Source organism: Callithrix jacchus, chromosome 7 (genome assembly GCF_049354715.1).
Source record: "Callithrix jacchus isolate 240 chromosome 7, calJac240_pri, whole genome shotgun sequence".
NCBI lineage: Eukaryota > Metazoa > Chordata > Mammalia > Primates > Cebidae > Callithrix > Callithrix jacchus.
The window spans coordinates 23,544,602-23,677,500 of record NC_133508.1 but is presented as its reverse complement, the minus strand read 5'-3'; the positions used below and the strand labels follow the sequence as shown (position 1 = coordinate 23,677,500).

General features: G+C 43.1%; 2 protein-coding genes, 1 long non-coding RNA gene and 1 pseudogene across 7 annotated transcripts; 1 reads left to right on the top strand and 3 right to left on the bottom strand.

Annotated features, from left to right (window-relative positions):
• Nucleotides 1–1,196: 1,196 nt before the first annotated feature.
• PTF1A (pancreas associated transcription factor 1a) lies at nt 1,197–3,078 on the bottom strand. Its single transcript, XM_002806946.7, has 2 exons — nt 2,054–3,078; nt 1,197–1,735 (listed from the first exon to the last, which is right to left on the bottom strand). The coding sequence occupies exons 1-2, from the start codon at nt 2,847–2,849 to the stop codon at nt 1,533–1,535; spliced, it is 999 nt and encodes a 332-aa protein (XP_002806992.2). The 5' UTR covers nt 2,850–3,078; the 3' UTR covers nt 1,197–1,532.
• Nucleotides 3,079–12,771: 9,693 nt separating this feature from the next.
• Nucleotides 12,772–93,371, bottom strand: MSRB2 (methionine sulfoxide reductase B2). Of its 4 annotated transcripts, none has more exons than XM_078332928.1 (5): nt 93,224–93,371; nt 84,400–84,488; nt 81,493–81,569; nt 48,641–48,764; nt 12,772–13,168 (listed from the first exon to the last, which is right to left on the bottom strand). In XM_078332928.1, exons 1-5 carry the CDS (start codon nt 93,339–93,341, stop codon nt 12,953–12,955), a joined length of 624 nt encoding a protein of 207 aa, XP_078189054.1. In that variant the 5' UTR covers nt 93,342–93,371; the 3' UTR covers nt 12,772–12,952. The 4 variants fall into 4 exon arrangements, with proteins under 4 accessions (XP_078189054.1, XP_078189056.1, XP_078189055.1 ...); XM_078332930.1 differs by lacking the exon at nt 12,772–13,168 and adding an exon at nt 39,196–42,966; XM_078332929.1 differs by lacking the exon at nt 12,772–13,168 and adding an exon at nt 39,196–41,672.
• On the top strand, nt 20,213–132,330 carry LOC103794127 (uncharacterized). 2 transcript variants are annotated; one of them, XR_013520423.1, is made up of 7 exons: nt 20,213–20,285; nt 78,005–78,372; nt 84,842–94,109; nt 120,823–120,999; nt 122,239–122,353; nt 124,466–124,621; nt 131,247–132,330. It is a non-coding gene; the product is annotated as an uncharacterized LOC103794127 (long non-coding RNA). The 2 variants fall into 2 exon arrangements; XR_621392.5 differs by having other exon boundaries at nt 78,005–94,109.
• On the bottom strand, nt 27,470–27,564 carry LOC118143494 (small nucleolar RNA SNORA40; annotated as a pseudogene).
• Nucleotides 132,331–132,899: the final 569 nt, after the last annotated feature.

The following is a 132,899-nucleotide window of genomic DNA, read 5'->3' as shown; positions in this document are numbered from 1 at the left end:
AGCTCCATGGCACCCGCGGCGCGCGGGGAACCCCTCGGTGGGTCTGAAACTAGGTTAAAGCAATTAGCATGCTGCCAACACATTGTCCTGCTGCAGGACCGTGGATCTTAGGGGCTATCCGCAAGTGCACCTTCGCCGACCAGGCCGCTGCGGACCGCGGAGCCGCAGCCCGCCTGGGCCCGGCCTGCGCCGTGCGGCGCTGCTGTGCGACGCGAAGGAGCGCGTTTCCAGTAGGCGCTCCGCCAGCGCCATCTGCGCGCGCGCCGGGCCTCGCCGTCCACTGCCGCGCGTCCCCGCTCCGGTGGGCAGGGGAGGACGCCTCGAGAGCCCGGGAGGAGCTCGTCGCCACAGAGGAGACAAACCCAAGCCTGGACTCCCCGGCTTTCTGGCTAAGCGACCTTGGCCGCGCCCTCGCTCTTCTCCCCTTCGCTAGGGGGCGACCCTGCGTCCCCCGCCCCAGGCTCGCCTTCTCCCCAGGTGTCTGGCCGAGGAGGACCAAGTTCTGTTGAAGGCTAAACGAACTCAGTTTTGGAAGTAAGCTTTTGCAAAGGTGGCAGGGGTAGCGAGCGGCTTCTTCCTACCTTACCTAAAAGACCCTGGATTTTGTTGAGTGGCCTCCGAGCGGTCTTCAGGCTTTGGCACCGTAGCCTGTCCCATCTCCTTTGAAAGGAGTACTCCTGAGTTCCAGGTACTTGATGCTGTTGCTGCTGAAGAGGTTGGTCACAGGGCAGCTGAAGAGCAGCCCCTTTCCCAGCCGGTGGAAGCAGAAAGGCCCATTCCCTTAACCAGCCCACTAGTCCCCTGCTCCCACCGTACACCATGCGCTCACTTTTATACACCAGGAATAGGCACGGTGGGGGTGACCTTGAGTAAATCAAATGTCATCTCTGAGCCTTACCTCTCCCATCTGCAAAATGGGAACAATAAATACTCCAAGATATATTTGCCCCATAGGGTGTTTGGAAGGTGGGCTAAAAATACAGACAAAAGCTGCTATGTAGGGCAGGCGACCTAGATGAAGTTCTGTCATAGAACAAAGAACGTTGAGGTCTAATCCTTTAACCCACCCACCTTTAGGCTAAATCTGAAATGTAGGTTCTTACTAGAGAGCTACACTTTGAGTCTCTGGTTCGGTTAATTTTTGACTAAGTTAATTCTTGCTAACAATTGTCTATCAAATCATGTACTCAAAAACCTTCAGGAAAAGGCGTAAATAGCATTTATTGACAACGCTTAGAGATAAACCATATCTGGCAATAAATAAGCATGACGTTTTCTGGCCAGAGTTCTCCCAGCAACACAGAGTTCAGGAAAATCATAGGCTATTGCATATTTTTAGAAAATCAGGATAAATTATATAAATTATATATTTAAAAAGAAATTGATTTCATCAACTCAACAGAATAAATAGATAAATAACAGTTGATTGCCATTAGAAAAATTTGATTCTTAAATTACATTTACATGATAGATATTTACATGTACAATATGCACAGAGACATAATCAGATCCTCAGCCGAGTCTGGGACTTCTCAGGACACAAACTCAAATGGTGGTTCGTTTTCTATGTTGTTGAAGGAAGATTTGCTGTTGAGTTTTCTGGGGTCCTCTGGGGTCCAGACTTTGGCTGTTCGGATAATATTTTGTTCCTTGAGTTGTTTTTCATCAGTCCAAGAGAGAGAGTGTCCTGCTAGCGGAGGGAGGCCATAATCCGGGTCACTGGGGGAGGGGGACCCTGGAGAGGTAAGGAGAGAAAACAGACTGTGAATCTCCAACCACATTCCCAGTGATCCCATCAAGTCCTTTAGGACCCTTTCCTGGGCACCTCAACTGAGCAGGTGTCCTCCGGTTATACTAGAACCACTCTCTTCCTCCATACTTCAAGCCCCCACCATCACCTCCCAGGAATCCCAGGAGCTCGAGTTCAAGGTTGCCCATGCCCACTGACAGTCCGTCGGTCCGTCTATCTGCTTGGCAGTCAGCTCCTCCAGCCCCTCCGGAGCCTTCGAGTGCCCGTCCCCGTCTCCCTGACCTGGGAAGCAGACGCACTTACGGGTGCCCCTATGGCAAATGATGACCTTCGGGGCCTGGCTGCCCGGGCTGTCCCCGCCCAGGCGCCCGCTGCCACCCGGGCCCCCGCAGCCGCCCGCGCCACCGCCGCGCAAGGGCAGGTCGGCCTGCACGAGTTCGCTGAGGAAGTTGATGTAGCCGATGGCCAGGCGCAGCGTGTCCACCTTGGAGAGGCGTTTCTCATAGGGCAGCGTGGGGATGTGCGAGCGCAGCCCCTCGAAGGCGTCGTTGATAGACTGCATACGCCGCCGCTCGCGCACGTTGGCCGCCTGGCGCAGCTGCTGCAGCTCCGCTTCGGAGCGCACCCGCCGCCGCCGCCGCGCCGCCGCGGCCGCGGCCGCTCCGCTCAGGCCGCGCAGCCGCGCCCCGGGGGACGTAAAGACGGCCGCCCCAGCGCATGAGTGTGCCAGGCACGAGGGCGGCGAGCCGGGCGAGTAGGGGAAGCCGCCGGGGGGCGCCCCCGCCTCGCAGCAGTAGCCGCCGCCGCCTCCGCAGCCATCCTCTGGCTCACCGGGGCCCCCCGAGGGCTGCGGGGCGAGCGCGAGCGGGGCGGCCGGGGGCGCGGGCTGCAGCAGCAGGCACGCCCCGTCGCGGTAGCAGTACTCGTGCAGCTGGTGGCTAAGGAACTCCACCTCGGCCTGCTCATCAGCCAGCAGCTCATCGCCGTCCTCCAGAGGGTCCCGGGAAGACTGGTCGGTGAAGAAGTCATCCTCGTCGAAGTAGGGAGACGGGAAGGCGTCCAGGCCCCCGGGGAAGTGCTCCAGCAGCACCGCGTCCATGCTCGCCGCAGCAGTGGGCAGCTGGACTGCCGGGCTGCGCTCGGTACTTCTTGGTAAGTTTCGGTGGCCCGCGTCGCCCGTCCGAGACCCGCCCTCCCGGGGCCCTCGCTGGGGGCAGCGAGGCGGCCGCCGGGCTGCCCGCCCCGGGGCCTCCCTGGAGTGCCCGCGGCCGCTGCGCTCTGACCGGCGCCCGCGCTGCGCTGGGGAGGGCTGTGGAGGACTTGCTGGAGCTGAGGGCCGGCACGCGAGGATTCTTATAACAACATCCACAGGCGCGTGCCAGGGACTCGCCGCGCCAGCCAATCAGAGCGCGAGGTGCCGGCGGTGAGGGGGCCCGGAGGAGCGGCAGTGGGAGGGGGCGGGGGGGGCGCTTTGCTCCCTTTGGGAGCTCCTGGGGCGAGGAAAAGGCGGGGCTTTGCGATCCCAGCTTCTCGCACAGCTCTTCTCTGGCTCCGCTGCCTCTGTGTACTGGCTTCCTTACCTGCCTCGCGAGCGGCTCCAGGGGCACCTGCGTCCCGTGGTACCCGCCGCCTACCCCCGCGCGCTGTGCAGCGCCCGGCCCTTCCGCCCTAAGGCTGGGGCAGGTGCGCGCTGCATCTACAGGCTGCCAGAGAAGCTCCTAGGGGTGCGCGCCGGTGGCCCAGATGGCGAGAACGGGGGTCGCGCGGCGATCATCCTCCTCCACTGCAGCCTGAGCAATCCGAGGGTGCTGCCCTCAGGGGATGGGTGGGTGGATTCCGCCACCCACTTATCAGAGGCGAGCGCAGGCTTTGGCCTAGGTTCGGTTGGGGGCTTCTATCCCATCTCTGGACTTTTCAAGGGCTTCTGCACAGTTTGCAGTGTATATGCGGGTGGCATTGGAAGATGAGCTGGGCCCACTCCCAAGGCGTTCCGGGCGCAGCACAAGGGATGAGAGCGCACCTATGGACGCCGCCCTGGAGCCTGGCTCTGGTGCCTGGTGCCGGTCCCCAGCGACGTCGGCTCGGCGACAGCCTCCCCTGCCCTTCCCCGCCCGGAGAAAGGAATGGAGAGACGGGAGGGGCTGCCTCCAAGAGCAGCTCAGCAGGGCGCGTTTCTTCTGAGAGCAGATCGAGACCCTAGGGATTCTGAGCAATAAACTGGATACAAAAGGAGTCAATTGAATCGTCTGCTCCGGCAGAGTCCGGAGGCAGGGCATTGAAGTTAAAGGGCAGAGTGTGAATCGTTTTCAAAGCCTGAGTCTCTCACCTTTCTGAGTGGCCACCGGGACCATCCCTGAATGATTTGTTTTTTTCTTTCTCGACCTTTCTTTTCTGGAAAAAAAAAAAAAAAAATACAAAACCTACGAAACTCTGCCCCAAGATAGACTTTATCACAGACTGCGATGCAACGTGAAGTCCTCCTTTCGAGAGCAACAAAGAAACACTTTCAAGGTCTGGGCGATTCCGATTAAAAGCCAAGCTGCAGCTTCCACCCTGGGAGAGTTCAGAAGCCCAACTATCCAGCGAATTCTCTCAACCGAGGAGTGAAAGAGTCGTCCTCCTGGGCCGCTTCCTTTTGCAGGCACTTGGCTCACCAGAGACTTGTGTTGGGTATTCAGATGCCTCTCAAATTCCAAGTCATGCCTCTTAATATCGTGATTTAAATACGCTTCTTGGTTTTAGAAATTGCACTGTAATTAACTGAATTGAGACCAAAGAGTTAGACCAAAGGATATATAAGGTTAGAAGGCCAGAGATTGCCTTACCTTGAACTGCCAGCAACCTCAGACAATTTTAACCCAAAGATTGACTGGTTTTCAGCAGGTTCTTTCCTGTGTTAGCTTCTCAGCCTTCTCAGTGAAGGAGTCGTTCACTATTTGCATATCCTTAAAGCCAAATATGGCCAGGCTCCCGGTGATAGAGCCTGAGCTGTGATTTTCCGAATTTAGATGTCTCTTTCTAACCCCAAAGGGAGGTGTGTGTGTGTGTGTGTGTGTGTGTGTCAGGGCCAGGGATCTAGCCAGCTATCGGTGTGCACCCTCCTCTTCCTCACTTAGACTGGAACTAAATGGAAGCATGCCTAGGGGTCAGTGTGAGAACATGCAAAAGTAACAAATTACCCAGCTTCAAAGCGTTATCGGAAATATTGATAACCATCCACTGAAGAGAAGACTAGAATTGAGCCTACAAAGTCTCTTTTCAAGAGGCTGAAAGGCTTTCTGGTGGCTCTCTAGGCTGGTGGTTCTTGAGAAACTATTTGTCATATACATGTGGGTAGGTCGAGGGCTGGGAGACAGGAGAGTGAGTGTGAATATATGGGTGTCTTTTTTTTTTTTTTTTTTTTTTTTTGAGACATAGTCCTGCTCTGTCACCCAGGCTGTACTGCAGTGGCACAATCTTGTTTCACTGCAACCTCTGCCTGCCAGGTTCAAGCAATTCTCCTGCCTCAGCCTCCCAAGTAGCTAGGATTACAGGTGCCCACCACCACTCCTGGCTAATTTTTGTATTTTTAGTAGAAATGGGGTTTCACCATGTTGGCCAGGCTGGTCTCAAATTCCTGACCTTAAGTGATCCACTCACCTTGACCTCCCAAAGTGTTGGGATTACAGGCATGAGCCACTGTGCCCTGCTAGATATGGGTATCTTTTTATTCGATGTGATTTTAGCAATCAACTTCCACAGAATATCATCTTACATATTTTTGATGAGTTTGCGGAAGAGTTACAGAAATTCACCTTGGGTATCCAGTAAGCTCATGGGAAATTCACTGCGCGTAGGAAACTTATTTTCTTTATGAAGGGGAGTATAACTAGCATGCAGGTTCTGGGTGGCTCCTGCATAAATGAGCCTGGGGTAGGAGGAAGAGATAAAGTACTCACTTGTTGAGATAAAGTACTCACTTGTTTCAGATATAGCTCTTCCTACCCTTCTTCCTCCTCGTCCTTTCTCCACCACTCTGGAAGTTTTTAGAGAATTGCTGGTTGTGTGTAGACTGGCCTTGTTGAGAATCTAGGACAAGGCCTACAGTGACACTGTGTCACACACACACACACACACACACACACACACACACATGCATGCTTTAAATAAGACATGATCATTCTTTTCTCTTATAAGAAGAAGAAAGACTTCTCCCCAATAAAGGGAATTTTCTCTGGGTCACTGGAGGTCACGACTATGTGGACGGCTGCCCTCTGCCACTGGACACAACAGGTTGGATGAGAAGACTGAAACTGAGTCTTCCCTTGCCAGGCTAGAGGCCCCCACTCTCTGTCCCGCCCTCCATCCTCCTGGATCCTCTGGGTAGTAGGGGAGCCTGGAGAGAGACTTGGTCACAAGGCTCCAGGAGTCTCAGAGAGAAAGAGAGAAGAGGGGGTGGGGAAGAGAAGGCTGCTGCCAAAGCCGCAAGCTGCTCCCTTCTCTGCCAGGCTCAGGCTTCTTCTTGCCATGCTTTGTCGCCATGAGAGATGTTCCCTAACCTTGTAAAGAGCTCTGCCTCATTATAGAATGGCATCTCACCCCCACGGTGGACAGCAGAAGGAGCACTGGGTTTTTTCTAGTGCCAATCCCTGGTGAGACCTCAAGAGTTTTCCTTTTTCTTTCTTTTCTTCTTTCTTTCTCTCTTTCTTTCTTTTTTTCTTTTCTCTTTCTTCTTTCGTCTCACTCTGTTGCCCAGGCTGCAGTTCAATGGCTCAATCTCAGCTCACTGCAATCTCTGCCTTGCAAGTTCAAGGGATTCCCCTGCCTCAGCCTCCTGAGTAGCTGGGATTACAGGCACTGCCCCCATCATGCCAACTAAGATTTGTAGAAATGGGGTTTCACCATGTTGACCAGGCTGGTCTTGAATTCCTGACCTCAGGTGATCTGCCTGCCTCAGCCTCCCAAAGTGCTGGGATTACAGGCTTGAGCCACTGCGCCTGGCCAACTTTTCAAGTCTTTCAACAGGGCACAGTGCCACCCTGTTGCCCTGGGCCTGGCAGCTTTCCAGGCTTCCTCCAGGCTTCTTGTAGGTCTGGTCCCATCTCCTAGTTTTCAGTTGCAGGAGAGCTCCTGGCCAAAGCCATTGATGTTAAGCCTTGGTCTCATCTCTTCTCTCTCTGTCTCTCTCTCATTATTGTTTTAGAGACAGGGTGTTGTTCTGTAACCCCGGCGGGAGTGCAGTAGTTCGATCACAGCTCACTGCAGCCCTGAACTCCTGGGCCTATGGGATCCTCCTGCAACTGAAAGGCCTCTGAGGCCCAGAGGGGTTCAGAGGCTTTCCTAAGGTCACATAGCAAGTTCATGTCAGTCTTTTTTTAAATATAGATTTAAATAAAATAGAGAAAAGGTCTCCCAGGCTGGTCTCCAACTCCTGACCTCAAGTTATCCTCCCACCTTGGCCTTCCAAAGCACTAGAAATACAGGTGTGAGTCACCACAACCAGCCAAGTTAATGCCAGCCTCATTCATCTCGGCCCAGACGGGATCCACCAGCTGCTTAGAACAGATTCCTGCCCTGTTTCCCTCACACTTCAAAGGCATATTTGTACTTATGTGCAGTGTTGTCTAGGCTGGTCTTGATATCCTGGCTTCAAGATATCCTCCCACCTCGGCCTCCCAAAGTGCAGGAATTACAGATGTGAGCCACTGTGCCCAGCCCCTTTTTTCTGAAGAAGTTGCTGAATGCAGTTGCTAGAATATGATTTTCACATGCATTAGCTCATTAGCTCTAAAAACAGAACTGTGAGATGAACTGGGCAGGCTTTTTAAAAATTTTTATTTTTATTTCTTTTTTTGATGTCAGGTCTCAGTGTGTCACCCAGGCTGGAGGGCAGTGGTGTGATCATAACCCACTGTGTCCTCTAACTCCTGGGCTCTAGGGATCCTCCCTAATCAGTCTCCCCAGTAGCTAGGACTACAGGTGCACACAACCATGCCCAGCTTGGGCAGATTGCTTTTTATCATTCACAAGTAGAAACAGATTCAGAAGGGCTAACTGGCTTGGAGTGACATGCTGGCACCCTTGAGCCACAAGTGGAAATAAGTGGCTTTAGCACAAGGGAGAGAGGATTTCAGCATGGTGAGGAAGGGCTTCTCATGAGACCTTCTCCACTCTGTGGCTGCTCAGCCTAAAATAATACATAAACAAAGCTGGGCCATCTCCCACTGAAAATGAGGGCAGGAGGCACCTATCTCTGGTAAAATACAGAGAAGACCCACAGGCTGAATGCCCAGCCCCAGTCTTTCTTGCCTTTGCATTTCTCCTTGTTAAACATTAACCTTTAAAGTGAGAAACACCTAAATGCTGATATAATTATCCAAATAAGCATTTTCTGTCATGCCAGGGTTTATTTGATGAACAGCAAAGCTTCTGAGCTTTGTCCTTCGGTCTTGTTATTTGGCAAGGTGTTTGAACTTTAGTAATGTAAACACTGCAAGTCATTACCGGATGTCTGTGTCTTGGCCTCCAAAGTGAGCAGTGGAAAGAACAACAATGAATTTAATAGAAACAAGAAATTTTTTCCCTATGTTTTTCCTCAAAGCTATATGTGTTTTCTGTCCTCATGTCCATTGGTAGGACCTTAAATGATCTATGGTGCATCTATATAATGGAATATCCAGTAGCCATGAAAAGAAGGAGAATTATTTTTAATTTGGTGATGTGAAATGATCTCCAGGATGTACTGTTACATGTAAGAAGCAAGAGTGACTAGCATATTCCTTTTTGCATTTCACAAAGAAGACAGGGAATATATGTAACGTGTTTGTGTAGGCATCAAATATCTCTAGATGGGCTGGGCACAGTGGCTCACACCTGTAATCCCAGTGCTTTGGGAGGCCGAGGTGGGTGGATCACCTGAGGTCAGGAGTTTGAGACCAGCCTTGCCAACATGGTGAAACTCCATCTCTACTAAAAATACAAAAACTAGCCAGGTATGGTGGTATATGCCTGTAGTCCCAGCTACTGAGGAAGCTGAGGCATGAGACTTGCTTGAACCAGGGAGGTGGAGGTTGCAGTGAGCTGAGATCGCACCCTGCACTCCAGCCTGGGCAACAGAGAGACTGAGTGAGACTCTGTCTCAAAAACAGAAAACGAAGCAAAACAAAAAAACAAAAAGCAACAAGAAAAACTGTGGATGGATAAACAAGAAACTGATGCATTTATTACATTAAGAAAGGAACTGAATGGCTAGTGAATAGAATCATCATATACTCCTTTGTGTCTTTTGATTTTTAAAATATGTGAACATATATGTAGGATTTAAAAATTTTTTAAATATTTTTAATTTTTATGAATACATAGTAATTGTACACATTTATGGAGCACATGTGATATTTTGATGCCAGCACATAAAGTGCAATGATCAAATCGAGATAATTGGGGGTATTCATCAGCTCAGACAATTATCACTTCTTCATATCGGGAACATTCCAGTTTTTCTCATCCAGCTATTTTGAAGTATACAACATGCTTGTTTGAACTTGGCTTTTATATTTATTGGGTTCTCGGCGAGGCCTCAATAATAGAGACGAATTCACTAACTGAGTGGATAACGTAGGCTTCACCACAGCAGCTTTTAAAAAGTAGCGACTTTGTGGGGGAGTAAGTTCTCTTTTCAAAATATTTTTTCTTTGTGTGTTATCTTATTTTGAACATTCTTTTTTGAAAAAAAATTATTTCAGTAGCATTTTAGGTGTAAATTGTTTTTGGTTATATGGATGAACTGTTTAGTGGTAAATTCTGAGATTTTAGTGTACCCATCACCCAAGTAGTGTACACTGTACCTAATATGTAGTTAGTTAGTTAGTTAGTTAGTTAGTTACTTAGTTAGTTAGTTACTTAGTTTGTTTGAGACAGAGTCTCACTCTGTCACCCAGGCTGGATGGAGTGCAGTGGTATGATCTCGGCTCACTTCAACCTCTGCCTCCCAGGTTCCAGTGATTCTCCTGCCTCAGCCTCCTGAGTAGCTGGGATTACAGGGATCCACCACCATGCCCAGCTAACATTTTTTGTATGTTTAGTAGAGACGGGGTTTCACTGTGTTAGCCAGGATGGTCTTGATCTCCTGACCTCCTCATGATCCACCTGCCTCGGCCTCCCAAAGTGCTGGGATTACAGGTGTGAGCCACCATGTCCAGCCAATATGTAGTTTTTTTTATCCTTAGTGAGATCACACACACACACACACACACACACACACACACACACACACACACACACAGTATGCCTTTATGCAGGACATTTTTTAAAACTTAATGAACTTATATACTTTTAAGAAAAATTTTGGCATTTACAATCTTTTTATATAAGCCCTGGAGGAGCCCTCCAGAGACCTGGATCTTAGCTTGTGCCAGTTTATAATGTCAGCAAGGGCTCCATTGTGGGTGGGACCAACATGGGCTGACAGGGGCAGCCAAGTACCCTTGGTGACTCCCTTCCACAATAATTTTAAAAGGATGGCATTGGATGAAATGCTATTTCCTGTATGAAGTCAATATTGAACAATGTTTAGAGAGATTCAACAATGTAAAACACATTTAAAATCTCAAAATACTCTGGAAGACCACCACATTTTCTACATTGTCTGAAATTTCGCAACCTACAGGTGACTACTAACGTTTTGGTCTATTTTCTTCCATTTTTAGTTCTATTTCTTACCGTTTTCACTGGACAGCATCTCATAATTTCTCCATCGCTTTACTGGCAGGCTTTAATGCTCCATGATTGTTCATCACATGGCTTTACTGTTGGGCAATTTCCTGTTCACTGAGCACCACGCACTCCATCTGGGAACTCACAGTTCAATTCGTGCTTTCTGCATCTCTTCGACTGCCTTTGTATTCTATTTGTGGTCTGACTTTATTCTCTGCTTGGTAGGCCATTATTTTGATTCCCTTCAAATTTTTCTACCTCTTATCAGTAACACTTTTCACTCATATCAGGGGTTCTGAATACATTAGGGTGGTGCCGTAGCATTATTTATCTTGTTCCCTTAAAATCCTGTCTAGAACAAAAACTCTCATCTGCTGGATTAATCTGTGCTTGAAGAAACATATGCCAGAGCACACCTGGTTCAAGCACAGAAGTTCCCAGTATGACTCAAGAAACCTTAGGTTTTTGGGAAAGCTTCCTAAAAACTCAAGCGTACAGTTTTTCTGCTTATGCTTTCCAAGTAATAGGCAGCTACATGGCCCTAGCTGTGCCTCTGCTTCTGCATATGTAAAAGGAAATTATCCTAATATTACCTCATTGGGTTATTGTGAGGATTAAGTGAATTAACAGATATAAAGCACATCAACAGTGCCAGGCACATAGTAGTAATTGCTCAGTAAGTTTTTTAGTACTAGGTGCTCGGTACATGATGAGAATGGATGTACGTGTGTCGTCGTGAACCTGCTTAATCACTCAGGAGTCGTTCTTGGTGTTGGCCACCCCATCCCACCTCCTGTATTCATAGTGGACAGTAGCCACAACTCTATCAACAAATACTGAGTCTAATTCACTGTCCACACTGGAAGATGCAGTACACCTCTATTTAGCTATTCTCACAACTTTTGGAGCAGTCAGGATTAGGTCTAGTTACAGCTTTTTGCTAATGCTCCTGGCTTTAAAGTGGGAACTGGAAAAGTAGTTCATTGGCCAGGCATGGTGGGTCATGCCTGTAATCCCATCACTTTGGGAGGCTGAAGTAGGAGGATCACTTGAGCCCAGCAGTCTGAGACAAGACTGGGCAATGTAGTGAGACCCCATCTCTACAAAAATTTAAAAAGTTATCATAGCTGTGGTCCCAGCTACTCAGGAGGCTAAAGTGGGAGGATGGCTTGAGCCCAGGAGGTTAAGGCTACAGTGAGCCATGAATGCACCACTGCACTCCAGCATGGGTGACAAAGCAAGACACTGTCTCTAAAAAACATGAAGGAAAGAAAAAAGTAGTTTGCTTACACAGTATAGTCCTCTAAGAGAATCATTTGTGTAGAGGCAGAGCAAGGTGCTCAGGGTGGTGGGGTGGGGAGAGGTGTTCCGCAGGCCAACTCTTCTCATCTCTCCTCTGCAGTGTCTTTCTCCAAGTCACCAGTTTGACTGACTCCAAGGCTCTGAGTGCAGGAGTCCAGGAGGAGCTGGCTTTCCCACTCTAACTCCCTCATTGTCCCCAGCCCTGCAGAGAAGCCAAGGGTGTTTATTTCACTTCTTATCTGAAGGATGAGCCTGGCTTGTTATAGGACACAGTTGCTTCACAATCTGCTCATTCGTCTGTAATCAGTGAACCATATTGATAGCCATTTCTCTCCTCATAACAAGGGGACTCTTTCCATTACTGGGATTGAGTTTCCTGGTGGGACCTATCACTGGACCTCTCATTCCCATGGGCCTCTGATTTTTCTGGATCCATATTTCTTTAATGAAATCTTCACAACTTTATTAAAATTTTTTAATTTTGTGACATTATTTAGAGGATAATCTTTTAAAAACAATGACAATGAAGTATGGGTGACTGCTGGGACATCTAGATGAGCACCTTACACTTGGTCCTACCATGGGACATGGACCTAAATCTGGACTTCCATTCATGTTTAATTAAGGGGTGCAACTTTAAATACTGCAGGCTAAAGAAAACACACAGAGATTGTGCTTGTGCCTAGAAAAGATGCAATAGACACACAGCAAGCAAGACAGATAAAGCCATCATAGTGGTTTAATTAAACTGGGGTAGAACTATCCCATGGCACACAGTGGACTGAAGAGAGGAACTGATGCCCTGTCAGCTTTGTAGGTGGCATATGTCACTATGACAGAGTCATATTATCTATCATATTAAATGCAGGTTAATTTGAATTTTACTGATTTAGATAACTCTTTCATTTTAAATTTTGTTTGGCTTTGTAGTTATCCAAGAGCAGCACATAGAAAGAGTCTATTCTAATATTCTAAGTGTTTGTAAATACTTAAGTAATTTCATATTAATAACAATTGAATGTGCCATTGAGAGCCCATTAGTGTTTTTATTGGTTCCTGTTTTGTTTTCTATGAAAAAAGTAGAGATTTTATACACAAGTACATATATGTGTGTATGTGTACAAAAATATACACACATGAATGTATATGCAAATTAAAGTCATTTGGAAAATACTGTTTCAGATGATTACCAAATACCGATGTTTGGCTTCAGGAGGTAGAGAGCAGAGAGGAAAGAGGACAGGGAAGGAAAGTAAAAAGGAAGTGAAGTAAAATAAGAGGGAGAAGATGAAGAGGAAGAGCTGGAAAAGTAAGAAACACATATGAAAGGGCAGAGAACGGAAACCATGGACACTTGACTCGCCGAATCTGTGGTCGTTTGTTCTTGGATCGGCTACTTAATCTTGCATAGATTTGTTTCACTGGCTAGAGAAAGGGAAAGAAACAACAATGTCTGCCTTAAGGACTGTTGTGGAAAGTAAAGTAAACTATTTATGTTAATTATCTGATACATAGCAGGCATTCAATGAATGTCAGTTCCCATATTGCTTCCCCTACACTCAGTGGCTAATCAGTAAGTTTTAAGTCAAATTACTATAAAGTACAGAATAAAAAAAGAAAAGAAAAAAGCATGCATGAGAAGCGATATTACAGGAATTCAAAGAAGAACTGGAGGGATCTCCTACGCTGGTATCTTTCACTTGAGCCTTGATTATCTGTATCAACTTAAAAGTTCTTTTTTTGACTATACACCTTGCATTGTTTCGGATAAGAGTTCTGCCTTCTGTAACAGGTATCTAAAGATAAGAGTGATTAAAAATAACATTTATGTCTCTCTCATGTAATAGGCTGCACAAAGGCAATCCAAAGTTTATATAATGACTACATGGGTTGGAAGTCCAGCTTCCTGGCAGCTTGTTGCTCTGAAACATGCTCCTGAAACATGGCTTCCATCCCTGAGTTTAAGATGGCTGCTCCTGCTTCTACCATTGTGTCTGCATCCCAGCCAGCCAGATAAAGGAAAGGACACTCTTTCCTTCATTTTAAGAACATGATCTACAAGCGGTCGAGACCATCCTGGCCAACATAGTGAAACCCTGTCTCTACTAAATACAAAAAAAAATTAGCTGGACATGGTGGCATATGCCTGTAATCCCAGCCATTTGGAAGGCTGAGACAGGAGAATCATTTGAACCCAGGAGGCAGAGGTTGCAGTGAGCCAAGAATGCGCCATTGCACTCCAGCCTGGGTAACAAGAGCAAAACTCCGTCTCAAAAAAAAAGAACATGACCTGAAGGTTGCTTACATCAAGGCTGGTCACAGTCAATTAGCCTGAGCCATCACATGGCCACAGCTACTGCAAGGGATGCATACAGACAGTCTTGAGGTTGGTAGGCATGTTTCTAGTTAAAACTTGGAATATTATCAAAGAAAGAGAGAAAAGTACTGTGTGTTGTGGAGATGGAGATTAGCTGTGCCCAACACCCCTTATCATTATCCATTTTTGAGTATGACCTCTTGAGAATATTTGTATATTTATATATTTTAAATTGCACATAAACAAGACTAGTAATACATTTGGTACTTTTTTCAACATGCAGAAAAGGAAATTTTAAGAAGGTGAATAAAGATATAAGTTCTAAAATTCTTCCTGCACCTCAGTAGATGATCTTATTTGCTTTGGAAAGTGCTATCCTATATAATGCTGAAGAATCACTTCAGTTTGTTTTCTTTTTGTTTTGTTTGGAGACAGGATCTCACTCTGTCGCCCAAGCTGGAGTTGCAGTGGCATGATTATGACTCACTGCATCCTCCGCCTCCTGGGCCCAAGCCATCCTCCCAACTCAGCCTCCCAAGTAGCTGAGACTACAGGCACATGTCACCACATAGAGCTACTTTTTGTAGAGATGGGGTTTTACCATGTTGTCCAGGCTGGTCTCGAACTCCTGGGCTCAAGTGATTCACCCACCTTGACCTCCCAAATTGCTAGGATTATAGGCATGAACCACCACACCTGGACACTTAAGTATTTTTTTTAGCAGAATAATCTTGTTGCTTTTCATCATTATATATGAAGCTATAAACACAGACATACTGAGAAAATGTCAAATCACCCTGTTTTGATTTATTTATTGCTTTAAGGAACGTGTTGTGAGCATCAGCTATGTTCGGGTCACTGTGTTACATATGTGGAAATATGGAGATGAGTATGTGCAATGAGTATGAGCCCATACCAGTTGTGGAATACCTATCCAGCTTTGCTTGCGTAAAGAGAGGATTAATTAGATCCAGTTCAGTGAGGGCCATATTGAGGTATAAGTTTGTATAAGAATGAGGGGACAGGAAGAGCTTCATAAAAGGAGCAATGTTGGCCGGGCACAGTGGCTTACGCCTGTAATCCCAACACTTTGGGAGGCTGAGGCAGGTAGATCACGAGGTCAGGAGTTCGAGATCAGCCTGGCCAACATGGTGAAACGTCATCTCTACTAAAAATACAAAAATTAGCCAGGCATGGTGGTACACATCTGTAATTCCAGCTACTCAGGAGGCTGAGGTAGGAGAATTGCTTAAACCCAGGAGGCAGAGGTTGTAGTGAGCTGAGATTGTGCTACTGCACTTGAGCCTGGGCAACAGAGCAAGACTCCATCTTGGGGGAAAAGAAAAAGGAACAGTGTTGAGCTGAGTCCTGAAGGAGCATGACCACAAGAGAAGGGGCAGAAATGTGCTTCTGGGGGGCTGAAGGTATTTACAAAAGCCCAGGGCTGTGAATAGCCCATGGATTTCCCCAGCAAACCCATGGGCTCTTAGGGACTCAACAGCAAGCACAGCCCAGGTTCTGCACCTTCCAGTGGGCCTTTTTGCATCTCCTTTCTTAGCCCTGCCTCCACACCCCAGCCCCATCCCAGACATGGAGTGGCCTCATGGTGAACACATGGATGCCCCACCAAGACCTGTGTCTTCAAAGAATGCCCAGTGCTCCAAATTATCCTTTTGCCCTCTTTAGAAGCCAATTACTTCAGGGCCATTGGTCTCAGCTAGAGGCCATAAAGGAAAACATCTGCTCCCCTAAGGTATGAGCAGCACAGAGCAACCACGTCATTCCCTCCCCAGCATTTGATTAATATTCTTGAAAGGTAATGGTGTAAATCATGGGAAGGAATTTTTTTAATCTGGCATTTGGGCCTTAGTGCAGTCATTTGAAGAAATTTTGGGGGTAGACGGAGATTTCCTCGTGTCTATTGAATCTCACTTTTATTTAGCCTTTGCCAGCCCTAGAAACGGATTTCCCTGGCTGCGCCTCATGGTAGAATGTCTTTCTGTATCCTTACACACTCCTGACCCTGGCCTTTTTTTTTCCATTTCAGAAGCTTGTTATCTACTACACCTGAGTAAAAAACCCATTGTAACAATCCAAGATGGTGCTAGAAATATATGCAGAGACTCCTAAAAGTGTTAAGGGATGTCCCAGATGGAAGCAAAACTGACAATCTGTTATATAATATTTCCATGCCCAGATTTAAAAAGATGTGAGGGATCTATGTTGTCATTGGCCTTAGAGGTCCCCAGGACTCAGAGAGTACATGTCTTCTTCAGCTGAATACGTTTGAACAGAGAAGAAAGAAAGGTACAGATAGATCATTTTATACTTTCCAGATGCTTTACACACACACACACACAAAATTAACTGGAAAAGCTTCCACCATACCTCGGTTGTGGGAGCCAGTAGAGCAAGCCATAGATACTCTAGTTCTTCCAGGCAGATGATGGCTTACGCTTCTCTACCCTCTACAAGGTGAAATGTGGCTCTATGACATGCTTAGCGAATGAAAGATGTATGAAAATTACATGGTACCTCTGGGAGGAAGCTTTAAGAGCCAGTACACAGTTATCTCTTTTGCCACCATATTCTGTAATGATTGCGGACATAAGTCTTGGGTCAGAACATCTGTCAGCTGGGGACCTGGAGTGACTCTGACAAACAAGGTTCCCCTGCAAACCTCCATAGAATGGGTAACCTGGACCAGAAATAAACTTGTGTTGTGTGAAGCTGCTGACATTTGGGGGTTGCTACTGCAGCAAAACCTAGCCCATCTGACATGCACAGGTTGGTACATGTAGTATTCTGCACCTAGTGTCATTGCACAGAGACTCAGTACCTTTGTGTATTAGTTTACAATCTCTTGGTTTTAAGTAGTGGAAGCCAATTTGAACTAGTAAGGAAAGAGGCTTTGTCATGGGATACAGAGCATCTCCTAGAATCTGACAGCAGGAATGTCGTGAGGCCTTAGGAGGCAGCAGTGCCAAATGTTGTAGAAATGGAAGATTCTCCTCTGATACCTATTTTCTCCTTCCTTTAGTAATGGATCCCAGATTTTTAGCTGGGCACAAAACTACCCAGAATAAAAACCACATTTCCTGCTCACCATGTCAACTCTGTGTGGCTATAAAACTAATTTCTAATTAATGGATTGTGACCAGAAATGAGGTCAAACTTTGGGACTCAATCTTTGAAGGGGAAATACATGTCCTCTGTTGCCACCCTCTTCCCACTGGTTAGAATGCTGAGGCAATAGGAGGAGTTGGAGCAGCCACTTTGAGCCATGAGTTGAAAGCTACATGTTGAGGATAGATGAGCAAATATATAAAAGAAACTGAAATCCCCCACATCATTTAGAGCCCATACCAGTTGTGGAATACCTATCCAGCTTTGTTTTGTCTTTGTGAGAGGTAATAAACTTGCTCCTCATATTTTTAACCTTTTTAAAATAGAGCAGCTAAACTTGTATTCTAGTCAACACACCTTGATCTAGAAAGATGGCTGGACATTGTCTCCATCTTTCTGTGCTTTCTCTTTCCTTCTGCACACCTTCATCCTTTTTTTCTGTGGTCCGCTTTCTCTGATTTCCAGTTACTCCATAGAAAACATGGCTGCCTCAAAGAAGCACTATGTTCATGTATGTAACAGATTTATTAAGCACCCATTCTGTGCTGGGAAGTGTGCTTGGAACATCTCTTCTGTGTTCTGTTCTGTCTGTTGCTAGCATTAAGCACTAGCAACAGAACAGCACATAGAACAGATTCTTTTTTCCATGGAGCATACAGAGAAGTGATGAGGAGGAGAGGTAGGCAGTAACATGAAACAGAAAGATCATCATGAAATTTGAATAAATAAAAAACATTATTTAAAAAAGGATTTTTATTAAGGATGAAGTAAAGAGGGCTGTTGAGGATGGAAATGTAGATGTGATCTACAGAAAGAACACCTTGTAAACTATGTTATGGAGATTGGCGTCATATAGATAGTCATGTCCAGACTGGATAAAGCTTATAGGGGTACAGGAAGAAACGGTCAGAACTATCATCTATATTTCTGTCTTTTTTAAGAAAAATTGTGTCTTTTGCATTCTTTATAGTACATATAACTGACTTGTACAGTAGCACATGTTAATAACTTACGTGTAATTAATATGGGAATAGAGAGCTGGCAAATGGTTTTACCCAGGGGGATAGAATGGTGCAGTTTACCAATTAGAAAGGGCACTTGGAGCTACGGTGTGGAGAATAGGTGGAAGCAAGTCAAGATTACAGGCAGGGAGACCAAGAAGAAGGCCATGGCGGCAGAACAGCTGGGAGGTTATGAAGGCCTGAACTTGGTGGGGACTGGACAGACTGGAGAGATACAAGACTCACTAGGACTTCTGAACTGAGGGAATGTGGGACTTGGAAAAAGAGAGAAGAAAATATGATACTAAGGATTCCACTTTTGCCATCAGGATGAGTGGGGTGGGCCTGTTACTGCAATTTTAGGTAAGCCAAGGTTTGTAAATTGGCCCTAAATTGGGGGACATGGAAATTGCTGGTGAAAATGATTAAAAACAGTTTCAGCATGAGAGTGGGGTGCAGAGTGATGAAGTCTGAATAAAGGCCGTGAACTTAACTGAGACACCTATCTGGGGGAACTGATGTAAGAAGCAGGGTTGTGAATATGGTAAAAGAAAGAGTAGGGGTGATTTTTCATTATTTTTGAAGATGGGAAAGACTTTCACCCTGTGAGGCATCTATTCTCTCCTCTTTATTCTCCTCCCAAACAATGCTTTTCAGACACACACCCATCTTCCTCATCCTTGTCCAACTTCCTTATTCCTGGACCAACTTCTCTGTTACTGTAAGAAAATCGTTTTCTTTTATTTAGTCAAAAACAAATTCTGATAATTGAAGACACATATAAAAGTAATGACGGTGGTTGACTTGCATTAAGGAAAGGAAGTTTTCAGCTAATATTAGACAAGACAGACAAGCCCTAAAATCTTTTGAAGTTCCCTTTAGACACACCCAATATTTCTGTCTCCTTCATCTTTTCTTCAAGTTGGCGCTACTATTAAACAGTATTTTTTGTGCTTTTTCTTTTTTTGTATTTGGGCCATGTGAAGACTTTTCCGGGCTTACCTACGGAGTAAACTCCATTCACAATTTCCTCCCTAAGGAAAAAACGCATTTCAAGGTTTTACTTTAGAAGCTAGCTTGAGGGGGAGGGGGTGGGAGTGGGTTGGGGGCTTAAGTTCTTGGTTTGCCAGGCCTTTGTGGGTACAGGATGGTACAGGAGTGACCCACTAAAGGCATAGCTGTTGGTGCAGCCCAAAGAAGCTAAATGTACCTTTCAAGGTTTCTTCGGCGCCGGGAGTGACTGTGCCATTGGAGAGGTCAGTGAGGAGAAGGCCACACTGCTGTTTAACCAGGAACAGCCTGGGCTCAGGCCCTTCTTTGCACAGGAAGATAAACAAGGAGAGGGCAGGCCTACTTGGGAAGTTCAAGTTAAATCCTGGCAGGCCTCTGGTTGCCCAAGCAGCCCAACATATGGGCAAAATGCTTCTTTCCCCGGCACAGCGCTCGCCTCCCCGGAGAGGTTCGAGCATCCTGTGACCTCCTTCTGCCCTTAGTCTTGAAACTGAACGGGTTTGGGCAGCCAGGCAGGCCTCTGCAGCTTTCTCTGCCCCAGCCCCTAGGACCTCTGTCTGCATCCCTGGCTTGCTGCTATGGCTGCAGAGGAGGAAGAGTGAAACCGCGCCAGTGGCTGGCGCAGGCCAGGCCGAGGCCCCTCCTCGGCCCCCTCTCGGGCGGCCCTCCCTCCCCCTCCCGGGGCGTTTGTATTGCAGACACCTGCAGCACGGGCGGCCGCCGCGATTCCTGACACAAGGCGCTGGTACCTGAGCCCTTGACTGGTAATGCACCATAAACGGCTCCTTTCAGGCCCTTTCAGAGCGGGAGCGCGGAGGTCACCGTGTCTACAAACCCCTCTGTGTCTGCCACGTCTCCTGGGCCCTGGGCGCCCGGGCCTCCAGCCGCAGAGCACGCCTGCCCGTGGGAATCCCAACACTTGTGCTCCGCGAGGCCGGCTGGGCGGGGGCGGGGGAATGGGACCACCCGGCCCTCCCCCAGCCTGGCCTCCCCCGCCCTCCCCGCCGCTGGTTCACAGAGCTCAGCGAGTGGAACGAATTTGGTGCGCAGTCCTCAGACGCTCGCGGAAATCAAATGATAAGGCGAGGTGAGACACCCGCTCTCTACCCCGCGGCCGACGCCCACCCCGCGACAAAGGTATCAAGCGGTGTCCTGCCCCGCGGCGCCACAAGGGGCGGGTTGACTCTGCCTGAGCACCCTTGGGCAGCCAAACGCTCGGCTTGCTGGGCGGCGATCCCCGCTTGGCGCGCACAGCCCTCCAAGGCCGGGTGGGGTTGGGTGCAGTTGTGCCTGTGGCGCAGGTGCCTCAGTGGCTCAGACCCCGGCCAGTGCTGTCGGTAGTTGTGCACGTCTTGGGCAGGCGCTGGCGCCTGGCTGGCTAGTCGGTTCTTCCCAAGCTTGGCGGTAGACGTAGGGTTTGGAACACCCGGTGCTGAGACGCGAATGCGCATAAAGAGAAAAGTGTTTCCAGTGTTTCCCCAAAATGGGGAAGAGGGGAGGACAGGTATGCAAGACCGCCAGGGCCACTAGTCTTTGTGCCAGCCTCACTGCCTTCTTTCCCTCTGGCCTGGCTCTGGACACCGAAAGGCGGAAAGAGGGGCCGCGCCGTAGAGCCAGCCGCACTTGGGGACAGCAGGCGGCGCTGGCCCAGGCCACCCAAGTCCAGCAGATGAGCCCTCGGCCTGCGGGGGACCCGGCCGGAGGCCAGGGAGGCGGCGGTATCGCCGGAGGGAGCGCGCGCCCCCTCCTGGGTCCGCAGGGAACCCAGGTTACCTGGGGAGCCGGGCTTTGTCGGCCATGCTGGCTCTCCTGGGGCCCAGAACTAATTAAACGCCTCTTTTGGCCAAGGGAAGCCTCACGCCGAACGGGGGTGGGGGCTTGTGGGGGCGGCATGTGGGCACGGGAATAATCAACTCCATTCTTGCGCTTCTACAAAACCCGCGGCGCAGCTAGAAGTGAACAGCGGCCGCCTGAATGGCGGTTTCAAAAGGCGACACCTGCAAGCGCTGCCGGTTGTGAATTGAATGGAGTCAAATGCGGCGCCCGCTCCTACCTGAGCCGCGAGCTATTAGTGTCAGGCGCGCCCGGTTGTCCGGGCAGGGAAGCGCGCTGCCGGGCGGCCAGCGCTGAATGCAGCAAGCTGCGGCGGGGCCGCTCCATGGGAATGTCGCCACTTGTGCTGCTCGCGGTCGGGAGGGGGTGCGCTGCCCTTTCACAGACAAACACAATTAGGCAAAATGCTCAATGAACATTATAAATGACGTGCGATCGCTCTGCAGATTGCCTGGCAAATCAAATTATATGGTCGCTCGCGGGCGATTTCCATGTGCTTTTAAAACTTAAACAGGTATTCGCACATTTAAAAAAAAAAAAAATAGGGGGGTGGTGACTCAGGGATTCCGGGGGAAAAAAGTGAAAGAGTCGGTGTTGAATATTCACACATCCTCTTTGTTGGCAACTGACTTCACAATGGGCTTGGAGAGGGGGTGCGTTTGGACGAGACACATTTTTTACTGCCTTCCAGGCTGCAGAGGAAGGCACCAGAAGTTTGCATTTGTTACAACTCACAATTACAGTGGAACTCTTTTTTTTTAAGACTAAAATTCTTATCATAATAAATGACTTGAAAGCTACTGTCATTGTAATAAGATTGAAGAAACATTCTAATCAGATGAAGTGCGCCCGGGTGCACTTGGAGGGGAGGCAGAAAGAGCCCTGCGCTTCTCGCTAGCACAGAGCATTAATCCAAGAGGGAGCTGGGGAAGAGAGGGCTCCGCGCTCTGCACAGCCCAGACTCTGGGCCTCAAACACAGCCCCAAGGCTCCCTGGTTATCTTTTGGCCTCCCAGTGGTCCCCCAAGCTCCGGGAGGAGGAGGGGCACGGAACCAGAGAGAGAAGATTGAGATGGGTGCCGTGCGCCCAGGGCAACTCTGGTAGAAACGCTGGGAAGGGCACAAGCACCCCTGCCACCCTTGGTCCTCCCCAGCTTGGCCCTGCGCTCTGCGACTGGCGAGCCTCGGAGGAGGAGGGCAGCTGGAGGCGCCGGGATTGCTCGGACCCCCGCAGAGGCTAGGGGCCGTGCCTCAGGCGAGGGGCTGTCATCCAGCAAGAGCAGAGCTGATTCTGGCTTCAAAAAAAAGGAAGCAAGGAAGCAACAGCCATCCGTGGCCTCACACCCCTGCAGACCTCCATCTCATTTTTGATTTTCTACTATTTTTGTTTTCAGATAATTGGGACGGAGGGAGGGGCGAATAATTGCGGATCATGGTGACAGTTGGTAAATATATGCATCTTGGTGAGGAAAGACAAGCAGAAAAAAAGACTGGAAATCCAGCTTTGGGGTTTGTCTTTGTCGGTGACTCACTGTTATCTTGGGCAAGTAGCTTAACCTCTCGGGCTCAGTTTTCTCATCCATGAAATAGGAACCAATGTCTGATGTGTCTTCCTTGAGGGATTTTCATTAGGACTTTCATTGGGAATGGCAATCTTTTGGGTAGATTGTTTTTGTTTACCTTAAGGTCAAAAACTATACATAAACCTCAAGGATAAAAAGCTCCTTGGGAGGATAAACCTCAGAAACTCAGAGACCTGAGCCCTGGCATTCCTCCACTCCCAAACCTTGCAAAGGAATCGCTCCTTGTTGGACTGGAGGAAAGGAATGCTCTTCCTAAATGCCTCCTTGTGCAAAGAGGGACTGGGTCCCTGAGGAGGGTGGAGAGCAGAACTCAGCCAACATGTGGACTATCTGGTAGTGTGTGTGCACGCTTGTGGGTGCAGATGTGTAAGGGGGCAGGTCTCCAATATGTTGGACATTTTCGTTTCTCCTTGTCTCACACTTGTCCTGCTGGTACCAATGACCACTTCGTGCAAAGCAATGAATGAAGTTCAATTCATGAGTTAGGAAGGTGCATTTCATTGAGAAATAACATTTTTTATTGCAGTTCTGGGCATGAGAGTCCCGGAATGGCGAAGGTTCTGGGAGTACCGTGGAGCCAGGTGCGCTGGCCTTGGTGCTGAAGGTAAAGGCCGAGCCTACGGAGGCAACCGCCTCAACCCATGAGCCATCTCAAAGATAAAAGCAAGGGGATCACACCTTTTTAACACGTCCCGTCCAGAGTGTGTGTTTGTTTCCGTGTTGTGTGTGTGTGTGTGTGCACCCGCGTGTGTATGTACACACCCGTGTGTGTGTAATGAAAATAACATGTGAAAGCACCGTTTCTAATAAATTTTAGTTAATTGAATGGACATTTAGATACCTTTCTCTCAATACGCTCCATGGCTTACTTATTCAATTCCATGTGGGAAAATTTTTACTAAACGATAGTCATACAATGTCTTAAGGATACCTGTTTCTCACTTTCTTTCACCACCTGATCGAAACATGGTGGAGAAGTTTCAGTCAAGAGAAAAATGTATCAAAGACAAGAGTGGTCCATTCAACACTTCTCTCTGATTATATTTAAGTTCTTCACTGCCTCTGCGCCCAAAATGGGGTGATTCCATCTCAGGAAAGAAGTGATTGGAACAGAACCATCTTGAAAAGGCACATGTGGTTTTAATTAATGAATCTATTCTGAGACCTCTAAGGAAGCTCACTTAGTACCGGGTTAAACCCAGTGATTAAGGCTTCATGTGTGCCATTTAGGGAAAAATTTTCCTTGGGCTAAAATATGGACAAAAGACGATGGACCTGTTCTGTTCATTTTTCTGTCACGATATATTTTTTGAGACAGGGTATCAATCACTCAGATTAGAGTGCAGTGGCATAATCACAGCTCACTACAGGCTGGAATTCCCAGGCTCCAGCAATCCTACCATCTCAGCCTCCTGTGTAGCTGGGACCACAGGCACTAGCCACCAAGCCCGACTAATTTTTGAGAGACAGAATTTCACCATGTTGCTCAGGCTGGTTTTGAATGTCTAAGCTCAGACAATCCACCTGCCACAGGCTCCCAAAGTGCTGGGATTACAGGCATGAGCCACCATTCCTGTAATATCATATTTAATAGTTAAATATATATTTCTACCCTACTCATTCAAAATAAATATTAAGTAGCATGTGCAAATATGTGTGCTTTGACAAGATAAGAAAATAAGTAAATGAGAATATTTGGGGTGAAAAAATAAGATGTAACTGGAATTAAATTCTGTACACTTGCTAGAGATGCTCTAAAGTTTTGGCTCCAAACCTCCTCATTGTTGCAAAAAAAATAACAAAACAAAACAAAACAATAAAACAATAAATGTCATGATTCATGTTATCTAAGATAAAAACAAACTGGTTTCTCACAGAAGAACAACTATTTGCAATACTGACATCAGAGAGAAACCTCTTCTATGTGTCCCCATAAAATGATGTACCCATAAAATGAAAAGTGACCTCAACCGTGTTCCTGAAGCAAATAGACATGAGTTGTGTGAGCTAGCTTCGATTTGTGTCATTCAGTGAAGCCCTACAATATCGCTTCTAGTTGAATAACAATAAAACTGGTGAGAAAAACACCTGGCAAGCACCATCTTCACTCATACCCTTACTGGGATGCTGGAATCTTAGTGTTGGGGGCAAACTATCCTGAGAGTCCTTATGCTACAGATGTTGCAACTTCTGAAATATTTGCAAAAAATACTCTGGGGACCTAGCCTGGTATTTTAGGTAAGACCAATGACAGTGACAGACTTTGGAAAAGAGGAGGTGTTACTGTTAGTGCTGGAACCATCAAAGCCATCTTTGGGCCAGTGCTCCAACTTCAGTACCTATAAAGCTTTAACTCCACATTTTTAGGCCTTAGAGATTATGATTTGGTGGGTCTAGTAGCATCAGGGAAAAAATGGTGTGTGTGTGTGTGTGTGTGTGTGCGTGTGCATGCACGCGCATGCATATATATGTATATATGTGTGTGTGTATCATTTTGGAAAAAGCATAATTTTTATAAGCACCCTAGATATGCAGTGAGACCACTAAATTGTTTCCTTCTTCCCTGTATAGTGCTAAACTACAGTTTCTGGCCTCTCCCACAGCGGTGTTGGACTGTGTAATTGAGTCCTGGTTAGTGGAATATAGGTAAAAGTGATGTATATCACTTCTAGCATTAGTCCCTAACACCACTCTTGAAATCCTCTAAGTTGGCTTTTTCTCCTCTTGTTGTCTGCCACCTTGGTACAGAGGAACCCAGAGAGGACTCTGAATGCCCTTAGTGATGGCAGAGACATTAGATGGAAGGAAAACTGTGCCCCAGAATGAGTGTGTCGGGAAGATCACCCTTTACAATCTGCAGCAGTCACTGAGCTATGTAATGAGCAATAACTACACCTTCACACTGTCAGCTACTGAAATTTGAGGACTGTTTGTTACAGCCTCTAGCTCTTCTTAACTTAATATATGAGGTGATTCTAACATAGTCCAATAACCATTTTTGGAGAAACACTACCCCAAACAAAACTGTGGAAAAGCAAATGATTCTGCCTCCTGGTGACAATTCCTTAGCTTCTAAGAACTCAAATGGTAACAATTTCAGGAGTGGCAGCAATCCAAGTGAATGCAAGATTTGGGATCAGTGCCTCTCTAATTACAATCCATAAATGTTGTCTCCTCATAAGTTATACCCAGAAGTCACAATTTCTATGGCATTATTTTATTTCCTGAATATTGTCTTCCTTTTTTACTCTCTGCCTTGATCCTGTCACCATTGGGAAGGGTAGATGAGCTTTAAGAGAAAAGGAAGGAAGAGCCTCAAGTCTGTAGAGCCTTTGTCATGTGGTAGACATTATACTGAACTCTTTTCATGTATGATCTCCCATTTCATAATGAAGACTCTAAAACCTTGGAATTGCTGTGCTGGCTTTAGGGACTTACTGATGACCTTAAAACGCTGCCCCTTTAAGGAGTTTGACTGGATGACAAACTTAGGTAAGTACACCTAAGCTATGCATCTCAGTGGGAAGACAGACAAAGGGGCACGAACTCAATCTGAATGGTATCACTGGGCTGGAAAGCAGTTAGGGAAGGGCTGTGCTCAATGCTGTAGACCAATTGGCTCAGTTCTGCAGGGGGCTATTCTAAATGGACGCACAGTAAGCCTGTTCAAACTCATTAAGCTCCTGGAACTCTGACCTGAGAAAAAGGATGTGCTTTTTATTAAGAACCTTATAAAGGTAGTATTTTTAGCAGCAGAAACTCCATTTCTAGGGATCAGTTCTAAGGAAATAATTTGAAATATGGAAAACATTGTACACAAAAAGCTCTATGACACTATTTATAAACAAAACAGAGGATACAACCTGAATGCAGTTTAAGTGGGTAAGTCATTTAATGATGCATTATTAAATGACACACATGGTCATGAAAATGATCATGCAGAGGGCTGGCACTCACTTTGAAAATGCAGAAAAGATAAATTTAAATGAAAACTATTAAAATGTAGATTTGAATTAAAATGACCATCTAAAATGAAAATGAAAAATAAAACATCAAAAACGAGCGATAGAATAAACATGGAAAGAAATATACCAAGGTGTTCATACCATTTTGTCTTTGGGAAAAATAATTAGGGGTAATTTTCTCCCCAACTTTTCTAATTTTTTTCAAATGTTCTCTTATGCTCATGCTTATATTTTACAATGGAAAAACAAAAAATAAAAATTTTAAATACAAGGAATTTGCTTTTAGAGAAATTGTTTAGAAAACAATTTTAAGCTGTAAAAAAATGTGAAATACAACAGACAGACAGAAAAATGTATGAAATACACAACTCAAGGATTTATCACAAGACAAGCACCACCAAGTTCAAGAGCTAATACTGCCAGTGCCCAGAAACCCCTCTTATATTCTCCTCAATCACCATTGCCTTTGTCGTCTTCAAGAGTCATAACTGTCAAGCGTCCATGGTCTCCATTTCCTTCCTTTTCTTCAGAATGTTGCCTCCTAAGTCTGAGTCCTTAAACTTGAGGATTTATCTACCTTTTGAACTTTATGGAAATGGAATCATAGAACGTTTCTTTGTATCTGCTTTACTTTTTTAACACTATAATGTGAGGTGCCTTTGTGTTGTTGCATGTGGCAAAATTCTTTAATTGCTGTATAGTGTTGCATTGTATGAATGCAAAATTATGTATCCAGCATTGTCCGATAGATGTTTGCAGTTTGGACCAGCTGCCGTGAGCATTCTTGTCCACGTTTCTTAGTGCATGTGTGCAGTCGTTTCTTTGAGGCTAAACTTAGGAGTTGAAGTTCTGGGTCATAGGACATGCATATCTTTTTCTTTTTCTTTTTATAGTATTCCTTCTTATATGTATCAAAGCTCATACCACACAATGAGCTCTGGGTTGCAAAAGATAATTTATTTTTTGCATCTGCCTAAGAATATGCATATTTTTAGCTTCAGTAGATTTAATGCTGAACTGTTCCCCACAGTGGTTCTAAGAGTTTACACTCCCATTAGCAAGAAGCATGTGTGTTAACCCTTTAGAGAGTGGAAACATATGGCCCATAAAAGGAGACTTCAGGGGATTTGTTTTTAGCCTTTTTCTTCTCAGGGACAGACTGGAGAAAACCTCTTTATCAGATTAGGGATTCCCAAGGCTCACAGTAGATATTGACATTGCGATATACTCGCCAGTTCTGAATCTAAGCTGACCTTGAAGTGAATCTCCCAATCAATTAAAAAAAACCCCACCCCACCAGCCACAGAGCTGAAGTGCACTTAGAAGTAACATTTGGGTGAAGAGTTAGGTACTAAGGAGTAAAGTTCTGGATGTGAATGGATCACACAAATAAAATATCTTTCAATAATTCTGAGTCTGGGAGCCTCAGGAAGCCACAGATGTGGTAATGGGGCTAAACCAAGAATTTTCAATGTTAAACACTTAGAGAAATCAAATATTTACTACAGATAGGACTGGTGGGATGTCTAAAGCTTCCTGGCTTTGTTTTGACCTGGAATTCTGTAAACTGGTTGTGATAGCTCGGCTACATCATGCTAATCACAAGCTTTGGTTGGAAGTCATATGTATGTCTGCTTAACAGAGTTAGGAAAATTAGCTTTAAATGGACATGTGCATAATCTCTTAAGCCTTGGAGCTCATGGGGCTTGTGGAGTTGAAGAGACTGGGGGGCACTGAAGGTTTATCATGAGGAACGTGGGTGTGCTTGGCAACCCAGAATCGTACTCACACCTGTCTGTCCAATCTCTCCTTCCTGGCCATTCTTCATTTTTAAACATTTTTAATTTTTAATTTACTTTTAGAGATGGAGTCTTGCTATGTTGCTTAGGTTGCTCTCACTTTTGGCTTCAAGTGACCCTCCCACCTCAGCCTCCCGAGTAGCTGGGATTCCAGGTTCCACATGACTGGCCCTCTTTGGCCATTCCCTACTCTCTAGCACAGACTCTCAGCGATGGGCCCCATGGAGGATGACAAATTTTACCCCTGTTCACAGGCATAGGGGCTTAGCCGCATCTGACCAGCCTGTTATGCCAAGGCAAAAGAAAAATCAAGGGGATGGCATATGCCACCTCTGTCAAATCCATCTTGGGGGGCAAAATGGATGTCACCATATGATGAAAAGAAAAATCTAGATTAGTTTTCTGCAGCTTCTGTAGCAAATTACCACAAATAAAACAGCACGAATGTATTATGTAGCAGGTTTTTTTCTTTGTTGTTTTGAGACGGTCTTACTCTGTCACTCAGGCTGGAGTGCAGTGGTGCAATCTCAGCTCACTGCAACTTCCGCTTTCTGTGTTCAAGTAATTCTCATGCCTCAGCCTCTAGAGCAGCTGGGACTACAGGCATGCACTGCCACACCTGCCTAATTTTTATATTTGGTGGAGATAGGGTTTTGCTGTATTGGTCTCAAACTCCTGAACTTAAGTGATCCGCCAGCCTCAGCCTCACAAAATGCTGGGATTACAGGCATAAGCCTTGCACCCAAGCCTTACATTACAGTTTTATAGGTTAAAAGTCTGACATGAAGGCTGGGAGGCAGTGGCTCTGGCCTGTAATTGCAACACTTTGGGAGGTCACAGCAGAAGGATCGCTTAAAGCCACGAGTTTGAGACTAGCTTGGGCAACAAAGTGAGACTCTGTCTCTACAAAAATAAATAAATAAATAAAGGAAAATATAAAATTATTCACCTTTAAAGTCTGACTTGGCTCTCAATGGACTATAGTTGAGTGTCATCAGGGATGCCTTTCTGTCTGGAGACTCTGGGGGAGACCCAGGGAGATCTATTTCTTTGTCTTTCAGTTTCTGGAGGCCGCTCATGTTCCTTGGCTTGTGGCTTCTTCCTCTGTCTTCAAAGCCCAGTAACACTGCATCCCATGGACTATCTTTCACCTACTCATATCTCCATTTTCCTCCCTTTTCCTCTTTTAGAAACAGCATGATTTCTTAGTGCTGCCAGGATCAGCCAGCATAATCTGTTTTAAAGGCAGCTGATTAGTGACCTGAATTCCATCTGCACTCTGTGCCGTGTCACTACCATAGTCACATATTCCAGAGATTTGGGTGTGGCCATATTTGGAGGCCGTCATTCTCCCTGGCACAGACTCTTGGTAACAGGGTGGTTAATTGATGAGCTGTGGGCTGCAAAAGAAAGAGAAGGCCAGGGGTGGAAGTGGGGGAGGACAGGTTGAGCCTCCAGGTATAAAAACAGCTTCCCCCACAACCCACTTCTTCCTGGTGAGGCACAGAACAAAGGAGGGTGAGCATGCCCTGTAATGATGCCGCTGCACATTGCAGTCCTGGAAGCCACATCCTTGGGTTTCGTGAAAAAGCTCCATCAATTTCCAGACATTTTCAGGCAACAGCTTGACTGGTTTCTGGACGCTGATGTGCAGAGCGCTTCTTCGTGGTGGTGTATTGAACCTTCTCCCCTTGTCCCTCAGGAGAGACCTAGTCTGACTGTGGTCTCCAGGAGTGGAGGTCCTAGAAATGCCAGAAGGAAGAAAAAAAATGCTAGAAATCGGCCGGGTCCTAGCAGCTAAACTTGGGCCGTCTCTATGTAGGTATCAGGCCTGAGCACATTACATGCATTGCCTTAATCTTTGCAAATGTAATCACTGTCTATTATTATGCCAATTTAGAGGTGAGGAAAAGAGAGACACCCTTGACCATCACAATCCTGCAGTCATGGTCAAACACGGAGGGCCAGAAAGGAGAGCTGGGCACCTCTGGGTGCTTTGTCAGCCAATGCTTGTCTTTCTGAAAGAGGTTTGCTTTTCTCTCTCTCCTCTCTTCTTAGACAGAGTCTCACTCTGTCACCCAGGCTGGAGTGCAGGGGTGTGATCTTGGCTCACTGCAATCTCCACCTCCCAGGTTCAAGCGATTCTTCTGCCTCAGCCTCCCAAGTAGCTATTACAGGCACCTGCCTCTATGCCTTGCTAATTTTTTGTATTTTTAGTAGAGGCTGGGTTTCGCCATGTTGGCCAGGCTGATCTTGAACTCCTTACCTCAAGTGATCTGCCCGCCCCAGCCTCACAGAGTGCTGGGATTACAGGCATGAGCCACCACACCTGGTCAGAGGTTGCTTTTCTGTTGCATTTCCTCCACTTTTGCTCAGCAACTCTAAGTGCATTTGGCTGTCTGTTCGCCCTCCCTGCCATCCTGGCAAATGGAAGTGAGACATCATTACATTCCTAATTGAGTAGATTAAAAATGCCATTTCCCAGGGGCTGATGGCAGAATTGCCCCCAATGCCACCTGGCCCCTTTGAGGCCCCAGTGGTGCTGAAATGGGGCTAGGGGATCAGAGATGGCCAGGGGATTTAGCTGTCCTTTGTCCCCAAACTCTTGTTTGGGTGGGGCTGCATCTGTCGTGGGGGACGGCTGTCCTGTAATGAGGCCTGTGGCTTGGCTGTTTCTGCTCTCTGGCCTTCTTGGCATGGAACCAGCCCTTTTTGGATGGGTGGGAGCCCCATGCCCTCTTTATGAAGGAGACTGGTCCACATTCTTGAGATGGGCTCTCCAGACCTTCCTTCTGAGTCTTTATTTACAACTGTGGTTCTCACTGATCTCTCCTTCACAACTAAGGTAAGGAGCCTAACTCCTACCCCCAGCACTAATTTAGTTTCTACCATTTCCTGTTTCAAATGATTTCATGTGTGTTGCCTCCCAACTTTCTTTCCCTTTCCTTCCCTCTCTCCCTCCCCTTCCCCTCCCTCCCCCCCACCCTTTCTTCTTTCCTCCCTCCCTCCCTCCCTCCCCTCCCTCCTCTTCTCTTCTCTTCTCTTCTCTTCTCTTCTCTTCTCTTCTCTTCTCTCTCTCTTTTCTTTTCTTCTCTTTTCTTCAGATAAGGTCTCCCTCTGTCACCCAGGCTGGAATGCAGTGGTGTGATCATAATTCACTGTAATCTCAAACTCCTGGACTCACATGGTCCTCCTGCTTCAGCCTCCCAAGTAGCTGGGACCACAGGTGTGTGTGGCACCATGCCCTGCTATTTTTTTTAATTTATTTTTTTGTAGAACAGTGCTCCCCTGTGTTGCCCAGGCTAGTCTCAAACTCTTGTCAACTAAGTTTCTTGAAGGCAAATACCAGTCTCATTCTCTGGAATCTCTTCCTTCAGTGACCTCAGTGCTGCACCCTACCAGGGACATAAATACTTACTGGAAGAAGGGGGTGGGATTGGCTGAATTATAGCAAAATTAAATTGTTTACATTGATTTCCAATGTAAACAGACCAATGTAAGCAGACCTTTGGTAGAAATAATCAAAGCACCAGAAACTTCCAAGCAATACATATGAATCATAAACATGCTTTATCAAAAATGCTTTTCCATTCTAGATTTTATCCTTTAAAGCAAAAATTCGTGTCAGAATTATTTTTGTCTGCTGTATGAGCACATCTTTTGTATCTTGAGAATTTGGTGTGTTTTCTAAAATGAGAACTATTTAAGTAATCCCATCGTCTTTCTGCCAAGGAGCTCAAAGATAAAATCTAAACATAGTCAGAGCAATAGTTATAAGTCACATTTTCCATTCTGTCCTCCTCAAATTATTTTTGGTGAGGGATGGAGCGCAAATGATGAAAAGTGAAGCTGATGTTTTAGGTGTTGAAAGCCAGAGATAAAGAAGCATGACTGGGAGGTATTGGAGACACTGAATCTGCCCCAATCTCGATTTTCTTCTCTTGAGGCTCATTGGATTCCCGGCTCCCCCGCCCCAGCCTCAGTTTCTTTTTTGTTGGTGTGTCCTCAGGAACCCTGGCCATTTGGCACCACCCCACGCCTCTACCCCCAAAAGCCCCAAGTCAAAGAAAGTTCTCACTGTGATCTCTGCTGTCCCTGATGGGCACACACCAGGGACTGAAGTCACAGCCAGGAAGCAGGACACGGTGGCTCACAGCATTTCAGGAGGCTGAGGCAGGAGTTAGAGGTCAGGAGTTTGAGACCAGCCTGGCCAGCACGGTGAAACCCCATTTCTACTAAAAATATGAAAATTAGCTGGGCATGGTGGCACACACCTGTAATCCCAGCTACTTGGGAATCTGAGGCACAAGAATCACTTGAATCTGGGAGGTGAGGTTGCAGTGAGCCGAGATTGTGCCATTGCACTCTAGCCTAGATGACACAGTGAGACTCTGTCTCAAAAAAAAAAAAAAAAAGTCACAGACAGGCCTGACAGCAAAAGCCCTGAGTCAGACAACATGAGGCCAGCTAGCCTCTTATGACACCAAACCTTTGGCAGTCACTGTGTTAAGATGTCTATTTTTCATGTTCATTTTTCCTAATAGTGAGTTTGGAGCTCTGTTGACTCTGCAAAGCTCCTAACAGCCACTGGAAGTTAAACTGAGAGAGAACAATCTTCAGTTTGGTGACTTTGACTCTATAGTGGCTCCCCCTGAGCTTATGACAAGCTGAAATCATTCTGCAGTTCTCTGGGGTGTGCTCACCCTTGTCTCTCCCATCCTGCTCTTGTGAAATGGAGTTTCACTGACACTACTGGCTCTTTCCTGGAGCTGTGGTACATTTCATTGGGTTGGTTTGAGTCTATTGTTCTAGCTGATGATGACTTTTTACCAGCTATATTGAGATGTAATTAACACATCATACATTCACCTAGCTGAAGTGTACAATTCAACGACTTTGTATATTTAGTAGATTCACTATATACTATATCCATCACAGCAATCAAGTTTAGAACATTTTTATTATCCTCAAAAGAAACCCCATATCCTTGGCTGTCACCCCCAATCTCCTCACCCCCTCCCCAGCTCCTGACAATCACTAATCTACTTTCTATCTTTGTAGATTTGCCTTCTCTGAATATTTCATATAATGGGAATCATGCAGTGTGTGGTCCTGGGTGACTGGCTTCTTTCACTTAGCTTCATGTTTTCTAGGCTAATCCACATTGTAGATGTATCTACCAAATAATATCCCAGTCAGCAAGACCTCCTTTCCCAGCAGTTAGATGTGGCTACGTGACTAAGTTCTCCCCAAACATGAGGCGTTAAGACAATAGGTATGCCTTCCCCGTGTTTCTTCCACCTTCCTGCTGGGTGCAACCTGGACACAGAGGATTAAGACAGAATTCTTTCCTCAAGGAGCTGACAGTTTAATAGAAAAGTCAGATTAAAAATAATGATGGAATGGAACTGGAGCTATAATATGTTACCAAGTGCATGCCACATGAGATGCAGGATGCTCTAGCCCCACAGGTTGTGGGTAGAAAGGTGAGGGTATCAAGAAAATGATGATTTTTTTTCTTTTTCTTTTTTTTTTTTTGAGACAGTATCTCACTCTATCACCCAGGCTGCAATGCAGTGGCACAATCTTGGCTCACTGCAACCTCTGCCTCCCAGGTTCAAGCAATTCTTCCACCTCAGCCTCCCAAGTAACTGGGATTACCGGCATGTGCTACCATGCCCGGCTAATTTTTATATTTTTAGTAGAAATAGGGTTTCACCATGTTGGTCAGGCTGGTCTCGAACTCCTGGCCTCAAGTGATCTACCTGCCTTGGCCTCCCAAACTGTTGGGATTACGGCGTGAGACACCGTGCCCAGCCAAGGACAGATATTTTAAGAACTTGGCTGAAATTCAGATACACCATTTCCCCAGCAGATCCTGGCATTCAGAATGCCAGTCATGGCAAATGCCAGTGGGCAAATGCTGTTGATCTGAACAGATGGTCTCATAGGCCTGAAGCAGCACAGAACCAGGGAAGATGTGTTCATCTAGACACTTCCTAGCAGAGCTAACCCCGATTACAACATAAGAAGAAACACTCACTGTCAAGCCTCCTTTGAAAGCAGATGCTTAAACTGTTCGTTGAAAATATGAGAAAAGGGATCAGCTCAGTTGGGTAAGTTGTTTAGAATCTTCATTGGTTCTCAAATCCTCTGTCATCCCCTGGCAATACTTGACCGGATTTTTTTTTCTCACTGTGTGTCTGCCATTTCACTTTTTTCCCTAAGGCAAGATCTCTTTAATTATTCTATCTTCTATTAAGTGGGCAATTCTCACACTGTTAAAATACCTCCCCACAGCAGTATTATTTGTTTGTTCCTAGTCTGTGGACTAAGAAAATACAGAATGTGCATTTCTACTACTAGGATACTTCTAATTTTTTAAGTCTCTTGAGTGGTGGGAAGGGAGGGAGCGGGGTGTTCAATAGGTTTGATTAAGCAGCTTCCCTAAGAGGAAAAGCAAATTAACAGTGAGTGGTTCTAAAGCAGTCATTTGGCTCCCTCTGGTGGGCTCTTGCAGAATTACTCATCCCCCCCCCCCCCGCCCGCCGCCCCATACAATCCTGTCTCACTCACATCGACTCACTTAGAAAATAAGTGAGAAAAATGCAACGAAACAATCTGTTAACCCAAATCCTTGGCTAAATTCCAAGGATAGAGGAATTGACCGAGGATTTTAGGTCCAGTTAGGCAGAGCAAAATTCAAGAGATTAGATTCCGTTCTACTCTATGCAAAGTGATAGGGCATTTTAGCAATACTTGAATATTAATTTTGGTAGCTACCATTTTTCCTCCATATTGCCTTAGTCTACAACATAAAGTCCACTTAATATAAGTCAGGTCTTGCCCTTCGCCTATCACGCCCCCCACCTTCCCCGCAAGTGCTCAAGAGACTTGTAAAGGGTGAAGGTCGCCCTCTAATGGTTTGGAAGAGTCCCACATGTGAAATTCTTTTTCTTCATTTGAACACTTCAAACAGAACCGTTTAGAGTTCGAGAATCCGTCTCCCACCACTCATGTTAGTTGCACATTTCTAAGTGGCTTATAAAGGATATTTAACAATTTTAAAACCATATGAAGTTAATGCAAAATGTGTGTGTGTGTGTGTGTGTGTGTGTGTGTGTGTGTGTGTGTGGTTTCTAAACTACGGCTGCTCAGTGGGCTATGGATCACTGAGGTTTACCTGCCCTTGCTGTGGGAGGCAACAGACAGGGGCTTTGCAGCTCAGACCTGCCCTGACACAAGGATGCTGTGGCTCTCAGGTGTCTAAAGAGCCAGCCCCCTGGACAACAGAAGCAAGAGTAGCAAGGTTCCCCGAATCTCCTGGGGTGCTTGTTTCCACCTGCAGGACCCTTTTCAGCCCCTGGGACTCTGCTTGCCCCAGTTGACCAGAGGACGTTTCCTGTCTGCCTTTTCACGACTCTGCGTAATGAGTTACACAGGACAATGCCATGCCTGGAGCTCACCGCTCATTGTGATGACAGAGTCATGTGCCATCCAGACAGGGCATTTGTTTTTGGATGCACTTGGTGCCCATAGTCCTTGGCTTTAGTGTGCTTAGTGCGGCCGTGCAGTGAGGGTGCTCAGCGGCTGAGTGCTGCTGACTGCAGCAAGGTGCTTAGTGCGGCCGTGCAGTGAGGGTGCTCAGCGGCTGAGTGCTACTGACTGCAGCAAGGTGGTTAGTGCGGCCGTGCAGTGAGGGTGCTCAGCGGCTGAGTGCTGCTGACTGCAGCAAGGTGCTTAGTGCGGCCGTGCAGTGAGGGTGCTCAGCGGCTGAGTGCTGCTGACTGCAGCAAGGTGCTTAGTGCGGCCGTGCAGTGAGGGTGTTCAGCGGCTGTGCTGCTGACTGCAGCAAGGTGGTTAGTGCGGCCGTGCAGTGAGGGTGCTCAGCGGCTGAGTGCTACTGACTGCAGCAAGGTGGTTAGTGCGGCCGTGCAGTGAGGGTGCTCAGCGGCTGAGTGCTGCTGACTGCAGCAAGGTGCTTAGTGCGGCCGTGCAGTGAGGGTGCTCAGCGGCTGAGTGCTGCTGACTGCAGCAAGGTGCTTAGTGCGGCCGTGCAGTGAGGGTGCTCAGCGGCTGAGTGCTGCTGACTGCAGCAAGGTGGTTAGTGCGGCCGTGCAGTGAGGGTGCTCAGCGGCTGAGTGCTGCTGACTGCAGCAAGGTGCTTAGTGCGACCGTGCAGTGAGGGTGCTCAGCGGCTGAGTGCTGCTGACTGCAGCAAGGTGCTTAGTGCGGCCGTGCAGTGAGGGTGCTCAGCGGCTGAGTGCTGCTGACTGCAGCAAGGTGGGCCATTCACACCAGCTCGAGGTCATCTCCTGGGTGACCTCACAAACCCACCTGCCTGAGAGTTGATCACTCAGGTTTAATGCAGTTCTTTTATTTCCAAAAATGTTTTAAAAGTACCTGTCATGCACAAGGCATTGTGCTGAACACTGAGGGAAGTTAAAATCAGTAAAAGTCCCTACCAGTAAGGAGCGTCCTTTCTAGTCTGGCAGAGAACACAGGCTGTGCCTTAAAAGCAAACTTCTTTGATCCACACAAGTGCGCAGACCTGCACAACCCTGCTGTCTCGTTGTGCTGTGACTGTTCACTGGCCTGTGATTCCTTAATGGAAGAGATTTGAATGGCTGGTTGGTGTCTTTCCCTTTCTCTCTTTCTCTCCCTTCATCCCTCCCTGCTTCGTTTCCGTTTTACTTCCTCCCTCCTTTCCTCTTTCTCCCTTTTCCCTTCCTTCCTTCCTCCTTCCCTTTCTCTCTTGCTTCCTCTCTTCTTTCTTTCCTTCCTTCCTGCCTCCTGCTTCCTCTACCTTTCTTTCCTTCTCCTTTCCTTCTTCCCTCCCTTTCCTCCTGTCCTTCCCTCCATCCTCTCTCTTTCTTTCTTTTCAATACACACAGTGCCTCACATGTTGTAAGCCTGTAATGATCAGAGCAAATTCACAGGGGGAAAGTGGGGTTGGCTCTGGAGAAGGCCCGTCTCACACGCGCAGGTGTGGGTGGAGAACGTGGTGACGGTGGGTGTCATCCTCAGCACTGCACAGCCATGTGATTGGGAATGCTCCTAATTAGGTCACAAACGCCCCTCCACATTTCTCTCCCTCCCTCCCTCTGTGACTTTCCTGTTCCATGCAATCCAGACCTGCAGACGGATCATTCTCATCTTGCTTTTTTGTGTGTGTTGGTTCCAGTTTGGTAACATTGAGTATGATGCTGCTGTGACCTTTCTTGCTGTGTCTCGGTGCACATAGTGACAAATGTTTGTGAGATGTTTATCCAGAAGTGTGATGGGTAAGTCCTAGGATCTGGGTATGCTCAGCTTCGGTGGATGGTACTTGTTCCGGTGGTCTATTGCGACCTAACAGATCACCCCAACATTTAGTGGTTGAAAACAACCACCATTTTATTACGTCTATTCTGTGGGCTGCAAACTCAGGCAGGCTCAGTCAGGCAGTTCTTCTCTCCATTTAGCTCAGATTAAGATCATTCAAGTATTTGGCTACCATGTGATCCGGAGGGTCCCAGATGCCTTTACTCACATATCTGGTGCCTCAGCAGGGACAGCTGCGAGGCTGGGCTCAGCTGGGACCACCAAGCTCGTCCTCCATGAGGCCTCGCCAGTGTGGCCATCTCAGGGTGGCAGAGCATCTTATAACATAGCTGGCTTCCCCCGGAGCAAGTGTTCAAGAAGACAGGGGTGGAAGCCACAAGGCTGATGGTGGCTGAGCCTCAGAAGGCATGTAGCATTGCCCCCGCCAATTCTGCTGGTCACACAAGTCGCTTAGGCCAGCTCAGATTCAAAGGAAGGAGAATTAGACTTGGCCTAATTCCAAACAGGAGAAGAAACAGCAGAGGATTTGTGGCAATTCTAATACTTCCCCAAAGTGGTCATGCCAATTTCTACACACACCTGTAATTTATGAGGCTGCCAGGGTGAGATTTTTTTTTTTTTTTTTTTTTTTGAGACAGGGTCCCTGTCACCCAGGCTGGAGTGCAGTGGTGTGATTATAGCTCATTGCAGCCTCAACATCCTGACCTCAAGCAGCCCTCTCACCTTTCTGCCTCCCAAGTAGCTAAGACTATAGTGCACGCCACCACACCCAGCTAATTTTGTGTATTTTTTTTTTTGTAGAGTTGAGGTTTCAACATGTTACCCAGGCTGGTCTCCAATTCAGAGGATCAGGCAATCCACCCACCTTGGCCTCCAGGCATTTGTCACCGTGCCTGGCTAGGGTGAGATTTGTAATAGGAACTTTGTTGTAAGGAACAAAGCCGTTTGCACACCCGTGGAAGGCCCATCCTCTTTCCTTCCATCAGCTACAGAATGGACTTGCTTTCAATGCTTCTCAAGAATCCACCTCAACCTCCACAGGGTGAAACTTGAGGCAGTTGACTCACTTGGCTCAATCTCCTACCTCCTTGCCAACACACTCATCAGGAGTTCCACATCCTCACCTCGCTGCTTCCCTCCCCTCTCAGGAGAGTAAGCCTCTGCTCCTCTCTAAGGCCAGTCGCTGCCCCCCACTTCAGCCTCCCCAAGCCCAACTCTGCCCCACACACCCCCATTTCCCCTCAAGCTCAGTCCTCCCCACTCTACTGCCTCTTTTCTCTCCAATGCAACCTTTAATGGGACTGTTTTCTCAAAAATTTAGGCACATTCTGCTGTTTGCCCTTTTAATGTATTTTTAGCGATCAACTCTGAACTGTGAAGTTGATGTCAAATCCAACAGAGAGGGAGGGGCCCTAAAAGGAAGGAAGGGGGAGAGGGAGATATTTTAAGTAAAATGTTTTATATATATACTATATATATATATATATATATATATATATATACACACACACATACACACACACACATACTATAAATATATACCAGTATATATATAGTACATATATATATAGGGAATGTTCCTAATTAGGTCACAAAAGCCTAATTAGTATATTAGTATATTATGTAGCATATATATATATATAGAATGAGTCCTAGCTATTATTATGTACCAGGTGCTGTGCAAAAGTCATTCATTGTATTCTAGACTCTTTCCCATAACTCTTTGGGGTAGGTTTGAGTTGCTACTGTCATCCCTGATTTTACACACAGGGAAACTGAGCCACAGAGAAGTTAAAGCCCTTTCCCACGTTCACACAGCCTGTAAGTAGCAGAACCAGGGTTCAGAAAGCAGCTGCCTGCAGAGGCTTAACTTTCAACCCCCCTGCTATATACCATGAGACCCAGGAGGGCCGATGTCAGTCTTGTTTATCCCCTGAGGGACCTGACAAGGGCTGCACAACTGACAAGTGGTTTGGCCCTGACTGAAAGCCAGTTTTTGTCTGAATGTAAAGTCAGTCCTCGTCACCATTTTAATATCACCTATGTCAAACTCATGGAGGCATAAATGGAAACATTCAATGGCAGGGCATTTGTTAAACAGCAGCATAGCCATACAAAAGAATATGCCTTAAGATTATAGGGACAGGCAGGCATGCTCACGCCTGTAATACCAGCACTTTGAGAAGCCAAGGCAGGTGGATCACCTGAGGTCAGGAGTTTGAGACCAGCCTGGTCTCTATTAAAAATATAAAAATTAGCCAGACGTGGTGGTGGGCATCTATAATCCCAGCTACTCAAGAGACTGAAGCAGAAGAATCACTTGAACCTGGGAGGTAGAGGTTGCAGTGAGCTAAGATCATGCCACTGTACTCAAGCCTGGGTGACAGTGAGACTCTGTCTCAAAAAAAAAAAAAAAACACAGATTATAGGAAAGAATATAAGAAGGAGACTGGAAAGTCAGAGAGAGGAACCAAGGAGATGCCAGCTTTCCCTGCAACTTTCCCTGCAGCATTTCATTTCATACACACACAGATAAACACATACACACCCACGCATTATTACAGATGCCCACATTGATTCCTTCTGCTGGTGAATAGCACAGATGTGTTTGTTAGATTACTCTGTACTAATTTTTTTCAACTCCTCTAAGTATTTCATTTTTATATAATAAAAGTGTATTTACTTGGGGGGAGATTATCTCCAAAGGCTCGCGGTGGCCATTTTTAGAGGCTGGAATTACAGTGATGTAGATTTCCTTCTATTTGAATGTCGGTATTTTCTACATTTTTCAAGTTGGACATTTATTACTTTTGTAATAAGACAAAGAGTGAGTTATATGCAAATTTTTGTTGAATCTAGGAGCAAAGTGAGAAAGGAACTTAGACCCCTGAGTGACATATTTTCATCACTGCCCTCTGTGGTGGTGACTGTTTTCACCCATGACTTAGGGTTAAGACCTTGGGAAGAAAATGGACTTAGGATGAGCGCTCTTCCTCTTCTGCAAAAAGAAGAGTTGAGTGAGTACTGACCTTTATAAAATACATGGGGCAATGGCAGGCTGGTGACAACTTTCTGCAGACAAGAGAAAAAAAAAAAACTCCTATTTTTGTTTCTAGCTCAGAGCACAAGTCCAAAACACCTGCTGGCTGGACAGTATAAAAATTGGTTCAAAAATATGGACACCTTGAAATAGTTTTAATTTCTTCATTATGGAAATTAAATTAAGATGTTTTCATTGAATAGGAAGAGGAATTTGAATTGGCAGATGCTTCTAGTGCATCCAAATCACTTGTCATCTAAACTAGGACATTCTTGAGAGAGAGAGGACGCTGACATGGATCAGGACTTTTCCAGGCATAGGACATAAGGTCATCCTAACTATGACTGTCAGAAGTATTTTGTGCCCCAAGGCTGCCATGCATCCAACATGCATTGAGTCATCCAGTGAGCATTTAGTGAGTGTCTACCGTGAACCTGGCACTATGCATGTCCTGGGAGAGTAGCAGTGACTAAGACAGACTTGGGTGGCCTCCACTGAGCTCATCACCTCCACGGAGAGGACCAGCCCTGCTTTCAGAGACTCCAGAGACCAATCGCTCTGAGGCAGAGCCAGGTCAGACCCGGGCTGTTAAAGTCACACCTGAGACATGCTATTCAAACCTGCATTGATTCCAGCACAGGTGGTGGCAGGAGCCGGGGGAATAGGGGTGAGCATCTCTGAGGAGAAGCTGGGAAACCATGTCCGGATACTTGCAGCCCTTCATCTAGTGGGGAAGAATGTTGTTAAGCAACTAACTCCTACATTCATGACTTGCAAGTGTACTGCATGATTTGAGAGCCCAGGTTGTATAACAGGAAGATCTGACCTGGTTAGGAGTTCGTGGGTTTTTCCCAAGGAAGTGGCATCAAGGCGAGGCCTGAAGAATGATAGGATTTAGCCGGAAAGAGGGAAAGGACTTCGTGCAGGGCCCCTGCATGTTGAAAAGCAAGAAGGAACAAAATGCATTTATGGATCTAAAAGAGGCCAATGTGGCTAGAGAGCAAAGAAGAGAAATTCACATGCTTGGCTTATTTCTCTAGTTTCATATGTATGTGTGTATGTGTATGTATGTATGTGTGTATTTATACATTTAAAATCATATCCTGTTCTTAAAAACCACGCTTCTCTCTGAGCAATGAGAGGCTCTCTGAGGCTTCGAGTGAAGCTATGTACAGACACACTTTATTTCCTGGGAAGTGTGCAGGCGATGGCTTGGCTGATGGAATGGGAGTACAGAGCCCTTCCCAGTTGCTGCCGTCAGAGGTGAGAACCCATTTCTGCTGCAGCCAGGTAAGACCTGGCACCCCTGTAAATCAGGTCGCTCCAGGTCCACAGTAGCCGGGGCGGAGCAGCTGTGTGTGGTCTCCTATGAGCTTGCTGGTTTTAATGTCCCAAACTCCCTCTTTCTGCTTCCTGGGTGAGGGTTTTATCTTTCAGGTGACCTAGAAATCCTGTGTCCCTGGGCCAGCACAGCGATAGCATGAAGCTCAGGAGAAAAACAGCTGATCACAGCAACACAGGCAAATCTGGCACTGAAAAAGGCAGGCTTCTTGCTTCGGCATGGCTGGCTCTGTCTTTATTTTCTGGGGCAGCAGTTTTACTGCATTGAGTATGTATGGCTGGAACTGAAGCTGTACTGATCTGGGATGTTTGATCCATGACACATAACTGGATGGGGGCCATCAGAACGATGAGCGGAGCTCTGGGAGCTGGGACCAGCATCCTGCGGTTAATACAAGGACTGACACCACGCTCCTGCAGAGTGCGGTGACACCAGGCTCTATCAGCAGCTGCTCCCCACCCAGGCGCCCCACAAAAGGACTGGTTACAGGATGGGCATGGCTGCCAACTTCCGGCTCTCTCTCTGATGGTCTTTCTGTGGCTTCCACAGGGAAAAATTGTAAAAGTTGTGCTGAAGAATTATGATAGTTGGCTGGGTATGGTGGCTCATACCTGTATTCCCAGCACTTTGGGAGGCCAAGAAAGCAGGAGGATCACCTGAGGTCAGCAGTTAGAGACCAGCCTGGCCAACATGGTAAAACCCCATCTCTACTAAAAAAAAACCAAAATACAAAAATTAGCTGGGCATGGTTGTGTGCACCTGTAATCCCAGAGCTACTCAGGAGGCTGAGGCAGGAGAATCACTTGAACCCGGAAGGTGGAGGTTGCAGTGAGCCCAGATCACATCACTGTACTCCAGCCTGGCTGACAGAGTGAGACTCCATCTAAAGAAAAAAAGGAATTATGATAGTTAAGTAGTGCTAAGAAAGAAGCCCCACAGATTTTGGAGTCAGAAAATTCTGGGTTTGAGGCTGGTCCTTGTGCCTTATGCTTATAATCCTAGCACTTTGGGAGGCCTAGGTGGGGGAATCGCTTGAGGCCAGGAATTCAAGACCAGCGTGGGCAAAATAGTGAGGCCCTGTTTCTACAAAAATAAAAAATTAGCCAGGTATGATGGTGCATGCCTGTCGCCCTGGCTACCCGGGACTAAGGCAGGAGGATTCCTTGAGCCCAGGTGTTTGAGGCTGCAGTGAACTACGATCAGGCCATGGCACGCCAGCCTACACGACAGCAAAGTCCTATCAAAAAAAGAAAAAAAAAGGAAGGAAGAAAGGAAAAGAAAAATCTGGGTTGAAATCTTAACTTTGACCCTGCTAACTGGGTAATTTTGGGCATGTCATTAACTCTTCAACTGTAAAATGAGACTGTCAACATCTATCTCATAGGGTAGTTACAGGGATTACCTGAGATCATGTATATCAAATATTTAGCATAGTGACTAAAGGTAATGTGTTCTCAGTAATCACCTGAGCGAGGGAGAACATTGTTTTTCTCCCTTATTATTCGTAGCAGACCAGGGGCAGTGGGGCTGATGGAGAAAGAGCCAAAGGCTTCCACACTCTACCTATCACTATCCACGGGCTTTTAGAACTCTGATTTGGGCGGGGCACAGTAGTCACACCTGTAATCTCAACACTTTGGGAGGCCAGGGCAGGTGGATTGCTTGATCCTAGTTCAAGACCAGCCTGGGAAACATGGCAAAACTTTGTCTCTGCAAAAAATATGAAATTAGCCAGGCATGGTGGTATTTGCCTGCAGTCCCAGCTACTCAGGAGGCTGAGGTGGGGGCATCGCTTGAGCCAGGGAGGTAGAGGCTGCAGTGAGCTGTGATGGCACTACCCCACTCCACCCTGTGAGCCATGTCTTAAAACCAACAGACAGAAACAAAAAAAACCCTCTGATTTAGGCAACTTTCAGGAGTTGGTCATCCTTAAACTTCAAATCAGTGGGGTGCCTATAATTTAAAATCCCTTCCATCTGTCTGGTTTGAGCAGGTCTTCCAAAGGACAAAAACAAAACAAAACTTCCCAGTCCCAGCCAGGTTATTGAGGTGTGAAGTGAAAATGAAAGGAGGCGGTCATCTCGATGTTACAACATTTGGAGAATATTGTAAATTTCTTACTACCTCAAAAATATTTGTTTAAAAACCTCCATCTAAACTCAGTTATTATGACATGCATCCACTTGGCGGTCTCAGCCTCTGGTGATCAGAGCTAGGTGTGTGGGCTGAGTCCAGTGGTCTGCATGCAAATGCACAAACAGGTTATGAAAGGTAGACCCTGGCTGCCATCTGAGCCCCCTGGCTTTCAGCCTAGGTCTTAGTTATTCGCCGGACAGAATGCAGTTGATTTAAAAAGTTACCAAAGTGGCCAAGTGCAGTGACTCACACCTGTAATCTCAGCACATTAGGAGGCCAAGGCACGTGGATCATGAGGTCAGGGGTTCAAGACCAGCCTGGCTAACCTGGTGAAACCCTGTCTTTACTAAAAATACAAAAAAATTACCGGGCATGGTGGTACCTATAGTCCCAGCTACTCAGGAGCCTGAGGCAAAAGAATTGCTTGAACCCGGAAGGCAGAGGTTGCAGTGAGCCGAGATCACACCACTGCACTCTAGCCTGGGCGACAGAGCAAGATTGTGTCTCAAACAATCAAACAAAAATTATAAAAGTAGCCGGGGTGGTGCTCACATGGAATCAGAATCTTAGGACTGTAGAATAAAGATCAGTAAAAAACTCTTTTATGGATCTGTTAGCAACTTCCTGTGGGATACGTCTGGCCTTCCTTCTTTCTGACTGGGCAGACTGCATTCATACCCTCCTACCGGGGTGGATAGATAGGGAAACACAGAAAGCAGCTTTCTTAAACACAGAAAGCAGGGTTTTCCTGGTGTGAACAAAGAGTGATCTCAGAAAAATAACTCGTTCTGGTGTTCAGGTACTGCCAACTTACAGGGCTACAGAGGCAGTGCCCTAAAATACAAGGCATTATTTTCTGAAATTGAACTGACTTTAGCGCATACCTTATGTAGTAATTTAATTTATTCACATTTAATCTATGTGCATATTTTAAATTATTACAAAATTAACAGAGTTGACTAAGAAAAATGAAAAAAATACCAAATAGTGCAAAGTGAAAAACTCTTATTATGTCACCATCCGGAGGCTATGGCTGTTCACGATGTGACGTGAGTCCTCTCAGTGTTTCTCTATGCCCTTACTCAGAGCTTTAGTTATTTGTTGGTATACAAAAATTGAAGCTGCAGCAAACATGCTGGCTTGCAACCCACCCCCTCCTTATTTTAACTTCACAATTTCTCTTGAACATTTTTCTATGTCATCATATCATCCATCTACAACTCTAAGAGCTGATGGACGTACTACAGTTTTTCTTAACTTACCCTCTATTGCTGGACTTGCATACTTTTGCCAATATTTTACTATTATACACAATAGTAGCTATATAAGGTATCCACATATACATCTCTATCTATATTTCAGATTATTCTTTTAAGGAATTATTGGCAAAGATATGCTGTATATAAAAGGCATTGACAAATATTGCTAGGGGCTGGTTCCCTTGAATCCCTGCAGTAGTGCATAGGGTACTTCTTGTCTAAATCTGGCCTATACTATTGCACCCACTTTTAAAAATCTTTGCAGTTTGTTGTGTAATGCTGAGGTTTGGGGGGCAACTGAACCTGTTACCCAGGTAGTGAGCATAGTACCCAATAGGGTGCTTTTCTGTCCTTGCCACCCTCCCTCTCTCCTTCCTCCTGGAGTCCCCAGTATCCATTATTCCCATCTTTCTGTCCACGAGTATCCACTGTTTAGTTCCCACTTACAAGTAAGAACATGCAGTATTTGATTTTCTGTTTCTACATTAATTTGCTTAGGATAATGGCCTGTAGCTCCATCCATGTTGCCACAGAGGATATGATTTTGTTCTTTTCTATGGCTGTGCAGCATTCCATTGTGTATATGTACCGTGTTTCCTTTATCCATTCCACTGTTGATAGGAAACTGGGTTGATTCCTTGTCGTTGCTATTGTGAATAGTGCTGCGATGAACATGCATGTCTTTGGTAAAATGATTTATTTTCCTTTGGGTAAATTGGGATAATTGGATTACTGGATTGAATAGCAGTTTGGTTTTAAGTTCATAGAGATATATCCAACCTGCTTTCCACAGTGACTGAATTTACATTTCTACCAACAGTGTATAAATATGCCTGTTCCTCTGTAGCCTCACCAATATCTGTTGTTTTTTTGACTTTTTAATAATAGCCATTCTGACTGTTGTGTAATGCTATCTCAATGTGGCTTTTATTTGCATTTATCTGATGATTAGTGATGAACCAAAGAACACTGCTGACAATCACTCACTTGTTTGTCTTCCTTTGAGACGTGTCTGTTCATGTCTCTTGCCCATTTTTAATGGAGTTATTTGAGATTCAGTTCTTGAATTGTTTAAGTTCCTTATAGATTCTGGATATTAGACCTTTATCAGGTGCATTGTTTGTGAATATTTTTTCCCATTCTGTAGTTTGTCTGTTTACTGTTTTGACAGTTTCTTTTGCTGTACAAAAGTTTTTTAGTTTAATTAGATGTCACTTGACAATTTTTGTTTTTGTTGCAATTGTTTTTGAGAACATAGTCATAAATTCTTTGCCAAGGCTGATGTCCAGAGAGTATTCCTAGGTTATATTCTAGGATTTTTATAGTTTTAGGTCTTATATCCATCAGACTACCAATGTCATTTTTCACAGAATTAGAAAAAACTATTCTAAAATTTATATGGAACAAAAGAAAAAGTCCTATCAGACTTTAATCCATCTTGAGTTAATTTTGTATATGGTGAGTGGTAGGTGTCTTTAATCCATCTTGAGTTAATTTTGTATATGGTGAGTGGTAGGTGTCCAGTTTTATTCTTCTGCTTATGGTTAGCCAGCTATCCCAGCATAATTTATTGAATGGGGAGGCCTTTCTTGCTTATTTTTGTCAATTTTGTCAAAGATCAGTTGGTTGTAGGTATGTGGCTTTATTTCTGGGTTCTCTGTGTTTCTGTTTTTGTACCAGTACCATGCTGTTTTGGTCATTGTAGCCTTGTAATTTAGTTTGAAGTCTGGTAGTGGGTTGCCTCTGGCTTTTTTGTTTTCAATAGGATTGCTTTGGCTATGTGGACTTTTTCTTTTGTTCCATATAAATTTTAGAATGGTTTTTTCTAATTCTGTGAAAAATGACATTGGTAGTCTGATAGGAAACATTGAATCTGTAGATTGTTTTGAGTAGTGCTGCCATTTTAAAGATATTGATTCTTTCAGTGCATGAGTATGGGATGTTTTTCATATGTTAATGTCATCTATGATTTCTTGCAGTGGTGTTTGGTAGTTATCTTGTAGAAGACTTTCACTTGCTTAGTTAGATGTATTTCTAGAAAATGTTTCTTGTATGGCTATTGTAAATGGGATTGAGGCAGTATTGCTTTAACTAGCATTTCATTATTAATAATGAGTCTGAAGCTATTTTCTAATATATTTTGGTCATTTTTGATTTCTGTTCTTGAAAATTGCTTTTCAATGTCTGTTGTCCATTTCTCTAAAGAACTTGTCTTTTTATTACTAAATTATAAGAGCTCCTTATTTATACTACAAAAATGTTCCCCATTTTCTTTTCTTTCTTTCTTTTTTTTTTTTCAATTGTGTTGAATAAAAACAGAAGTTACCAAGTAAATGCAGCAGGCATTTCTGGTCTCTCCTGACCTCTCCATAGCATTTCACAGAATTGACCATTTATGGTCTCTCTGGTCACTCTTCTATCCTTGGCTTTCATGATATTACACTCTTCTACTTTTTCTCCTCCTTCTTTGGCTAGTCCTTCTTATTTTCCTTGTAGGATGCCCCGTCTCTGCCCGTCACTTAAGTGTTCATGATCCTCCAGCTTTTGTCATTGCTCTTACCTCTCCTCACACTGTATACCCTCTCTAAGCAATCCACATCCACTTCCTTAACTTCAGTTGTTCAATTACAACTATAGGCTCATAATTCCCATGTCTAGAGCATCAGCTTGGATCTGCCTCCTGAGCATCAGACCCATATATCCAAATGTCTATTGGGTATCTTCCCTTTGGTGTCTCCCAAGAACCTCAAATACAATAGAAATCTTCATCTTCCATTTGTAGTAATACTCCTTCTCCTCTGTTCCTTATCTTATTAAATGGCTCCACCACCAATCTGGTTGCCCAATTCAGAAGTCTGGGTATCAACTGTGACTCCTCCCTTGCCCCCTTCCACACATTCAGACCATCAACTTGACTTGAAGGTTTTACCTCCTAAATTTCTCTCAGTTCCACATTCTCCATCCCATACTTGCAACGCCAGTCCAGAAGATAATCGTCTCCCTCTGGATTACTCCAAAAATCTCCTAAATCTTTTCCTCTTGCTCCCTTCCATTCCATCCTCCCCATTAGAGATAGAGTTATTATCTTAGTGTGTTTACATTGCTATAAAAGGATACCTGAGCCTGTATGATTTATAAAGAAAATAGGTTTCTTTGGCTCACAGTTCTGCAGGCTGTACAAGCAGTGTGGTGCTGGCATCTGCTTCCGGCAAGGACTTCAGGAAGCTTTCCAGCAAGGACTGGAAAGTCATGATGGAAAGCAAAGGGGAGCTGGCATCCCATGGCACTAAAGAAAGAAGGAGAGGGAATGGATGTCAGACTCTTTGAGATAACCAGATCTTCCAGGAACTCATAGAGCAAGAACTCACTCATTATTACAGGGATGATACCAAGCCATTCATGAGGAGTCCACCCCCATGACCTAAACACCTCTTACTAGGCTCCACCTCCAAACTGGGGATGAAATTTCAACATGAGATTTGGAAGGGACAAATATCCAAACCGCATCATTATTTTCCAAAATATACAAATCTGATCAAGCAAGTTCACTATTAAAATCCTTTAATGGCTTCTCATTATGCTTGGGATAAAATTCAACCGCTTAATACTAGATGTATGGTGTGCCCCCCACCTGTTGACTTTCTCAGGCTTTTTTCCTATAAATTCTTAACTTATCCTTTTTCTCAAGTCTAACAGGACTGCCAGTTAAAATGGTAAAATAATTTATATTGCTAGGCATGTCCAATTTCAGAAATGCAAAAATAGGAGAAAATCTGGGTTTGGTACCAATCAAAATTCTTTCCTTAGCTCTGTGGAACCAGCTTCCATCATGTCTGGGCCTCCCCATGTGCTAGTTCCTCTTCCTCCTTCCTTACACTCCCTCATCCTCATAACATCCCCCACATGCATCTTTAGCAAAATTAAACATTAGGTAAAATTGGTCCAGTGCACCCATTCTCTTTTGTTCTCTTTCTTACTAAAATCACATTTCCTTCCCCAGCTAAGCTGAAGTTTGGAAGAGATATTGTTGGGGCTGGACTTTAGGCTTTGGCAGGTATGTCCTTATTCTTAAAGCCTGTCTGGGATCTCAGCTGAGTATCACATGTGTTAACAAGAGGTAATGATATTTCTCTTCTCAGACAGGGCATTCCAAAATGCCTCAGCCCTGCTAACCCTCTGCCATCAGCGCCACCTTCAATCCTGTAGAAATGGCTGTCTGGTAAGTAGACAGTAGCTTCTACCATGGAGAGCTGTGCCTTATGCGTGTACCACCTAGCCATGCCATGCATTTTTTCCAGGGGGCACCTACCTGGATTCCCAAGGGCCCCATCTGCACAGCTCTCTCCTTTCTAATGCTCCTTCCTGCAGAATCCAAATATTTCAACTAATCCAGGTTCTAGTTTCTGATCTCTGCCTCCTCAGCTCAGCAAGGCCACTGTGTTCTACTTGGAGTCTGGCTGCCTGTGTCATCCCTGGCAGAGAGTTTGGTAACTGTGTGGCTCACTTGTGAAATTTCCCTTCTCTTGCTGCCAGTATCATTAATTCTTCTGACCTATGTATCACCCAGCTTCAAAATAATCAGCTTCAAAATTGGGCCAGTCTTCAATCTGTATCACTAGCTCTATATTACTACCTCTGATCTAGACACTACCTCCAATCTCTAATCTAAATCACTGTGCAGATTACTTAGAGCAAATCCTAGGCAGGTCATTTCATTTATAAACATTTTAGCATATATCTCTAAACAGTAAGAATTCTTTAACAAAATCCCATAAAACACTCTTCAACACAAAATAATAACATTTTCTTAATATCATTATATATATTTGCTAATGTTTGAATTTCTTCAGTTCTTTCATAAATTCTTTATAATTTTTTCAAATCCTGATACAAGTAAGGTCCATACATTGCAGTTGGTTGCTGTGTTTCTTAAGTCTTTTAACAATCTTCAGGTTATCTCTCCTCCTTACAAACTACTTACAGAGGAAATCAGTCTGGATTTTTCTAACTGCAGCCATGTTGTATTACTTAACATGTTCCTCTATCCCTTGCATTTGTTCTAATAGACCAGTAGCTCTGACTAGAACTTGATTAGATTCATGCTGGAATATTTTGGTAGGACTTCTTGCATCTCTTTTTGTGATGATCATTGCCTAGACCCATTATTTCAGTAGGGATTGTGAAATGGTGATTTAGAATGATAGATCAATCCATTTGTTATGTGGATTGCTTCTATAAAGAGAAATTTCTTGAATTTTTAAATTTATTTACCACAATTTAGTTTTCTTTCTTCTTTTTCTTTTCTTTTCTTTTTTTTCTTTCCCTCCCTTCCTTCCTTCCTTCTTCCTTCCTTTTCCTTCCTCCCTCCTTCCTTTTCTTCCCTCCTTCCTTCCTTCTTTTCCCTCCCTCCCTCCCTCCCTTCCTTCTTTCCTTTCCTTTTCTTTTCTTTTCCCTTCTCTTCTCTTCTTTTCTTTTCTTTTCTGTTCTGTTCTTTCTTTTGCAAAGTCTTGCTCTGTTGCCCCAGCTGAAAGGCAATGGTGTGATCATGGCTTACTAAAGCCTCAACCTCCTAGGCTCAAGCTATCCTCCTTGCTTCCACCTCTCAAATAGCTGGGACTACAAGTGGGCCTCACCATACTCAGCTTTTTATTTTTTTTTATTTTTTTTTTCAGTTTTTGTAGCAATGGGTCTCACTATGTCACCCAGGCTGGTCTCAAACCCCTGGCCTCAAATGATCCTCCTGTCTCACACTCTTGAAGTGCTGGGTTTCCAAGTATGAGCCACTGCACCCAGCCCCAATTATCAAAATAATAATTTAGTTATCTAATAGCCTCATAAGTGAGCCAATGAGGAATTTATTTCTATTAGGAACTAATGGATTTAAACTTATATAAAGTGATTCACTATATTGTAGATACTATTCTTTTTGATCCCCAAATTGTCCCATTTTTTGTCACTGTGAGCCCTTGCAAGTTGGATCTGGAGTTCCTTTGACATGATTCTAGTTAAGTGGTTATTTTGTTTTGTTTGAGACAAGAGCAAAAGATGGAAATAATCCAAATGTCCATCAGTGTGGTACTGGTTAAATAACCTGTAGTACAGCCACATAATGGAGTGCTATCCAGTTATGAAAAGAAATGAAGCCTATCTTGACTTCTAATAAAGAGATTTCTCCAAATAAACTTTCTTTTGCAGATTTACCTTTGAAACTATGGGAATATTTCACAGAATTATAAAACAAAAGTTAAATTTGAAAAAGCAGTCCCCAAACAACCAAAAGCAAAATGAGATGGTGAACCCACTTCTACATTATGTCAGTGGCATGACCACGTCTGTGTGGGGGAATTTTAAGTAATTTAAAACATGGTAATTCCACTGTAAATCCATAAGATCTGTTAACTCAGACAAAAAAAAACTGTAAAAGAAGAAAAAATTAAACTGTTTTCTCTATCTTTTATTTTTGGTAAATAAGTAATTATGTTAGTATCATTAGGAACTGGGATTTACAGTATGGATTTTTCCATAAGAAAGGAGAAACTGATAGAAGATTGAAAACGTTAATTTAAAAACCTTATAATTTTCCATTTGAGTTGGAAATACTAGTATGAAATCATATAAAACACATTATATGTTTTATCTCTAAAAATTATTTCCTAACTCTATCCATGAAAAAACCTAAAACAAGGAGCAATCCAGGGGTAGTGAGCAGTTTGTGGTCTCTAAATATTTCCCCATGAAAGGAACCAGGGCGCCTTGAAGAAACGGATTTCTCCAGATACAGGATGGGAAATATATAAAATGAGCCTGGATCATCTTGTCATTACCAGAAAACAAGGTAGCTCTCAAATACTTCACTAGTGCCAGGTGGGGTGGCTCATGCTTTTAATCCCAGCACTTTAAGGGTTACAGGCTGAGGAGGGCAGATTACTTGAGGTCAGAAATGTGAAACCAGCCTGGGCAACATAGCAAGACACCATGTCTATGAATTTTTTTTTGTAATTAGTGGGCATGGTGACTCATGCCTATAGTTCCAGCTACTCGGGAGGCTGAGGCAGAAGAATCATTTGAACCTGGGAGATGGAGGTTGTGATGAGCCTAGATCATGCCATTGCACTCCAGCCTGGGCAACAAGAGCAAAACTCTGTCTAAAAAAAAAAAAAATGACTTAAAAGCCACAAGCCTGTAGTCCCAGCTACTTGGGATACTGAGGAGGGTGAGGAGAGAGGATTGCTTGAACCCCAGGAGTTCAAGGTCAACCTGAACAACATAGAGTGACTGTCTCTAAAAAGAAAAAAAAAAAAAACAAAGAAAATGAGCTTAAACCAGTTTTTTATTTTTTTAACTTATTTTTAAATTACACACACACACACACACACGTATATATTGCACTTTAGGTTCTGGGGTACATGTGCAGAACATGCAGGATTGTAGACATACATGGCAGTGTGGTTTGCTGCTTCCATCTCCCTGTCACCTATATCTGGCATTTCTCCCCATGTTATCCCTCCCCAACCTCCTTACTCCCCGCTGTCCCTCTCCTATTCCCCCACAACAGACCCCAGTGTATGATGCTCCCCTCTCTGTGTCCATGTGTTCTCATTGTTCAACACCCGCCTATGAGTGAGAACATTTTCTGTTCTTGTGTCAGTTTGCTAAGAATGATGGTTTCCAGATTCATCCACGTCCCTATGAAGGACACAAACTCATCATTTTTTATGGCTGCTTAATATTCCATGGTGTATATGTGCCACATTTTCCCTGTCCATTCTATCACCAATGGGCATTTGGCTGGTTCTAGGTCTTTGTTATTATAAACAGTGCCCCAATAAACATATGTATGCATGTGTCTTTATAATAGAATGATTTATAACCCTTTGGATATGTACCCAGTGATGGGAATTGCTGGGTCAAATGGAATTTCTATTTCTAGGACCTTGAGGAATCGCCACACTGTCTTCCACAATGGTTGAACTAATTTACACTCCCACTAACAGTGTAAAAGTGTTCCTATTTCTCCACATCCTCTCCAGCATCTGTTGTCTCCAGATTTTTTAATGATCACCATTCTAACTGGCATGAGATGGTATCTCAGTGTGGTTTTTATTTCCATTTCTCTAATGACCAGTGATGGTGAGCATTTTTTCATATGTTTGTTGGCCTCATATATGTCTTCTTTTGAAAACTGTCTGTTCATGTCCTTTGCCCACTTTTGAATGGGTTTTTTTTTTTCTTGTAAATCTGTTTTAGTTCTTTGTAGATTCTGGATATTAGCTATTTGTCAGATGGGTAGATTGCAAAAATTTTTTCCCATTCTATTGGTTGCTGGTTCACTCTAATGATTTTTTCCTTTGCTGTGCAGAGCTCTGGAGTTTAATTAGGTCCCACTTGTCTATTTTGGCTTTTGTTGCCAATGCTTTTGGTGTTTTGGTCATGAAGTCCTTGCCTATGCCTATGTCCTGAATGGTTTTGCCTAGGTTTTCTTCTAGGGTTTTTATGGTGTTAGGTCTTATGTTTAATTCTTTAATCCATCTGGAGTTAATTTTAGTGTAAGGTGTCAGGAAGGGGTCCAGTTTCTGTTTTCTGCACATAGCTAGCCAGTTATCCCAACACCATTTATTAAACAGGGAATCCTTTCCCCATTGCTTGTTTTTGTCAGGTTTGTCAAATATCAGATGGTTGTAGATGTGTGGTGTTATTTCTGAGGCCTCTGTTCTGTTCTATTGGTCTATATCTCTGTTTTTGTACCAGTACCATGCTGTTTTTATTACTTTGGCCTTGTAGTATAGTTTGAAATCAGGTAGCATGATGCCTCCAGCTTTGTTCTTTTTGCTTAGGATTGACTTGACTATGCTGGCTCTCTTTTGGTTCCATGTGAAATTTAAGGTGGTTTTTCCAGGTCTGTGAAGAGGGACATAGCTAGCTTGTTGGGGATAGCATTGAATCTATAAATTACTTAGGGCAGTATGGCCATTTTCACCATATTGATTCTTCCTAACCATAAGCATGGAATGTTTTTCCATCTGTTTGTGTCCTCTCATTTCCCTGAGCAGTGGTTTGTAGTTCTCTGTAAAGAGGTCCTTTACATCCTTTGTTAATTGTATTCCTAGGTATTTTATTCTCTTTGTAGCAATTGTGAATGGCATTTTGTTCTTGATTTGGCTCTCTTTAAGTCTGTTATTGGTGTATAAGAATGCTTGATTTTCTATCCTGAGACTTTGCTGAATTTGCTTATCAGTTTAAGGAGATTTAAGTTCTGAGGTACACATGGAGGTTTGTTATGTAGGTAACCTTGTGTCACGGGAGTTTATTATACAGATTATTTTGTCACCTGGCTATTATGCGTAGTACCCATTACTTACTTTTCCTGATCCTCTCCCTCCTTCCACCCTCTGCCCTCCAATAGGCCCCAACATCTGTTGTTCCTCTATGTGTCCATGTGTTCTCATCATTTAGCTCCTACTTATAGGAAGAACATGTAATATTTGGTTTTCTTTTCCTGCATTAGTTTGCTAATGCAGGGGGTGGCCTCCAACTCCATCCATGTTCCTGCAAAGTACATTATCTCATTCCTTTTGATGGCTGCATAGTATTCCATGGTATATATGTTACCATTTTCTTTATCTAGTCTACCATTGATGGGCATTTAGGTGGATTCTATGTCTTGGCTAGTGTTAATAGTGTGTAGTGAACATACATGTGCATGTCTCTTTATGATAGAAGGATTGTATGCCTTTAGGTATATCCCCAGTAATGGGATTGCAGGGTCCAATGGTAGTTCCATTTTTAGTTATTTGAGGAGTTGCCATTCTGCTCCCTATAATAATTGAACTAATTTACACTCCCACCAACAGTCTATAAGTGTTTCTTTTATTTTTTTTTCACAAACTCATCAGCATCTGTTATTTTTTGGCTTTTTAGTAATATCCATTCTGACTGATGTGAGATGGTATCTCATCGTGGTTTGTTAAATCAGTTTAAAGGGCAAAATAATGGAGAGAGTGGACAAAATTGCTTGAAAATGCATTTTAATAGCAAATCATCCTGGAATGTTAATGTTAGCAATACAAATACTAGGGATTTGAAAGATTCATTTTTAATGAGCATTTTTTTTAGAGATTTACTTGGAAACAAAAATCAAATTGGAAATTCATAGAAGGCTCATGCCTGTAATCCCAGAACTTTGAAGCCAAGGTGGGCAGATTGCTTGAGCCCAGGAGTTCAAGATCAGCCTGGGCAACATGGTGAAACCCTATCTCTACAAAAAATACAAAAAAAAGTAGTTGGGCTTGGAGGCGTCTGCCTGCGGTTTCAGTTGCTCAGGAGACTGAGGTGGGAGGATCACCTGAACCCAGGAGGTCAAGGCTGCAGTGAGCAGAGATCACACCAGTGCATGCCAGCCTGGGCACAGAGTGAGACCCTGTCTCAGATTTTAAAAAAGATGTGGGCCGGGCACGGTGGCTCACGCCTGTAATCCCAGCACTTTGGGAGGCCAAGGCTGGTGGATCACGAGGTCAAGATATAGAGACCATCCTGGTCAACATGGTGAAATCCCGTCTCTACTAAAAATACAAAAATTAGCTGGGCATGGTGGCGTGTGCCTGTAATCCCAGCTACTCAGGAGGCTGAGGCAGGAGAATTGCCTGAACCCAGGAGGCGGAGGTTGCGGTGAGCCGAGATCGCGCCATTGCACTTCAGCCTGGGTAACAAGAGCAAAACTCCATCTCAAAAAAAAAAAAAATTGTGGTAATGACCACCAAGAGCTACTTCACAACACTTGAGATGCCTCCAGTGAGTCTAAGAGCTGTGGAATTAGGGAAGACGGGACTCCCCAGCAGTGCAGTACTTAACGACTGTGAAGTCAATCAAGCAGCCATGTTTATAAAGTCAAAGGTAGAAAATAGATTATTTTAATTGCTAATTGTTCTTGAGACCTTTACCAAGATATATTTTTTAATGTAGCCTAAATGCTCTTCTCAAGAGGCATAGTGAAGGAATTACAGTTCATTCAGAGGCTGACATGCTGCTGATTGAAGTACAAAGAAGAGTAATCAAGGTGGTGGGTTTTTTTCCCATATGGCTTTTAAAATTTACAAAGAAAATGATTTCAAGGGGTACACACTAGAAAGAAACAAGTCTATAAACAGTTACCAATCAGCCAAATACACACCAGTTGCTAGGAATATTCCCTCCACCCTCATCTGTTACCTACTCCCATACCCCATAATCAGCATCTAAAGGTCACATGCATTATCCTTTTGTTCATAATTCTGAGGGAAGGGAAGGAAGGGTCAGACCGTGCTCAGAGACCCCAGAACCACAACTTAGATAACTTTGCAGACACAAATCTACCACCATGATAGCGCTGGGGATGCAGCCATGTGGGATGCCTCCATTTAGGGTGAAATGAGCAGAGGCCAGGAAGCAGAAGGCTGTCCAGGCTGAGCTTTGCACTGGGTCTGCTGTGGAGGCTGGCCTCCTGTCCTCTTCAGAACTAGACTCAGGGGCCTCAGATAGTAAGTTTTAATTGGAGAAGAGGCTAGAGACTGTGAAGGGAGGAAATCAGACATACATACAAAGCAAGCCTGTGTGGACTACCCATTCTTATAAAATTCCTCACACCCAGGTGTCTTGAGAAAATCACCTTTTCCTGGAGTCCCAAAGCCCTGTTGGTGTCTCAGGACCTCTTGAGGTGTCAGTAGGTTAATAGACTTGAGAATCTCTAAGTCACTGGCCATGTCAGGTGTTCAAATCCCTTTTGCATCATAGGGAATTGATCACCTGTTAAGGCCCATGCAGAGGCAGAATCCAGCCATGGTGACCTTGGAGACTCATCTTGGGATTTTCTTAGACAGGCTTCTTAAAATCCCACAGACTGATGGTGGGTTCTAACATACCTGTGAATTATAGGAAGAACATCTTACAGAACCATCAATCAGCCTATAGGCTGAGATGGGCACTTTTAATTTTTATATTGTTTAATTTTTTAGTTTTCAAGAGACAGGGTCTTGCTATATTGCCCAGGCTGAACTTGAACTCCCAGACCCAAGTGATCCTCCTGCTTCTCAGCCTCATGAGTAGCTGGGACTACAGGTGTGACCCACCATTCCCAGCTTAGGTCTGCTGCTTTTTAAGTGTCTACTGGGTCAAATTTTAAACTTGGTTTTAAAACCAAGAGTAACTTTGTGACTTAGGACAAGAAAAGCAGTGATGCCCCCTTGGCTTCACTATTTCATTTTTTAATCCTAATTAACGTTTTCCAAATTTAATCTCTGCCATTCCCTGTGGGATGTCATATCTCTGTTAGTCTCTTGGCTGAAGTGGCACAGTTTTAGAGGTTTCCACTTGATCCTTCTCATCACAGTTGTCCTTACTCCACACCTGGTAAGCCATATGAGGTTTCCCCAGCTGGGAAGGCCATCTATCCCAATAATGTCCTCAGGGACCAGCAAAATGACTACAGGATGGATCCCATGAACTCAGTGGCTCTCCTGTGGGATGAATCTGCGTGACGCCCATGTGCCTCTGTGCACCTGCACCGGGATAGAGTGGCCATGATGCTTTTTAGGTTCCACTTGTAGGAGCAATGACTAAGACCTTTCTTTGCTCCTCAGAAAACAACTGCAAAATGTGGACTCAGTACAAAAGCAACTCCGAAGTACTGAGTGAACAGAAGCAGACAGTCTCTAGCAAAGATTGTGAACTGGTGTAAAGGGATGGTGGGGAGCCATACAAATCTGTTCTCAGCTGCCCAGACTTTAGCCTGAGGCTAAGTGAATTCCATGTGGTGCACACAGTGGAGGTGGGGGTACAAAGACGGAAAAATCCTGCAGAATTTTTGGTCTGAGAAACCAGAAAAGTGAAGCCAAAAAATTGTGAACATTGAAGAGTCGGGGAAAGTTTACAAGGGAAAGGTGAGAGATGAGATCCCCACATTTTGTGTGTCCACATTTCTGACGGACTCCTGAACTATGTACCATGGAGCAGACAAGACTTCACCAGACGGCAAAACAGCCAGTGCCTCAATCATGGACTTAGCAGCCTCCAGAACAGTGAGAAAATACATTTGTGTTCTTTATAAGTTCCCCAGTCTTTGTTATTTTGTTACAGCAGCACAACACCAAAAGACAAAAGCCAGAGATAGCAAGGAAAATTTGAAAGCAGCAAGAGGAAAATCACAGATTGTACAGAGGAGCAACAGTCTTAGTAACAGGTGACTTTTCTTCAAAAATCATGGAGGCCAGAAGAGAGTGGACCAAAAAACCTTGTCAACTCCAGATTCTATATCCAGTGAAAATAATATTCAAGAATAGGCCAGGCATGGTGGCTCATGCCTATAATCCCAGGACTTTGGGAGGCCAAGGCAAATGGATTGCCTGAACCCAGGAGTTTGAGACCAACCTGGGCAAAATCGATCTCATATCTACAAAAAATGGAAAATGTAGCCAGACGTGGTGGTGCTTTCCTGTAGTCCCAGCTATTTGGGAGGCCGAAGTGAGAGGATCACCTGACCTCAGGAGGTTGAGGCTGCACTGAGCTGTGATTGTACCAACATACTCCAGCCTGGGTGACAGAGTAAGATCCTGTCTCAAAAAAAAAAAAAAAGAACAGACATTTTCATTTAAAAGAAAGTTACAGCATTAATTACCAGCAAACCTGCACTATAAGAAATACTAAAGAAAGTTGTTCAGCCTGGAGAAAAACCAGATCGAAACTTGGATTCCCTGAAAATAATAAAAAGCATGAGTAATGGCAAGTACCTGGCTAAACTCAAGATTTTTTTCTTTTCTTCCCTTTACCTCTTAATTATTTTAATAAACCACATTTTAAAAATTATAACATGGTCTTGTAGGGTTTGTTATGTTATAGATGACTACATATAAAAACTATAAGGCCGGGTGCGGTGGCTCAAGCCTGTAATCCCAGCACTTTGGGAGGCTGAGGCGGGTGGATCACGAGGTCAAGAGATCGAGACCATCCTGGTCAACATGGTGAAACCCCATCTCTACTAAAAATACAAAAATTAGCTGGGCATGGTGGTGCATGCCTGTAATCCCAGCTACTCAGGAGGCTGAGGCAGGAGAATTGCCTGAACCCAGGAGGCGGAGATTGTGGTGAGCCGAGATCGCGCCATTGCACTCCAGCCTGGGTAACAAGAAAAAAAACAAACAAACTATAAAATAAAAAGGAACATGGACTAATAGGGTTGCAAGATTTCTGTATTTTATGTGAAGTGCTGAAGTAATTATTGTAAGCACTCAGTGAAGTTGAGAGTGTGTGTGTGTGTGTGTGTGTGAATTCCTTCCACAACCACTAGAAAAATTAAGAAGTCTAGCTAAATGAAAACAGGAAAATTAAAAAAGAAATCTGAAAAATATTCAAAGAATTTAAAAGGAAAAATCACAAAAGAAGGAACAAAGGAAGAACAACAGAAGAGACAAAAACAACCCAGATCCTAAAGGCCAGCATAGGAATGACTGCAGTAAGTGCTGAGAAACAATCCGGTCAAGAAGCAGAGACTGTCAAAATGGACGCGAAAAAACTGTCATGTTTATCATAGAAGAACCTGCCAATATAAAGGCAGATAGGTTGAAAGAAAACGGATAGAAAAATACAGCATGCAGACAGCAGACATCAAAAGGCTAGACTGGCTAGACTGATATCAGGTAAATATACTTAAAACAAAATGTACATTGCATATTGTTAAGTGGAGAATTTTACATTATATGAAATTTCATGTTATATCGACTATGTCACAATGAGGTGCGTCATCATATAATTTCATTACTCCATAATGATAAAAGTCTTATTGTCAAGGACAACACAACAATCAAAATTTACATGCACCCAAGATATGAAGCAAAAACATGTGAGGCAAATAACTGACAGAATGAAAGGGCAAAAGAGACAGTTCCACAAACATCACTGGAAATATTAACATCTCTACCGAGCAAGTACTAGAACAATTAGAACAGAAAATCAGTAAAGACATAGAAGTTTTGAACAATATTATCAACTAACGTGACTTGATATTTATAGAACATTGCACCCCAAATGGCAGAATATACATTATACATTATTTTCAAGTGCACCTGGTATGTTTGTCAAAATAGGCCATATTTTGGGCCAAAAAACGTATCTCAATAAATTTGAATAGTTTAAAATCACACAGGCTATGTTCTCTGTCCACAAGGGATTAAACTGGAGTTCAATAATAATGAGATAACCAGGAAAATTTCAAATATCTGGACTTTAACATATAAATAACCACTAGATCAAAGAAGAGTCACAAGTGATATTAGAAAATACGCTAATAATATATAATATACATATGATAATGAAAGCCTATCAAAATTTGTGGGATGTAGGGTAAAACAGCATATATAGAAAACTGTGTAGCTTTAAATGCCTCTCTGGGAAAGAAGCGAAGTCTGTAACTCAATGATCTAAGCTTTTACCTTAAGAAATTACAAAAATAAGTGCAAGTTATTGCTCAAAGTAAACAAAAGGAAGGAAAAGATAAAGGGTAAAAATCAATAAAGTAGAAAAGATAAAAACAATAGAGAAAAATCAATAAAACCAAAAGCTGCTTTTTTGAAATAAACTCAATAAAACTGACCAGCTGTAGTCAAGAAAACAGAAGATACAAATCCCCAATATTAGGAATGAAAGAAGGAATTTCTCTACACGTCCTTTAGGCTGGAAAAGAATACTAAGGGCATACTGTGAACAATTCTATGCCGATAAGCTTGACAATCTAGATAAAATAAAATGTTACTTAAAAAGCAAAATTTACCATAACTGACTCAAGAAAATTTGACAGCCCTATATAAATTAAGGAAATTGAATTCATAATAAGAACTTTAACTCCAGATTTAGATCACTACATTGGGGTATTCCGCCAGACATTTAAGGAAGAAATAACACCAATCTTACACCAAAGTTTTCAAACTATGAAAGAAGAGGAAGCATTTCCCAGATCATTTGGTGGGGCTAACATTACCTTTTTTATAAAATCAAATACATCACAAGATCAAAGATCTACAGAGCAATATTACTCAGAGCACAGAAACAAAAATTCCTAACAAAATGCTAGCAGATAAGAATGAATAACATGCAAAAAGAATACTATGTGTCAGATCCAAGTGGGGTTTATCTCAGAATGTAAAGCTGCTTTAACCTCAGAAAATCAATCAATGCAATCTACCACATTAATAGAAAGCAGAAAAAGAACTATATAATTATTTCAATGTAGAAAAAACCATTTGACAAAAATCAACAATCTTTCATGACTAAATCTCTCAGCAACTAGAAATAGAAGTCTTCCTCATCTGATTAAGGTTATCAATTAAAAAACCTACAGCTAACATCAAACTCAATGGTGAAGATGTAATGTTTTCTACCTAAAATCACAAACAAAGCAAAACAAGGATATCCACTCTCACTATTTGGACTTAAATTTGTATTGTAACACCCTAACAGTGAATAAGGCAGGAAAAAGAAAAAGGCAAATTGGAAAGAAGACATAAAACTGTCCTATTTAGAGACATGACTGTGTATGTGGAAAGCTCTAAGAACTCTAGAAAAAAGTTATAAGGATTAATATAGGTCATTTAGTAAAGTTGCAGGATACATGTTCAAAACACAAAAATTAACTATTTCTAATATAGTGGAAAAATAGAAAATAAAAATGTAAATAACAATTTATAATAGTATTAAGAAAATTAAAATATTTTGTCATTAATTTAACAAAATGTGTACAAGACCCACGTACTAAAAACTACAAAATATTTAAAGAAAAACTAAGGAATAATTAAATAAACAGAGAAACATACCAGGCTCAGGGAGTGGGACACTCAATATTTTTAAGATGCTAGTTTTCCCTAGATAGATATATTAATCCAATATCAATCAAAATCCCAGCAAGACTTTTTATAGAAATTTTCAAGCTAATTCTAAAATTTGTATGGAAATGCATACGTTTTGATTATGTTTTTCCAACTTTGTTGTTTTCGAAATTGTTTTATCTAGTTGATTTATGCTAAAACAATTTTGAAGAAAGAACAAAGTTAGAAAACTCACACTACCTGATTTCAAGACTTGCTATAAAGCTATAATAATCAATACAGTGTGGTATAAATGCTGTAAGAAGAGATATATCAATGGAACAGAATAGAGAGTCCAGAAATAGATCTATGCTAATATGGAAATTAATTTTTTGAAAAATGTCAAGGAAATTCAAGAAAATCTTCAATAAATAGTGCTGAGATAATTGGCTATCTGTAGGGGAAAAAAATTGAATTCCCCAAATTAGAACTCTATCCTCAGGGAAAATATTATTCAGAATTAAAGGAGAATAAATGTGTTTTCTCACCATCAAAAACTGATTAAAAATCACCAGGAAACATGAACTAAAGGGAAAAATAAAAGAAGTTCTTTAAGCAGAAGAAAAAGAATCACAGAGAAACAATTGCAGGAAGAAATAAAAGAGCAACAAAAGGGGCAAATATGTAGGTAAATATCAACGAGTACCAATCATATATACTAATAATGCACAGTATTATATATTAGTATGTATTCATGTATTAGTTCATATATTAGTTATATAGTATGTATTCATATATTTTATATTATATATTTATACTAATATATGCTAATTAGTATATATTAGTACATATGTGAGTATATTATCATAATGCTTTGGGAGCTTTAAAATGTGTGTAAAGTGAAATACCTGACAATAATAAAACCAAATATGGAAGGATGTTAATAAAGTGTTCTAAGGCTAACATTCTTGGAGAACCCAACCTAAATAATGTCACATATGATAGTAACAAGGAAGCATGTTGTAATGTCCATGGTATCCATTGAAAGAAATGTAAAATAATCTATGACAAGTTAATAAATAGAAAAATGGTATAAATTTCCTTTCTGCCCATAAAGTCACAAAGAGAATGATTTATATACTTTCAGTAACAAATGATTCAAGACTCTGAACTTGTGAAATACTTGAGTCGCTGTCAGTCTTGGTATAAACAAATGCCTGCTACCATGTGAGTCAATTCTTATTCGTCATTTTTTGTTTAGAGTCTTCTTTATAAAAGAGCACATTCATTGACTTAGCCAAAAAGCAAACATAAATTTTAGTGAATATTTTATTTGGACATTTTAAAGTTTTGCTTTGTAACCAGAAGGTATGAGGGTGAACATTTATTCATAGTCACTGAACTCTAACCAAGTCCTATTGTAGTGTATTTGCGGGTAAAATGGTTGGAAGTAGCATGCTCAAGACACTTACAATTTTGAAAAAGCAGCCATGCATCTCATCGATCACCATAGGTGCTCCCAGAACACAGCTCCTCCGTAATCCTGCTCTTCAGTGCTAGCATTGTTGATTCCTTAGATTCTGTATTTCCCTTCCTCCTCTCACTTGATACCTCCCTTACGTCGATCAAGGACTGGACTGCAGTGGAAGGTGCAGGGAATTTTTGTAGGAATTGTTTGGCTTATTAGTCCATCAGCCAATAATGTTCCCAGAGTCATGCCCTTGTCTCAGGTGAAGCTGTGGAAGTTTTTGAAGGAAGCAGCTGCCCCTCTGTCATTCTGTGAAGTTCTACAGTCCAAGTGGGAGTCAGGGTGATATGTTTTGGATGCTCCCCCCTCCAAAACTCACGTTGAAATGTAATCCCCAGTGCTGGAGTGGGCCCTGGTAGGAGGTATGTGGGTCATGGGGTTGGATTCCTCATCACTTAATGCTGTCCTGGTGACAGTGAGTTCTCGAGAGCTGTGGCTGTTTTAAGAGTGTATGACACCTCCTTACCACTGTGTCTTGCTCCTGCTCTGCCATGTGAGACACTGGCTCCCCCTTCACCTTCTTCTGTGAGTAAAAGCTCTCTCAGGTCTCTCCAGAATCCGAGCAGATGCTGATACCATGCTTCCTGTACACTCGGCAGAACTGTGAGTCAATTAAGTCTCTTCTTTATAAGTTATCCAGTCTCAGATATTTCTTTTTAAAAAAAAATCTATTTATTGTTCTACTTTTTTTTTTTTTTTTTCAAATTCTCCTAGATCCTGATCAGGTATTTCTTTATAGCAACACAAGAACAGCCTAACACACAGGATTAAGTTGATTCCAGGTAAATAAATTAAGAGAAGCAATGACTCACTGGAGATAGCAGCAAACTCAGCCCAGTTTTATGGCAAAGAAGTCAAGTGAATTATGAAAATTGAGGGTACACACGAAGGGGTGGCAGGGAACGGGATACTCTTGAAGATGGTCAGTGTTTCCTGGGTTTGAACTTCAGAGCCACACTGTTGATGCAAAACCTCTGACCGTTGGGCCCAGGTCCATCAGGAAACACGTGACCAAGATGAGCTTCACACTGCAAAGGAGAGAAGCCTCTGTCATCTCCACATGCAAACAAAGCTCTTTGTAGAACCAGACAGAGGAACCCCTCCATGGCCACTCCACTCCGGAGCCTGACATCTGTGTTAGCAGAAAAAGTCTATTGCATCAGAATTCAGTTAAGAAATGAAAGAAAGCAGGACACCATCATGGTAAATAGCTTTACTTTATCAATAGGATGTGAGCAAATTATTAAATTTGGGCCTTGAGTTACTCATCTAAAAATGGGGATAATTATCATACCTAAGTAAGAGAGCTGTGGGGACAATTAATTGATATATAGTATCTAAAGCATTAATGTAATTCCTGGGTAAGTGCTGAATAATGTTGTAGTACCCAGTGTATTATTATTATTTATTACTGAAGGCAAAAAGACTCTAACTTAATTGGCTTGCCTCTAGTGTTTTACAAAACCCATTACTCAAAAAAATGTGAGCACCTAAGGATATCAAAATGAATTTATGATCTGGATTTAAGCCACTCTCTCCTGCTGGGCTCACAGAAGGCACAGAGTGCTGATGTCACCCGCAGCATTGCTCTGCAGGCCAGTGACTTGCTGCAGAGTGCAAAAGGAAGGTGGAGAGATGGAGGTGCCAGCCACGCTGAGTAAGTCAACAATGAGATGCCAGCCACTCTGGGCTTTCTGCTCCTTATCTCTGCACAAAAGAAAGTGAAGATCCTACCTCTGTTCCTGTCTCTGTGGAAGATTAGAACCAGGAAAGGCCACTGTAGAGAGAGGCTCAAGAAGCCTTTTCTCTTTTCTGCAGTGCCCAGATGGAAGGGAGACAGTGATCATTATTGGCATGTGTAGAAACTCCATGTGTTCTGGGCTGGGTGCAGTGGCCCATGCCTGTAATCTCAGCACTTTGGGAGGCCAAGGCAGGTGGATCACTTGAGGTCAGGAGTTTGAAACCAGCCTGGCCAACATGGCAAAACCCCATCTATACTACAAATACAAAAATTCACTGAGTGTGGTGGTAGGCATCTATCATCCCAACTACTCAGGAGGCTGAGGCACTTGAACTCGGGAGGTGGAGGCTGCAGTGAGCTGAGATCGTGCCACTGCACTCCAGCCTGCAAAACAGAGTGACGCTCTGTCTCAAAAAGAAAAAAAAAAAAAATTCCTTGTGTTCTGAAGACAAAAGTAACCCCATAAAAGGACATCAGATTTGCCAAGAACAAGAGAGCTCTGTGGCACTTGGGGCAGCATCAGGGAAAGTAAAACAAAATAAGAAATCTCACCTGCTTGCAGACGACCTCTGTGCGAGCGGACCCTAACGAGGTGTCCAAGCGTCTCAGGATCCCTGTGTGGCTTTCATCAGAGCCAGACGTACCATGAGCCTCAGAAAACGAAGGCCACCCAGTGCCAGAGCAGTACTTTTTCTCAGAACTGTGGAAGACATAAACAACACTACAGCTGCTAATGACACTGTCATTAACATGCCAAGAGGGTTTCATGCCCCAGCGTGTCTTACCAGTGAGCAGGATCTGTTCCTACTCTCCTCTGCCAGATCCCAGTTCTGTGACAGTCAGTCCCATGGGAATCATCCTCACTGCACCTTCACTATGGAAGCCATTGCCTCTCGAAGTGAAAGGACTTCTCAATGTCCAACAAGGATCTAAAAACACATGGTGCTTTGTGAACTGTGTTGCATATTAGGTAACACAGATCAAACCCATGTGTTGAAAATGTAAAAAAGGGAGAAATCAAAACTAACTACTAATGGTCAGAGGAAGTCATCATCTTGGTGCATCACGGAAGTGTACAGAAGGTCTGATGAGAAAGTCATCCTTAGCAATGGGAATTTCAGCTTATCTAAACACAGACGCCTCAACAGGGATTCAAAAGCTGCCTCTGGCCACTTCTTAGCTGTGTGAAATCACAGCTCTTGAAGCCTCAGTTTGCTCACCTAGAAAACGGGAATAGTATCTACCCCATGGGGCTGTTTTGAAGATTTGAGGGGAAACTCTGTGAAGTGTGATATAAAGCTTAGCACATGGTAAGTGCCCTGAATGCTTGCCGTGATGATGATGATGATTAATTAATACACCTGGTACCTGGCATCAATCACTGCAGTGAAATCTAACCCACCAGAAGTCTCCCAGGGACTCATGATGCTGGTACAAGATGAAGGAGAAGGACAACAGGCAAATCCACTCACCAGGACCCACCGTCTAAGTGCTCTAATGGATAAGCTCCCTTAAATGACACTGGGAAAATAGTCTTTAAAACATTGCTATGGCAAGGAAATGGCTCTCTCTATCTGAGGAAGAAAGAGAATAATTGAATATTAAACACAGAAACAACAAACTAAGAAGAAAAGGTGGCCAAGAATCAAATCCCTAGACTATGAACACAGAAGAAAGCATAGCTGACAGCACAAACTCCCACAGAAACAAATGTGTAATGCAGCAATTCTCAAACATTTTGGTCTCAGCACCCCTCTATGTCCCCAAAATTAATAGAGATTACTGAGAGCTTTTGTCTATGAGTTATATATGTCAATGTTTAACAAATTATAAATTGTAAATGAGAATTTAAAACTATGTGTGCATTATGTTTGTTTTAATATAGGTTGAGGGCCCCTTATCTGAAATGCTTAGGACCAGAGTGTTACAGATTTCAGATCTTTTTGAATTCTGCATTTTACTTGATGGTTCAGCACCCTTAATCTGAAATCTGAAATACTCCAATGAGCATTTCCTTTGCGTATGATGTTGGTTCTCAAAAAGTTTCAGATTTGGCTAGGCGTGGTGGCTCACACCTATGATCCCAGCTCTTTGGAAGGCGGAGGTGGCTGGATCACTTGAGCTCAGGAGTCAGAGACCAGCCTGGCCAACATGGTGAAACTCCCTCTTTACTAACAATAGAAAAACTAGCTGGGCATGGTGCACGCCTGTAGTCCTAGCTACTTGCGAGGCTGAGGCAGGAGAATAACTTGAGCTGAGGAAGCGGCAGTTGCAGTGAGCAAAGATCAAGCAACAGAGTGAGACTTCGTCTCAAAAAACAAAAAAGTTTCAGATTTGGGTGAATTCAGATCTTGAATTTTCAGAGTAGAGATGCTCAACCTGAAATAAGTTTATTACATGTTAACATAACATATATTTATGGGAAGGAGGACTCAAGATGGCACTGTGAGAACAACCCAGGATTGGAGCTCTCATTGAATCCGCGGAGAGGTGAGTCGGAGCTGCATTTCCAGACTGATCTTTGTTGCCCACAGAACGGGGAAATTCCCAAGTATAAAGGAGACGCGGGACGCCAGGCAGTACCTCTGCCTGGCGAAGCCAGCAGCTGAGGTGGCGGCGGCCGGCCCTACCCAGCACTCCCCACAGGGCGCGCTTGTCCGGGTGCCCTGTTGAACTGGCAACCTGAGACTTGAGAGGGCTGGACTTGAGACTGAATGAGACTTGGACAGTGGGCCAGCCCAGGGGATTGCAGGGACAGAGCGTTTGGGATAGCCCAGTGGGACGAACAAAACCGCGATTTCAAACGATCCCGAGCAGACGGTCTGAGACGCTCTGTGGGGGAGGGGCGCCCACCACTACCGAGGCAACCCGCCCCAACTGAGATACACGCCCACTGCTGACGCAGCCAGCCGTTGCCGAGGCAACCCGTCCCTACTGAGATACACGCCCACTGCTGATGCAGCCTGCCATTGCCGAGGCAACCCGCTACAACAGAGAGACTCCGCCACAGGGCGTGGTGGAGACCACAGCAGAACAGCAGAGCCTGCAGCAATAGGGCAAACCTCACAACAGCAGGGCGGAGCCTCGGCAGGCAAACAGTGGCTAGTCTGCCTCCTAGCTGGGCAGGACACCTCAACGGACATCCAAATATAAAGCCTGAACCCCCCAACACAGAGCATTTGAGAAAAAAAGGGTTTTTTTAATGAGCTCTGTTGCAGCAGAATCAAACATAGCAGCCTAACAGCCCTGAATGAACAACAGAGCTCACAGCTCAGCAATTGAGGTCCTATAAAGTACAGACTGTCTCCTCAAGCAGCTCCCTGACCCCTCTATATCCAAAAGACTGACATTTGGCAGGCATCATCCTGGGACAAAGATAGCAGAAAAAGAAACGGGTAGCATCCCTCGCTGTGCTACAGCTGCCAGAGGTGCACCCCAGACAAGCAGGGTCTGGAGTGGACCTCAGCAGTCGTACAGTGAAGGAGCTAGACTGGTAGAAGGAAAACCAAGTAACAGAAATACTTCATCATCAACAATCTGGGTGTCCACTCAGAGACTCAATCGAAAAGTCAGCAACTACACAGACAACAAGCGGATAAACCCACAAAGATGGGAAGAAACCAGCGAAAAAAGGAGGAAAACACCTGAAACCAGAACCCTCGCCTCCTAGAAAGGACCAAAACTCCTCACCAGCAAGGGAACAAAGCTGGACGGAGAATGACTGTGACGAAATGATGGAATTAGACTTTAGAAGGTGGATAGTGAGAAACTTTTGTGAGCTAAAAGAACATGTATTAAATCAATGAAAAGAAACTAAGGAACTTGAAAAAAAGATATGAGGAAATGATAACAAGAATGGATAACTTAGAGAGGAATATGAATGAATTAAAGGAGCTGAAAAACACAATACGAGAACTTCGCGAAGCATGCACAAGTTTCAATAGCCGAATTGACCAAGCAGAAGAAAGAATATCTGAAGTCGAAGACCAACTCAATGAAATAAAACAAGAAACCAAGATTAGAGAAAAAAGCACAAAAAGGAATGAACAAAGTCTCCAAGAAATGTGGGACTATGTGAAAAGACCTAACCTACGTTTGATAGGTGTACCAGAAGGGGACGAAGAGAATGAATCCCAGCTGGAAAATACTCTTCAGGACATCATCCAGGAAAATTTCCCCCACCTAGCAAGACAGGCCAACACTCAAATGCAGGAAATACAGAGAACACCACAACTCTGCAAGAAGAGCAACCCCAAGACACATAATCGTCAGATTCAACAAGGTTGAAATAAAGGAGAAAATACTAAGGGCAGCCAGAGAGAAAGGTCGGGTCACCCACAAAGGGAAGCCCATCAGACTCACAGCAGATCTCTCAGCAGAAACACTACAAGCCAGAAGAGAGTGGGGGCCAATATTCAACATTCTTAAAGAAAAGAACTTTCAACCCAGAATTTCATATCCAGCCAAACTGAGCTTCAGAAGTGAAGGAAAAATAAAATCCTTTGCGAACAAGCAAGTACTCAGAGATTTTGTCACCACCAGGCCTGCTTTACAAGAGCTCCTAAAAGAGGCACTACACATAGAAAGGAACAACCAGTACCAGCCATTCCAAAATCACACTAAATGCTAAAGAGCATCAACATAATGAAGAATCTACAGCAACTAACAGGCAAAACAGCCACTTAGCATCAAAATGACAGTATTAAATTCACACATAGCAATATTAACCCTAAATGTAAATGGACTAAATGCACCAATCAAAAGACACAGACTGGCAAATTGGATAAAAATCCAAAACCCTTCAGTGTGCTGTATCCAGGAAACCCATCTCACATGCAAGGATACACAAAGGCTCAAAATAAAGGGATGGAGGAAGATTTACCAAGCAAATGGAGAGCAAAAAAAAGCAGGAGTTGCAATTCTCATCTCTGATAAAATAGACTTTAAAGCAACAAAGATCAAAAGAGACAAAGAAGGTCATTACATAATGGTAAAAGGATTGATACAACAAGAAGAGCTAATGATCCTGAACATATACGGACCCAACGCAGGAGCACCCAGATACATAAGGTAAGTTCTTAATGACTTACAAAGAGACTTAGACTCCCATACAACAATAGTGGGAGACTTTAACACTCCACTGTCAATATTAGACAGATCAACCAGACAGAAAATCAGCAAGGATATCCAGGGCTTGAACTCAGACCTGGAGCAAGCAAACCTGATAGACATTTACAGAACTCTCCACCCCAAATCCACAGAATACACATTCTTCTCAGCACCACATCACACCTACTCTAAAATTGACCACATAATTGGAAGTAAAGCACTGCTCAACAAATGCAAAACAACTGAAATCATAACAAACAGCCTCTCAGACCATAGTGCAATCAAGTTAGAACTCAGAATACAGAAACCGACCCAGAACCGCACAGCTTCATGGAAACTGAACAACTGGCTCTTGAATGTTGACTGGGTAAACAATGAAATGAAGACAGAAATAAAGAAGTTCTTCGAAACCAATGAGAACGAAGACACAACATGCCAGAATCTCTGGGACACATTTAAAGCAGTCTCTAGAGGAAAGTATATAGCAATAAGTGCCCATATGAGGAGAATGGAGAGATCCAAAATTGACACCCTGTCGTTGAAACTGAAAGAGCTAGAGGAGCAAGAACAAAAAAACTCAAAACCCAGCAGAAGACAAGAAATAACTAAGATCAGAGCTGAACTGAAGGAGAGTGAGACACGAAAAACCCTTCAAAAAATCAATAAATCCAAGAGCTGGTTTTTTGAAAAGATCAACAAAATAGACAGACCGCTAGCCAGATTTATTAAAAATAAAAGAGAGAACAACCAAATAGATGCAATAAAAAATGATAAAGGGGAAATCACCACAGATTCCACAGAAATTCAAACCATCATCAGAGAATATTACGAACAACTCTATGCACATAAACCAGTAAACCTGGAAGAAATGGATAAATTCCTGGACTCCTGTGTCCTCCCAAGCCTAAACCAGGAGGAAGCTGAAACTATGAATAGGCCAATAACAAGGGCAGAAGTCGAGGCAGCAATTAAGAGCCTACCACTCAAAAAAAGCCCAGGTCTGGACGGGTTCACAGCCGAATTCTACCAGACACACAAAGAGGAGCTGGTACCATTCCTTCTAAAACTATTTCAAACAATCCAAAAAGAGGGAATCCTTCCCAAATCATTTTACGAGACCAACATCATCCTGATACCAAAACCCGGCAGAGACCCAACAAGAAAAGAAAACTTCAGGCCAATATCCATGATGAACATAGATGCAAAAATCTTCAATAAAATATTGGCAAGCCAATTGCAACAGCAAATCAAAAAACTTATTCATCATGATCAAGTAGGATTCATCCCGGGGATGCAAGGCTGGTTCAACATACGCAAGTCTATCAACGTAATTCACCACATAAACAGAACCAAAAACAAAAACCACATGATTATCTCAATTGACGCAGAGAAGGCATTTGACAAAATTCAACAGCCCTTTATGCTAAAAACCCTCAATAAACTCGGTATCAATGGAACGTATCTCAAAGTAATAAAAGCTATTTATGACAAACCAACAGCCAATATCATACTGAATGGGCAAAAACTGGAAGCATTCCCTTTGAAATCTGGCACTAGGCAAGGATGCCCTCTTTCACCATTCCTATTCAATATAGTACTGGAAGTCCTAGCCAGAGCAATCAGGCAAGAAAAAGAAATAAAGCATATTCAAATTGGAAAGGCGAAAGCCAAACTGTGTCTATTTGACCCCATCGCCTCAGCCCAAAAACTCCTGAAACTGATAAGCAACTTCAGCAAAGTCTCAGGATATAAAATCAATGTGCAAAAATCACAAGCATTCGTCTACACCAATAACAGACTTAAAGAAAGCCAAATCAAGAACGAACTGCCATTCACAATTGCTACAAAAAGAATAAAATACCTTGGAATACAACTCACAAGGAACGTAAGGGACCTCTTCAAGGAGAACTACAAACCACTGCTCAACAAAATCAGAGAGGACACAAACAGATGGAGAAACATTTCATGTTCATGGTTAGGAAGAATTAATATCATGAAAATGGCTATACTGCCCAAAGTAATTTACAGAATCAGCGCTATCCCCATCAAGCTACCATTGACTTTCTTCACAGAACTGGAAAAAACCACCATGAACTTCATATGGAACCAAAAGAGAGCCCGCATAGCCAAGTCAATTCTAAGCAAAAAGAACACAGCGGGGGGCATCACACTACCGGATTTCAAACTATACTACAAGGCTACAGTAATCAAAACAGCATGGTACTGGTACCAAAACAGAGATATAGACCAATGGAACAAAACAGAGGCACCGGAGGCAACACAACATATCTACAACTATACAATCTTTGATAAACCTGACAAAAACAAGCAATGGGGAAAGGATTCCCTGTTTAACAAATGGTGTTGGGAAAACTGGCTAGCCATGTGCAGAAAGCAGAAACTGGACCCCTTCCTGACACCTTACACTAAAATTAACTCCAGATGGATTAAAGACTTAAACATAAGACCTGGCACCATAAAAACCCTAGAAGGAAATCTAGGCAAAACTATCCAGGACATAGGAGTAGGCAAGGACTTCATGAACAAAACACCAAAAGCAATGGCAACAAAAGCCAAAATAGACAAATGGGACCTAATTAAACTCCACAGCTTCTGCATGGCAAAAGAAACAGTCAGTAGGGTGGATCGGCAACCAACAGAATGGGAAAAAATTTTTGCAGTTTACCCATCTGACAAAGGGCTGATATCCAGAATTTACAAAGAACTCAAACAGATTTACAGGAAAAAAACAAGCCCATTCAAAAGTGGGCAAAGGATATGAACAGACACTTTACGAAAGAAGACATATATGAGGCCAACAATCATGAAAAAATGCTCATCGTCACTGGTCATCAGAGAGATGCAAATCAAAACCACATTGAGATACCATCTCACGCCAGTTAGAATGGTGATCATTAAAAAATCTGGAGACAACAAATGCTGGAGAGGATGTGGAGAAAAAGGAACACTTTTACACTGTTGGTGGGAGTGTAAATTAGTTCAACCACTGTGGAAGACAGTGTGGCGATTCCTCAAGGCCTTAGAAATAGAAATTCCATTTGACCCAGCAATCCCATTACTGGGTATATATCCAAAAGACTATAAATCGTTCTACTATAAGGACACATGTACACGAATGTTCATTGCAGCACTGTTTACAATAGCAAAGACCTGGAATCAACCCAAATGCCCACTGATAATAGACTGGATTGGAAAAATGTGGCACATATACACCATGGAATATTATGCAGCAATCAGAAATGATGAGTTTGTGTCATTTGTAGGGACATGGATGAATCTGGAGAACATCATCCTCAGCAAACTGACACAAGAACAGAAATTGAAACACCGCATATTCTCACTCATAGGTGGGTGATGAAAAATGAGAACACATGGACACAGAAAGGGGAGTACTAAACATTGGGGTCTATTGGGAGGAAAAGGGGAGGGCCAGTGGGAGGGGGAGGTGGGGAGGGATAGCCTGGGGAGAAATGCCAAACGTGGGTGAAGGGGAAAAGGAAAGCAAAGCACACTGCCATGTGTGTACCTACGCAACTGTCTTGCATGCTCCGCTCATGTACCCCAAAACCTAAAATCCAATAAAAAATTAAAAAAAAACCTATATTTATGACAAATAATTATACTTTTCAAAATGAAACAAATGTTTCATGAGAAGAGTTGCACTGTTTTACAATTTTGCAAGGCTCTTTAATGTGTGACTTAGAAAAAGACAACTGAATCTTCATATGTGCCTCTGCATTCAGTCTGCTGCTCTGTTGTTTTGATTTCCCTCCCAGGAATCCCTGGGAGGGTCCTCAGACCAAGCTTTGAGAACCACAAGTATAGCCATTAGGAGGAAGGGCTTTGACTTCTGAAAGATTTGGGTGTGAATCCGGGATCTGTCTGTTACATGTGTATGACCTGGGCAAGTCATGGAATCTTATGAAGCCTCAGTGTCCTAATCTATAGAAAAGTATAAACTAAAAATAAAGTTCTAAGCTACCCACTGACTGAATAGACCCCCTCTTGGCCAAGGAGACTCTGAAAAGCCTTTAAACTGAGTTTCCAGTCATGATGGGACAGAAGGTCAGACACACTTCATTATACCCCGGCCCTTTCGTGGTTTAGACACAACAAATGACCAGCATTAATGTTTAAATAGAGATCATAAGACTGGCAGAGCAGACTCTGTGTGGCAATAATATACCAAATTATAAACAGGACCTAAGGCCATGCCAGGCAAGGGTGAAGTCATGTACCTCTACACTTAAAGAATCAACCATATTCCTTTTTTTTTTTTGAGATAGAGTTTTGCTCTTGTTACCCAGGCTGGAGTGGAATGGCGTGATCTCGGCTCACCACAACCTCCACCTCTTCGGTTCAGGCAATTCTCCTGCCTCAGCCTTCTGAGTAGCTGGGATTACAGGCACGCACCACCATGCCCAGCTAATTTTTTGTATTTTTAGTAGAGACGGGGTTTCACCATGTTGACCAAGATGGTCTCGATCTCTTGACCTCATGATCCACCCACCTCGGCCTCCCAAAGTGCTGGGATTACAGGCTTGAGCTACCATGCCTGGCCAAAGAATCAACTATATTCTAACTGCCACAAGGGTTTTCTTTTTCTCTAGCAGCTAAACAAGCCCTGGTCTTGAGATAGGCAGTGCTGAAGCAATTGCAGCTTGCCTACCATCAGGCACGGACTACCTGAGAGCCTCTGTTCCACCAGCAGTAACTACAGCTTTGATTGCACAAGAGGCTGATTTTAGTAACTTTCTCCTGATTAAAAGACCATGAACTGGTTCTGATGCTTTACAGAGGCTATGCACTTTCAAGCCTTCATATTCTGAAAAATCTTTTGATGTATAGGGTCTAATTATAATACATTTAAATGTTACGTTTCTACCCCCAAATAAACATAGGTCATATGTTACATGCATGTTTGTTCAATATGCATATGTCAGGACCATCTTCATGAATTTTCATAGCCCCTCCTGTGAGCTGTTAAATACGTGTATTTAGCCAACGCCATCAGCATAAAGCCCCTACCCCAGCTGTTCCCCCTTCCAAGTGCCTGTGGCTGCTCTTGGCTGGGAGCTGGCTTCCCAGCCTGTAGGATGGCCGCCTTGAAGGCTGTAAGCCCTTAGAAGAAATAAAGTCTCCTTTTCTAAATGTATAGGTTGTATTATTTTTTAAGCTAACAATAGCAATGGCATTATCACCTCACTTTCTGTATATAGTATGCTTACCATGGTAAACATGACACACAAGCACATGACACATGGCACATAAGCCAGTAGCTATTATTTTTAATATATTTTTTATTATTAATAACAGAAATCTATAAAATGTGAGCAGTAGTGGGTCCAACTAGAAGTGTCTTCATGTTCAGGTCGGGTTTACAACCCTCTTCCAGGGGTTCAAAACCATTCACCTGGCCACTCTGCTCAGGGTAAAACATCATCAAGTATTGTTTCATCCAGCCTTTTCATCCTCAACATTATATTTAAACTAGTAATCATTAAAGGAATTTTGATGGCGAATTATGAATATAATAAAAGTATTTAAATGAATGAATCTAAGACTAATAAAACCTCATTAAAGCATTTATGGGAAACAATAAATCTTTATTGATGCAATTAGCAGAATCTGGAGATTTTACCAAGTAATATGAGAGGCCCAACATATATAAATCAAGACTGGGAACCAAAAATATTAAAGCCAATCAGAAATTCCAATATACATATTGAAGTGATTAGCAGATCGTAAGGTTTGCCCTTGAAGCTCTAAAACCATTCTGAATCATATACCCTAAGGGCCTTTTATTTTGTTGCATTTTATTTGCTTTGGTTTTCTTTGATTTCTGGAAGTTCCGCAGTTCCCAACCAACAGCACAGGCACTTGGTGATAACTGACAACCCTAACCGCTTAGAAGAATGTCTATTCCTTTGAGAAAATGGGGCACACAAAAGTTTTTTTTTTGTTTTTTTTTTTTTGAGAGACGGAGTTTCGCTGCTGTTACCCAGACTGGAGTGCAATGGCACAATTGGCTCACTGAAACCTCCGCCTCCTGGGTTCAAGCAATTCTGCCTCAGCCTCCCAAGTAGCTGGGACTACAAGAGCACACCACCATGCCCAGCTAATATTTGTACTTTTAGTAGAGATGGGGTTTCACCTTATTGACCAGGATGGTCTCGATCTCGACCTCATGATCGACCCGCCTCGGCCTCCCAAAGTGCTGGGATTACAGGCTTGAGCCACCGTGCCCGGCCCAAAAGGCTTTTAACAATATTATTTAGTTCCTCATGGCACGTACAACATCAGGATGTTATATAAAAAGTGAACCAGTATCAGGCTCTGTTTCCTTTTATGAAGATTTATGGTCATGAAATATGTGATCCCACAGTAGATTTTAATAAGCACTTTCCAAAAAAGGCTTATGGGGAAGAAAACAAGGGAGAAGGAAGGAGAGAAGGAGGAGAGGAAGCAGCAGTGGGGGGCAATGTCACTTCATTCCAATTTAAGGAAATGATAGTCTGGAGTCCCAGCTTTGGAGAGGCAGAAGCTCTCCAAAACTGTGTATCAAACTCATTCCAACAACTATAGGATGATGAGGGGAATGACAGTAAGTCTGGCAGATGAGGCTGGGAACAAGGCTCTGTAAAGGAAACTCATGAGTTACACTGGCCAGCGACACCGTTAGAGGCTGCTTACATCTTCTGGGAAACAAAGTCTGTAATTCAGAAAACAGGCACTAGAAGGCGATGGCGCCTATGTCAATGGTGCTGCCCACGTGGCTTATGGAAGCTCAGCTAGTAAAGAATGTGGGCTCTGGAGTCCAAAACTGTGGGTTCGTATTTTGGCTGCCTACCTATAAGCTGCTGAACCCTGGACAAGTGATTTTATCTTCCTAGGTCTCAGTTTCCTCATGTGAAATGATAATAATGATAACACTACGCTGAGCTGCCTAGAGGTCTGATGAAATGATGCACATGAAGAGCCTAGGCACAGCACCTGCCACATGCCCAGAGGGCTCCTTCATTGCTGTGGAGCTTCCCATTCTCAAGAAGAGTACACTGTACAGGCTCCAGTGGAGCCCCAATCCCTGCAATATCACTTACTAGATAAGTGACCTAATTCTTTAAGCCTCAGTATTCACATCTGTTAAATGTGGGTTTTAATAGCTCCTTGTTGGAGGGTAAGGATTGTTTGCAAAGTACTGGAGCCCAGTGTCCAGCATATAAATGCTCAAGAAGTTGCAGCCACTTCCCTCACACATTTCCACAGTGATTTCATAACCACAGCTTCTTTTTGTTTGTTTTTAGATGGATTCTCACTCTGTCGCCCAGGCTGGAGTGCAGTGGCTTGCTCTCAGCTCACTGAAACATCCATCTCCCAGGTTCAAGTGATTCTCCTGCTTCAGCCTCCCTAGTAGCTTGGATTACAAGCATCCGCTACCATGCCCAGCTAATTTTTGTATTTTTAGTGAAACAGGATTTCACTCTGCTGGCCAGGCTGGTCTTGACCTCCTGACCTCAAGGCCTGCCTTGGCCTCCCAAAGTGCTGGGATTACAGGCGTGAGCCACCGTACCCAGCTCATAACCACAGCTTCTGATAGTCCCGACATTGCTACAGCATCTAAGCAGCACGACAGATATTATTAATCACCAATCAAGAAGTACTTATGGGGCACGTAAGTATTAGTTTCTGAGATGGCTATAACAAAGTACCACAAAGTGGTGGTACTCTCTCACAGCCTGGAGGCTAGAAGTCCAAAGTCAAGGTGTCTGCAGGGCTCTGAAGCATCTAGGGAATCCCTCCTTGTCTCTTGCTACCTTCTGATGTTGCCGGCAATCTGGTTTGTAGCTGCGGATCACCAGTCTCTGCCACCGTTTTCACATGCTGTCTCCTCTCTGTCTGGGCTTCTTCTCCTCTTCTTATAAGGACAGCAGTGATACAGGAATTAGGGCCGACCCCACACCAGTATGATCTTATCTAAACTAATTATAGCTATAGCCACCCTATTTCCAAATAAGGTCAAATTTTCAGTTTCCAGGGATTAAAACTTCAACATGTCTTTTTGGGAGTCACAATTCAAGCCCTAACAACTTCTCTGAGCTTTGTCCAAGAAGTATACATGGCCAAGGGACTCAAGGACCTTATCAGGTTTATCTCCTTAACTAAATAAAACACTGGAGCCAACAGGAGAATAATTAGGTCCTAAATTGTGTGCTACTGACAAATTAATAGGAATTTGAAGCAGATTGAAAAAAACCCCAGAGTATATGCTATGAGATAAGGTTTCTGGAGAAATATGAATTAGTGGGGCTGAGCAGATCCCAGGAGGCCAGCCCAGCATGAGGGGAAATCCCGGGCAGGAAGTGGCCAGACTGGAGCAGGGAGCTCAGAGGAGCGAGCCCTGTGCCTACTTGTTGAACAAACTACTGAGTTTTGGTTGACCAGCTTTTCCCTTCATTTTCACTCTCCACAAGCATTTGAAGGAATTATTATTTTTGTACCTCTTCTTCCTGCTATACACACTGGAGACCAGACAGAAAGAGAAGGAAAACTGGAGGCCAAACAAGAATGTATTTCTAAAACTCCTCTGGAATGGGAAGAAGGTTCAGAAATAGAGTCTGCATTTGTATATTCTCATTAATTAGAATATAACGCCAGAATTCCTCAGGATCAAATGCACATTCATGTCTACAGCCCTAAGAGGCGTCTACTGCTTAAGAATTCATCATTACTAACTTGGATCGAGTGCTGGCCTGAGTCGGGCATGTCAGGCATTGCTCTATGCTTTTCCAAGTATTAATTCATGACTCAGATCATCCTCCCAACAACCCTATAAATGAGGTGCTCTTATCTTCATTTTATAGGTGAGAAAATCAGACACAGAGAGGTTAAGAAAGTTGCTCAAGGTCACACAGCAATGGAGCCCACTCTACTGCTTCTCCCATAGATGAGTATATCTTTAAGAAGAGTATATTCTGGAACATAAATAATCTTCAGGAATATATTATTTCCTTTGGCTGCAGTAACAGCAACAGGAACACGGAACAGAAGCAAACTTGGAAGTCTTTAACAATGCAAAACAGAAACTTTTCAACTCAAACCGAATGGTGACAAAAAAATAAGGTTGGTGAGTTGGCAGTCCCGTAAACTGGCCACTTGGTTAATGGACTTTTGGAGAATCGCTGGTTTTCCCATTAGTCTTGGCTGTTTCACAATCTCCAGGACCTGGAGTTGGTCATGTAACTTCCTTAATTTGAACTAGCATTGTGCTAATACAGTAGCCTCTGGCCACATGTGTGTGGCCTTTTGTTTAAAAAGTTAAATTCATAAAGTCAGCTTCTCGGCTACACTAGCCACATCCTGAATGCTTGACAAGCACGTGCGATGGGCGGCCACCACATGGCCGGATACAGACATCTCCATCACCACAGGAAGTTCTACAGGACAGAGCCTTCTGCTCTGGACTCAGGACCCTCCTGGCTCCAGTATTCCGACACCACAACTAAGCCTGCCAGGTGAAAGGAAGGGAAGAAGGGCCCCCCTCTTCAGATGCAGAAACCAGAACATCAAGGAAGTGGAAGAGTGAAGACCGTGATTTAGGAGAATGCTCTTGCAAGGATAATTTACCTTCTGTATTCACGGTGCACAGAGGGAGGGAGACAGCACTGCCTGGTGCCTGCAATAACAAGGGAGCCTTTGACACGCAGGCAACACAGTTCTCTAGCTGAAAGCCCATGGGCCATCTCAAAGTCCTACCTCTCCTCTTTAACAGAACCATAAAAGGTCAAGAATAACTATTGTCTCAGAAACCTGAGTCCCACATTTTACTGTGTAAAAATTAACCTCCTTCTAGTTTGCCCCGTGCCAACATGAATGCATCTGGGCAAAGCCCTGCCCATCTGCAAGCACTGAGGAAAATCAATGCTAATCACTCCTCATCCTTCCTAATGCAGCCCACATTAGCAGCCAGCAGGGCAGGAAGGCCCAGACCACTCAAAGCCCAGAGGACAGAAGGAAGCACTGCCTAATGGGTGATACACAGAGCTGGCTTGATTTATATTTTATTCTAAACCAATTTAGAGTTGATGCAAAAGAAAGGAAAACATCTTTGAAGTTCTGAAAAATTGGACTTCAAAGATATTTTCCTTTCTTCTCCATTGAATCTACTTTTTTTAAAGACTGTTTCCGGCATGTCTAAACAAAAAAGGCTTTGTGGAGAGATTTCAGATCCTGATTGACTTAAAAGAGGCTTTGAAATCGAGGGACAATTAAATTTACTTTTAGCTATATAGAAGAGGGTATGGTATTCACTACTGTCAAGCATTGTGGAGAATCTATCCTCATAAAATTCTGCCTTTCCTAAATTCAATTATAAACCCATTTTCCCTGGGAGAGAGAGAGTTTTAATCGCATGGCCCAGCAAACATAATCATGGTTTATATTTATTTAAATACTTTCCCCCTAAAAACAAAAAAACTCTAATAGCTTTATCATAAGGTGTTCACCAAGTTTTATTTGGTTGCTATTTCTTGAGGATACAGAAAGGAAGAATATAAGCTAAGAAGTCTTGTTAATGGCTCTAAATGCTAGAAAAAAGTCAAGACAAGCAAGTATCTTATATGAATAGCTCTCCTTACAGCAACAATGCAAAATGACAAGGGCAATTTTTTTTTGAAAAAAAAAAAAAAAACAAACATGGGTATTGTGGGAATTTTTTAATCCAAGATCTCAAATGAAACAGAGCAGCAAGAACCTGGAGGTTTGGTCTCCTGTGGCTTTCAGTTCCTGATCTTACCTGAAGAGTGGACTATCGCAGCACACACAGTGGTACATTCCTGCTTCCTTGTTATTCAGGTAGATCCCACTGAAAGGCTGAAAGTAAATTAGATATGTCACGTTCAGATTTCTCATACTACTGGCAGGAGATGATACAGCAGATTTAAATCCTGGGTAAGTCCCCACATGAAGGAATTTCTGTGCTGATTTGACGGAGTACAAATAGCGCCAGAGAGAAAATAATCATGCACACAATGAAGCAGCCTGAAAATGTATTTGTAGCCGGGGCTTTATTGCACCCAATATTCAAATTATGACATTAATAATGCTTTGTATTCATACAGGACTTTTCATCCAAGAGCTTCAAAGTCTGTGAAAAGGCAAGAAAACAGTCTTATCTTCTGTGATTGTATGAGATTTTGGTCTTCCTTTCAAAAGAGTTGATACAACAGGAATCTAGTCCACTGTCAAACACTGAAATCTCCAATTAAAGACAGAATATAAATACATAAAAAGCATAGTTCGGTGAGATCAGAGATTTTGCCTATAATATGCTTCATGTAATGTTTAGGACATGGCATACTTAATAAATGTTAAATAATGACCTAGATTCCCCCAAGTGCCACTGGTGTCTCCCGCTGGCTAAACTGAACCAAGAGCTGGGGGGAAAGGGAACTGTTCACTCTTCCTAAAGCTCAGAGCAGGGGAAGCCCGTGGAGAGTGGATCTGGAGAGTAGACAGAGAATGACCTGCACAAAACCTCCCCTCTATTGATACTTGACTCTCAGTTATTGCTCAGCCAGCCTGTAAATTTATTCATTGGCTAGCAGAGTGCTAGCATATTACGATTGCCCATGACAAAACATGCAGGACTGAATTTTAATTTAGAGTCACCAAAGAGAAGCCTCCGATGTTTTATTTCTCTTCTCTTAGCTGAAAAAAAGCTAATGAAGGCTTACAGTTCAGCGATATTCTAAAAAGGTAAATGTGGAAGTGGATCCATGGAAAGAAATTTATAACATTAGTTAAAATAATGAATGATGCTCATTTTGTCAAATGGCCAAGTGCAGAGAGTATATTGTACCATCTGTTTGAGAAGCCGACAGATTTATTTTCCTAAACATCTGGCAGCTCATCTCTCCGGTCGCTCTATGTACCAAGCCCTGCCTGGCTCTGTACCTGAGAATTAGGGTTGGCTTAGAATACCCTGGGAAGACACACAACTACTCAGAGTATCATGTGGTTCCCTTGTGTGATCTACACACATGGCTAATATAGTCTCTTTCCCACTGAGAGCTTTAATAAAATTCCACCCACAGGAAGGTTTCAAACATACCCGCATTTCAGGATACTCTATTGGGATGTGCTGGCCCTTCTGATGACTTTAGCATTGGAGAAACTGAGGGAGAGACCATGATTACAATGCCAGTGCACGTGGGCAGTGACCTGAGTTTTGCAGGTGCTGACGAAGGAAAAAACATTCATACTCTACCATACCTGAAGCCACAGGGCTGGGGTCCACTCTGTGGGATCTGCTTCACTAGGAAAAATATATAATAACAAAGTTCAATTCAAAAAAGCTACATTCCAGTAGCTATATTTGGTCTAAGACAGACCACTTGTTAAGAAACACGGCACTGTGTTCTCATTTATATGTGAGAGCTAAAGAATTTGAGCACGTGGAGGTAGAGAGTGGAAAAATGGATAACAGAGCCTGGAAAGGGTGAGCGGGGGTAGGGGGAAAATGAAGAGAAGTGGCTTAAAGAGCACAAACATACAGTAAGAGAAAAATAATACACTCAGCGTTTGATAGCAGAGTAGGAGGATGACACTTAACAAAAATGCATTGTATTCAGGTGACAGACACCCTGAATACCCCAACTTGATTACTATGCATTATATATGCGTAACAAATTTTCTCATGTACCCCATCAACTTGTATACACACCACACATGCACACACACATACACACAGAAATGCGGCGCTGTAAAAAATGGTGTTATAATGAGAAACCACTGAGGGTTATTCTCAGAAAATGAATGAAAGCCGAGACTGCCGAATGCAGTTTAAATAGTGTTTCCACCTCTTGGCCGGCAGTCATTGGACATTTACAAAAGTTGATTTTTCGAATGCCTAGTAGGGCCAGCCACCACGTTAGGTGCCAGGGGATATAGCAGCAATGGCAAATGCTATAAAGGAAGAGTTCTGCTAGAAGCGAGCTTTGCTGGGGACTAGGAGAAGTTTTCCCAGAGAAAGTGAGATTTGGGCTGACAGCTACACGGTAGGTCTGAATGAATGGATGGAGGGTGTGGGGAGGGATGATGGGAGAGAAGAAGGAACACTGGGTGCAAAAGCCTTAAAAGAGAAGGGAGCCCAGGGCGTGTGAGAGTTCAAGAGTGGTGCAGCCAAAGTGCGGAGTCAGGAGGAAAAATGACTGGATATGAGGATCGGGGTGGGAGCCAGGGGCCCTTAGGACCTTATTAGCCATTTCATGCTTTTCCTTTTCCCTGAAAGGACTGGGCAACCACCAAAGGTTTTGAGCTGGGGGGTGATGTGGTCAGATTTGTGTTTTCCAAAGAACTCTTTCTGGCTGCAGTGTGGAGAATGGGTTGGCCGGAGCAAGAATGGCCGGCCATGCACAGGGGAGGTGACAGTGACTTGGCCCCGCGGGGAGGTGAGAGCAGTGCATGGAAGTGAACTACGGGAAGGTTACTTAGAAGTCAGAATAGAGACGATGTGTCCAGGGAAAAGTATCAGGTTTCTACAGCTCGATGGATATCGATACCTCGAGAAGGAAACAATGGAGGAGGAAGACCAGGTCTGTGGGGTGTTGATGGGCAGCTGGGTTTCATAATGGGACCTATTCCAACTCCCCCCTCACTGCCAACACGCGCAATCAGAAAACTGTAAACCAGCTTAGCTTACCGGTTCTGTTCCCTTTTCTCTGGTGACGTAGGATTGCTCTGGGGTTAGTTTCTTTTGCCACTCACTCTTGGCAAGAGGCAGCTCACACCCTGTATTGTTAAACAGGAATTTTAAAAATTAAAACAAAAATGCCCGATGGACTTTTTTTCCTTGGCTTTTTCCCCTAAGTGCACTGTCACCCAGCAGAATAATCCAGTCCCTTCCTCTCCCATGAATTCATTCTTCATGGGGACCAGAAGGCTCAGTCACAAAATGCCTTCATTGCCTATTTAACTTAATAAGAAATTAGTAAGAAGTAGAGAGCCAGTTTTCTAGTCCTCCTGGGGCACAGAAGCTAAAGGGGCAGCTGAAATATGAAAGAATGTGGAATACATTCCCTTCCGCATTCCCTTAGGTACCTAAGGGTAGAAACTGATCCTCTCTTCTGTGATGACTTTGACAGGAGGAGCTGCTGTCAGGATCCAGCCGGAAGTAGTTGAGGCACTGGACAGAAAGAACTGTCAGCTAGCTGGTTATTAAACTCTTCTCCCTTGCTGGTTTATAAGGATATCTCTGATTTTCCTTGCCAAGGTAGGTCTTTATTTTAAAAACCTTTTTGCATGGAACAAAAGATGAAACTCCCATAGCACATAGTCCTGAAAGGGAACCAGACCTGCCATAATCTATTACTATGCTTCATGGTTTTTGTCCATATTTTGTTTTCCTCTTTCCTACTCTCCTTGGCATGTATATTACTACATTTATTCAGGTGAGTGTAAGCCAAGTAACTAGAGCAATACTCTCTTTAGCCAAAGGGGGTAGGAAGCCCAACTCCTATAATAAATGTTTTTAATCATCCAACATTAAGAATTTGAAAGGATTTTATAATGTGTCCAACTCTTCAACTTACAGATGAGAAACAGAGGCTCAAAGGGTTAGTAATCTCACCACAGTGCTGAAGATGAAATGTTACATGCCTGTGACGTCAGCACCTATATATCAAACACATCAGAAGTTAGAGTTGAAATTCATTTTGGGTTATTAAAAAAAAAAGCCCTAAATTATCCTTCGGCAAGAAAAGACTTATCTTTTCACCAGTTTATAATACTGAACAATACTGCATTTCCAGTGGTGCATTTAGTTGATTGCTTACATTTTGCTAAAAGGTTTTTAAACTATTTAATATATTAAAAGTTTTTTTATTTCCTTTTATTACTATTATTATTCTTATACAAGGGCTCCCCTAGGAGGTATCTTTTATTAAATATATGCTTTATAAGACTACAGGGGTTTCTTTTTACTGTGGAAATATATCTCTGAAGTTCTTATGGAATATACCTCAGTTAACACATGATTTTTTGGGTATTCGACACTTTGGGAACAAAACAAAATGTATTTATGTGATAATTATTATTGCCCAGTGGCCTTCAGAGTTATCATGCAGAATGTCAGGTGATAAATGAAGAATGAAGTATAGAATTTTTTAAATCACCATTTTGTAAAAATCATCAGAGAATTCTAAAACTCCTGGGCGAAATATTTCTGGGGAACAGAATAGTCATATCTTCCCAAAATCCAACCCCAAAGTTTATTAATTACAATGAAGAAAATGCCACCATCTTCACCAAGTAGGCTAAGTTAGCATCACCAACAGTGGGACAAGCGACATCCTGTCTTCCCGATATGATGCCCTGAAAAGGACACAACATCACCAGGAAAGTTTTCCTGCTGCAAGTGCTCCATCTGTGTCTCGTGGAGAAACAATCACATAAGTGAAAATTGAGGGAAAGTATTCAAAACAAGTACTCTCCCCAACTAAATACAATGTGTGACCCTTTATTAAATTCTAGATCCCAGAAAAAAAAAAGAGCTATAAAAGACGTTGTTCGTATATGGTAGGAAATTTGAGTATTAACTATGTATTAGATAAGGGTGCTCAATTTCCTGAGTAGGAAAACTGTCTTGTGGTTTTGTAGGAAAACATCTTTGGTTTTAGGAGACACGCTGAGACATTTAGCAGGAAAGCATCATGATGTCTACAACCTCAAATAGTTTAGCAAGAGCCATATAAAGTGTTAGTGTGTGACTGTGAGTTTGTGTGTGTGTGTGTGTGTCTCAGTATTGGGGAGAGAGATGGGGAAGAGCACGTGAATCTAGAAGGGAACTTCAACTCTATGAGATTTTATCTAATGCCCCATAATCCCAGTTTAATTGTGAGGAAAAACATCAAACAATCCCAGACTGAGAGACATTCTACAAGGAACCCGCCCAGTACTCCCCAAAACTGTCAAGGTCATAAAAAACAAGGAAAGATGGAGACAGTTTTGACATATGTACCATGATTATGTCAGAAGTTAACCAGGGGACCTAGGTGAGGGGTTTTGAGAACTCTGTACTATCTTTATAACTTATCTATAAATCATTTTAGAATGATTCCAAAATAAAAAAAGCTTATTTAAAAAACTATCTTCTCTATGGCTACCCCTGTACCATTAAGCACTACGGGAGAAAATCCCCCACCTGGGGAGAGAGTTGTCCTTATAAACTCCAAGTTACTCATCTCACTGGGATTTCAGTGAACCACAGTGAGTATTATCTTTCCCCAGCCAGCTATCTTCCCATTTCTCTGCAATGGGTGTTTTAAACCTTTTCTAATCTCAGGAATGTAAACTACTACAACCACTATGGAAAACAGTGTGGAGATTCCTCAAAGAACTAAAAGCAGAACTACCATTTGATCCAGCAATCCCACTACTGGGTATCCACCCAGAGGAAAAGAATTCATTATATGAAAAAGATACTTGCACATGCATGTTTATACCAGCACAATTCACAATTGCAAAAATATGGAACCAACACAAATGCCCATCAATCAACTAGTGGATAAAGAATTGATGGTGTATATATACAATGGAATACTATTCAATCGTAAAAAGGAACAAAATAATGGCATTCACAGAAACCTGGATAGAACTGAAGACTATTATTCTAAGTGAAGTAAGTCAGAAATAGAAAACCAAATGTCGTATGTTCTAATTCATAAGTGGGAGCTCAGCTATGAAGATGCAGAGGCATAAGAATGAGACTTTGGGACTCAAGGGGGAAAGGGTGGTAGGGGGAATGAAGGATAAAAGACCATACACTGGGTACAGTGTACACTGCTCAGGTGATGAGTACACCAAAATCTGAGAAGTCACCATGAAAGAAAGAACTTATTCATGTAAGGAAACACCACCTGTTCCCCAAAAACCTATTGAAATTAATTTAAAAAAAAAAACAACTTTCCACTCTCCTCACACCATGGTATCTACTACATCTCCCCTTCCTCTCAATAGATGATTTTGCTTTTGTAAAATCAAAACCCACAACAAAAGAAATCCCTCAATCTCTTGCAACAAAATCATCACCCTTACCTATGCCTGTATCTATCTACCCTTTTTCCATCTTGTCGCAATGGAACAAGTGACTGCATCTGATATGGTTTGGCTCTGTGTCCCCACCCAAATCTCATGTCAAACTGTAATCCTCAGTGTTGGAGGTGGGGCCTGTTGGGAAGTGATTAAATCAAGAGGGCGAATTTCCCCTTTGGTGCTGTTCTAGTTAGTGATGGTGAGTTATTGAGAGATCTGGTTGTTTAAAAGTGCACCTCCCCTTCTCTCTCTTCTTCCTGCTCTGACCATGTGAGACCTGCCTGCTTCCTATTCACCTTCCGCCATGATTGAAAGTTTCCTGAGGCTTCCCTAGCCATGTTTCCTGTACCGCCTGTGGAACCATGAGCCAATTAAACTGCTTTATTTCATAAATTACCCAGTCTTTTGTATTCAGGATTTATTTTTTTTTTTTCTTTTTTTGAGATGGAGTCTCGCTCTGTCGCCTGGATGGAGTTCAGTGGCATGATCTCAGCTCACTGCAACCTCTGCCTCCCAGATGCAAGCAATTCTCCTGCCTCAGGCTCCCAAGTAGCTGGGACTACAGGCAGGTGCCACCATGCCCAGCTAATTTTTGTATTTTTAGTAGAGACGGAGTTTCACCATGTTGGTGAGGATGATCTCGATCTCTTGACCTCATGATCCACCCGCCTCCTCCTCCCAAAGTGCTGGGATTATAGGCGCAAGCCACCAGGCCTGGCCTCTCTCTGGTATTTCTTTATAGCAGTGTGAGAACAAAGTAATACAGCCTCCTCTTTTCTGTGTTTCTTTTTTCTTTTCTTTTTTTTTTTTTTTTTTTTTTGCCACTTCTGTTCAGGATCCTCTCTCTTTTTGTCCACCCCAGATGAAGAAAAAAGGGAATGCTTTAGCCAGAGGCACTAAAAAGAGCAAGAACAGGCTTTGTTAGTAAGAGTGAAATGTCCTGGATTCCTCCTCCAAGATCTAAACTCTAGTCCCATGGGGAACTTGTGAGACCTAACCTCTGGCCATCACTGACATCTGTCAAGGAAAGGAGTAAACAGCATCATGATAAAACACCTTCCTCTTGGCTTTGGCAAAGATCTTGCACTATTCCTGTGGATAGATAAGAGGAGGACTGACTTCAGGTACTAAGGTTGAAATTTACAGTCTGTGAAGCTGCTTTATCTTCCTATCTCCTTTCAGGAAGGAAGTGGAATGGGCTTAGAAAAAAACCCTATTGTCTCCTGGAAGCACTGTCCTTCGTGTGACTTAACAGGCAGCACAGTATAGCAGCTGACACTGGAAAGAGGGAATTAGAGAAGGGCTAAAAGTCAGTGGGACTCTCATGAATTGAGCTTTAAAACATGTACTTCCTTCGCTTTGAACCTATGGCTTGAGTCTGGGTTTCCCAGCTCCGTCTCCCACACCTCTATATTTTGTCACACCTATTAGAGACTATCTGTTCTTCAGACACCACCTTCTCCCTCAGCCCTAATTTTTTTAAGAGACTAAGTGTCACTGTGTTGCCAAGAATGGAGCACAATTCATAGGCACCATCAAAGCACACTACAGCCTTGAATGCCTGGGCTCAGCGATTTTCCTTCCTCATCCTCCCAAGTAGTTGAGACTACAGGTGCATGACACAGTGCCACGCCATAATGTTTTCTTGTTAAGTTTAAAATATATAACTAATATTTAAATTGCTAAATGAAATAATTAAGTCTTCATCTAAGTACAATATGAAAGGACATTTTTCATGGTTCTTTTAATCCTTATCAGTGTGGACCTTTTACACTATTTTTAATGTATCTGAAAGCTTTAGTGGGTCGGCAATAATGTTTGGACTAGTTCTTTCTCAAGCCCCAATTATACAACATTTAGCTGCAGACTTGCCAGCCTAGAAGGCTCACTCAAGGGCAGACGGACTCTGCTTTGATAGCCCAGTGACAAAAGCTCATTTGGGTACACCCTGGTCAGGATATATGTGGGCTGTATCACTTTAAGAGGTTTCTTTGACTTGGATGTTAAGAGCTGAATTGTGACACCCCCTGTCCTCCAACTTCAAAATTCGTATGTTGAAGTCCTAATCCCCAGTACCTTAAAATGTGACTGCATTTAGAGACAGGGCCTTTAAAGAGGCAATCATGTTAAAATAAGCCATTAAGAGTGGGCCCTAGTCCAATAAGACTGGTGTCCTCATAAGAGGAAGAGACAGTGAGAAAAGGTCACCTTGAGGACACAGCAAGAAGGTGGCTATCCCAAGTTAAGGAAAGAGGTCTCAGGACAAATCAGCCCTGCTGCCCCTTGGTCTTGGACTTCCAGCCTCCAGAACCATATGAAAATGAATTCCATCGTTTAAGCTGCCCAGCCCATGGTATTCTGCTATGGCATCCCTAGCAGATGAACACACGGGGGCTTTAGGAAACAATGAAAATTTAAATAAAAATTGCAGTATGAATAAATTCTGTGCAGTTTTAACAAACAGCAATTTAGGCATGTGTACATTAGAGACACAACAAGGTCTCTGACTTGGGAATGAGTCAAGTCATCTGGCCTCCGTGGCTACAGAGATGTTTCGACACTGGTTGTGTCCTTTTGTATGTGTGTGTCCAGGTACTTTCTGTCTTCTGCACCACATGCTCACCCTTTGGGGGCTATATGTTTCCCAGATTCCCTCTACATTCTCTTGCTATCAAAACATTTATCGGTTGCTGCTCTTGCACAAGATAGCTACACAGCTTTACTTTGAGTAATGCCTTAATAAACTCAAATTCCTTGGAGTACTTTTCTGAGTGCTGTGATTTGCACAGGCCACATATCTTGGTCAGAAGTTTCATGGGGTGGGCCTCAATTTTTTCATCCCTAAGGAAATCCCCTCTTGGTCCTTTAGTCACCTACCAGGTGCCTCCTTTGGGTTTTGCTAACCTTCCTAGCCACAGTTGCTATACTGCTAATTGTCATGCATAAACCCACTTCATTCTGATAAATACTTGTTGAATCTAATGGAATCCACTAGATACTGGTATTAGAAGAATCCCCAGGCCATTCTGATCTGCAGAACTGTCTCTCCCACCACAGTGCCTAGACTATTTTAACCCTATGCCCCGGATGGTTTCTTAGCATAGTCATCTCTGTAAAGAATATTTTCCTGAAGCAACAGATTGTTTTCTCCAGGATATTTCTTACTTTGCTTTTTCAGTTTGCTCTTTGTCAATCTGGAGAACAAAATCACTCTAAGCATATGAGAAACTGCAGCACAGGAGAAAAATACTGCCATTTCAACATCTTCTCATTCCCCCATCCCAATTTCTCTCTCTCTCAACTGACTCCCTAAGCCCACAATGTAAGTTAAATGAAAGCTACATTTTTGTCCTTTCCACTTATGTATCTAATCATAACTAATATTTATTGTGTACCTGCTAAGTATGAAGCATTATAATAAAACATCTAATTATAAAGTTACTTTGTACAACAACCCTACCCTACCATTACCATTTTCCTTATTTTATAGAAGGAAAAAAAATCTGAAGTTGGAACTTACCAAATTCAAAAACGTGTCCAAAGACACCGTTACAAACTGAATGTTAGCTTTCTCCCTGATCCTCTCCCTGCCGCCATATGTTGAAGCCCTAACTCCCAATGAGATGGTATTTAGAGGTGGTGCTTGGGAGGTTATTAGTTTTAGATTCGATCATAAAAGTGACGGATTCGTGGTCCTTCCCGAGACAGTCACATGAATGCGGAGTGAGAAGGCAGTCAACTGCAAGCCAGAAAGCGTCTGCATCAGGAACCAAATCTGTCCCACCTTGATCTTGGACTTTCCAGTCTCCAGAACTGTTAGAAAATGTCAGTTGTTGAAGCCACGCACTCCACAGTATTTTGCAATAGCAGCCTGGGCTCAGACAGAGCCAGGAAGCCACAGAGAGCCAAGACTCAAAATCCACACCTATCCACACCCAATCCCTTCATCACAGAACTACTACCTGCTTATCATTTTTAATGGCTGTCTAACAGTTTGTTGGATTGAGTTTTCATGATTTATGTAAGTATTTCTTAACTGATTTGGGTTATGGCCAGTTTCCATTTTGTAATAGTATGTAAACCATCTTTGCATATATAGCTTTGTTCTTCTTTTGAGCTATTTCCTTTGAATAAATTCTCAGGAGCGGGGGTCTGATAAGGTACACAGCTCCTGTTATGTAGTGGTGTCCGGCCAAATTTTAATGTTGCTGGAGAACTTTAGACCCCAGAGCAATTCATTAGGCTGCTTCTGACAGCAGCAATTACAGCTATAAAGTAGTTCCCGTTAAACCACTATCCAGTACCAAGGGGGATAAAGATCCCCAGTCAGTAACTGTGATCTGTTTCTGTCACCTGTGGTTCTCAGCAAAACTATGCTTGGCACACAGTAGGCTCACAACAAATGTCATCAGACTGACTGACTAGAGACACCAGGGGTTAGACAGGCCATAGCCGGAAGTCATGTTGGATCATCTAACATTCCACGACGCCAGCGCTTTTATTTAGTATTCTTTTAATACAGCATTTTGAAAACTTCAGTGGCTAAACAGAGCTCCAAATGAGTTGGAACATTTTCATCAGTTGGGTATCACTGAAGTTCTTCAATGAACACATATATTGGATTCAGAGGTGGGACAGTCTGGCAACTGCCCGGGATGCCACTCCTCTGGGGCACTAAATTCCCCTGAAACAGCCCTGAAATACAGGGATGGCTGGCGCAGGTCTCCGAGGTGAGTCCTTCCTGATTGGTGAAAAAATGTACAGGTACCCAGATCCAAGAGGGGATACACACACACATACACACACACGTTCTCAGATCCAAGAGAGGACCCCCCCCCACACACACACACCCTGGTCTCTGTCTCCGTTATTAATAAAGCTGTCACCTGAAAAGGAACAAACGATCAACCCAGTCTCCCTGGCTCCTAGACATATTCATGGGAAGACAGCAGGACAGGGAACACCCACAGGAACACCGAGTCGGAACTGCCTGCTTCTCAGCTGCTGGAAGGAAGCCCGAGGGACTACCAAGAGGACTGCAGTGCAAAATACCGGGGGCCTTCACAGGGGCGCCGGGGCCCGGCTGCTGCAGCCCCGACAGCGGGCCCCTGCCTGGAGTCCCCGATAAGGGTCAAGGGCCCCCGGGCCCCACTTCTATGCCCTCACTCCCCCCGCCCAAAAAGAAAAAAAATTATGCGCACATTTAGGGGTATAATTTGCTCATTTCCTCGGCTTCTCACAGGGATCAGTCCCCACCCCGCCACCACCAAGTTTACAATCCACTGTCCCAGACCCTCAGGCGGGGGCGCGCCGCGGAGGGCTCAGGAAGAGGAGGGCAGCGCCCGGCCTGGACCGGCCCCAGGCCCCGGGTACAGCGGGTGAAGTGAATCGGAAAGCCCGAGGCGGCGGCGGGGCCTGCGAGGCCTGCGTCCTACCTGCCTCCCCCAGGCCCGGCCCCGCGCCGGGCCCGCGGTCGCCCTCTCGGCCCCGCATCGCCCGCAGAGGCGCCACTCCGAGGGGCAGGCCCCGGAGCAACCGGAGGAGTCGCGCCATGACGCCCGTTCGGGCACCGCCCCACCCTCTGCCCTCTGCCCGCCTCTGCCCTGCCCCCAACCTACCCCTCTCCCATTCCTCCCCTCCGCCGGAGCCAGTCGGCCTCCCTCCCCACGCTCCGCCCCACCGCCCGCCCCGGCTTCTCCGTTTCGTGCCCCTCCCTCCTTCCCAACTTCCCACCTGCTCCTCCCGCTACGTGCCCTAGGCCCTTCCAGGTCCGCGGCCCTCTTCCTTCCCACTCTGCCTCTGTCTCCTCCTCTCTGTTCCCCTCCTTTTCCCCTCGCCTTTCCTCCCCCTTCCTCTCTCCCTTCCCTTCTATGAGACCCTCCCCAGCCCTTCTCTGCATCTCCCAGCTCCTCCCACTCCTGCTCCTCCCTCGCCCTGCCCCACTCCACCCATCCCCATTCCACTCTTCCTCAGCCCAAACACTGATCTATTTTAGTCTGCATTTTCTAGAGTCGTCCGTAAATGGAATCATCCCATAGGTACTTGATTTTGTCTGGCTTCTTTCACTCAGCATAGTTACTTTGACATGCCTGAGTGTTTTTGCAAGCAACAACCATTCATACCTCGCTAGTGCTGAGCAGTATTCCATTATGGCTATACCACGGTGCGTTTATCTAATCACCACTTGATTTAGGCTGCTTTCAGTTTTTCCTGACCAGAACTACAGCTGCTAGGAACATTCCTGTGCAAATCTTTGTACAGACATATACGGATTTTCTTCTCTGGGGTAAATACCTGGAAATGGAATGCCTAGGTCATAAGGTAGGTGTAACCATTTAAGAAACTACCATACTGTTTTCCCAAGTGTTTTTTTTTTTCTTTACATTCCCACTAGCAGTCTATTCGAGTTCCAGTTGTTCGTCATCCTTGCCAACATTGAATGTGCAGAGATTTTCATGTGTAGTGCAGAGATTTAATGTGTAGTGGTAGCTCATTGTGGCTTTCTGATGCATTCTGTAATCGTTAATGACGTTGAACATCTTTTCATGTGCTTATTTGCGGCAAATATATTTTCCTTGCTGAAGTGTCTGTTCAGATCTTTTGCCCATTTAATGTTAAGTTGTTTAATTATTGAGCTTAGAACATTGTATATATTTTGGATAAAAATCTTTTATCAGATATACGCTTAACAAATATTTTTTTCCCCAGTCTCTTGCTTTTATGTCTCCTAATAGTTTCTTGGGAAGAGCAGACATTTTTAATTTTTATAAAACCCAATTTATCAATTTTTTAGTGGATCGTTCTTTTTTTTGGTATTATATTTAAGAAATCTTTGCCTAATCCAGGATCACAAAGATTTTCTCTCGTGTTTTGTTCTAAAATTTTTATAGTTTTAGGTTTTACATTTAGATCTCTGACCCACTTTGAATTAATGTTTATATATGGCCAAAATTTCGTTGTTTTTATCTGTTTTGTTTTTGCATATCTATATCCAGTTGTTCTAGCAGCAACTTTAGAAAGACTACCCCTTCTCCACTGAATTATTTTTGAATCTGTGTCAAAAATCAGTTTTCCATTAGTATGTTGGGTCCATTTCTGGACTTCCTATTCTGTCCCATTAATTAATTAATTTGTCTATTTTGACATCAATACTACTGGACTGGAACCAGTAGTATTGGTACTGTATCCTGATGACTGGACTTGGAACCAGCTAGCATTGGTACTGTACCTCTGTTCTTTTTTAAGGTTGTTTGGGCTATTTTAGGTCTTTTGTATTTCAATGTAAATTTTAGATTCAGTTTCTCAATTTCTGCACACAAGCTTACTTAAATTTTGATTGGGATTGCAGTGATTTTTATCCATAAGTTTGGGGAAAATTAATATCATAACAATGTTGAATCTTCTGACTCATGATATGCCACTCTATTTATTTAGGTCTTCCTTAACATCTACTAGTAGTGTTTTGTAGTTTTCAGTGTTGAGGTCTTGCGCATCTTCTGACAGGTTCATCCTAAAGCATTTCATGTTTTTGATGCTGTGGTATTGTTTTATCAATTTCAACCTCTGATTGCTAGTACGTAGATTTTGTATATTGATCTTGTATTCTGAAATCTTGCTAAACTCACTTCTTAGTTCTAGTAACATTTTATTAATTTCATCAGATTTTCTATGTAGAAAATCATGTCATTTGTGTAGAAAGTGTTTCACTCTCTCCTTTTTAATACAGATGTCTTTGCTTTCTTTTTCTTGCCTTATCACACTGGTTAGAGCCTGTACAATGTTGAATAAAAGTGGTGAGAGTGAACATCCTTGGCTTGTTCCTGATCTTAGAGGAAAAACATTCAGTCTTTTACCATAAAGTATGATATTAGCTATAAGTTTTTCATAAATTTTCTCTCAGATTCAGGAAACTTCTATTTGTAGTCTACTGAGAGTTTTTATCAGGAAGGGATGTTGGATTTTTGTCAAATGCTTTTCTGCAGCTATTGATATAATCATACTCTTTTTCCTATTTTATTTTTTTAGTTTGTTACTTTATTTTCAAATGTTAAACCAACTTAGTACTTTTTCAATAAAGCCTGCTTTATTGGTTTTATTATTTGTTTTATGTATTATTGGATTATGTTCTATGTTTCATGGATTAACATTTTTAGAATTGTTGCATCTGTGTTGATGAGGGATGTTGGACTGAAATATTCTTTTCTTATAGTATCTATCTGGTTTTGTGTCTGAGTAGTAAGTAAACAAATTCAAATCCAGAGAGATTAAGTACCTTGTCTATGATCATACTGCTAGTTAGTTGAAGAGTCTGTAAAGTTTCCCTAAAGTTTAGAATTTAGAAAATATCAAGGAATAGTAGTTTAACTCACCCACCTTCATCCCCAAACCAAGTAAAGTTAATAAATTACTTAACATTGTGACATTGAGGGGGAAAAAAGACATGGAGTCTGGTGTAAAACCTACCCAAGTCAGAATATCTTAAATTTAAAAGATGCATGAGCTTGATCAAGTATTCAACCTGTGACAGATCAGTTTTCTTATCCCCAAAATGTGGTTATCGTAAGGATTAGATACAATATATGTTAAAACACCTAGCAAAGCCTTTGGTTGATACTTGGTTTTAATAAATGTTAGTTGTTATTGAAGACTAAATGAGAACAACAGTAATTGGTAAGCAGAGCTGATAACCAATCTATCCTTGCATTTCTGCACATCCTCACACTCCCAGAAAGACATTCTAAGCACAGAGGAAGTCCCTCCCTCCCTCCCTCCCACCATTCTCCTTTACACCTCCTAGGCGGACCTTTACCTCATCTTTGCCCAAACCCTTTCTGGTCTTAAAATGCCCCCTCTTCTCACCACCATTTGTCTAAATCCAACTTAACCACCCAGGCCCTGCATTGATCTCACATTTTTGGACACATGGTCTTAGCCTGAACAAAACTTACTTTATGTTTCCCCTTTTACTTCATACACTGAGTGGTAGAAACTACCAGTTGCCTGGCCAGCATCTGCTCTCTCTACTTACAAACAGATCTTTGATTTTATTAAGAGTAGCAATATGCCTAGCTAAAATGTTACACCTGCCAGCTCTCTTGTAGTAGTTGGTGGCAGTCATAAGACTGTTTTGGACAATGATAGGAATAGACATCACTGGGAGCTGCCAGGAAAACCAGTTAAAGAGGACCTGGCTCAGTAGTAGCCTTTCACTCTGCCTTTTCTTTCTGCTTGGAAATTAGTCATGATGGCTGGAGCACTGGCGATCTTCTGGTATACATGAAGATGAGACCCACATCTTGATTTGATAAAAAGTAGAAGACATGAAGGAGCCCAGGTTTCTGAAGACAGCGTGGAGCCAATATACTGCCCCTAGATTGCCTGCTTTCAGATTTCCAATTACATGAGAGAAAAATAAATATATATTTTGTTTAAATCACTATTATTGGGATTTTAGTTGATAGAGTTTATATAAAGTTGATAGAGTTTATATCTGATGTCCTGAATTTGATTGTGAGAATCTTCAGGAAAAGCAGAGTTCTATAACTGTGACTCTTTGTATGGCCAACACACTTCCCTGCAAACTATAAGCACATAAAAACAATTGCTGATGATAAAAATCCCTAAAAGATAAAATAGAATGACCGAAAAATGGGAGATCACTGCAGAAGCCAATTTGCTTTTCTCTACCAAAAAACCATTTTGGAAAGAATAAGGGGCTGGAATAAGCTTTGCACAATTTCTCTGCCATCACCCTCTTCCGTATGAAGAAGATATATAAGTTTCAACCATTTGAAGACTCAGGTTTTTTTGAGTGTCATATTTGCCAGGGTCATGTGTCCGTGTGCACTTTAATACATTAGTATGCTTTTTCTTCTGCTACTCTATTGTCAGTTTATTTCAGAAGGCTGACTTCAGAGGGAAGTGTAAACTTCCCTACTACACACTGCGCGCGCGCACACACACACACACACACACACACACAATAAAACAATATTGCATATATCCATTTTAAAATAAAAATAATTTTCCGACAATAGAAGCAATAAAAGGAGTTAGCACTGAACAAATGATAAGGATGACAGGTTCAAGTGAATGAAATTTAAGTACCTACATACATACTACAAGGTGAAGAACAAAAAATGATTAGTCTCAAATTAGAAAAATTAAAATAAAAATATGAGAATTTTAAAAATTAAAATAAAAATATGAGAGCATCATAATACTCATAATAGGAAACACAACATTGTATCTATTAGGGAAATTAATATTATCTATATGGGCAATTTCAGGTCTGACTGGACAGATGGTTAAAGAATATGAACAGATGGTTTGCACAAGGAAAAATACAAATAGCAAACAAACACTTGGGAAACTGTTTAGCTTCCATAATAATGAAAGCATTAAAAATTAAAATTGCCTAATATATTGCCTCATGCATATTAAATTTTTAATAATAGTTGTTTTTTTTTTTTATAACCAAAGTTACCAGAGCTTTGAGGACTCTTATGCTGCCTGTAGAAGTAGTATCATACTTTTTCTGGAAAGAAATCTGACAACATGTACTAAAGATCACAATTTGGCAAACTAGCTTTGGGGAGCAAATCCCAAGGAAAAAACTCAATAGCGAGTTGAGTTTTTAAGAAAGCGCCAGTTTTGCAAAGAAGTTTACAGCTATGCTTTTCATAATGGCAGATTAATCCAAAATCATTAACAGCCAGGAAATGACTAAGTTAATCTTGACATAGCATTACAACAAAACATTATGTAACCATTAAAATGTCATATATGAAGACTCTCTGGATTTATGGAATGGTCTACATGAAATAATGTCAAGGAGAAAAAAGTAGAACACAAAATAGTTGATACCTGACAGTATCAGTGGATAAAAGCATGCACATGGAACTGACCTGTACTGAGGCATACCATTTTGGAAGAGGTTAGTATTGTTTGGTGAAAAGAGACTTCTTTTGTACTTTTCTCTTCAAATGACTTTTTACATTTCACAAAACTTCATTTTACATAAATTAAAAAATAGAAGCAGGTAAAAAATTATTGAACACTGTCTCAGAAATCATTACTGATAATATTTGGTGTATATATTCATTCAATCTTTTTTAAGTATACTGTAATTGATGGTTGATGGTTTAATTACTTTCCCTTCGCTCTGAACTATACTCTGATTTTTTCTTTGAGAAACAACTCCCACTCCCATTCTCAGTCATGAGATTTAGATAAGATGGCTCCAGAGCAGTATTTCGCAACCTCAGCACTGTGGACGTTTTGGGCCAAATAATTCTCTGGTGAGCATATGGGTGGGTCAGGGGGCTGTAGGTTTCAATTGTCCAGTGCATTATAGGATGTTTAGTAGCATTCCTGGTCCCTACCTCCTAAATGCCAGTACCATGCTCCTCCCGTGTGACAACTAAAAATGTCTCCAGACATTGCCAGATGTCCCCTTAGGGGAAGTCACCCACCATTGGTTGAGAACCACTGATCTGATCTAGACTTAGACTCTGATTGACTTAAGCTACTTAGCTGATTCCATCCTATTATCCTCAAGGATCTGATCAGAGATGGGCACACAAGCCAAACAGGACTGCCTAGGAGCAAGAAATCAATCATGCTGAACCCATGGGGTTTGAGTTTGATTTCATTCATTTTAACTGCTTGTGAGAATCCATTGTATCAGTGAGACAGTGCGAGAATTAGAGCTGAGATCTGGAAGCGGAGTCTGTAGTTTGGGTGGCTGGGTTAGGGAATATTGTGTAGTACTAATGACAAAACCAGTCACTTGGAAAACAGAATAGAGAGGTGTGGAGAATCTGAGTCGGTGATGTTGCTTGAGCTGCTAGAACTCACCTGAAGGTTTCATCTTGGTTTTTCATTTACTTAATAAATTTCTCACTGTCTTTTTAAAAGTCAGTTTGAAATGGGTCTTTTGTCTTTAGAACCTATAAGTCTAACTGAATTATATTTTTTCAGGAGTATCTTTCTTTTGTTTGTTTGTTTTTTGAGACAAGATCTTATTCTTTTGCCTAGGCTGGAGTACAGTGGTTTGACCAGAGTTTACTGACATCTCGACCTCCCAGGTTCAAGCAATCCTTCCACCTTAGCCTTTCCAGTAGCTGGGACTACAGGTATGCACCATCCTGCCAGCTAATTTTTGTATTTTTTGTAGAGATGGGGTTTCACTATGTTGTCCAGGCTGGTCTCAAACTCCTGGGTTCAAATGATTCTCCCCACCTCCCAAAGTGCTGGGATTGCAGGCGTGAGCCATGGCACCTGGCAGGAGTATCTTTTAAAAATTATTATGTAATTATGAGAGACTTAAAACATCCAGAAAACAAAGACTACAATGTAACATATCTATAACCAGCAGAGTATATTAACAGTGAGGTTAAATGTTTTGAACATTTGTCTCAGACTCCTGTCTTCCCACATTGCCCAATCTCTCTCTCTCAACGAAACATGGAAATACATGTGAATTCCCATTCCCCATTCTCCTTCTTTCCTTATCTTTCTCTCCATTTCCATGTGTGTTTTTGTAATTTTACAACAGATGATTTATATTAAAAGAGTTTAAGCCAACATTCAGTGTATTTTAAAATCTCACAAGAGGTATCATACTGTCTATATACTTTTGCAACTTGAGTTTATCATTCAGTATTATGCTTTTTAAAGATTTATTGAGAGAGAGAGAGAGTTTGATTTCATTCATTTTAACTGCTTGTGAGAATCCATTGTATCAATAAACTGGAGGATATCCATTTTCCTCCTTAGAGACATGATATGGTTTGAGTCTGTATCCCCCCAAAAATCTCATGTCAAATTGTAATCTCCATTGTGGGACTGGATCATGGGGTTGGATTTTCCTTTAGTGGTGCTCTCATGATAGTGAGTGAGTTATTGTGAGATCTGGTTGTTTGGAAGTGTGTAGCACCTCCCACCTCTCTCTCTTCCTCCTGCACTGGCCGGGTAAGACATGCCTGCTTCCCCTTCATCTTCCGCCATGATTGTAAGTTTCCTGAGACTCCCCAGCCATGCTTCCTGTACAGCTTGTGGAACCATGAGCCAATTAAACCTCTTTCTTTATAGATTACCCAGTCTCAGGTATTTCTTTACAGCAGTGAGAGAACGGACTAGTTCAGAAAGTTGACATGCTTTCATTCTTTAGCTATTATGAACCATGCTACAATGAACAACTTCATACAAATCTCCTTGGGCATGCAAGATTTCACTAAAGTAGACATCTAGAAATAGAACTCGTGAATCAAAGAATACACTCATTTCAGTCTTCCTAGGACTCCGCATCATTCATCAAATTAGTTGTACCTACAATGTCTGTGGGTTCCTGTTTCCCTACATCTTCACCAGTATTTGATGTCATGAGATTTACTAGTTTTTGCCTATGTGATGGGTACAAAATGGAAGCTCACTGATTTTTCATTTTTAATTCCCTGATTGTTAATGGGATTTAGAATTTTTTCAGATATTTAGTGACCACTGTGGTTTTCTTTCTGAGTTGTGGGCATTTTGTCTCTTTCTTTCAGATTATTTCTTTTTTATTACAACCTATTGCAATCCTTTATTATTATGCACAACTTTTTATTGAATATACGGGTTCCAATTATTTTCTTCTGTTATGTGGATTGGAGTTTTACTTTGCTCATGATTTTTTTTGTATGGATGTTTTGATTTTTAAGTTGTTTAATTTCTCTAGCTTTACACTTACAGTTTATTTACACACTTTTATTATGTTTATTCCTATATGTGTGCATATAATTATCTACAAACAGTACATATTCTTGTCATTACACTGTAGGTATTCTTTTCTACCTTGTTTTCTCATTTCCTCTATGGATTTTTAAAATCTGTTTTATTTATTCTAATGGATCTTATGTAATAATGATATGCTCCTAAGTTGTCTTCTAAAGTTTCACATTTCAGTTTTTAGTCCACTTGATATTGCATTTGAGGTATAGTGTGATGTAGTGATCTAATATAGTCTTTTTCCACATGGAGAGCTAGTTGTCAGAGTCATTTGTTAAATGTCCATTCAATAAGCCATTTATTAAAAAATATATTCTAGGGCTGGGCACGGTGGCTCACGCCTGTAATCCCAGCACTTTGGGAGGCCGAGGCGGGTGGATCACGAGGTCAAGAGATCAAGACCATCCTGGTCAACATGGTGAAACCCCGTCTTTACTAAAAATACAAAAAATTAGCTGGGCATGGTGGTGCGTGCCTGTAATCCCAGCTACTCAGGAGACAGGAGAATTGCCTGAACCCAGGAGGTGGAGGTTGCAGTGAGCTGAGGTGGCGCCATTGCACTCCAGCCTAAGTAAAGAGAGCGAAACTCCGTCTGAAAAAAAAAAAAAAAAAAAGGTATATTCTGTTCCATTGACCATTTTTTTTAGCTCTATACCAATACCATAATTTCAATACTGTAGTTTTATGATTAATTAGTAGTCAATAATTGTATCTATCTATGGGATTCAAAGTGATGTGGTACTGATGTAGAAAGATTAGATCAAGCTAATTAATGTATCCATCACCTCACCTCCTTATCACTTTTTTGTGGTAAGAATATTTGAAAATCTATTTATATAATTTTGAAATATACATTATTATTAATTATGGTAACCATGCTGTGGTTTAAGACACCCAAATCCTATTCCTCTTGTCCAGCTGAAACTTTGTATCATTTGACCAACATCTCCTTTCACCCTGCCTTCACTCACTGCCCGCAACTCTTCCCTGGTCTGGTAACCACCATTCTTCTTTCTGTTTCTATGAGATCAATGTTTTTAGATTCCATGTATAAATGAGATCATATAGTCTTGCTGTGCCTGGCTTATTTCACTTAGCACACTGTCCTCCAGGTTCATCCATGTTGCAAATGACACAGTTTCCTTCTTTTTAAAGGTTGTATAGCATTCTGTTGTGTAGATATCACATTTCCTTTACCCATTTATCTGTTGATGGAGACTTAGGTTGCTTTAATATCTTGGCTATGTGACTAATGCTGAAATGAACATGGAAATGCATATCTCTCTTCATCATGCTGATTTCAATTCCTTTGGCTGTATACTCAGAAGTGAGATAGTTGGATCAATACTATCATTTTATATCAAGCCTTAGTATTTGGCAATTATAAATCTCCCTTCATCAAAAATTTAGTGGCTATTTTTGGCTCTGCATTCATACAAGTGAAATATAGAATCACCTTCCATGTGAAATCTAGTAGCATAAAAAGAATTCTGTTGAAATGCTGATTGGAATTGCTTTGAATTTATAGAGTAAGAGGCAGACAATTGCCTTTTTAAAAAAATTACATGACATTAAAATAATAAGTTAAAAATAATGAAGTTTTCTATAGTTTTATGCTATTGTCCATAAAATGCTTATAAATCTTTTGTTACATTTATTCATAGAAACTTTGTAACCTTTGTTGCCATTGTGTGTGTGTTAAACATTCTAATATCTAGTTGTTGTGTATTTAAATGTAATTTTAGTATATTTATACAGCTATATATTGCTTAACAAAGAGAATTGCTCTGAAAAATGCATCATTAGGTGATTTTGTCATTGTGTAAACATTATAGAGTGTACTTACACAAATGTAGATCATATAACCCACTACACACCTAGGCTGTCTGGTACAGTCTGCTGCTCCTAGGCTACAAACTGTACAGCATGGGACTACACTAAATCCTGTATGCAATTTTTAATGCAATGGTAAGTATCTGTGTTTCTAAGCATATATAAACATAGAAAATGTATAATAAAAATGTAGCATTATCATCTCAATGAACTACCATGGTATATGTGGTCTATTGTTGAAAGAAATGTCATTATATGGCATATGACTGTATTTTACCCAGTAATCTTGCCACACTCCCTTCTTGCATTCAACAATGTGTCTTGAAGAATTTCTTAGATTTTCTAAGAAAATGATCTCATTATCACATCATCTTTCTTCCTTTCCTGTCCAATACCTTTAATTTCTTATTGTGCTGGCTGAGACCTCCAGTCAATGTTGAATAGAAGTTGTGACAGCAGGTGCCCTTGTTTTGTTCCTGACTCTAAAGGAAATGCTTCTAACACTTCCCCAATACATAGTATAGATTGTTGGAGGTTATTAGGATATCAAAGTTCCTTTCTGTTTCTAGTTTACTAAGAGTTTTTGTCATGAACAACCATTGAATTTTATTTGTTGACTTTCCTGCTGCAGTGAGATGATAGTATAATTTTTATCCTTTACTGTGTTAATGTAGTATGTTATATTAATAGATTTTCTAATGCTAAGCCATCAGATCATTTTCATGACCATACTTGGTCTTGATGTGATTTGTTTTTTAAAAAATATGCATTTAATTTGGTTTGCCAATATCTTCTTTAGGATTTTTGTATTTATATTCAAAACTGAGTTTAGTTTATAACTTTCCTTTCTCCTAGTTCCATTGACCATATTTTTAAGTTAAGCTTATGCTAGTCTTAGCAAATGCATCTCGAAGCCTTATGTATATTGCTCAAAATCAATCTGTGTGTGTGTATTTATATAATTTTAATGGCTTCACTAGTGTTTGGATATATCATAATCTATTTGCAAGTTAAAGAACATACTTTATGTATAGTTTGTTGGTGATTTTAATTGTAAAGATGATGAACAGTTAATAAAACCAATATAAAAAATAATATTTTATTGTTCTGATCTATCTGGTTCCATTCCCATATCACAGAGTTTTCCTGGCTAAATTGTTGTGCTAGCACCTACCTTTAAGCAGAGGTGAGTTCCCCCTTGAGAGGCCTGGCATCTTTCCTGCTCTGCAGACTGGCATCATTTCAAGATGAACCTAGGTTTGGTCCAGGGAACTCCTACTCTGGATATTGATCTCCTGGGCTCTTCATGTCTGAGCTATCTTGCCTTTATCCCCACACTCTGCCAATTAGTTTTCTTCCATTAAAATATGAAGACTTTTGCTGTCTCTAGTGCTCCTCTGGGTCCTTTACTTTCTGAGGCTAATCTAACTTGTTTTGTCAAGGGAACCAGTCCTTATCTGGCACTCTAGAATAAAGGTCTAGAAAGCTGAATTCTAACTCAGTAATTTCTCTGGTTGTCCTTCAGTCTACCCACTTCCATTTTCATGAGACTTTGTTTACATATAAGGTGTGGTTCCAGGATGGTTCTACTGGCTTTTTTTTTTTTCTTTTTTTGTTTGTTTTGAGTCAGGCTCTCACTCTGTTGCTCAGTTGAAGTGTGGTGATATGATCATGACTCACTATACTGGCCATCTTCAAGTTTTAAGTGATCGTCCTGCCTCAGCCTCCTGTGTAGCAGGGATTAAAGACACATACCACCATGCCCAGCTAATTTTTGTATATCTTCGTAGAGATACAGTCTCACTATGTTGCCCACACTGGTCTTGAACTCCTGGGCTCAAGTAATCCTCCCATTTCAGCCTCTCAAAGTTCTGGAATTACAGGTGTGAGCCACCACACTGAGCCACCAAACCTGGCCTCCACTGGCTCTTTGTTGTATCTTTACAAATATTCAGTCTGGTCCTTGAAACCCAAATACCACCCTCCTGTGGCCGAGAAATATTTCAGCATGGAGGAAGATCTAGATTATCCTCGATTTGTGCCTTCGAGCACCTTCAGCAAGTTCTTCAAAATCATGAGAGCAAATCTCTGAACATATTTACAAGCGATGGTGAATCTTCTCTCTCCAGATGGCTCACCACAGCAAGTTAATCCCACTTCATGTTACTGGTAATTGAATTCTCCCCTGAGAAGGAAATTGTATGAGATCCATGAACATTTGATGTATGGATATTTCTAAACAGCCTGACTTGGAAAAGATTAAAACAGCCTTGTATTCCCAATCCCTCAGACCTCCTCGCCAGCAGGACCCAGATTTTAATCTGCTCCAGGTGGCTAAACTCAGGAAGGCTTATACCTCTCAGCATCTTCAATTAATGCCAAGTGTAATCATAGTTGGCAGAGTTCAAGGTGTTCTGGCACGTTCAAGGGACGGGCAGAGAACCTCCCTGCCAAGTCCTCAGAGTCCTATCTTTTGGATAGCACTTTTCATAATCAAAAGCTACCGTGATTAATGAGCTGCAGGCAATGGGTAATCCCCCTGTACTTAAAAATCAGAACCATGGAAAAAGAAGTAAGAGCAAATTATCCCACATAGCCTTGGGTTTCTTGACCTCAGAAGCTTTCTGCAAAATCTTTCTTTTAGGACCTTTGCCATGCAGACAGCTGAAACCTGACTAAGAGAGAGAGGCTACCTACTGCTCTGCGTCCGTGAGTGTATTTGTTTAAATGCTACCCATGAGCCCAAAGGCGTTTGAAATTGGCCACATTTGAAAGTAAAACAAAGCATCAAGACATTGGGTTTGGAAAATAATCACATGACTGGGCTTGCTTTTTTTGCCTGTCTGACTGGCATCTGGCTCAAGGCAACACCAAGCAAGCTGCTTCCAGAGCTTGTTATAAGAACAACTCCATAGTGGAAACTGACCCCCCGACACTACTTCTAGCAAGCCTTAAATTCCAATTTATACCACAGGATTGAAAAGGAAGTTTTACCTTAGGAAAAAGAATTCGAAATTGAGCAAATGTTTTTCTTTAATTTGATGGCTACAGAGAAGTTTTGTTTTGTTTTTTAAAGAGAAGCTTTGTAAATTTCCCTAGAAACAAGTAAATCAGAGTTGCAGAGCAAACAGAGAGACTCGTCCTTGTATTTAATGCCTTTTCAGAAATACTACCAAGCTAATGGAGTAAAAAATCACCTCTAGAAACTTAATAGGCTTACAACATTTTTGATGTAGGTAATATGTTGGCTTTTATGACTATCAAAAGGTCAACAGAAAACAAGAAAATAGTGTTCATCATTCAACTAAGTCCTTGACTTTTTTTTTCAATTTTATAAATTACTGAAGTTTTTATTTAAATTAGATTTCATTAGTCATTGTAAAATGGCACATTGACTTCACTGCGGATTATTTTAAAAGCTGTAGAAATGGAGTCAATTTTATTTTATCACGCACACACAACATAAAAGCCTTTGTAATTACTTTGTTTTATGAGACTCCCCATCAGTCGGATACATTGTAAATATCCCATTCCACAGTTTATAGGTGGGGAAAATGAACCACGTGGAGGTTAAGCTGCTCATGTTCACATTACAGCAGCAGTGATGGAATTAAATCTGAGCCATTCTCAGTAAAGGAAGAATCTGCCCCCATATATGAAATCCAGAGCCCTCCAAGTGTTTTGCAAGAAAGAGCTCTAGAAAGAACATCCTAGAACTGGAGAAAGTATCCACATGTGGATCTCAATTCCATCCTTCCCTCTTGGCAGCAGTCAGTGTCCAGTGTCCTGCTCTGTTGTAAAAAACATGAACAATGAATTTACTGTGTTCCCTTTTGCACAGCCCAGGCGGACTGACAATTCCTAAACAACATGAATACGTGCAAAAGGAAAACCAGAAGGAAATAAACAGTGAATTAAACCTCCTCAATTCACCCATCCCCTCCCATAATCCGATTTTGTGGTGCCTTAGATTCACCCTTCCTCCCATGACTTCCCTTCCACATAAACTCTTCCAGCGAGTCCTCTGGAATTCCACTTCTCCCATAAACAAACTCCTGCTTTGAGGCTCAGGTTACTTATGTCTACAAACATCCATGTCCTGTTTCTCAGTCCTGCCATCTGTCAACCTTTTGGTCACTCTCCCACATTCACTGGGGACTTGTATGCCTGGTTTCGTGTCTTTCTCTCTAGTCCAGTAGCTGGGTGACCTCAGGGTTCATGCCGAGGACTGTTCCACACTCCCACTGCAGGTCTGTGTGCTAAAGCCTAATCTTCCCCACTGCCTCCATCAGGAAGCTAGGGCATCAGATACTCAGAATGTCTGGACCAGGCAATTTAAATAAAAGTCTGTCCCCAAAACTTTTTGTCTCAAGCAACTCCCAGTCATAGAATCAGAAATACTTCAATCATTGTGTAAATAGCTCTTAGTCTTAAAATGCATTTTATCTGCAGCAAAGCAGAATTCTTGTTGAAACTGCTGGGTAAGAAGGTTCTAAAAAATTTCTCTTGATTACAAAATAGTAAATGGAAATTATTAATAACCCATTCATACAAGTTTCATGTGTATAAATTATCATAGATATTACTATTGAGTTTGTGGACTGCCATGGCTATGTGATTTGGTGACTGTAATAACATTTATAAGGGCTTTTCCCATAGGAGCTGAGTCCCCCCAGGAATCATTACACTTGACTCAGGGGCTTATTTGGTATTTGTTTTCTATTTGTCCTCAGTGTTTTTTGTTTCCTCTAAAATCTTATTCCCTGTTTTTTTGTATGTTTGTTTGTTGCTTTAATTGAGTTTTTGGCATTTGGTACTCTATTTTTCCCCGTGTTGAATTTTTGAGTTATGCCTCTTTGTAATTGTTTTTAATGGTTGCTCTAGAGGTTACCATTACATCCTTATTACGTCTATTATACCACTTCTCACATAAAATCTTTTTATTTTATTTATTTATTTATTTTTTGAGACTGAGCTTCGCTGTTGTTACCCAGGCTGGAGTGCAATGGCATGATCTCAGCTCACTGCAACCTCCGCCTCCTGTGTTCAAGCAATTCTCCTGCCTCAGCCTCCCGAGTTGCTGGGACTACAGGTGCGCACCACCATTCCCAGCTAATTTTTGTATTTTTAGTAGAGACAGGGTTTCACCTTATTGACCAGGATGGTCTCGATCTCTTGACCTCGTGATCCACCCGCCTCCACCTCCCAAAATGCTGGGATTATAGGCATGAGCCACCGCGCCTGGCCTACATAAAGTCTTAAACTATATGCAGTCACCTCTCCATAGTCATGGGTTCTGCACCTGGGCATTCAACCAACCATGGAAAGAAAATATTTTAAAAAACAATAAAAGATAACAATATAAAATACAAATAAAATATAGGATAGCAACTAATCATATAGCATTTACATTGTATTAGGTATTAGACGTAATCCAGAGATGATTTAAACTAAATGGGAGGATGTGAGTAGGTTCCATGCAACTACTATGCCGTTCTTAGCAAGGACTTGAACAACAGCAGACATTTGTATCCATACGAGGTCCTGGACAGTCTCATCTTTGTGCTATTGTTTTTAAACATCTTACTTCAACATATACCATAGACACCACAACACAATGCTTTATTTTTGCTTTGTTTATTTATTTTATTTTTGCTTTGTTTATTTGTAAATTTTTTTTAGAGACAGAGTTTTGCCATGTTGCTCAGGCTGGTCTCAAACTCCTGGACCCTGGACTCAAACCCTGGATCCACCTGCCTAGGCCTCCCAAAGTGCTGGGATTACAGGTGTCAGCCATTTCACAAAGCCCTATTTTTGTTTTAAATAGTTAATTTACCTGTGAAAACATTTTAAAAATGAGAAAGGTCTTCTACATTTCTCTATATATTTACCATTCCTGGTGTTCTTTATTTCTTTGTACAGATTTGACTTTCCAACTGGTGTTATTTCCCTTCAGACTAAAGAACATGCTTTGACAATTATTGTAGTGCAGGCTTGCTGACAACAAAGTCTCTCGGTTTTGTTTTTTTAGAAAATGTCTCCTTTCACCTTCATTTTTGAAAGGAATTTCTCCCATTTATAGACTAGATTGACAGTTCCCCCAGAGAACCCCCTCCTGCCTCTTCAGCAGTCTAAAGATGTTATTTCATTGACTTCTGGCTTGTACTGTATTATGAAAAGTCAACAGTTATCTTTTCTCCTACATGTAAAGCGATTCTTTCCCCAGCCCCACCAGCTGATTTTAATGTTTGGTTTCCAGCATTTTGACTATAATGCCTAGATGTGAATATCACTATGTTCTAACTAAGGCTTGTTGAAATTCTTCAATTTGTGGGTTGAAATTTTCCCACAAATTTGAAAATTGTTCAGCTATTATTTCTTTAAGTGTTTTTTTTTTCTGTCTTAATCTCTCTCTCATCCTCTTCTGTGGCTCTAATTATATATTTATTAGATTATGTGATACTGTCCCACAAGGTACTACTAAGGCTCTGTCCATGTTTTTATTATTTTTTTTCCCTGTGCTTCAGTTTTGATATGCTACCTGCAAGTTGACTGGCCTTTTCTTCTGCAGTGTCTAATCTACTGTTAAATCAATACAATTAAATTTTATATTTTTCAGATTCAGAATTTCTATTTGCTTCCTTGTTTTTATATTTCTGATTTCTTGGTTGAGATTCCATATCTGTTAACTCCTTAAGTTCATCTTTTCCTTTAAATCCTTGAATAAATTTATAATAGCTGTTTTAAAGTCCTGTCCAAGAATTCCAGCATGTGTCATCTTTGGGTCGGTTTCTATTAATTTCTTTTCCTTCCTGATTGTGGTCCACTTTCTTCCTGCTTTGTGTCACAGCTGGTAATTTTTTATTATATGCTGGACTTTGAGGATGCTGCCTGGTGCTGGATTTTGATGTTTTTCCTTAGTAAAGTGTGTTGATTTCACTTCTGGCATCCAGTTTCTTTACTGATGGATTAGTCTGATTTTGCTAAGACTTGTTTTAGACTTTGTTAGGGCAGGTCTTGGGTGGTCCTTGTTTTAGGTATGGCCTTTCTAGATGAGATCTCCTGACCTCAAGTTACCTGCCTGCCTCGGCCTCCCAAATTGCTGGGATTGCAGGCTTGAGCCACTGTATACCTGAGGTGGCTCTCAGCTGAATACCTGAGGTGTTCAGCAAGTTCTCTCCACTCTGGCTGGTTGGAACTCTGACATCTTCCAGCTCCAGGTGACCTCTGGAACCTCCGCTCTGCTCAGGGGCCCCCAGTAGCTGTTCTGTTCGCCACAGGGTCTCGCCTTCCATGTGTACAACTTTGTCTTCAGCCAAAGACTTAAGGATTTAAAGGGCCCTTTATGAATCCAGGAATTCTGCAGTTTCTCTTCTGAGAAGCTCTGGCCTCTATACCATTCTAACCCCCAAATTCCAGCTGCTTTAACAGCCTTGAACCAAACTCTTGTTTTGTTAGCACAGTGAGACCACTGCTATCTGTTTGGGCTCCATTTTCCTCTTCCACAGTGTGGAAGGTGCCCCCAGGTACTTTCCAAACCTGTCATTGCAAATGTACTGTTTCCTTTATTCTAAAGATTACAGCCCTTTGCCGTCTGTTGTCTGTGACTGAGAACAGATGCTTTATGCATTTTGCCCAGTTTTGTACTTACTATTTTTAAGTGTTAAGTCTGATACTTCTTAGTTCATCATGACCAGAACCAAAAGTCAGCTCAGGAGTTTTTAGAGCTACAAATCTTCATGTTTGGGGAAGAAACATTATATTTTAATTTATTTGTTTTTATAATGTGGCACTGAAAAAAATATTTCTACTGGTTTTCATGTTTTTCTCTTTCCTCTTCTCTATATCCAGCTTCTTCTTTTTTTAATTATCCTTAATAGGAGTGACCAAGGTTGGTTTATATGTAAACTGGAATTCTGGCAACTATAGAAGAGTTTTATACAACACTAAATCTGCAAATCCTATCAGTATACTCCTGAGGAATAGAGAGGGATTTATGTATAGAAAACATATAAACAGCTAGGTTTAGAAAGCTTAGGAAAACACAACTTTTTTTTTTTTTTTTTGAGATGGTGTCTCACTGTGTCACCCAGGCTGGAGTGCCATGGCACAATCTCATCTCACTGCAACCTCTGCCTCCCAGGCTCAAGTGATTCTCGTGCCTCAGCCTCCCGAGTAGCTTGGATTAGAGGTGCCCGCCACTGCACCCAGCTAACTTTTGTGTTTTTAGTAGAGACAGGGTTTCGCCATGTTGGCCAGGCTGGTCACGAACTCCTGACCTCATGTTATCTGCCCGCCTCAGCCTCCCAAAGTGCTGGGATTATAGGCGTGAGCCACTGCACCCAGCTGGAAAACATATGTTTAATAAAATTTGCTTGCCTTATTTTCCTGGCCTGCTTATGCCTGTATAAGCACAATCTCAATTTTCATTCAAGAGTGTTTCAAAAATCTGCCTTTTTTTCTTTTGACAAGGCCAAGGAACCCCACTTCATGCTTCCCAACTTCCCTCAATCTTCTGATTCATTTTCTAGTCTGGGAAAGTGTCTCGTTTCCAAGTATATAGCAGAAACTGTATGGTCTATACTGTGGCTTTCATCATGATAAAGTGAAACCCCACCTTCACCCCATCCACATCATGGAAAAGCTAGAGAGTAGTCAACCCATTACAGGTTCATGAAATGACAGTGTTTTCAAGATGCAATCATCTTACCATTCATAATTTAGAGCTGAACACATACTATAATAGGAGTTGATTCTTCCCAGCGTTTGCAAGTATTGTGCTGAATTTTAGACCAGAAGGGGCCTTAGAGGTCATCACATTCAAACTCTTCATTTGCATTTTAGCCAAATGAGATCCATAGAGGCTGATACTTTTCCCAGTTTCACACACCTAAAGGATTAGAAGCAGATCAATAACTTGCATTTTCTGACCTCTAATACAGATTCTTTATGCTTCGCTATGTAAATGCAAGATTGACCTCTCCTGATTCCCTTGTTCTTTATAGAGGCAGAGCTGTTCTTCCAACAAGTTCTATACACGACAGAACTCTGTAGGAAATGGTGAAATTGAGATGATCTAAACAATCATATCTATTTTGTCTTGATTCTTTTGAAGCATTCTATTTCTTCATTCTCAGTTTATTATTCTAAAGGCCCATATTTTGATTGAACATATTCATTTTTTGTTATAATGAATGCATAAACTTTATTTAAAAGTATCCATTTGACTGCATGTCTTAACAGCTGAATAAGCAGACCATTGCTGCCTATGTTGATTACATTTTACCTCCCTTCTCTTTGCTTGCCTAGATCTGGATGATTGATTTACAAATGAAAAAGCAGAACATCACATTACACTTCTCTGAAAGCCAAGTTCATGTGCATCTAGTAATTATCCACACAGGTAGCATCATTTTCATGCTTTTGTTAATAAATAATCTTCACTTGAATAAAAATCATCTACTTCTTGATTACTTATTATTTATAATTTATTGAATGTTATACTTTCAAATTACGAATTAAAGAGGTATCATCTGTAAACTCACAATACCATGACTGCTACCTCGTTTAAGGACTTAAGTTAACAAGTATTTATTACATACTTGTGAAAGGTCATAAGGGACATGGTATTATTTCTGTCTTCATGCACCTCTAACCAAGTCTGGCAGTTAACATGTAGATTCACATGAATGGAAACAAAGTTGGGGATAAGCTGGGAAAGTCAGGGACAGTTTTCCAGAAGGAGGGAGCTTTGAGGGAGGTGTGGGTAGAGAGAGTATTGGGAAGCTGGAAGAAGCAGGGGCAGCAGTGCAGCTTATAATCCCAGCACTTAGGAGGCTGAGGCACGGGGACTTCTTGAGCCCAGGAGTTCAAGACTAGCCTGGGCAACAAAGTGAGACCTCATCTCTACAAAAACAAACAAAAATTAGCCAGCCATGCTGATACACAGCTGTAGTTGTAGCTACTCAAGAAGCCAGGTGGGAGGATTGCTTGAGCCCAGGAGTTAGAGGCTGCAGTGAGCTGTGTTTGCTCCACTGCACACCAGCCTGGGCAACAGCGTGAGACCCTATCTCAAAAAAAAAAAAAAAGCAAGAAAGAAAAGAAACAAAAACAGAATGCCAGAACAGAGACATAGAAAAAAGAGCAAGCAGGCTATTTATGAGGACTATGTTAGGGTTAGGTGATAAATAAGAACCAATATCTAACATTCCTTGAATTCCAGGAACTCTACTGATCTCTGTATACTTTGATGATTTTTTTATCTTTGTGGTGTGTGTGTGTGTGTGTGTGTGTGTGTGTGTGTGTGTGTGTGTTTAGACAGGTTCTTGCTCTGTTGCCCAGGCTGGAGTATAGTGGTCTGATCTTGGATTACTGCTACAGCCTCTGTCTCCCAGGCTCAAGTGATCCTCCCACCTCAGCCTCCTGAGTATCTGGGACTGCAAGCACATACCATCATGCTGAGCTAATTTTTGTATTTATCGTAAAGATGGGATTTCACAGTGTTGCCCAGGCTGGTCTTGAACCCCTGGGCTCAAGCGATCCTCCCACCTTCACCTCCCAAAGTGCTGGAATTAAAGGCATGAGACACTGCACTTGGGCTCTGTTATTTAGTTTTTTAGCAAGACTTGTGCCACTGACCAAACTATGTAAGTAAAAAATTATAACACTTCCTTCAACCCAGCATACACACAGGTCACTAATGGAAAGCTTTAGTCAGGCGTGCACGCTCACTAACTCCCCCCAGGAATGCTCTGTCAATCCTACCACACGAATACATGACGAGTCAAGCCGGCTGAAGGCTCTCCCGGTCCATAAAGTGCTATATTCCTGTGTTGTAAGACAGAACATAGAAGGAGCTCAGTGGTAGTGTGCCTCCCAAACAGTGAAAGAGAACAGCACAGCACTCACGCCGTGATGAACAACAGGCATCTGGAAGGTCGCCTACACCAACGTGTTTCTTCTTCCTCCTCGTGGTACATTTTCAGGAGCTAATCTTTCCGGGAGCTCCACTAAGAAGGAAACCAGGATCTCATCCTAGTCAATATTCTAAGAATTTTGAGGCACACACATTTTATTTATTTATTTATTTAGAGGCAGGGTCTCTCTTTGTCACCTCGGCTGGAGTGCAGTGGTGCCATCACAGAGCACTGCAGCCTTGAACTCCTGGGCTTAAGTGATCCTCCTGCCTCAGCCTCCTGAGCATTTAGGACCATGGGTGCATGACACAATTTATTTATTTATTTTTGGTGAAGATGGGTCTTGCTGTGTTACCCAGGCTGGTTTTGAACTCCTGGGCTCAAGTTATCCTCTGCCTCGGCCTGCCAGATTGCTGAAATTACAGGCATGAGCCACAAAATATCTTTTAGAGAAGGGAAACCATATTCTAGTTCTTTTCCTTAGGACTTCTATTCTATTCCACTTCCTGATCAGGTAAAAAGTATACTGGAAAACCCCACCTTCTTTCGTATTATCTTTCTTTTTTTTTTTTTTTTTGAGACGGAGTTTCACTCTTGTTACCCAGGCTGGAGTGCAATGGTGCGATCTCAGCTCACCGCAATCTTCGCCTCCTGGGTTCAGGCAATTCTCCTCCCTCAGCCTCCTGAGTAGCTGGGACTACAGGCGTGTGCCACCATGCCCAGCTAAATTTTGTATTTTTAGTAGAGACAGGTTTTCACCATGTTGACCAGAATGATCTCGATCTCTTGACCTTATGATCCACCCGCCTCGGCCTCCCAAAGTGCTGGGATTATAGGCATGAGCCACCGCGCCCGGCTTTCTTTCATATTATCTTTAAATTCTCTCCTTTTCTCCAAGATAACCATTTATGGAAATTGGAGTGCCTGCAAGAAGGGGAGACTTGCCTCTGATCCTCTGGCCAGAGGCTTAATGAGACAGACTAAAGAGCAGTGAGAGAATACTTGACATGAATTCTCTGGAGTTTGGAGCATACAAGCTCAGGAGGCCTGCTGCCAACTTTTGTTCTAGAGTGTTCTGAAGGAGGATTGTCCTGTGGAGAACTCACTCTGCACCAGCAAGTCTTTTTTATTTGTTTGTTTGTTTTTGAGATGGAGTTTCGCTCTCATTGCCTAGACTAGAGTGCAATGGCACAATCTCAGCTCACTACAACCTCTACCTCCAGGGTTCAAGCGATCCTCTTGCCTCAGCCTCCCAAGTAGCTGGGATCACAGGTGCCTGCCACCACACTCAGCTAATTTTTTGTATTTTTAGTGGAGATAGGGTTTGGTTATGTTGGCCAGGCTGGTCTCAAACTTCTGACCTCAGGTGATCCACCTGCGTTGGTCTCCCAAAGTGCCAGGATTACAGGCATGAGCCACTGCACCCAGCCCATACCCACAAGTCTTAGAGCATGGCAGTGGCCTGGGAAGAAGTGGTGTGCAGCCCTACCCCAGCCAACTTCTCTGTGCTCTTTGGAGAAAAGCAAAAAGTATCCTATTCATCCCCATGGCTGAGCACGGAGGACTGTGCATGGAACCTAGGGAAAGGTAAGAGCTATGGGCTTTCCCAGGGGCCACCAAGCAAATGATAGAGTACTCCCCATTCTTTGGGCTGCCATGTGAGGTTAAAGAGAGATGGTCTTGGTCTTCAGTGACCAAGGGGTGGAGATGAAACTTAACACTATCCAGGGAAAGATGATAAACCTGTAAGCTGAGTCAACCACATCAGTCTAGGTCACCATATTAGAGCAAACCAAATGCAAGCCAGAGAGCTACCGTTCTGAGTGTTACAAAACAACGTGTCAAATCCATCTGTCATCTTGCACTGAGATAAAGATCCAGCTCTGCAGAGAGTTACTGGAAGGCATTCCAACATCAGTTCCTGAAAAATATTTCTTTATCGCAACAACTGCTATTTACCAACTGCTGTGAGCTTAGTGTGTTAGGAGCGGCATTTCTTTATCCCTTCTCTACCTCCTCACTGGAGAACATCCTCCCCACCAGCCAACCAAACCCAACATGCTAGGGCGGGAGAAAGAATGAAAAGCAATCCAGACCCCTTACAGCACTCCAAGCCCTTGTCTCCACGGTCTAGTCTGTATCAAAGAAGAGCTTTGAATTTAGCAGACTAAAGAGCTTTTTGTTTTGTTTTGAGACAGGGTCTCACTCTGTTGCCCAGGCTGAAGTGCCGTGATGCAATCATAGCTGACTGCAGCCTCCAATTCCTGGGCTCAAGTGATCCTCCTGCCTCAGCCTCCTGAGTAACTGGGACTACAGGTGCATACCACCACACCTGGCTGATTTATTTATTGTTATTTTTTATTTATTTTTAGCAACAGGGGTCTTGCTGTGTTGCCAGGGCTGGTCTCAAACTTCTGGCCTCCCGTCCTTGGCCTCCCAAAGTGCTGGGATCATAGCAGTGAACTACACAGCACATGGCCAGACTGTGTTTTAGTAACTGAGAGTAACTGATGTTGGCCTATTATTTACAAGTCTGAGTCTCTGTTTTGATGTTATGGAATCTAAGATGTCATTAGTGGCGGGGAGAAATTCATTTGACATAGAAAGCTGTGGTTAAGGCAAGAATATCATTATACTTTCAAATCATTTAAATTCCTTAGTAAATCGGTTATATAGATAATTTCATTTTAAAAAGATTGCCATTTAAAGTGGCTGCTTTTGGCTGGGTGCAATGGCTCATGCCTATAATCCTAGCACTTTGGGAGGCCGAAGTGGGTAGATCACCTGAGGTCAGGAGTTCGAGACTAGCCTGGCCAACATGGCGAAGCCACGTCTCTACTAAAAATACAAAAATTAGCCGGGCGTGGTGGCAGTTGCCTATACCAGCTACTCGGGAGGCTGAAGCAGGAGGATTGCTTGTATCTGGGAGGTGGAGGTTGCAGTGAGCCAAGATCATGCCATTTCGCTCCAGGCTGGGTGACACTGAGGCTCCGTTTCAAAACAGAAACAAAGTGGCTGTTCTTTTCCTAAGTTTGGGACTTTAAAGAAGCAATTCTTCCATCTACAAAATTAATTTATGAGCTACCGTCATTTTTCAGCTATTTAAGGTATTGGCATACTTTGTGTCTCTTCCCTTGTCTTTCAAAAAAAGATAAAGGAAAATTCTTGGAACCTGGGAGAAAAATGGTTATAAACAGAAGAAGTTCTTTAAGTAGGAGGTATCTTATCTCTTTAAGAAGAAAGTTCCACTCTCATTCATCTGTGGTTAGTGTCCACGACAGCAATTTTCCAAATGGTAACCTCATGCACAAAGTGCACTCATATTTCTTAAAACGTGAGCCATTGAGCTCCTCTCACCTGAAGGGTCCATCCCCATGTGACACAAGAAGAGGAAGCAGAACTATGAAAAATTACAGGACAAGAAATAGAAAACACATTCTTCTTTTGCCTTGTGTGAGTTCTTCTGTTTTAGTAAAGAGGTTTTATCATCTTAAGTATTCCAGTCACTGGCACCAAGACCAAAGTAAAAACAGCCTAATTCCAATGATGTTGGTATATTTTTTACAAGTCTCAGTCTCTGTTTTTGATGTCCATTTAAGATTTTTGTATAAATTTTGTAACACTTTTTCCCTAATGTGTATTCTATCGTTAGTATTTGGGGATTTGGGATCAAAACAATCTGACATTATATTGAAACTTTTAAAATAAGCAATTTAAACCAGGCATGGTGGCCCATGCCTGTAATCTTAGCATTTTGGGAGGCCAAGGCAGGAGGATCACTTGAGGCCAGGAGTTCAAGACCTGCCTGGGCAACACAGCAAGACCCCATCTCTCAAAAAAAAAATACAAAAATTATCCAGGTGTGGTGGGTATGTGCCTGTAGTCCCAGCCATTTGGGAAACTGAGGCAGGAGGATCACTTGAGCCCAGGAGTTCAAGACTGCAATGAGCTATGATGGCAGCACTGCATTCCAGCCCGGGTGACAGAGCAAGACCACTTCTCAAAAATAAAATAAGCAATGGCCAGGTGCAGTGGCTCACCCTTGTGATCCCAGCACTTTGGGAGACCGAGGTGAATGGATCACCTGAGGTCAGGAGTTCCAGACTAGCCTTGACCAACATGGTGAAACCCTGTCTCTACTAAAAATACAAAAAATTAGCTTGGCATGGTGAGGGGTGCCTGTAATCCCAGCTACTTGAGAGGTTGAGGCACAAGAATCGCTTGAACCTGGGAGGCGGAGGTTGGAGCTGAGATCACACTATTGCACTCCAGCCTGAGCAACAAGAGTGAAACTCCATCTCAAAATATGCATATATATATATATATATGCAATCAACATCATCTCTATGTGCCTTGAGGAAAAAAAGTAATGACTTTTGAAAAACTGAATATACAAAATAAAATCTTGCATGATCCTTCATTACCAATATTCTGCCTTCAATCTTGCTGCACCTGCAGAGCCTTCATGGAACATTGTGTTAGGCTGTTATGAAGAAAGGATGGTGGAAAAGGATTGGGTAGAGCAAGCTAGGCAAAAAGTAGAAATTGTGACAAATGAGCAAATGAATGAGTTTCTCGGATTAATCTCTGAACTTGCTGATCAAGAGATGGAACTTGAGAAGGGAAGTAATAAATCAGAGACTGTGGACAGTTACTGATTACTGAGAGCAAGGCCCTCAAATCAGCTCTCCTGGAGGTAGGCTGACTTTGGGTGCATATAGTTAGAGCACCCCTGTGGACCACTGAGACCCAGGAGGATGTATGGGAGGGAATGATATTTACGGCAAGAAAAGCAAAAACAATAATAAAGGAAGCTTTTTAAAAAGAAAAGCCTTACCTTTGAACAGCACATTGCGATCTTTGTTTATTTCATCTTAATTCTGATGCCAGCTATGGAGTATGTTTTGCTAGTTTATAGTAAGTGAGTGACTGCTCCAGGAGTCCCTAACTAGAGCCAACACTCAACCCAGGTCTTCTGATGCCAACTCCAGTGTTCTGTCCCTGATGGGCTCAGGCAGAAGGATGAAGATACCCAGCATGCCCAGAGCATCTTCCCTGGGACTGTATGTGCTTGAAAGTTGCTTCAACCCAAAAATTGGGAACAGGCTTTCTTCTGATGCAATGGAATGTTTTCTTTTTCTTTCTTTCTTTCTTTTTTTTTTGAGACAAAGTCTCACTCTGTTGCTCAGGCTGGAGTGCAGTGGTGCAATCTCAGCTCACTGCAAACTCTGCCTCCTAGGTTCAAGTGATTCTCCTGCCTCAGCCTTCTGAGTAGCTGGGACTACAGGCGAGTGCCTCCACACCTGGCTAATTTTTTGTATTTTTAGTAGAGACGGGGTTTCACCTGTTTCATCCTGTTAGCCAGGATGGTCTCAATCTCCTGACCTTGTGATCCATCTGCCTCAGCCTCCCAAAGTGCTGGGATTACAGGCATGAGCCACTGCGCCCAGCCTGTGTTTACTTTTTATAGAAAAGATGAATTTTATGAACTTTACATTTCTCCTTTTTTTTTTCTTTTGGTTTCCGAAAAGCCCAGGGCCCAATTTCTGGCCTGGTCTCTAATTTAGAAAATTGCGCATAACCTTCTGGTCATATTTTCCCATTCTATCCTTACTATCTGTCACCTTGACTTTTTATTCACATTTTCTTATTTTCAAGTGGCATGCATATCATCAGCCTCTTTCAATTACTTGTGGAACAAGGTGGGCTATAAATATATAAACAACCAAGGTCAATATTTAACATTTGATAGCTCTAGTTTCTGGAGGTAGAGCTATCATTCTGAGTGCTATAAGACAACATCTAAACAGCCATCTTTTTACCTGCGCCTGGATGAATAAACAGCTATATATAGTGATGTTGCAAACCATTCAAGCATCAGTGCCTGTCAAAGATTTTATCATCATAACAGCTGTGTTTTATCGAGAGCTTTGAGCACTACACTGCTGTGTGCACCAGGAGAGGGGTGCGTGTTCTCTGGATTTAGACAGGAAGCATAGTCTACTTTCATCACTGAGGAAAATCCCACTGGGAAGAGGCGTTAAGTCTGGACTTTCCAAATAATCACACTAGAGGGGGAAGAAGCCCCTTGGTTGTACAGAGCTATTCCTTCTGTAGATTTTCACGCCCTTCTACTTCCTGCCCCGTCTGTGCCAGGAGAGAATGCCAGCTCAGAGCTCCATCGCTCCCTTCCTGGAATCCTGATATTTCTTCGTTCCCCTCCCTCTTCTCAGTTCTGAAGAGCCAGGTTTTCATACCTCATAATCTCACTAGCCTATGACACCAACGGTCTTTTTCTTTCTTATTTCTTTCTCTCTCTCTCTCTTTTTTTTTTTTTAGTCAGGGTCTCCCTCTGTCACCCAGGCTGGAGTGCAGTGGCATGATCTCAGCTCACAGCAATCTCTGCCACCTGGGTTTAAGCAATTCACCCACCTCAGTCTCCCGAGTACCTGGGATTGCAGATGTGTGCCACCACGCCTGGCTAATTTGTTGTTGTTGTTGTTGTTGTTTTGTAGACACAAGGTTTCACCATGTTGCCTAGGCTGGTCTCAAACTCCTGGGCTCACATGATCCACCTGCCTTGGCCTCCCAACGTGCTGGATTTACAGGGGACACCTGCAGTCTTGAAAGGCAAGGAGAATGGACATGACTCTCTAAAACCCCAGTCTCACCATGATGTATACATACATGATGTAAGTTAAGCACTTTGAACAGCATAAAGTTTACCTATGAAATAGTGTCATAAAATTTTTAACAGGCACAGAAGTTATGGATACAAGTTGCTGGGCACCATGGCTGACACCTGTAATCCCACCACTTTAAGAGGCTGAGGCGGGCAGATCACCTGAGGTCAGGGGTTTGAGACCACCCTGGCCAACATGGCGAAACCCCATCTCTACTAAAAATACAAAAAATAGCTGGGTGTGGTTGTGGGCACCTGTAATCCCAGCTACTTGGGAGGCTGAGGCAGGAGAATAGCTTGAACCCAGGAGGTGGAGGTTGCAGTGAGCTGAGATCACACCGTTGCCCTCTAGCCTGGGTGAGAATGAGACTCTGTCTCAAAAATAAATAAATGTTTTTTTTTAATGTTATGAATATAAGTGAATTTGGATGCATACAGTCTTTTTATTTTTATTTTTTCAAACAATCACTAAGTGTCACACCTCGGCTGTTATAAAGATGGCCCTTGGTATATCATGGCCATCATTAACCATGACAATAGAAAGTAATCATTGAATAAACATGGACTGTGGCTAAGCATTTTGCTGAGAGGGCCACATCTACAAGACCCCGGCTGCAGAGCTCCTAGCAGAGGGCTTCCTGAAACCAAAGGCACAGCTAAGGCTACACGCTGCACACACACATGTAGTTACAGGCTCACCCATTTGTATCATCAGCTTACAATGCTCAGGGCTGGAGGACGGTGAGTGGGTGAGAGCCATTTTGATACAGATGTAAGTAAACTTTATGATCTCTTTTCTAATTTAAAAATCCTGTGCTAAAATGGGCAATTTAAAACCATAAAGCTATCACTCACTTCTAAATCTCTGTCCTCTTTTTTTTTTTTTTTTTTTTTTGAGACAGAGACAGAGTTTCGCTCTGTCACCCAGGCCGGAGTGCAGTGGCACTATCTCGGCTCATTGCAACCTCCGCCTCCCAGGTTCAAGTGATTCTTGTGCCTCAGCCCCCTGAGTAGCTGGGATTACAGATGCCCACCACTGCACCCAGCTAATTTTTGTACTTTTAGCAGAGATGGGCTTTCGCCATGTTTGCCAGTCTGGTCTTGAACTCCTGGCCTCAAGTTAGCCCCTCACTTCAGCCTCCCAAAGTGCTGGGATTACCGGTCTGAGCCCCTGTGCCCTGCCTTCTTTTCTCACTTTTGAATCGTTGCATGGAGATCTTAACTCCTTACTTTTCATTCCTTGCCTCAGGCATCTCAGAGTTTTGGCTGACTGAATATATTCAGAGTACAGAATGAGACAAACAGTTGAGTATACTTTTATTCGGCTCCAGTGTCCTCAGTGTGGTTGCAGCCGTCACTGGAAGGTAATTCATTGTGCAATTTTGTGTTCTTGTTTCTAGTGCTAATCTCTCCAGGGCATTAAGAAGGCTAAAATGGAAATTGTGTGGGTTATTAATAAAGAGACTAATTCAGAAATTCTCAAAACCGCACGTCTCTTTCAGTTGTAAGCCAAGGTGATAGTTTGCTTTTCAGGACTGAGTAGCTGTATTTCTTGCTACACAAATATTGGGAAAGAAAGAGTGAGGCTAGCCAGGTGCGGTGACTCACACCTGTGATCCCAGCACTTTGGGAGGCTGAGACAGGAGGATCACTTGAGCTCACGAGTTCGAGACCAGCCTGGGCAACATGGCAAAACCCCATTTCTACAAAAAAATACAAAAATTAGCCAGATGTGATGGTGCACACCTGTAGGCCCAGCTGCTTTGGAGGCTGAGGCGGGGGGAACTGCTTGAGCTCAGGAGATTGAGGCTGCAGTGAGCTGTGATTACACCATTGCACTCCAGCCTAGGCAACAGAACGAGACCCTGTCTCTACCAAAAAAAAAAAAGACTCAGGCTAGCCTAAATTGGAGATTTTTTTCAGATTCTAAGCAAGTGGTTCTCAAAGTGTGGCCCCAGGCCAGAGAGGTAGGCTCACCTGGGAGGTTGTTACCAGTGCAAATTCTGGGGCCTCATCCCAGGCCTAATAGAGTGGTTATTTCTGAACCTGGGACCCAGGAATCGCCAGCGCCCCCTGATTCAGATGCCCGCTGAAGTTTGAGAACTGCTGCTCCATCGGTCTAGTGTGAGAACAGGTGCCTTGAATCGAATCATGCTATGAGTGCAGAGAGCACATTTTGGCTTCCTGTACTGCAGTCTAGCCCGATATAGCAATGCAAGATCATAGTTAATGGGACTTCTCTTTTAAAGTGGCTTGCGCTTTGGGGACACCACTCCTTGGCCTTAGTTAATGGCCGCAGTAATTACTCGACTGCTTACAATTCAATAATGTTGTCAACAAATTGGGTAGTTAGTAGCCAGTCTTCTGGGGAGCCTCGTGAACATGGGCACAGCCCACGGCTGAGTACCCAACCGTGACAAGGGGCACACTGGAGACAGATAACCAGATACTATAGGCCACATTATTTCCTGAATTGCGACAACCTTGATACTCCAGACAGAAGTATATCAGCACTTGAGTCACCCCATCTCGGTCTCCCCTCTGTTTTTCTGTGTCCTTTAATCTAACAGCATCCGTGACTGTCGTTTTAAGTGAAGGTCCCATCTGCATTTTACAGGAGTTCCTACGAAACTGTGACAAGAATGTCCCATCGGAATGTGCAATGAAAAGGGAAGCGCTGCCATTAGCACTTTTTTTTTTTTTTTTTTTTTTTTGAGACAGAGTCTGGCTCTGCTGCCCAGGTTGGAGTGCAATAGTGTGATCTCGGCTCATTGCAACCTCTGCCTCCCAGGTTCAAGCCATTCTCCTGCCTCAGCTTCCCCAGTAGCTGAGATTGCAGGCATGTGCCACCTTGCCTGGCTTTTTATTTTTTGTATTTTTAGTAGAAACGGGTTTCACCATGTAGGCCAGGCTGGTTTCGAATTCCCGACCTCAGGTGATCGGCTCGCCTTGGCCTCCCAAAGTGCTGGGATTACAGGTGTGAGCCAACTGCGCCTGGCCTGTCCACATTCTTAATAGCTCTTTCTGGGCCTTAAATTCCAGGAATAGCCAGAAGAGTGTGTGTGCAGCCAGCCTGACCAAGACAGTCTTCTCCCTTTCTCATGCGGTTTTCTCTTAATGAGATGGGCAATGCTAAGGAAATATTTGGTGCCAGAACTGTAGTCAAAGCTTACCTGCCCTGGGCTTCTCCCTACACATGGAGAAGCTGCTACCAGCTACCCCACCGCTACCCTGCCCCAACCGTGGCCGGTTCTCCCTCTTCGACACATGGGAATTGTTCTTTCTTTTTGGGAAACGCCATCCTTCTTCTTAGTTTCTCTGTTGTCACTATGAAACCCAGAGACCTGAAAACAAATCAATTGGAGCAAGGTAGAATTCAGCACATATCAAGTAAGACTGGGGAGTAATTACTGCCTGGGCGAACCCGTGCAAAAACAGCCACGCTGGTTGCATATTTGTGTCTTTCCATTTGTTAGAAACTTTCAAGCCTCTACTACTATTACTTAAGAAAACGTCTGCATGGAAATTCTATCCCCAACTGAACCTGAACCGAAGCCTGCAGATGAGGGCCAGGCTCCCCAGCTTCCCGGAACAAGCAGACAGTTATTAATGGAAATGCTCTCGCTACTCAGGTATGTGCTAACATCTGTTAAAACTGCATTTGTACAGGATTGCATGAATTATTGATACATGAACACATTGCTTTAGCCAAGCACAATCTTTTACGATTTCATGACACGGCTTCCCAGAGTTCTAGGTTACGACAACCTGACTTTCAAAGTTACAAGTTAAAGCAATCTGCTTGCATCCCAGGCCGACTGTGCGGAAGAGATTTGCGATTGAGACGATCTGCCATGTACAGAGAATGAGGTCTCCAGTCAGCAAGGGAGCCGGAATCTGTGGCTGGGACTTTTCTGAGGTCTCCTGAGTAGGTAGCTGTGTAGCCTGTCACAGTGTAGCTTTTCAGAGGAAGGCATGTCATGCTCAGAATAGAGAAATTTACTCCTGAGCATTTTTATTATTATTATTTTTAGAGACAAGTTCTTGCTGTCACCCAGACAGGAACACAGGGGTGCAATCATGGCTCACTGTAGCCTCAAACTGCTGGGCTCAAGCCATCCTTCCACTTCAGCCTCCTCTGTAGCTGAGACTACAGGTATGGACCACCATACCTGGCTAATTTTCTTTATTTTAATTTTTATGTAGAAACGGGGTCTGACTATATTGTCCAGGCTGCTCTTGAACTCTTGGGCTCAAGCAATCCTCCTGCCTCAGCCTCCCACAGCTTTGGGATTACAGGCACAAGACACCTGGTGTCTTAGCGTCCTTAAATAAAACCCTGCGGGTGCAAGGGCTAGAGCTTTGTCAAGCTTCCACTACTGCTGGATCGACATCTCTTCCGCCCATGGCTTTTCCTGGGAACATCTCTGCGTCGCTGTAGACTCCACCATCTGGCCCACCTGGCTTTTGAGTTGGTGAATCTCACTGGGGGCTCTAGACAAACTAAGCATTGTGAAGTGCACTGGCTCCGTGCTTAACTTCATTTTTATCCCACCTACCTTCTAATAAAGAATGTTTTGGAAAGTAAGGGATCAGAGAAGGTTTCTACAGTTAGGGTGCATTATTAGGCCCGGTCCTTGTTTCAGCCTCCACTTAGCCTAACTAGAGGTACTTTTTCCTCTGGATGAGGAGGTTATCGTTATCCATCCCGTGGGATTGGCGCCATGAAGGGGCCACTAGGGGGCGCCCGGCGCCTCAGAATAGTCCACCTTTAGGCAACGAAGCTGGCAGGTCGCCAGGCCTGGTGCTGGAGACTCCGCTAAGGTTCCTGGAAGGCCTTCATCTGTCATTAATGGTTGGACAGAGAAGAGCACTGCCGGCCCCAGATGAGAGTGAGGAGGCCAGTCTGGGAGAAGGCAAGCAATTGAGAAGGCGGAAGGGGCAAGAAAAAACTGGAAAGGGTGGCAGAGCGAAAAGGAAGAGAGCAGAGGCCCAGAGGAGAGAAAAGAGCAGGGTGGGGGAAACGGGAGGTGCGTTTTGCAGGGCTGGGCAACTCCAGAGACAGCGGAATGCCACGTTTTTAAGGACCCTATGGTGCGTCCGGGGACAGGGAAGGAGCCGGTTTTAGGCATCTGTGTGCCTGAGGCTGGGTCTCCCCAGGGTCTCCCCAGACGCCTGTGCCAACCTGCTCGCTTCATACTTTTCCTGTTGCCTTAGACTCACAACTCACCGTGCTCACGTCCTTCTAGAAAACGAGGACCCGTGTTGGTGTCAATACCTCCCAGTGGAGGCAGGAGCGGAGGATGGAGAAAGTGGATTTGGGTCATCACTTCAGCCTTTTAGAATCACGCTACAGGCTGGGGGTAGTGGCTCACGCCTGGAATCCCAGCGCATTGGGAGGCTGAGGTGGGAGGATTGCTTGAGCCCAGGAGTTTGAGACCAGCCTGGACAATATAGTGAGAACCGCATCTCTACAAAAAGAATTTTCAAAAAATTGGCCAGGCGAGGTGGTACACACCTGTAGTCCCAGCTACTAGGGAAGCTGAGGAGCCTGGGAGGTCGAGGCTGCAGCGAGCCGTGATTATGTAACTGCACTCAAGCCCGGGCAACAGAGTGAGACCCCAGCTCTAAAGAAAAGCAAAAAGAATCACACTTTATTATTGATGATTTTGAATCATGAGATAATAAAAAAGGAAGGACCTTTTTTCCCACTTAAAGATATTAGCAATTATTATGGGCCCTTACTGTGTTCTAGTAATAGGTGTCAGCATTTAGAAATCTAATGCCGGCCAGGCACGGTGTAATCTCAGCACTTTGGGAGATTGAGGCAGGCAGATCACCTGAGATTAGGAATTCGAGACCAGCCTGACCAATATGATGAAACCCCATCTCTGCTAAAAAGACAAAAATTAGCCAAGCATGGCCTGTAATCCCAGCTACCCGGGAGGCTGAGGCAGGAGAAGCGCTTGAACCTGGGAGGTGCAGGTTGCAGTGAGCCAAGGTTGTGCCACTGCACTCCAGCCCAGGGAACAGAGTGAGATGGAGGAAAGGAAAGAAGGAAGGCAGGAAGGGAGGGAGGGAGGGAGAAAGGAGGGGGAGAGAGAAAAGAGGGGGAGGCAGAAGGGAGGAGGAGGGAGGGGAAGGAAGTCTAAAGCCATTTAAGACACTCAGCAACCTGATGAAGTAAGTGCTGTCGTTATCCCTATTGACAGAAGAAAATGACTCACCCAAAGCAACAATGCCAGCAAATAGTGAGGCTAAAATTAGGGACCCAGACAGTCTGACTTTAGAGCCTGCACTTAAGTAACTCAACTGAAATTAATGTCAGTTAAGTGACAGAACTGGAACTTGAATTTAGATCCCCTGTCTTCAAATTCTGTTGAATCCTCTGTACCACTGTTCTTAAGTTTTTTGGTCTCAGACCCCTTTATTCTCTAATTATTGAAAACTCTAAAGCATATTTCTGCAGGTTTTATGTGTCACTATTTACGGCGCTATAAACTAAAATAAAGTAAATATCTACTAATTCATTTGAAACACTAATAATAAACCCACTCCATGTAAACATAAACAACATCTTCATTAAAACATTATCGAAGCGGGGTGCAGTGGCTCACGCCTGTGATCGCAGCACTTTGGGAAGCCTGGGCAGGTGGATCACAAGGTCAGGAGTTCGAAACCACCTTGGCCAAGATGGTGAAACCCTGTCTCTACTAAAAATACAAAAATTAGCTGGACGCGGTAGTGAGCCCCTGTAATCCCGTCTACTAGGGAGGCTGAGGCAGGAGAATTGTTTGAACCCAGGAGGCAGAGGTTGCAGTGAGCTCAGATCGTGCCACTGCACTCCAGCCTGGGCAACAGAACAAGACTCCATCACAAAAAAAAAACGAAAAAAGAAAAGAAAACATTATTGAGAGAAAAAATGTTTCCATTTTCTGCTATATGTCAGTGTCATATTTGATATGGAAAACTTAATACAGAAAGGCCCAAAGTAAAGACAAAAACAAAATCACTTGAAATGCCATCGCTGAAGAGGGAATGACTGTGACTTTTGTTTTATATATTGTCCCAGCTTCCTGGGAAGATTCTGAATTCCAGACATCGTGCCTTCCAGACACTGAAGCAGTAACTTTAAACTGTGGCAATTTAAAAGTGCCTGTAAATATCATCGTAGGAAATCTTAAGGCTGTACCAGGACCTGGAGAGGGTGTCGGTGACCTTGATCACCTATTTCTAGACTTCACTGGAGATCACAGAGCTCAGAGCACATTCTGGTTTAGTGATAGTATAAGGCGCACGCCAAAGCCAAACTATCTAGCTACAGAAATTCTGTCTCCTGCCCCGGGAGCCAAGGCTAAGCCCTTCACTGCCTTATGCTAAATGTGCATTAAATTGCGGAGAGCAATTGGTGTTTCTCAGTGCCTCAAATTTGCACCTGCCTGTTTGATACCAGGAAAGGGTGTGGCCATTTCCTCTTGAACTTTGGGTTAGAGATAGCTGGGTATAAGGGGGTAGGGCTTGGGGAAGGTAAGCAAAAGCCCACCCAGGGTCATCAGCTGCCTGGTGGTATCTCCTGGCCAATCATTTCTCGTTCTGTGTCTCCCTGCCGCAGACCAGCTCTGAGCCTCCCAGGACACCACGTGATGCCTGCATTTCACTCCATGCCAAGTTCCACATGCCAGAGAGCTGTCGTGGAGCTTTGGCAGGGAGAAGTGTCTGGGCCAGTGGCCTGTGGCAGTTACTGCTCCTGGCTCTCACAGACTTGGTAGAGTTTGTAGGGGATCTAGAATTTACTGTGTCCCTAGAGAGGGGGTCAACAAATTGACAGAAGCCTGGGGTTAGAACAGAGAAGCCAGAGAGCACACAGTATTTATGGACAAAGGCAAATGGCTTGGACTATGATACCAACATCATATTCCCTTCCTCCTTGAAGAAAGGCCAGATGCCAGCAGTCTCTCACTGGTTTCTTCATGGGGCCTGGTAGTCTGCAGACCCCTCGTCATCAGATGCCACCTTGGGAAGAAATTGGATGGGAGGCCATGCAGGGAAGAAAGATGTCTGCCACATCAGTTATTTATCTGAAAGATACTGGGTTATCCAGAAAGAAAAAGCAACTGACAAGCCGCAAGCCTAAAAATTTTCTTTGTTATGCTGGGTCTGGTGGTGAGTACTCTTAAGAAATTTCAACCATGCGGGGCACAGTGGCTCACACCTGTAATCCCAGCACTTTTTGAGGCTGAGGCAGGCAGATCACCTGAGGTCAGGAGTTCAAGACCTGGGCAACATGGTGAAACCCCATGTCTACTAAAAAAAAAAAAAAAAAAAAAAATTAGCTGGACATGGTGGTGCACACCTGTAATCCCAGCTACTTAGGAGGCTGAAGTAGGAGAATCACTTGAACCCAGGAGGCAGAGGTTACAGTGGGTCAAGATTGTGCCACTGCACTCCAGCCTGGGTAACAGAGCGAGATTCCATCTCAAAAAAAAAAGTTACAACCAATTCCAGAGAATGGTTTGTTCTTTCTTAGAAACTTACTTCTTTTCATGTTGTTTTCTCTACGTGGTGACAAATGTAAGGTTTTAGTTTACAGAGAGCATAATGTGTCCCACCCCAAGACCTCACCATACAAACACCTGCTCTCTGCATTGGGTGGAAAGATCTTCCTTCAGCTGTTGGCTGTCAGCAACTTTTTTGCAGACTGGTTGAAGCTGGACAGGAATGGTAATCAGGGGCCGTGTGGTATTATCCATATGGCATATAATCAAAATTATGTTTTCACACAGGCAGAACAGATTCCAAGCAAGAACAGAAGCAGGATTCCAAGCAGGTCTCAGATCAGTTCCGGATCCTCATGCCAATGCCTTATATCCAGTTCCCCTGGCCGCGTTTTACATTTCAGCAAAAGGCGTGTCTTGCAAACCCAGCAGCGCTTATATGGCCAGTGTCATCTGAGAATGCAACGGGGTGATTTGTGGTGGGAGAGCTGTGTTAACCGGGCTCAAACTGCTATCCAATATCCCAAACGTAAACCTCTTCCTGCGGGCTTGAAAAAGAAGCCAGGGCTCTTAGAAGGTTCACTTTTCATGTGCTGAAGCCTTCCAATTTCTTGGTTGCAGCTGGGCATGCTCTAAAGCAGATGAGATACTCTGGGAAAGAAACAGGGTCCCCATCATCCATCCCGGATCGGGGTAGGGACAGCAGAGCCTTCCAGGGACAGCTCACCTGTCTCACCACCCCCCAGGGCTCGGCTGGGGATGGCAGGACCCCTGGACTGATTAGATTCTCCAGAAAGAGCTTCATCCAAAAAAACGACCTTTAGACTTCTATGTGTTTTATCCTCCCAGCCAAGCATCTTCTCACGAGTATTTATTAAACACCTACCATGCGCAGACACCGTGCTTGGACACACTTGCCAATTATTTCCTCGGAGTTTGTTTTCCAGGCAAAAGGAGGTGTTGATGGATTAGCCACAAGCCTTAGTGCTCTCCAAAGTGCTTCTTATGATTGGGTCTTGTAGGAAAATGCTTCATGTTGGTGACTCTTAAACCAATGCCCAGTGTTTATTTCTGATGGACAGAGATCGTGTGATTCGTGCCAAATAAAGACAGGAGCTGATGGGATTTTCGAGAATTGCAGGTTCTACTTTTGATATTTTCCCACAGTAGTTGGGAAGGAAGAGTCTCCCCAAATGAGAAAGAAGTTGGGTGGGAGGGGGTCCTGCAGCCTTGGCTTCCTGGGAGGCTCTTGGATGACTCACAGTGGGGGTAGGGAGCAGCCGCAGGCCGCTGCAGCCCTGGTTACTGCTACAAATTTATCTCCCCAACTACGGCCTCTCCATCTGTTCTACCCTCTAATTACAAATGCAAAAAATAGCTAATTTGCAATGGCATCATAAAGAGGAAAATCTAAGTGATTTAAGAGCCGCTCCGTGTTACGTGGAGCGTGTCTTACACACTCCAGCAGAGAGAAACTGCTTGTTCCCTGTGTTGGGAGAGTCCCCTCATCTCGGCCAGTTTCTGATTTGCCCTGACTAGGAGAATTATTATTAAAAGTTGCAAAGGGCAAGGAGCGGGTCCTGAGAATGTTCCACCCCCACCACAATCGCTTCTGTCAGAAAGGAGGCCAGCCACCATGGTTACAACTCAAGGCCAGTAATCTGCCTTGATCTCTAGATTATTTCAACTTCTTGGCAAAATATATGATGTGGACACAGTACTATGAGCCAAACTATAATACAATTATTTTCTTTTTAACCAGGCATGGTGACTCACACCTGTAATCCCAGTGCTTTGAGAGGTCGAGGAGTGGAGATCACTCGGGGCCAGGAGTTCAAGAACAGGCTGGGCAACACAGGAAGACACCTATCTCCACAAAAATGTTTAAAAATTAGCCAGACATTGGCTGGACAGGGTGGCTCACACCTGTAAACTCAGCACTTTGGGAGGCCGAGGCAAACAGATCACTTGAGGTCAGGAGTTCAAGACCAGCCTGCCCAACATGGTAAAACCCTATCCCTCCTAAAATTCCAAAAAAAAAAAAAAAACTAGCTTGGTGTTATGGCAGGCACCTGTAATCCCAGCCACTTGGGAGGCTGAAGCAGGGGAATTGCTTGAACCCGGCGGGTGGAGGTTGCAGTGAGCCGAGATTGTGCCGCTGTACTCCAGCAACAGAGTGAGACTCAATCTCAAAAAAAGAAAAAAAATTAGCCAGGTTTGATGGCTCGAGCCTGTAATCCCTGTTACTTGGGAGGCTGAGGTGACAGGTGGAAGTGAGAGGATCACTTGAGCCCAGGAGTTGGAGGTTGCAGTGAGCTGTGACGGTGCCACTGCTCTCCAGCCTGAGTAATACAGTAAGACCCTGTCACTAAAAATAAAATTTTTAAAAAAATGAAATAAAAGTTATTTTCTTTTCAGTTGTGCCAGTGATGAAATGATGAGAATGATGGTGCTCAGGATATCCTACCCCAAAATACAGCACCTTGGCACACTGAATATTTTCAGCTGAAGGAACTTGAGAAACAGCAGAAGGAAGAAGCCTCCCTGGCCTTTCCCTGCCCTCTCCTGAAGACCGTCATGTGAGAGGTGCCCTTCCTATACCTGGAGGAAAGGAATATCCTTATCTGTGAAGACAGGGTCACAGGAAGGAATCTGAACAGGGTGGCTGGGTTTCCCCAGCTTATTCCTATTATTTCAGTCTCTTTTACCTGATCCATTTCTCCAGAAGTGTCCACTCTTCATCAAGTCTGCCATAAAAACAGTGTTAGCTCTTTCTGATGGGGTCTTCATTTTCTTTTGAAGGCTTTCTTGTCATGTAAAACTTACTAAATAAATTTATATGTTTATCTGTGTATTGTTAATCTGTGTTTTGTTACAGGGACCTCAGCCATGTACCTAATATGGGTAGAGGAAAAAGATGTTTCTCTCCTACAATGGTTTATCATGAATTATCTCAGTAAGGGGATGTACAAAGGTCTGTGCACATGCAAAGTCATAGATGTGAACTTTCTTTTCTTCCTCTCCTCCTCCTCCCTGTCTTCTAGCTCTCCTCCTCTACCTTCTATCTCTAACTGCCGAAGACCTTATCAATCACTGTAGCAGCAGCAGCAGCACCATGCAGAAGAAAGAGTGATTTAGAGTCAGGGCTGCCTCTAGATTTCTGTTGTGCTTTGCCACTCAGTGGTTATGTAAAAACAGAGCAGGTGACATCCTCCCTGAGCCTCAATTCCCTTAGGTGGGAGGGATCAATTAGCACCTGCCCTGCCTCTCTGACCCAATCTTTTAGTTAACAGGTGAGAAAACAAGGCCCAGAGAGGCACCTGGCTTGGTCTCATGGCTAAGATCCTGCAGGGCTAAGATGAGAGCCTGGCCCTTGTATTTAACCCCTGCAGTCACAGGGACCCAGGAGGTGTTA

Excerpts from the sequence above, each read along its gene's own strand:
- PTF1A (XM_002806946.7), bottom strand. The coding sequence starts at position 2,849 with ATGGACGCGGTGCTGCTGGAGCACTTCCCCGGGGGCCTGGACGCCTTC. Across the intron at positions 1,736-2,053 it reads CATTTGCCATAGGGGCACCC|GGTCCCCCTCCCCCAGTGAC; the intron begins GTAAGTGCGTCT and ends TTACCTCTCCAG.
- MSRB2 (XM_078332928.1), bottom strand. The coding sequence starts at position 93,341 with ATGGCGCGACTCCTCCGGTTGCTCCGGGGCCTGCCCCTCGGAGTGGCG. Across the intron at positions 48,765-81,492 it reads TGCGATAGTCCACTCTTCAG|TGCCATGGGATGCCAGCTCC; the intron begins GTAAGATCAGGA and ends TTCTTTCTTTAG. Across the intron at positions 13,169-48,640 it reads CTTGTACAGCCTGCAGAACT|CCAGTGAAACAAATCTATGC; the intron begins GTGAGCCAAAGA and ends CCCTTTCTCTAG.